This window comes from Phodopus roborovskii, unplaced genomic scaffold, assembly GCF_943737965.1.
Source record: "Phodopus roborovskii unplaced genomic scaffold, PHOROB, whole genome shotgun sequence".
Taxonomy (NCBI): domain Eukaryota; kingdom Metazoa; phylum Chordata; class Mammalia; order Rodentia; family Cricetidae; genus Phodopus; species Phodopus roborovskii.
In genome coordinates, this window is record NW_026126482.1 from 1,619,179 (window position 1) to 1,743,793 (window position 124,615).

Genomic DNA, 124,615 nt, shown 5'->3' on the forward strand with positions numbered 1-124,615 from the left:
TAATTGTTCTGTTATTCTACATGTGTGTATGTGTTTTAATGTTATTGCTATGCCACTCTGACAAATGTCCATAACTTTAGCTTTTGCCTGCCTGCCTGCCTGCCTGCCTGCCTGTCTGCCCGCCTTCCTTCTGTGGTATAAGGAATAGCTGCCCAATCTTCAATTAGGTGGCATTGTTAGTGGTGTCGCACAGCTGCAGATGTGAGCTTCCCCTAGTGCAGCAAACCTTCCTTGACACCGTTTTAACCTTAGTTACCAGGTGGGTTCTGTGTAACCCTTGGCCTTCTGCCCTGATGTCTTTGACAGGGACTGTCTGGCTCCTTTCCAGATGTGTCTCTTCTCATGGAGTGTAAATAATGGTGGTCCTTGCTGTAAGCGATAGTACATTGGGGCTGGTTATCTCTCTCTCATCCCTTGTTTTTGTGTTCCTTTGGGAGATTTTTCTGTTAAGTCATTGCCCTCTGGTCATTCTTACTCCTCCCTGTTTCTCTTCCCCCAGGCTCTTCCATTCTCTTAACCATTCTCTTAACCTTATCATTTTCCTTCCCCTTGAGTCTCCTGGTTGAGGTTTTCAATGGATTGGGGGAGGGGGTGCTGCTGTCTGATTATCTTATCTAGAATGAGATGATAAGGAGCCTATTTCCTTTATCTTAGAGAGTATCTCCCTGGTCTCTGGAAGCTGAACTTTCTTTCATGTGCTGACCCTTGTGGCAGGTGATTGCCTTTGTGACTGAGCAGGGGGACCAGTCCCTGGAGAAGGTTCAAGGTAAAGGGCAGCCTGGCATGGACATGACAGACTCCCAGAAGGAAGAGGGGCATTGTATTTACGCCCTGTTTGTGATTTTGATTCGAAGGAAGGTTAAGTTGGGAGTATTCTGGGCTCAGAAGACATTTGTTCCTGGAAGACAGTTAGGTGTGGGCAATGTCTTTTGATTAGCTTTTACTAAACATGCTTGTGAGTGTGGGGATGTTTATCTGTTAACTGTAAGCAAGACATGGAGGTAATCCCATCCATCAAGAATAAGACTACCACCGCAGTTTAGAGCCAAATTAATACTGGCAGGTGGAGGAGTTCTGGCCAGGTCCATGCCCAGGTTCCCAGAATAAGTATGGCAAGGGCTTAAGAAGGAAAATACATACTTCTTTGCATTTCCCATCATGTCCAATCAGGGGCAACCATACTCCCAGCCTACATCCAATCAGGGGCAGCTGTACATCCTGATGCATTTCCTTGTGAACTTTCTGCCCACATGTGATCAAGCACATTCAGTATAGATGGGTTTAGGGGAGTGACAAAAAACGTGTGGCTTGTTATCTCCCATAAACAATAGCCTCCAGCAGATAGCCAGGAACTATCTGTACTTGGGCAAGGGGCTTACAGATCAAAGACTTTTTTGTTTCATGAGTCTCTTAGGCATAGTAATTAAAACTTAAATGTAGCTTTGGCTCTCACATCTCTCTCCCTCCCCCTTCAGTTGTATCTTCAGTCAAACCCTTGACTCTGTGATGGGTATCTGTTTATATTGGGATCTAATCAGCTTAATGGTACCCAGATAGAAATTATCTTTCAGCTGAAGAGACAAGGAGCATTCACATTGGCTGAACTGGCCCACATCAGCTCTCAGCAAGTCCGGGGCTTTTAGCCATTTGGAGCAGATTGCAGTCAGTACTTGAGAGAGATGGATATGCATTGGACAGAAATGACTTTAGCCTGATGAGAAGCACCTTTAAGTCTATACTTTTACAAAACAACCGAAGGAAATTTAAGATCTCGAGCTTGTGACTAAATAGTAAGTAGTCAATGCTCTACCAGCTTATCAGAACCCTATTGATGTTTCTGAACTTCTGAAATCCCAGTGTAAGGGGAGAGAAATCTGAAACATCACTAATTTATACCTTTTCAACTTGTATTTACATCTTAAATCACTTTCTGAGACCCTAAGAACTTACTTAAGCTTTCACATCCTCAGACCTTTATATAACTTAGAACATTCTCTTAGTCCCTCAAAAGTTACATAGATTTTAACACCTTTTCTTTCCATATAATCATTTACCAGAAACACAGTCATTGCAAATCATGTTTCTTTAGTGGGAAGTTACATTTGTAGCCTGTTTATCTTTTAATATGAAGCCTGTTAGCAAGGCAAACCTGTCTACCTTTTCTCAACTGGATACCTAGTGGCTCTAGAAAAAGCAAGGCTTGCTTTTTACATGTGAAATAAGCTAACAAGGTGGCTACAGCCTTGGGGAAGAACCTGGTTGTCTGCTGCTGCAAAGCTGACACAAAGCCTAGCTGTCAATGGCATCAGAGATCTGAGAAGGATAAATTATAGCATGAAGTATAATTCAAATGGCCTATGTATCAAATGCAATGACTATCCCATTACTTAGTGGGCCATGACAGGCTCCTGTGGTCTCCATGGTGTTGGGGACAGAGGTACCGGGACAGCATCAGTCTTCAGCTGCTTGTCCCAGAAGGTGAGAGGCATTCCTGTGGAGGCAGAACATGGGAGAGACTGAACTTACTCTATCTGTGTCCTGCTTGTACACGGTTTGGCCTGGGTCCTGGTGACAGATGCTGCATTGGGCAAGTATTGCCCAGTGGATAGCATTACCACAATCCAGGGGGAGACATTGTTGTGCTCCACCATCTTCTTTGGAGACCTTGGGGTCACTGCTAGGAGGCTCTGACTGTCACAGTTAGTTTTTTCCATTAAACATTTTAAGTGATGTATTTTTCAGATCTCTGACAAAGTTTTGAGGACCATTTTCTATTGAATACATCTGAGCTAAGCTAACCTAGGCTTAACCTTGAATACACAAGTTTGATTATTGTAGATGACTAACTACTAAAAACCTGTATTTGGTAATTATACATTATATTCTTAATTGAGCTGCATCTCTACCTGTGTACCCATGTAGCCCACTGCTCGGCTAGGTTTTTTCCTTTGGATGCCACACTGTCTGGCACTTACCATGTATCAAGATGTCTTTCTACCCAGGTGTTTCTCCCCTTGTTTCCTCTGTAGATACCTGGTGTCTTAATCAGGAACCCAAGCAATGCATTTAATTTCACCCCGCTCTTTTCTGAAACTGTGCAACCTAACCATCACATACTGTAGACTGTACCTTTTAGGAACAGTTGATTTTAACTTGTGTTGGGATTATTGTCCTTTAGGCCCATTTACAAGATTAAGACATGATTGTAAGTTGAAATTGTGTTTAAGGCCTGCTTGGACAGCATAGCCTGATAGCCCAGCAAGCACTCTGGAGTATGAGCTTTCTCCTCTGGTAGCATGGGTGACTGGGGGCAGTGGCTCTCTTCTGTGCTCCAATTAGCAAGAAAGGACCACATGTGTACAGCTAGCCTGAGGAAAGATCAGCCCTTGGCAGGCAGAAGCAGGACAATCGGGGGTTCAGGGTCAGCCTAGACTATATGAGACCCTGTTGTGTGAAAAACCAAACCAAAAGGTTGGTTTGGTTCTGTGAGGCCTTTTGTGGTTGAATATGGACTCTCTGATAGTTTATTTTTCTGAAATAATGTTCTTGTGAAAATATTTTTGTGGAAAATGTTCATGGAACTTTGATAAGCGATTGTACTGAAACTGCAGACTGCCCTGTGTAGCATGGACTTTTTAATAGTGTTCTGGATGGGTCATTCTGTCTTCTTCTCCAGTACCCATCATCGACACTGTACTGTATTCAGTGTGGTGACCTCTCACCACCCAGGTTAAATCCACTTACAGCCTTATTTTTTGTGTGTACTTAAATGAAAAATGGAAAACTCCTTTGTGACTAGATCTTATTCATGTACAGAAATGCTGCTGGTTTGGCTGTTGGCTTCAGGCCCTGCAGCTTTACAGAACCAGTTCTTAGTCCTGGGAGGCTTTGGGAGCCAGTTTTCCCTGTGCAGAGGCCTGCCATCCGCAAGTAGAGGCATTTTTTACTTCTTCTGAATCCACGTGCCTTTAGTTTCTTTCTCTCCTCAAACTGTTGAATGCAGGAGTTGAGATTGGCTATCTTTGCCGTGTCCCTGGTCTTAGAGGAAAGCTTTTATTTCTCCTTGTTGGATGTGATGCTCACCGTAACCCTGTCACATATGGCCTTCATTGTGCCAGTGCTCATCACTTCTATACTCAGTCTGTTCAGTTTTCATTGTGAAAAGCTGTTGAATCTGGTAAGTTGCCTTTCCTACATCCATCATTATTACCTAATGACTTCTGTTTTTCATCCTAGATGAGCTTCATTCATAGATTTGCTGGTGCTGAACCCAGGGCTCACTTCTTCCCAGTATATAATCTTTTTTATGTAGTACTGAATTCTATTTGGTAGTTTTCTTCTTCTTTTTTTATGATTTATTTTTTACTTTATGTGTATGAGTGTCTGTTTGCCTGTGTGTGTGCTGGGTGCATGCAGTGTCTGTGGAGGCCAGAGGAGGGTGCTGGATTCCCTGGAGCTGGAATTACAGCTGTAAGTCACCATGTGGGTGCTGGGAACAGAACCCAGGTCCTCTGCAAGAACAGCCAGTGCTCGTAACCTGAGAGCAAAATCTCCACCCCATTTACCAGCATTTGAGGTTTTTTTGTGTTTCTCAGTTCATCCTGAATATTGGCCTGTAATTTTCTTTTCTTCGGTTGTTCTTGTTTTGCTTTTGCATAGGGCAGTTCTGGTCTTTGGAAATGAGTTTGGAATTGTTCTTTCTTCTTCATGTGTTTGGATATTGTGAGGAGGATTGGTGTTAACTTTTCCTTAACTGCTTGACATTTTCCAGGAAAGCCTTCTGGCAATAGGGAAGCTTTTGCTAACTGATTCAATCTCTTTCCTTTAATGGTCTGCTCCGATTTCTTTGGGTTTTGTTTCATTTTTTTCATGATTCAGTCTTACAGATTGAGTTTCTAGGGGTTCTATTCATTTCCCTGTGATTATCTAATTTGTTGGGCCATAACTTTCCACAGTAGGTTCTTACAGTCCTGTGTGTGTATCACTTATTATAATTTCTCCTCATAATTTCATTTCAGACTACCTCTGCTTTTCACATTAAAGGTAACATTTTTCTATTCAATGTATTTTTTGTGCACGTGTGTCTTTACCCATTGTCACTATTCACCTGTCATCCTGTCTTCCATCTCTTCTCCTTTTCTTGCTGGTCCTGTTCAAATAGTCCTTTTTTTCTCATTTAATGTCACATAAATCCCACTACCCTCCCTTGTCCTCTTTCCTCCCCCCTTCAGCCTTCCTGTCCCCGTCTTATGCCCTATTCAGTTTTCATGCCCTACGCACATAGACATGCATGTATAATTTTATTCTAGGTTCCTTACATGAGAGAAAACACACCGTCTTTCTGAGTCTTAATTTGCATGACATAACTTCCATCTGCATCCATTTTCCTGTCAATTTTTCATTCTCATTCACAGCCGAATGAAGTTCTGTTGCTCATATACACTGTGTTCCTTTGTCCATTCATCTGCTGATGGACAGCTGTGCTGTTGTGTGTAGTGCAGAAAGAGCTCAGGTGGACAGCTCTGTGCACTGACTTGGAGTCCTCAGGTATGTATGTGTCTTGGAAGGAAAGAACTTCAGGATGAACCAGTATGAAGCAGAGTTAGAATTTATGAAAAGACATTCATTTGTAGGACTGGCAAGATGATAGGTCAAAAGTGCTTGTTGTTCAAGCCTGACTACCTTAGTTTATCCCTGGTATCCACAATGAAAGGAGAGAACCAACTCTCAAAAGTTGTCCTCTGACCTACACCCTCCCCATACACTAAATAGAAATATATTTGGTAAGTGTTTTACAGTTCGTGATCTTCAACTGGCAAGAGGCAAGAGTTTTCAACTAGACTCTGGAAGATGCTACCCTTCTTTCCTTGGCCACATGTCCATGATTTTCCTTTTCTTTCTGTCTGACCTTAGTTGGTTCACAGGTACACGTAGGTGTGTTATTTATAGCCATGAAGATCCAGCAAAACAAGTAGTTACTGCACCAGCAAGAGCAGGAATAGCTTTCTCCTCGTATGGCCTGAGAATGTCTAAAACCAATCAGTGGAATGCTTGTGATTCTAGTAACTTCTGAGGGTTTCCTGACCCCCCCTTCCTGACTTGTAGACTCCACTTCCCTTTTCTGATGTCCATAGTGCGTTACCTAGAAAGTCATCACCAACTGTTCAAATCATGTCTACTGGTTACGGTTCTTTTGTTGACTGTGCTTTGTCTTGTGTTATTGGAATGTATTATTTCTCTATGCACTCTGTCACTGAAGAGAACAAAGTGGCATAGGAAGTTCTAGACCATACCTGGTTGTATAGTGTTTATAACCCCCCCCCATAACTTGTGCTTTGTCTGTGTGTATGCATGTGCACCATGGGCATGCCTGGTGCTCACAGAGGCCCAAGGAGGACGACAGATCCCCTGAAACTGGAGTTCTGAACAGTAGGGAGTCGCCACATGGGTGCTAGGAACGGAACCCAGGCGCTCTGCAAGAGGAGCCAGTGTCCTAAACCTCTGAGTCCTCTCTCCAGCCTCTGACATGCTTAATTATAAAGAATGAGGTGACACTATTCTTTAAAAGATGCTTAGTGTGTGCATATGTACCACCGCACAGGAGTGGAGGTCAGGGGGACTGTGTTCTCTCTTTTCTGTGTGGGGCCGGTAGGAAATAGCTGTACTGATAAGCCAGAAGCAAGTGTCACGTTCTGTACTGTACTGAGAAATGTGCATGACATGGCTGAGGGTCCGGTAAGTTTCCTTATCTCTGTATTGACCCTCGCAGGCTCCTCAGCCTTATGACAACTCTCTTGGTTCCTAGTGCTCTCCATGTGTTTGGCTGTTGTAGCATTATCATACTATTTTAATTTTTTAAAATTTCTTTTTATCTCATCACATTGTAAGTTCTAGTTGACTGTAGTTGTGTGTGTGTGTGTGTGTGTGTGTGTGTGTGTGTGTGTGTACAGGTGCATATGTACAGATCAATGTCAGATGTCATTCATTCCTCTGGTGCATAAACCACTCTGGACTGGGAACAGAAATAGTGTTGTGTAGTTACCATAGGAAATTTGGAAGGTAATGAAGAGCGTGAAATAGCCATAGCAGGTTTGGATTCTATATGCATGTATTTATGTATAGAGAATAAAATTGCAGTCACGATGTGCATATTATTTTAAACTCTTTAATTTAGAAAAGCAGTTTTCCATTCCACTAAGCTGTATTCCTCTAAAGTGAGACCAGTGGCCCATGTCCTTTAAGTGACTGACTGTATTATAAATTATGTAACTATCAGTAACTGTGGATGTAAATGTTTACAGAGTGTAAACCTTTTAGAGCTTTTGGTATACTTTCCTAATTGCCCTCATAAAACTCACACTGGGTGAATACATTCTCACAACCCTGTATGAGTGACCACTTGTTAATGTTTAAAAAGATTTGCTTGTTTTATGTGTATGTTTGTTCCTGAGTGAGTGTACCATGCACATGCAGTGCCCACATAGGTCAGAAGAAGGTGTTGACCCCTGGGACTGAAGTTCTGGGCAGGTGTGAGTTGCCATGGGTGCTGGTGTCTTGGCCAGGGTTACTATGGCTGTGATGAAACACCATGACGGAAAGCCAGTTGGAGAGGAAGGGATTTGTTTCACTCACAGCTCCATTTTGCAGCTCATCATCAAAAGCAGTGAGGACAGGACTCCAGCAGGGCAGGAGCCTGGAGGCAGGAGCCGTGGAGGGGAGCCGCTCACTGGCTTGCTGCCCGTGGCTTGCTCAGCCTGCTTTCTTATAGAACCTAGAACCGCCAGCCCCAAGGTGGCCCCACCTGCAGTGGTCTGGGCCCTCCCCCATCAATCACTAATTAACAAAATGCCCTACAGGCTTGCCTACAGTCTGACTTTAGGGAGGCGCTTTCCCAGTTAATGAGTGGTCCTTCCTCTCTGATGATTCTAACTTGTCTCAATTTGACACAGAACCACTGGGCACAACTGACCCCTTGTCACACTGACACCCAAACACACCAATTTTCAATTAGAACCTTTCTTTTTTGCATCTTATCTCCAAGATAGCATGCTAATATTAATATCACAGTATAAAACATAAATAACTTTAAAAGTCCCGAAGTCTTTACAAGTTCAAACACATTTAAAATTCAGTCTCTTTAAGATATAGAGTCTTTTTAAAAATTCAAAGTCTGTTTAAAAAAGTTCAGTATCTCAACTGTGGGCTCCTGTAAAAGTGAAATTGAAATACTTTCCAACTTCAAGAGGGAAGAACCAGGGCGTAGTCACAATGTGCATGAAGTGAACCCAACTCCAGCAGTGTAAATAACTCAGTGTCCAATGTCTGGGATTCACTCACAGTCTTCTGGGTTCTTCTGGGCTCTCCAAAGGGCTTGGGACCCTTTTCTGGCTCTGCCCTGTGTAGCACCCACAGCTCCTCTCCACTACTGTTGCTGTCCTTAGTAGTGGTCCCGTGGAACTGGCGTCTCCAAAATGCTGGCATCTCTGCTGCCACGGAGGCTTCACCTTCTCCAGTGGCCCGTCCTGTCCTCTCAAAGTCCTCCAAACCTCAGCTGCTGTCTCTGGCGCCCTCATGCCTTCAAAAACAGTGCCAGTGGGTGACTCTTACACATTACAAGCTCGGCTGCCAGCGTGGGGTACAATCTTGGCTACCTCTGAAACACAGCTTCTATGCGTTGACTCTGAGGGAACACTTCCTAGTAGATTTGACTCCTGTGATGTTGGTCTCGACCCAGTCACCGCTAATTTCTAAGTTTCAACTAAGCAGCACCAGTTGTCACAGTAAAGCAAAGGTTTTACTCCCATGGTTCTGGTCTCTGTTAATCACAGCTGATTCTTTGGCCCCAGCTGATTCTTTGGCCCCAGCTGACCAGAACCACAGATTCTCAACTCAGAGTAGCTCTGGAACTTGAAAAGTCAGGCTTCCATTGTCTGCATTGCCCTTGATATTCTAATCTTCAAACCTCCCACAGAACAGCTCACTATGCTTTGAACACTCACGGACTTTTCTGGCCACGATCCTCCAAAACACAAAATGATCAGGTCTGTAGGAGCAACACCCCATGATCCTTGTTCAATTTATCTTAGGGTTACTGTTGCTCTGATGAAACACCATAACCAAACACAAGTTGGGGAGGAAAGGGTTTATTTGGCAGCATTCAGCTTACTCAGCTATGCCCTCAGCCCCTGGGAGGACATTTGTGCCCCATGGGAAGTATGAATAGGGGTCCAACAGTCTTCCCCGGAGGTGGCTGCCACGGTGGCAAGGGAAGTGGGTATGTCTTCTTGTGCTGATTACAGGAGAGGAGGGAGAAGGGTACTGTTTATTCTCAGGCAGTTTTGGCAAGCACTGGCTCCAGTTTTAAAAGCAGGAGAAAGCAGCTGGTTGGAATGATGTGGAGTCCATCCCTTGGCAGTGAGGTTCAGCTGTGTGCAGCCCTGTCCATTGCAGCTCTTCAGCACGTGCCACAGCACACCTCATCTCCAGGAAGCATACTGAGGCTGGGTCATGCTGATCCTCAGGTTGCTGCCCCATGTGGCTGGCTGCCAGGCAGACCACCTGGCCTGGCTTGGTGAAAAGGCATTGCCTTTGGAAATGCCAGTTCAGTGTCCCCTTCCCGACTTGCCTGAACTCTGGCCCTATCTGCAATTCTGTTGCCTGGTTTGGTTACTGAGCACAAAGGCACCCAACTCTCCCTGCTGGAGATTTTGCAGTTTTATGTTTCTGTCCTGTATCTATTTCAAGAAGAGTTTATATTTATTTTTTGCATCCCTGCATCTTTTTTTTCTTCCTTTGATGCTTTCCCTCTGGTTGCTGTGTTTGGAGTAGAGAGTCCATCAAAGGAGATTTCTTGGTGCTGTCTTAACAGGAAGTCATGGGCTGAGAGTGTAAAGGAAACAAAGTTAGGCATTTGGTTTTATACAGAACTAAAACACAACCACAAGAAAGCTTTTCTGTATGAGTTCAGTGACCCTCAGCACAGTTATATAAACTCCTTCTGAGATTTGCAGGCCCCCAGAGATGAGGGAGACTAGGTAGGTGGGGTTTATTAGGATGTTCCAGTTGCCTAGAAAGATAGTACTTACTCTTTAACCTTTTGAAGACACATTTATAAAAAAAAAAAAAAGCCCCATGCTTCAGACACCTGATTTGATTTGCTGTCCTAACCAGGTACTGTCTGGAACTTCCAGTGCCTGTAGCTGCTTGTGCTGGCACCAAGTGGCTCTGCTTGAAATGCAGGAAGATAATACCGAGCAACAGGGATTGAAGAATTCAGTGTCTGACCTCCCCCTACCACAGCGCCTCTGGAGTCATGGTCAGGTCCACATAGCGGCTGGTCAGAGTGAGCATCAGTGACACATCATCACCCACATCAGGTCACTGTTGCCAGTTGAAATCTGCCCATATCATATATTTGCTCATGTGTTACACCGGTTAAAAAAAAAAAAAAAAAAAAAAAAAAAAAAAAAAACAATACTTGTATTTTCTACAGTTTTTAAGTTTGTAGTTTTACAAGGGTTGTAAGTGTAGGGTTTTAATAGTTTATGTTTGTGGTACTTAGCTAACAGAATAAAAAAGAAAGACCTTGGACCTGTCCTTTGCTCTCTGCAGTTCTTCGAGTGTGAGAAGCCCAGATTAGGCTGTAGCTTAATTCTGCCGGGGTTGGTGGGGCCGGCCAAGTGGGTAAAGGTGTTTGTTGCCAGACTTGGTGCCCTGGGTTCTGTTTCTGAAACCCACATTGGGGAAGGGGAGAGCTGACCCTGTGGCATCTGAATCTCCTGCCAATAAAGAAATAAATAGATTTTAAAAGTCTTTTCCTAAGCAATCTGATAAGCATGCTGATTTGGGTTTGACACCCCCCCCCCACTTGCCCTGCTCCTGAGTACAGGTCTTGGTTTTTCTCATTAGGGTTTGTGAGAGCAGGGAATGTTGTTGCCTTGTCATCAGAAGTGCTTTTGAGTTCCTGTTGTAAAGTGAGCGTCCTACAATCTTTTCTCGCACGGTTGTTGAGTGGTAGACTCCTGTTGGAAGCAAAGATGGAAAGAAGCAGGAATGACCTCAGTCCAGGCACCAGTGACAAAGACAAGACGACAATTTGTTTTGTTTTGTGTCTTTCAAGACAGGGTTTCTCTGTGTGGCCCTGGCTGTCCTGGAACTCGCTCTGTAGACCAGGCTGGCCTCTAACTCAGAGATCTGCCTGCACCTGCCTCTACCTCCTTAGTGCTGGGATTAAAGGTATGCACCACCAAGCCTGGCCAGTTTCTGGTATGTTAATTATATTATGGCTGTCTTGGTTGTCAACTTGATATATCTGGGAAGAGGGAGCCTCCATTAGATTGGTCTCTGGGTATGTCTGTGGTACATCCTCCTGATTAATGATTGACGTGGGAGGGGCCAGCCCGCTTTTGGTAGGTACCACCCTTAGGCAGGTGGTTCTGGATTGTATAAAAACACAAGCTGAGCAAACCACAGGCTGCAGACCAGTAAACAGCACTCTCCTGTGGTTTCTGTTTTGAACTTGAACTCCTGCCTTGTTTTCCCTCAGTGATGGCTGTAACCTGTAAACCAGCTGAACCGTCTCCTCCTAAAGCTGCTTTTGGTCACTGTTTTATCAAAGCAACTGGGAAGAAAACTGAGACAGGTTACTCATGTGTTCCTCTGCACACTTTTTCAATGCACTTAAGTGAAAACATGCAGCGCACTGACAGAGAAGCGAAGACAAGAATGCAAAGAAAAGTTGTCAGTGTTCGCGCTGGGGCTGCAGGGTGAGATGGTGTGTTTTGAGTTGGAAGGTAGTCTTGTAGTGCTGATAGAGGGTCTCTGTTATAGCAGCTCCAAGCAGCAGCACTTGCATGGCCAAAGCGAATCAGGTTAGAGGAAAACTCAATTCCCCAAACGCTGGGGACCTACCTGTCTGGAGAGCTCAGGTGTTAGGAGCACTTTCCCACCAGCCTGGTCCCACTGCACATCAGCTCCAAATAACACACAGAGACACTGTATTAATTATAATGCTGTTGGCCAATGGCTAAAACTTCTTATTGGCTAGCTCTGTCTAAATTATTAACTAATAATTACATACATACATACATACATACATACATATATATGGTCTTATCTTACAGAGAACGCGTCCTCTCCTTCTGGGATCACATTGTAACTTCCTCCTATGTTTCCCAGAATCCTCCACTCTTCCTAGTCCCACCTATCTTGCTTCCCTATTGGCCAAGCTTTCCTATTGGCCAACAGTGCTTTATTCATTAACCAATAAGAGAAATATATTAACAGAATGACATCTCCCATCATTCAGGAAAGCCCCGGAGTTACCTGCCAGAGCACATTTCTTTAACTCTCCACAGCCAGCTGGAGAGTACATACTCTGTACCTGGTTTGAGAATGGTGCCTCCAATTCTGTAGACTCAGTGTCTGTTGAAAATTGAAGTTGCTTGGAAATTACCTGTTAATTTCAATTTCAGGCCTGTTTTTCTGATTAGCCTGTATCAGAGGTAAAAACAGTACTGACACAGAAAAAGCCAGTTCCTCCTACTGGTACTTTCCTTCAAACATTGGTGTTTTGGGGTGGGAAATATAAATTCTTTTTTTTATGATTTTTTTTTATGCATATAAGTCTGTGTGAAGGTGTTGGGTTAGGTCCCCTGGAACTGGAGTTACAGACTGTTGTGAGCTGCCATGTGGTTGCTGGGAATCGAACCTGGGCCTTTCAGAAGAGTAGCCAGTGCTCTCCTGCTGAACCATCTCTCTTGCCCAGGCTCTTTTGTAAGCCCTTCCTGGGTAGATGGATATGCAGTTTAATGTTAAGAAAATGCAGCAATCAGTCTTATCCAAGTGATGCAAAGAAACCTTACTTTCTGCATGTTAAATATATTGGTGGACAACTGTTAGCTAGAGAGGAGGAAGAATATTGTGTATCAGAAGTGTAGTGGAACATATGTCTTAATGTATATTGATTGATGGGATGTGGCGGTGACTACAGATGAGGTGTTGACTCTTGCTCAGTGCCCATGAACTGTGCTTTGTAGCCTTTTGCTTCATTTATTAGGTGCTGATTTCATAACAGGAGGGTTTGACCTCCACCCCCATTGTTACAGGAAATGGGGGAAAAGTAGTGTGGGATTTTCTTTTTTTTTTTTTTTAAACTAGGATACCACTCAGGTTATGGTCCTTATTAGGTCTATATAGACTCACCTGTGATATTTCTGGTTTGCAAATGTTTCAGACCAAAAAGGAAAGCAATTTTATGCTTTCTTGGCTTTCAGATGAGTACCATATGCAGCTGCTTTTGATACTGTGTGATTTACAATTAGCTTTGTTTTAAATATTGACAATCTGAGAGCTATAAAGGCTTCTATCGACATAAAACAAATTAACTTTTGTATATCTTTTCTTGCAACAGCTGTGGTAGACTTGTTAGCTTTTGCACACTTGTTTAATATATTTGTAAGTTCCTACTGTGTGCCCAGTGCTCTGTGTTCTTATGGTTCCCAAATGTACTCAGGAAACCAGGTGCTTTGGAGAGGATCCAGCTGAAATATGTTTGTATTGAATAGAAAACTTGATCAGAACTGGCGTATGCAGAAGGTTTATGCCATGCAGTGACCTTGGCGTTGTCAGTTCTGCTGGAGAGGTGTGGGCCGCCTTTTCAGGCTTCCTTACTCTTGTTTTAAGGCGGATTCTATTATTCTAGGTATCATATATGAAGACTTAAGTGTATAAATGACCAATAACCTTTAAAAATTGAAAAAATTCTGTAAAACCTTTTGTCCGAAGCTCAGTTCCTATGGGTAACAGAGAGAGAAGGATGGAAGAGCCCCGAGTGTCCATACCGCCCTTTCCACCATGTGGCTCAGGGGCGTGTCTCCCAGGCATGTTCAGGAGGTTCTGGAGGCACACTGAACTAACAGTGATGAGTATTCTGCCCTGTCCCTTGAGTTCCCTCCTCCCTGCTTTGCAATGGAGTTGTCAATGGCTGCAGGCTGGTAGCTAGTGGGATGTGGGCTTATGTATTCTTGTGGTTTAAGAGTTTCTCAGTTTTGGGTATTCTGTTTTTTTTGTTTTTCCGTATGAAGTTGATCATTGTTTTTTCCAGGTCTTCGTTGGGATTTTGATGGGGATTGCATTGAATTTGTAAATTATTTTTGGTAAGACTGCCATTTTTACTATGTTGATCCTACCTATTCAAGAGAAATGGGAGCTCTTTCCATTTTCTGATATCTTCTTTAATTTCATTCTTTAAAGACTCTTAAAGTTCTTGTCATACAGGTTTTTTGACTTGGTTAGTTAGAGTCACCCAAGATATTATATATTATTTTTGGCTATTTTAAAGGGTGATGTTTCTCTGATTTCTTTCTCATCCCATTTATCATCTGTCTATAGGAGGGCTGTTTTTTTTTTTTTTTTTTTTTTTTTTTTTTTTTGAGTTAGTCTTGTATCCTGCTACATTACTGAAGGTGTTTATCATTTGTAGGAGTTCTCTGGTAGAGTTTTTGGGTTCTCTTATGTATACTATCATATCATCAGCAAATAACTTACAATACTGTATAATAAAGGATCATTCTGGGGAATCACTACCTCTGACTTCAAACTCTATTATAGAGTTATAGTAATGAAAGCAGCTTGGTATTGGCACAGAAATAGACAGGTGGACCAATGTCATGGAATTGAAGATCCTTATATAAACTCGCACACCTGTGAACACCTAATTTTTGACAAAGAAGCTAAAAATATAAAATGGAAAAAAAGAAAGCATATATCAACAAATGGTGTGGGTTTAGCTGTAGAAGATTGCAAGTAGATCCATATGTATTGCCATGCATACAACTCAAGTCCAAATGGATTAAAAACCTACATATAAATCCAACCACAGTGAACCTCATAGAAGAGAAATTGGGAAATTCTCTTGAATGCATTGGCACAGAAGAGCACTTCCTAAAAAGACGCCAGTAGCACAGAGAATAATAATAAATGGGACCTCCTGACAGAGAAGCTTCTGTAAAGCAAAGTACATGGTCAACAAGACAAAACGGCTCCCTACAGAGTGGGAAAAGATCTTCACCAACCCCACATCTGACAGAGAGCTGATATCCAAATATATAAAGAATATTAGAAACTAGACATCAAACTACCAAATAATCTGATTAAAAAATGGGGTACAGATCAAACAGAGAATTCTCAACAGAACAGTCTCAAATGGTGGAAAGACACTTAAGGAAATGCTCAACATCCTTAGTCACCAGGAAAAAGCAAGTCAAAACAACTCAGATACTACCATCTTACACTTGTCAGAATGGCTAAGACCAAAAACACTGATGACAGCTCTGCTAGAGAGGATGTGGAGAAAGGGGAACACTCCTCCATTACTGGTGGAAGGGCAAATTTGTACAGCCTCTGTGGAAATCAGTATGGCAGATTCTCACAAAATTAGGAATCAATCTACCTCAAGACCCGAAATACCATGTTTGGGCATATACCCAAAAAAATGCACATTCACACCACAAGCACATTTGCTCAACTCTGTTCATAGCAACATTATTTGTAATAGCAAGAATTTGGAGACAACCAAATTGCCCCTCAACTGAAGAATGGATAAAAGAAAAATGTGGTACATTTACACAATGGAATACTACTCAGCAGTAAGAAACAATGACATCCCCAAATGTGCAGGCAAATGGACAGAACTAGAAACAAACAAACAACAACAACAAAAACATCCCGAGTGAGGTAACCCCAGACCCAGGAAGACAAATACAGTGTATACTCGTTCATAAGTGGATACCAGACATAAAGCAAAAGATGCCCAGCCTACAATCCACAACCCCAGAGAAGCTAGAACCCTCTTCCAGAAACAGATGGAAGCAGATGCAGAAATCCACAAGTAACCATTGGCCGAGCTCCTGGAGTACAGTCAAAGTAAGGGAGGACTGATAATATGAAAAAAAGGAGTCAAAGCCATGATGGGGAAACCCACAGAATCAGCGGGCCCGAGCTAGTGAGAGATCACTGACTCTGGTCTGACAACTGGGGATCCTGCATAAGACTGGACCAGACTCTCTGAATACAGGCGGCAATGGTGTGGCTGGGGCAATATCTGAGGCCACTGGCAGTGGGTCCAAGATCTTACTCTAATGCACAGACTGACTTAGTGGAGCCCATTCTGTATGGAGAGACAACCTTGCTCAACCTAGAGCTGCTTGGGCGGGGGTGGGGGGGTGGGGGGGGGGTGAGGGGCACTGCTTTGGTTCTGCCTCAAGATGATAGAACAGACTTACTTAGTAGGCTTCCTAGGGGAGGCCTTACCCTCTCTGAGGAGCAGATGGGAGGTAGAGGGGATGTGTACAATGTGGGGACAGACTGCTTCTGTGTTTTAGTCTCGTGTGTGTGTGTGTGTGTGTGTGTGTGTGTGTGTGTGTGTGTGTAAGGAGTACAGGTTTTTTTCTGCCTGCCGCCGCTGGTCTTGTCCCGCCGCCGCGCCAGCCCCAAATAATGCACAGAGACTCTGTATTTGATACAATGCTATTGGCCAGGTGCTAGTTTCTTATCGGCTAGCTCTGTCTTAATTATTAACCCATTTCTATGTATTTCCATGTGGTCTTACCAGCGAGAGGCGCCTGGTGGTTCCATTCTCTCCACATTCTCCATCTTGACTCCTCCTTACTATTTCCTATTTTCTCCTTATCTCCTAGCCCCTCTTATCTTCTTTTCCTATTGGCCAACAGTGCTTTATTCATTAACCAGCATGAGAAACATTTACAGAATGACATCATCTCCCATCGTGTGTGCCGTGTCAGTTTTGATTCTTAGGGACTTGGTAAATGTGCTAAGATGGAAATTACTGAAGAACTGAAAGCTTGTTGTAGCCTCCATTGCAGTGTTTCTGCAGCCACATGGTGGTGTCCAGGGCAACGGCTCGTTGAACCCTGAGTTTTGGGGACATGTTAGGAGCTCCCACTTTCTTGCTGTCTAAGTGAAGGACACCAAGTGGTGTCTGAGGGAGCTCTCAAGGAAGTGAGTGTGACACAGACACTGGGCACTCGAGGGTTTTGTTGACAGCTTGTTGTACTCTAGGTTTGTGGAGCATCAGGGTCAATCATGGAGAAAGTGGAAATGAGTGCAAAGCTGAAACCAGTCCCACCACGTGGGAACTGCAGAGATATCTATGTGGGTGGGCCTTATCCCACCTGGTTAGGAAGTTGAATAGCTTTCCCGTCTTCCTGAAGACAGGGTAGCAGCCACAGAGCTGAGCTAAGGAACCAGGAGGAGCGTGTGGATTGGGTCTTCTTTGGAGCCAGACTGAGAAAGGATTTTTTATTTCAGAGAAGGATAGAAGAAGCGGTAAGTACGGAGACTCCTCACCTGGTTCTGATCATTTCAACCATTCCAGAAATGAGCTCTGGCTAATAAATAAATAAATAGAGAAAGGAAGGAAGGAAGGGGGGAAGGAAGGAAGGGAGGAAGGAAGGGAGGGAGGAAGAAAGGAAGGAAGGAAGGGAGGAAGAAAGGAAGGAAGTGAGGAAGGAAGGAAGGGGGGAAGGAAGGAAGGAAGGGAGGGAGGAAGGGGGGAAGGAAGGAAGGGAGGAAGAAAGGAAGGAAGGAAGGAAGGGGGGAAGGAAGGGAGGGAGGGAGGAAGTGAGGAAGGAAGTGAGGAAGGAAGGAAGGGAGGAAGAAAGGAAGGAAGGGAGGGAGGAAGGAAGGAAGGGGGGAAGGAAGGAAGGGGGAAGGAAGGAAGGGAGGAAGAAAGGAAGGAAGGAAGGAAGGAAGGGGGAAGGAAGGAAGGGAGGGAGGAAGTGAGGAAGGAAGGGAGGAAGGAAGGAAGGAAGGGAGGAAGGAAGGGAGGGAGGGAGGAAGGAAAGAAGGAAGGCTCTGGCCCACTCAGTGTCACTCGTCCTTGCCATCAACACTACGTCTCGGTTAGCACCGACAGTATGGACTTCCCCTTGTCTCTTCTTACTGTCGGCACAGTGTTAGTGTGTTCATGTATGTCTAGGGGCTAAAACTGGAGAGGGGCAGTAAATAGACTGGGAAGATTCCTTTGACCTTTGCCAGTGTTGTAAGCACCATTAGCACACTGTCCCAAGAGTGCGCTTCCTCACCTCTGCGGGTACCAGGCTCTGTGGTGTTGGTGTGACCATTGCAGTCCAGCTTTACTGGGTTCCAGCTTTGTGCAGTTACTGTCATGTCTTGTGTGTTCTTGTGAGATGGTCTGCTTTGCTGGACATTCTGCTTGGGGTCCACATGTGTCCACAGTGCAGGACCCTTCATTTTTAGCACTGTCATGTGATTGGCATGTGGCTGTCGTCATTGTGTTTATCATAAGTAAGGCTGCTATGGACATTCCGCTAGTATTCCCGTAGGACTTTAAGCTTGTAAGGGTTTTTGGTAAAGATTGGAATTTGTAGATTTTTGTGTTATTTAATTTACTAAGAAAGGTATGACAAAAATTTCTACTGAGGTTGGAATCATTTCTCCTTAGATCTTGGTTGGTGTTGTATTTTCTCCTTTGTGGTTTGTTTTATATTATTACTTGGTGTATGCAGATTTAGAATTTTAGCTTATTCCTGATGGGTTAAACCTTGAGCCCTTTGTGAGTGTTTTTCCGTTTTGCTGTGTGTGTGTGTGTGTGTGTGTGTTTGGAGGGTTCCTGCCTGTGACTATATGGGTACGCAGGTGCATGTGTAGTCTAGTCATGCAGAGACCATGTGTCCTCCATTGCTCTCTGCCTTTTGCTGTGAGACAGGATCTCTCCTCTTGGTTAGGTTGGCTGCTCAGTGAGCTCTTGCTCTGTTTGTCTATCTCTGCTGCCCAAAGCTGGAGTTAAAATACTTAGCCATGCCCGATTTTGTGTGTGGGTTCTGAGGTCCTAGCTGAGATTCTTATGCTCACAGAGCAAGCATTCATACTAACCTGTCTCTTCATCCCATCCTTTGGTTTTAGTAAGTATTTTTTTAAAAAAAAAAATCCTTTCTTTATCCCCATATCTGTGTGGTTTAAGTATACCTTTTGTAATAGTGTGTAAGTTTTTTTTCATCTAAAATTTTAATATATCAATTTAAGATATCAATTGACTTTATTTGCATATACCATTAACTGCTTGTTGACAGAAGTTTTTTTGTATTGCTTGGTCCTAGCTGCCATTTAGTTCCAAATAAACACACAGAGGTTTATATCAATTATAAACTGGCCGATGGCTCAGGATTCTTATTTGGCTAACTCTCTCTTAATTATTAACCCATTTCTATCAATCTATGTATTTCCACATGGTCTTGGTTTTCTGGTGATGCCCGAGCCATTTTCTTCCTTGGTGGCTACATGGCATCTCTCTCAACTCTGTGTCCTCTCCCTGAATTCTCCTAGTCTGGTAGCCCTGCATACACTTCCTGCCTGTCCATTGGCCAAAACAGCTTCATTCATCAGCAGATAAGGGAAGCATATATTCGCAGCACACAAGGGTGTCCCTGTCACTGCTATCCCATTTGAGTTTAGGTCTGCCGCCGTACTTATTTTCTGTTTGGTGCTGGGCTCACACCAAGCAGGCAGTCTGCAGTTGAGCAGCCCTGCTCTGAAACGGTTTTCACTCAGGTTGTCTACTTCCCACCCTACCCTTTGAAGGGCTGATTATTATTATTTTTTTAATTATAAACTTTCTGCTTTGATAATTTGGAAATTATAACACCAGTTTATGATGTATTTGTGCATATCCTAGAAATTATAATTTGTATTCTTGAATTACGAAAATCCAGGCCGCCCTTTTCATTCCTTCTTCTGGTACAGTGTAGAAGCCTTGTCATTTCTGTCTTCCAGGTCTGTAAACCAGTGTGCATTCATGTTTTAACAACTGCATATACTTAAAGCCCAAATACTTAGGTTTTTTTGTGTGTGTTGAGTATTAATTTCATTTCCCATGTTACCTGGCTTTCACTTGGAGCTGTTCTCCATCTTCCTGGGTGGGGGGCACCCTTAACCCCAGGGTGGCTGGTGGCATACTCTCGGTTTCAGTGTGAGAGAGGCTTTAGCTGCCTTTGTGGTTCAGGAGGGTGGCAGCACCACCCCCCTCCCAAGTAAGTCTTACTCTTTCCTATGAATGCCCAGCCTTAGCTTGTCTTGCTCTAGCCAGCTTTTCTTAAATTATACCATCTACCTTTTGCCTCTGGGCTTTTACCTTTCTCTATTTCTGTAAATCTTTCCTTTGCTTCTTATTCAGTGTCTGGCTGTGTGGCTGGCCCCTTCTTTTCTTGCTCCTTCATCTCTCTCCTCCCAGATTTTTCCCTCCTATTTATTCTCTCTGCCTGCCAGCCTCATCCATCCTCTCTCCTGCCTTGCTATTAGCCGTGTAGCTCTTTATTAGACCAGTCAGGTGTTTTAGACAGGGAAAGCAGCACAGCTTCACAGAGTTAAACAAATTCAGCGTAAAAGAATGCAGCACACCTTTGCATCATTAAACAAATTTTACACAGCATAAACAAGTGCCACACATCTCTAACTAATAGTCTACAACACACTGTGGCATTCGCCTTCACAGTCAGGCTGTCATCCTTAGGCAGGGACTTCACTTCTGGGTCACTGCTTTTACTCTAGCTGCTCTAGGCTCCCGAGTGTGCAGCAGGCCTGGCCTCCTCCCCAGGGTGGAAAGCTTGTCAGGGCTGCAGATGCCTCACCTAGGCTTTTGCAAATCTATGTGCCAGGTGTTGTTTCCTTTGTTCTGGAGACTGGGTTTGTCTGTGTAGCCCTGGCTTTCCTGGAACTCTCTGTAGGCCAGGCTGGAGATCTGACTGTCTTTGCCTCCTGAATGCTGGGATTAAGGAGTGTGCCACCACTGCTGGCTGTGTGCTGGTTTTTAGACCACACTCTCATACCTGTTTTTTTCTTTTTTTTTGTTTTTTTTTTTTTAAACAGGCAATAAACTTGAATTATTTCCTTTTTGTTTTTTCTTCTACTTTCATTGGTTCTTTGCAAGTTTCACACCATGCATCTCAGTCCTACTCATCTCCCCATGCCTCTGCAGCCACTGTCCACCCCCATCCGTGCAACCTTCCTCCCCAAAAAAAAAAATTTAAAAGAAAAACCAAAAACCAAATAAAACAAAACAAACAAAACAGAAAACCCCAACCAAACAACAACAACAACAAAAAAACAAAAACAAACAAAACAGCAGAAGACTCTCACCCTGGGGGCGGCAGTGTGGCCTGTTGCATTCCTTTCAACTTCACTTGCAAGTGTTCGCTGCCACGAGTCATTCATTGCTCTGCTTCCTGACATCTTGCGCTGCTGCCCTATAGGTCGTGGGCTTTCACTGGGGCTCTTTTGGCTGTCCTGTTGTTTTCCAGTTGTGGGGACCCCGCAGTTTTAGATCTGTAGGCTCGTCCCCTTCACATGCTCCACTGAGGTGGATTTGGGGCGGGCCAACTGGTAGCCCTGATCCTGTATCTGTTTTTATATTTAATGTAGCCTTATGTAATCATGTTCCAGCAGGAACTGATCTTACTTGAATAGCTTGCCGTTATATGAAGTATAACTGAAATTCCATCTAACTTTAAGTAAACTTTTATTCTGTATTATACTTTGCTTATTGCATCTGACCTGGTTAGTCAAGAGGCCTTTTAAAGAAGATATATTTTAATTATGTGTGTCTGTGTGTTTGTGCATGTGTGAGTGCGGGTGTTCATGGAGCCCAGAAGAGGGGGCAGCACGTCCTTTTTGAGATGGGTTTCCCAGTTGTTGTGATGTCTGTCTTGGGTGCTGGGGACCAAACTCTGATCCTGTGGAAGATCAATGCATGCTCCTGACCACTGAGCCATCCCTCCAGATCCATTGCTGTGAATATGCAGCCCAAAAAATACTTCAAAGTAATGTAAGTGTAGCTCTTCCTTCCCAAAGCTGCATATTCACAGTGATAACCTATTAGTACGTCTAGATTTAAGTCTAGACTTCTGGATATTGCCAAATCCTCTTCTCATCAATTCCTGGAGCCCATGGAGGAAGGAGAGTGCCAACAGCCTTATGTATAGTGACCTCTACACACACGCGCCTTGTGCAAATTCATACACACACACACACACACACACACACACACACCAACAAACAAATAAATAATAAATAATAAATAACTTCAAGGAAGCAAATAAGGTAGAGGATTCTCGAGGAATGACAGCGAGGATGTCCTCTGGCCTCCACCCATGTGCTTACCTCACAAATGTGCACCTATAAACACATGAATATGCATAATATATACACATAGATACTTCACATTGTACACTGAAGTTCTAATAATGATGTAAGACATGCCACCCCCTTCAGCTATTGAAAGCTCTTGTACAGGGTGTCCTATGCCATCTTGCCTGAGGGAATGCTTTCCCATCCATGGTAGAAGTGTCTCAGCTCTACCTCTCAAACTGCCAGCAGAACTTGGTGGCAGTTGCCAGGTATACTGTTTTGCTGTTTTTCTGATGGAGCTGCTGAGTGGGTTACGTGTAGAGCTTTGGAGTGAAGCCGAAGTTGCCATGTTAGAGATACCATGAATGTGGCATGTCTGCCTATTGTGTGAGAGATCTTCCTGGACAGATGTAACACATATGTCCACTTACCCAGAAAGGGAACTGTGATGGACCAGATAATGACTGGACCAAAGTGCAGCTTGGTAAGCCAGTGAGTTTGTGTTGGGTTTACTAAGAGGAGTACCGGTGTGAGCCATTTACAGGAATATGAGTTAAAGCATCATCATCATTGAAGGGACCACGGGTGGCTCTTCTGAGCAAGGGTGATGGCTCATGAAACTTCGTCCCTGGAGCTTTCCGCACTGTTTTGCAGACAGCTCTCCAGATCGGAGAAGGTCCTCTCTGCAACTGTACTGGCCCATTTCCTTCCTCAACAGCTGGGTACTGCTTCTTTAAAGCTGGGGACAGGCCTGCAGAGTCCTGCAATTTTCAACTTTCCTCGACAAAGTGACCTTCTCAGTGTCCTGGAGGGAAGGTTTCAAATGACAACAAAGTGTCGCACAATACTGTGGATGAAAGCTGGAGGTGTATTACGGAGGCGTGTGCTATGGACAGTAGGACTGACCTAGCCCAGAATATGTGCAGTTGCTGTGCACTCCAGATCCCAGCCGTGGAGCTACAGAGTGTGGGTCGCTGTGCTTGTCCCTCCACTTTGGAATGGGCATGCTTGTCTCTGCTGTTACATAATATGAGCGTGTAACTTGGTGGCTCGCAGTTAGGTTTACTTTGAGTCTCAGAAATCCAGGCTCCTGAAGAGCACTGAACTGTAAGGTGTGAATCTTTGAAGTGGACTCAACACAGTTTGCTCCCTGGGGGCAGGGATAGAATGCTGTGGTGTGAGTGTCGAAGTGTCCCTCGAATCTCGACAGTGTTTGAAAAACTTGCCATTTGGGGGCGATGCATTGGTAGCTGAGGAAGACTTTGCATACTAAGCCTGGAGCGTGGGTAAAGGGCCGTGGGAGTGGGACTTGGTCATAGGCCACTCTGCTTTCCGCCTGAATGCTGCTCCTGACCTAAGGAGATTCAACAGCCATGCTGGCAGCCTTTGTTGCAGGGACCCTCTACTTCAGCCACTCTAGCTGCCACATCTTCCTCTTAATAGGGGTGTGTGTGTGTGTGTGTGTGTGTGTGTGTGAGCAGTATCCCTTTGAACCCAAACTTAAATAAATCTGTCACGTATTTGACCACAATAGTAAGTAAAATTTTTCTTCTATCTTGCCTTTTTAAAAAAAGTTCCATCTCTTTTCTTTTTATCTCACCACCACCTTACAAAAGGCCTGTTCACACCAGCTCCTCTGCCCGGTACACCGGCAGTCTTTTCAGGAGAATGTGGAGCACAAGCCCCTCCAAAGAGCATCTCTTCCTGTAACAGAAGCAGCTTAGGCTTGGCCTGGAGAGTCTCAGCATGAACCTCTCAAACTGCAAAGTTAAGAGAAAGGGTGGCAACCAACACAGTAAACAGTGCACTAGCAGCACTAAGAGCTGCACGCTTGGAATACAAGAAAAAAGAAGAAATACTTACACAGTGATGACAGAATTGTCTCAAATTAATGTCAGATCCCAGAGGCTCAGAAAACACTTGGCAGCATAAATACCTAACTATATCCAACTGCATTTTCAAAGGAACAAGAAGAGGAGGAGGGGGAGGGGGAAGAGGAGAAGAAAGAAAGAAAGAAAGAAAGAAAGAAAGAAAGAAAGAAAGGAAGATCACAGTTAGAGATTTCTGGAAGAAACCAGAAGGAAAAGACATTTTACGTATGAAGGCACTTACGTAAGAACTCATGCAAGCATGAAGAGAGTACAATACGATGTTAGGTGTGGAAGAGAAGACTCTGTCTCATTCAGGTCAGGAAGTAGGATAGCTCCAAGAAGAGCCTTGATTGGCTATGGTGTCCCACACCTGTAATCCCAGGACTTGAGAGTTTGATGCAGGAGGTTTGCCCTGATCCAAGGCCAGGGTGGGCTGCAGAGTGAGATTCTATCTTGAAAAGAAAAGATTGAAGGAAAGAGAAAAGGAGGAAAAGAGAAGAAAAAGAAAGCGTTCAGGTTGTTTTTTTTTCTGCCTTTATATCCACCTAACTCAAGGTGAGGTCCCAGCAGTCTGATGTGCCCAACATGAATCATCGTCCCACCCCTGACTGATGGCAGACTCTAAGATGCCGTAGGATGGAGAAGAGGTGGGGATTGTAGGTAGACAGTATCCCTTGATGGGAGATGTCATTCTGTAAATAGGTTTCACATATCTGTTAGTGAATAGAGCAGTTGGCCAATAGGGAAGCAAGATAGGTGGGACTAGAAGAGGTGGAGGATTCTGGGAGGCGCAGGACAGAGTTGCAATGTGATCTTGGGAGGAGAGGATGCATGAGTCTGGCGTTCTCCGTAAGATAAGACCATATACTAATACATATATTAGTAATTATGGGTTAATATTTAAGACAGATTTAACCAATAAGAAGCTCTAGCCATGGGCCAATAGCTTTACTAATAATAGAGTCTCTCTGTGTTATTTTGGGGCTGACGATGTGGCTCTGGGACCAGGGAAAGTGCTTGTAACAACCCCTGGCGACTTTGCAGTGTTCTTGGTGGTGATATATTATTTATGATTTAATAAAGCCGCTGGAGAGCCACGGCCATGGAGCTGGGCAGTGGTGATGCATCCGTACTAGTTAGCCATAGAAACTGGGCTGTGGTGGCATACACTTTTAATCCCAGGACCTAGGAGATAAAGGCAGATGGATCTCTGTGAGTTCAAGGCCAATCAGGGCTAAATGAGAGCGAATCAGTGTAAAAGAGAAACAGCTGACTCAAAGGAGATCCCAGCACTTGGGATGCCACGCCTTTAATCCCAGCTCTAGAGAGGTATATAAGACAGGAGCAGGGCACTCAGTTTCAGAGAATTAGTCTTCAGCCGCGTCGAAGAGAGCATGGCCATCGTAGGATTACAGTCTGAGGATTCGTGGAGCCAGGGTCACTGTTTCATCCGAGGTAGAGGTAAAAGCTAGTGGCCGGCTGCTTTGCTTCTCTGATCTTCAGCTTGAACCCCAATATCTGTGTCTGGGTTTATATGATTCATGTTACAGTTCTGTATACTGTGAGGTCGGGGATTCTCCCTCCAACCTGTGCAACTTTCCATGTCAAAACACAAGTTTCAGTTTTTTGAAGATAAAAGTGTTTTTGTTCCTTGATTCTGTAAAAATTTTTCTGATTTACCTTTTCAGAGATTTACAGTGGTATACTCCCCTTGCCATGTGGAATTTACACAAAAATGATTATGTTGTCTTTTCTTGTCTTATGCAGGGTGTGATGGCTGCTCTCGGTTGTCAGTGTGACTGCATTCTGAATTAGCTCCAGCTAATATTGTTTTAAGGTGTGTCACTTTTGTTTATGCTGCATTTGTTTAACTCTGTAAAGCTGTGTTACTTTGCCTGTCTAAAACGCCTCATAAAGAACTAAACGGCCAATAGCAAGGCAGAAGAAAGGATAGGCAGGGCTGGAGGCAGAGGGAATATTCAGAAGGAAAAACCTGGGAGAAAGGGAGAGGTAGCCAGAGGAGGAGGGAGAGTCTAGGGGCCAGCCCCCAGGACATGGAAGAAGGAAGCTTGCTCTCTGCCTGCTTGCTTTCACTCTCCCTGGCAAGTCCCCTCCTTCATTGGCATTAGACACACACACACACACACACACACACACATTCATTCCGTAACACACACACACACGTTCATTCCGTAACACACACACACACACACACACGTTCATTCTGTAACACACACATACACACACACACACACGTTCATTCCGTAACACACACACACACACACACATGTTCATTCCGTAACACACACACACACACACACACACACACACATTCATTCTGTAAGTTCGGTTCCTCTAGAGAGCCCTGATTAATACATAAGCGTGACGGAAGTTTCTGTCTCTACATCCCCCATCATGTAAGGTGCAAAGTTCAGAGCTGACTCTGGGTTGAGATCTCAGTTTGCCTCTATCCTTTCCTAGCAATCTTTTCCTCTGGGATTTTACATGATCTGACTTTGGGTAATGATATAATAATCTCTTTGTGCCTCTGTTAATTCCAATCTCCCAAGAGTTACATTGAGGGTTTAGTTCACGTGTGTGAGCGCGGTGAGTGCGTGCATGTGAATGTTTACTTCATCCAGATTTAAAAATTGTTTGATATTTTCATTTTTGGAGGTCTTGTTTTATATTTTAAAAACTAAGTTATTTGGAGAAGCAATTTTACTGTGACATGTAGCTTAGAACTGTACTTTGGAAACTACCAAAGAGTCGTTGTTTGTTCATTTGCTATCTGTTGAGTGTCAGCCATGTTAGGTTCTAGGAAGGCAGAATGACTTACCAGTAAAGCAATCTGTAACTGAGTGAATGAATAAGTGCTCAAGAGAATTTAACACTCATAAGCCATAAGGGGAAGAAGCATGGAGGGGTTAGTTATATTCCAGAGTCTGTGAAACCTGGCCTGGTTGTGTGCGGTGCTGGGGAGCAGAAGAAAGGGAGGCTTGAGAGTGCCGTGCTCAGAGTTGGTGCGTCTCCCTCCCTCCCCCTCCCCTCCCCCTCCTTCCTCCCCTCCCCCTCCTTCCTTCCCTCCCAATCCCCTCCCCTCCCTCCCTCCCCCTTCCCTCCCCTCCCCTCCCCCTCCCCTCCTTCCTTCCCTCCCCCTCCTTCCTTCCCTCCCAATCCCCTCCCCTCCCTCCATCCCCCTCCCCTCCGTCCCCCTCCCTCCTCTCTCCTCCCCTCCCCTCCCCCTTCCTCCCCCTCCCCCTCTCCCTCTTCTCTCCCCCTCCTTCCTCTTTCCCTCTCTCCCTCCTCCTTCCCCCTCCCCTCCCTCCTCCATTCCCCCTCAATCCCACCTTTCTCTCCCTCCCCCTCCCTCCCCCTTCCTCCCCCTCCCCCTCTCCCTCTTTCCTTCCCTCCCTCCTTCTCTTCCCCCTCCTTCCCTTCCTTTCTCCCTCCCTCCTTCCCTCCCTCCTTCCCTTTCTTCCCTCCCTCCCTTCCTCTTTCCCTTCCCTTCCTTCCTCTTTTTCCTTCCTTTCTCTTCCCTTTTCCCTTTCCTTTCCTTTCCCTTCCCTCCCCCCCTTTCTTTTCTTTCTCTCTCTTTTTTTTTTTTTACTTAGCTGAGCTGGATTTCTTTCCAAAGAAGCTCTGAAAAAGGATTGTGTATTGGGTAGGATTCATACATACAAAAGTTGTCTTTATTTATTTATTTATTTATTTATTTATTTATTTATTTATTTAGAATGGGTTGTAGAGGAGTGGATGGGACCTGCAGATATTTGTGACAGTCCAGGAGGGAGATGGCAGGAAGTCATGAAGCCCCACGTTATTTTGTAGGCAGAGGTTTGTAGGTGGTTTCCATGGGGACGGTGGGGGGAGGGGAGGCAAAAGTGTGTTACAGCTCTGGGGGAAAGGCTTCCCCAATCCCTGTGCCCTGAAGGAACTGCACACCACCACAGAGTCACACTGAACATCAACCTCACGGGAGGTTTTTTGGGGAAGATGAAAAGGGAGGCTGCCTCCGCTCTGGTGAGAGACAGCAAAGAACTGAGCCAGGGGCGGGCTTTCTATATTGTTTCTTGGTGTGAGACGGAGCTTTCCAGGGTGGCCTGGGGCCTGATCTTGGGCTTTTCTTTCCCCTCTGTAGGGCAGAGCTTGGCTGCCTGTGTCTTGAGGGGCTGGAAACAGCCATTAGTGTAATCTGGGCTGGGCATGGCCACTCCCACCTTGAGGGGCTTACAGACCTCTGGCTTTTAAGTGTGCTAGTGTGCATGTGTTAATTAGTGAGCCTTCTGTTGGTTGCCACTTTGGTCGAGTCCTCAGAACTGTAAAATGCTGCTTGGAAACTGCCATCTCCCTGTCCAGCTCTCTGATTGAGCTGTAACCGTCAGTGTCTTCTGTTGTCCTGCTTAGGAAGAGGTGCCATCGTCCTTTGAGGGTTGGCACCTAGTAGAAGCATTTTATATTACTCACTGATGCTGAGGTTTGAACTCAGCCTTTACTGTTGTGACTACAGTCCCTTGAGGCAGTCCTCTGCATGCCACCCTGTCCCAGGGAAGCGCAGGAGTCTGAGAGGAATTGCCCTTCTCCACAGGGGCATTAGGCACTGGATTGGAGGGTGGGTTGGAGGGGCCTCTGGTATCCACTGGCCTAGCATCCACCCCTCTGCCAGGCACAGGATGCCTGTTTACTTCCATTGTATTTTTTACATTTATTTCTGAGTCAGGAAGTCAGACTTAGGAGATTTATTTTTTTGTCCTTTAATGAGTTCACCACCTAGTAGAAATGAAATTGTGGCTTCTTGTGGATGGATTTTTGCATGTAAAGCAGTGGTTTTAAAACTTTATTTTTACCTTTTATTAACTTATTTGTATTCATGTTGTGTATGCACTGAGGGTGCATTGGTTTTTGTTTTTTTAATGAACTATCTCTATGTTCCCATCTCTATAGCCCAATTTGGTGGGCCACAAACATTTTTACTCTTATCATTGCTGCCAAACTATAGGTCACATAGGTGTTTAAGGATGTCTAGATCCACAGATTGGCAGGAAGCCTGTTGCAGGGACCTGGGTGCGTTGGCTTTTTAAAACAGGGTCTCTCACTGAACTTGGTGTCCACCCACTGGGTAGGTTAGTTAGCCAATGAGCTCTAAGATCTGTCTAGAGGCACAGACATGTGTCAGGAGCCTTGTCCTTGGCTGCACAGCTTACACTACCCACTGAGCAGCACCAGGCTCCCTAGATCAATATTTAATTAAGCAGATTGCTTAAAGCGATGCATGAGGAATATTGTTACTTTACCTTTTTTTCTTGTGAGGTGAAGAGGAACCCGGGAGGAAATTCATTAGCTAGTAATGTATCAAGTTCGTTTCACCTCAGTGAGAAGCCAGGCGCGCGCACACGGCATCAGGGTATCAGAAGCATTTCTCAGGCACAGACTGTTGGTTAACACCCTCGGATGCTTCTGATTTCTCATCCTTAGAATACACAAAAGGACTTCACATTCAAGGCATTTAAAAATAGCTCAATGTTAAGGAGATGTAGAGTGTTATCAGCTGTGCTTTTTGTCCGTAATTAGTGTGTTACTGTGGAAGTGTAATGACTTTGGTAATGATACTACTCATGGTAAAAGTTCAGATGTTAAAATCTGAACTACAACTGGATGACACATTTCAAATGACTCAGAGAGGATTCCAGCATCCCTAGCAGGCTGTGCTCATCTCTTCTCGTCCACCTTCTCCCTCAGTGGCTTGTGAGTGTGCTGACAGAGGAGTCTGTCCTAAATGTTCCATCTGTCCCCTCTCCGAAGACCTGAAGCATGCTCACCATTTCCTGTGCTGCTTGGCAGGCCGCCGCGAAGGGACGTCACCGTTCTCTCCCTAGAGATGGCTCGGGATTCTGCAGAACTTGCTTCGGACTATCAGTTTTGGCTGCAGAAGCTTTCTGTCTGGGAACAGGCCTCCTGTAAGGAAACCCAGCAGGACACCTGTCTTCACCTGTTCCGGTTCCAGGAGTTCCTGAAGCAGATGTATGAGACCTTGAAAGAGATGGTAAGTGTCCTGTGACATTAGGGACTCCTCAAGCAAGAATGCTCCTTAGAGTAGTTAGGAACTTGTGTGACTGACTTGACTGGACTTAGATAGATTATTGGCAGGTGCTGCAAACAAGAGCTGTTTTCATACCTTCTGAGGCTGCCTGGCCAAGAAAGCTCTTTATATTAATTAACTAATAATCCATCCATTCATTCCTGCAGTGTTTGGAATTGAGCCCAGGGCCTTCCACATGTTAGGCAAGCCTATCATAAAACTACCCTAAACCCAAGCAAGTTGTTTTTAGATTACAGGGCTTGGATTCTTTTTGTAGGTAGCAAGTGGGGTTTGTTCTTGTGTTCCTCAAACTCTCCAGGGTTTGTTGGGCTGTTTGCCTTTCCCTCAGCTCTGCTTTCAAGGAGGTGCTGCTAAGAGATACTAAGTGTTGATGCCTCACTGCTGAGATGGTAAGATCTCCTCTAACAAACATTTTAAGAGGCCCTTTCAAAAAAAGTTTTGAGTATCTTACATAATTTGTTGTTTATATTCCCATTTATCTCCCTATTGACATTAAATTGCTTATGTTTACTGTGTTAGATGTTTTTGTTTGTTTCTTTTTTGAGATAGGGTTTCTCTGTGTAGCTGTGGCTGTCCTGGTACTTGCTGTGTAGACCAGACTGTCTTCGAACTCACAGAGATCCACCTGCCTCTGCCTCCTGAGTACTGGAGTTAAAGGTGTGGGCTACCGCTTTCCAGCCGAGGGCCATGTTTTCATGCTATAAAGTGTTTCATAAGTTTTTTTAATATTTTATTTTTAAATATGAAATGAAAGTAATTGTTAACATATGTACTTTTATGTAATGCTTTGTTCATCAAAGAAGCAAATGAGAAATTTGAAGAACACATTTCTATAGATTATTCTGTAGATGAGTTCTGTATGTTATTTTGTGATAACGAGTTCATATGTCTTTAGAAATTAGAAGGAAAGGCTATGTGGAACAAGTGGTACTAATTTTGAAACTTTTTTGCTTATTTATTTTTAAGTAAGACTTCTGTAACCTGACCTTAATGTGGTCTCAGAAAGTCCTGGCCCAGCCCTGGCACTGGGACCATGGTGAGGAACTAACTGCTGTATCACGGGGTTGTAAGGGACACAGAGGTCCTTGTGCCCATGGAGCATTAAGGAAATCAGGGGTGTTAAACATGCAGGAGCCTCCCCTCGGTGCAGGAGACAGAATGCCTGCTTTCCTGAGTAGAGACCTGGAAGTGGGTATTGTTAATGATCTGTTGACCTTATGGCTAACTGTGGTGACAAACGTTGCCCGTCTTTTACCGTGTAGCCAGAGCTCATCAGAATGCTTATGCCAGACTCCCCCTCCTTGGCTCTCAGTTAACAGGGCTTTATGGCCCTGTGACATCTATGCTGTCTTGGTCAAAGAGCCCACCCTCGTGGTCACGTGTCTTTGTAAAGGAGTTTCTAAGTAGTCACACTTCATTGTGCACCTGGAATTCGAATGGTTGTCATCCGGAAACTTGGAATGGGAATGGTTATTTCCTGGAAACTGTTCCCCAAATTGTACTGTTTTAAATATGCTAACACAGATAGCCTGGCATCAGACTCCCCAGATCTGGTCCAGGCTGACAAAAAATCAATCTGAATGGAGATTTCACTGCCTGCCTGGGTACCGGCAATGTCCCCTCCGTTAGGTGTTTTGGCTTCCCTGCACATGAGCTTGCGTGCTCTTCTTCTGAACATTGTGGACGGTAGAAGAGAGGGGAATGACCTGGTTGTGCTGCAACACTGCACTTTTGTTTGTTTCTAAGCTGTTTCCTGTTTGGTGAATATTTTTTTTTATCATCTCAGAGGTTGTATGTAATATGATGTCACTTAGCGTGTAGTAATCATGGCTGTAACACATGAAGATACAAAACTTCATGCCTCAGCCACTTTCCTTCCTTTAGAAGTTAGAGTTCTCATTTTGTTAAACCCTCGAAGAGCTAAATGAGGAGTCTTTCTTATACTAAATAAAATTTGTATTTCTAAGATATAGGGTTACATGGTTGTTAATTGCCAGTGCTGCTCTCTTGCACAGAGTGCTGTGTTAAGTGACATAGTCTTCCCTAGTTGGGCAATCCCAACACTTGGGAGGCACAGTCAGGCAGATCTCTGTGAGGTTTAGGCCAGCATGTGAGTCCAGAACAGCCAGGACTATGTAGGAGACCCTGTCTCAAATGACAACAAAGAAATAGTCTTTTCTGATTATTAAATGTGGGTAAAACACAGTAAATTTTCTGACAAAATTGAAATGACCTAACTGTGCCATATGGAGTTTCTAGGGATGAAGTACAAATTAAGCTTTGATTTCTTACTTAGAGCCTTTCTCTAATTTCTCCCTGTGCACTTTCTAAAATAAGATATACAGGAGCACTCAGGCTCCCCTGAGGAATTTTGTTGCTCAGTTGGGTTGCATAGTGCATTTTAACTATCAAAACATGTGGTTGTTGTTTTTACAGGATTCTAATGCAATCCTGGAAATGTTCCCCACAATTGGTCAACTGTTGGCAAAGACTTGTTGGAATCCTCTCATCTTAGCGTATGGTAAGAGCCTCAACGCACAGACACCTAATGACAGTTTCACTCTCTGTACTCCAGCAAAGCCCAGGGTGTAAATTGTAACCTCTTCTCATGTTCCCATGGGGTGGCTCACCATGTGTGTGCCCCTTCCTGGGCTTCCGTGTGTTCCAGGCTGACAGACACACATGCACAAGCAGACTCTTGCACGTGGAATTGTACAGTAGGGAGGAAACACTTCATGATTTAAACACCGGCTTTTGTCTCTAATCACGTTCACCACTTCGTTTTAAATTCTCCACAGTTAGACTTGATGCTAATGATACATAGGTAATCGTTTCACAGATCCAAGGTTGAGGGGATTTGGAGATTCTGTAGGGGCAGTGGTTCTTGACTTGCACCTATCTGGTCTTGCTCTCAGCTTCCTATTCCTCTGGTGTAGCACGCCATGCCATTGCGGTGGCACTGTTGCCAGCCGTCTGAAGGCCAGTGTGGTCTGTGTTCTGCATTCCATCCCCTTTGCCTCCTAGACCTCCTGGAAGCAGGCGTGCCGAGGCTGGGTTGGGGTCTCTTCATATCCCTATGGCCTCCAGCACCTTCCTTTCCATAGCACTTCTTCTGCTGCCTGAGGCCCTGCCCAGGAGCAGGGTTAGTTCTCTTTGTGGTCCTCAAGCCTGGTAGAGGCTGCCCAAGAGCCGGTCTGTACAGGAGCCGCCCAAGGTCTAACACTAATTACATAGTAACATGGCGTGAGAACGAAACAAAGGTTCCATTTTCCTTTAGTGTTTGGAAGAAGTGCGTGATTCTCACCTATCCTGTGAGAGCTGTGTGTGGGGGGGGGGCCCTGGGGTCTCTGAGCACACACCTGTGCTCCCACCTTTGTGTCTCTGTGCCTTCCTGTTCTTTGTCTTCCTCTTCCCTCCCAGTCAAGTTGTTGATTTTAAATGGAAAGCTAGTGAGCCAGAGCTGGGTTTTTTTTTTTTTTTTTTTTTTTTTTTTTTAACCTTCCAAAGCCACTGTGTGCTCTTCCGAGTTTATATACTGTGTAGCCAGGCCGGTTTCTGAGTATCTTTGAGTAGAACTACACTTGTGTACATACCTGTGTGTATTTAAGTATAACACACAGATGTGCACACATACACCTGCATAGACAGGATGCACATGTGCACAGTTAAGTGCATCCATGCAAGGCTTTATTTGTCCATGCAGTTCAGAGTCACCATGCTGTTTTAAGTATTAACAGCTTACTCTGGCTTCCTGGCTCCTGGCGTGCCATGACCGTGACTGTTGAGGGGATTGCAGTTAACAGGACAGTAAAAGTATACTTGGGGTGCTGCGGTGAGCAGCCTGGGCTGCATGGTAAGACCCCGTGACCCTCAAGATAACCAAAGGAAAACAGACCCCGAACAACCTAACAGCAAAGTCAGAACCCACACCTTGAGGCATAAAGTACATATCTGCTTAATGGAAGAGTCATTGGGTCAGGGTGAGGAAAGAGGAAGGACCTGGAGATGAAGGGTGACCTCCTCAGTGACGCTGCTCTGTGCACGCACACACCGCCTCTCCTGTAATGCGAGGCAGATTCAGGCTGAGAACAAGACCCCCTCCCCCACCCCCATCCTCACTTTGAACATCTTCCTGTAACAGTAACCACAGCCTAGCAGCTTGAAATAATCTTTGTCATCAGAAAGTTGCTGTTTTGTCCCTGTAAACCAAGGGTTAAAGTGTATAGAGTGCAGCCTTCTCTTGGAGTTTCAAGAGGCCAGAACGTGAAGTATTAGGCGTGGTGGGACATTTCATTTTCCTTTCACTCATGGTTAGAATTCTAACTTCTGCCGAGATGTGCTGGTGAGTTCCAGTGGATCCTAGGCGGTTTCCTGTTACCGCTGAAGTGCAGTGATACGGAATGCCCAGTCCCAGCCTTTGGCCTCCGGGGAGGAAGCTCCCTGATGCCATTCCCTGAATGGAGTACTCGTGGCCCTCACGTAGCCAGCAGTGGCTTATTTATATCTGTGAACCGTCTGCCATAGCTCTTCTGAGCAGAGATTGGGAGGATGTCCTTAGATCTTTTTTTTCCTACTTATGAGAGAAAAATACACACTTGAACTGTTGTATAGAATTACTCTGCACCCTGGAGGGGGGCATCCCTCTTTTGATTCCTTGGTGTTTTAAGCTCTGTAAACAACATTTTCCTCCCTCCCTGTTTGAAATTGCTTCCTAGTCCATCATATCATCCTTTACTCCATAGTAAAGCGTATTATTGGGATTCCGTGAATTAGTATTTACACCGGGTCATGCACAGCAGTCACCTTTCACTCAGAGGTATCGGTTTGGCCTAAAGAATTACTTGAAAGTTACAAGTCTAGAAATTAATGTGTGTCAGGTAAGACTGTACCTACCTCCTGCTGCTTTATTTAATCTTATAGGAAAAGAAATGAATGTTGCTCAGAATGACCCTGTCGTGTTTATTCAGTTATTAGTTACCTGTGAAAGCATAAGTTTAATGATTGTCACTGGAGGAAAAATAAGCCTAAAAATCATGAGGGAACGGGTGTGCTCAGCAAATGTAGAAGAGATTTACTGTAGTTTGTCCTGTCCTTGAGCTTTTGATAGCAAAGCCATTGGCAGCACTGTTAGCTGCAGGAGGCTGGAAGGTGAACTCTGGGTGTCTTTGAGGATGCTGCAGGGACTGGGTATGTCTGTGTCTCTCCATCAAAGGGTCTGCCTTACTTGGGTTATGTCTGTTTTCTCTCTCTCTCTCGCAGGGTCTGCATTACCATGTAGCTTGTATCCTTACAGCTTCAGTACGGCTTTAATGTTTGTTTACTAGTTGTGCTGTAAGTTTCTACCCGGAACAGATTTGACCAACAGAAACAGATAGTAGTTATTGTGCTTTAAAAAGACTGAAATTACTGATGTTTGAAATGTGAAATTAGAAACATCTTGAAGAGCCCAGCCCTTTCCGTCATTCTTATTTGGCTTTGAAAACTGCTGCTGTTTCAGAAAAGAGTTTACCACACAAGAGCTGGACAGTGAGCTGAACCCACAAGAAGTAAAGCCAAAGCCGAGCTTGGTGCTTTGAGGTTTTCCAAAGCATGTTCTTAAGGGTTTTCCCTATTTGATACAATCTACTCATTTTAGTTTTATTTTCTGCAGATGAAAGCCAAAAATTTCTGATATGGTGCTTATGTTGTTTGATGAACAAAGAACCACGGACCCCTGGAGAATCGCAACTTAACTCCTGGATCCGGGTAAGAGAGTAAAGCTCCACCTGCCTTGCTTTGACTTAAGTTGATTATTTAAAGCCCTACACCCCGCTACTTTCCCCTTCATTGGCTCAAATTTGTGATGTTTTAAGGCAGCGGTTCTCAACCCGTGGGTGGCCACCCCTTTGGGGGTTGCATATCAGATACTTACATTATGATTCATAACAGTAGCAAAATTAGTTGTGAAATATCAACAAGATAATTTTATGGTTGGGCGTCACCACAACATGAGGGACTGTATTAAGGGGCTGCTGCATTAGGAAGGTTGGGAACCGCTGCTCTGCAATGTTGAGGTTGGAACCGCTGCTCTGCAGTGTTGAGGTTGGGAATTGCTGCTCTGCAGTGTTGAGGTTGGAAATTGCTGCTCTTCAGTGTTGTGGTTGGAATTGCTGCTCTGCAGTGTCGAGGTGGGGATCTGCTGCTCTTCAGTGTTGAGGTTGGGAACTGCTGCTCTGCAGTGTTGAGGTTGGAACTGCTGCTCTGCAGTGTTGAGGTGGGGATCCGCTGCTCTGCAGTGTTGCCTTTCACCGTTAGGTGATTGCTGAGTGTAACCTATTCAGATTTCAACTTCCTTGGTTATAAATTCCCCAAGTACTGCTCCTGCTGAACCACTTCGTGCTGGGCAGATTTGAAAATACTTTTAATGACTGGGTTTTCTTCCAGCTATTGCTGCAAGCACTGTTCTCCCCGCCAGCCTAGTTTAAGTCCTTACAGTTTTCCTTCAAGAATGGCTCTGCTTCTCAGAGTCTCTTCTGTAGTGAGCATGAGTTTAAAAGTTCCTATGGAACCCGCCCTGTTCTGGTGTCCCAGAGTTGATGCCTTGGCCATTGCTGCTCATGCTTTCAAAGTCATTAGTTACGACGACAGCTGTGCAGCGAGATGACAGCTTCCTGTTTTTCCTGTGTCTGGAATGGCAGGCACAAGTTGGAGAACCTGATCTAGCTGACTACTTTGGCTCCTTTCTGTTTCCCCCAGCAGGTGCCAGAGCCTGTGGACCTGCTTATACAATGCCGTCAAACTCATCGTGGTTCCCATTGGCCATTTAGGGCTATGAGCTTGCTCTGGCAGACTGGCACATAGGGTTTGGTACATGGGTGGTTAGTGATACCATCACCATTACTGCTTTTTATATGTCCTTTGTTTGGACAAAATTAGTAACAGATGATAGATACGGTGATAGATACGGTATTGTGGTTTTTGTTAGATTGGAGGAAGAGAAAGAAGACAAGGAGTTGAAAGGATAGGACAAAGGGAAGAGATGAATACAGAATTTAGTTTGAAGGAAAATTCATGTAAGGAGCTAGAGGAAGGAAGTGATAAATGGTGATAAAGGGGGAAAGCTATAGAAATAGAACAATACCTACTTTTTTTTTTTTTTACATATCTATCCCAGTTTCCTCTCCCTCCCTCCCTCACATGCACCCTGACCACCCTCCTCTCCCACCCACTCCCCACTCCACAGGTAGGGTGATGCCATCCAGGAGGGATCATCTAAATCTGTCAAGTCATTTGTAGTAGGAACAAGGACTTCTCTCCTGCCTCTAGGTTAAGGGATTGATTATCCCTCCATGGGGGATGTGCCCGCAAGGTCCTTTTGTGCACCAGGAATACATCCTGGTTCCACTGTCTGAGGTCCCTTAGACTGCTCAGGCCTTCTAGCTGAGACCCATATTCAGGGAGGCCTGAGTCAGTCCTATGCTGGATTCCCAGCTATCAGTCTGGGAGGAGCCTGTTAGCTCCTCCTTGTTCAGGTCAGCTGTCTCTATGTGTTTCTGCAACCTGGTCTTGTCCTCTCCCTCTGCATCTGGATTCCAGTTCTACTCAGTGTTTAGTTGTGGGTGTTTGCTTCTGTTTCCAACAGGTACTAGATGAGGGCTCCATGATGGTGGATAAGTTAGTTGTTGATCTAATTATCAGGGAAGGGCATTTATGGTAGCCTTTCCACTGTTGCTCAAATTGTTAGTTGGGGTCAGTCTTGTAGGTCTCTGGACATTTCTTTAGGTTCAGTTTTCTCTTCAACCCTATAATGGCTCCATCTTCATTGGTATCTCTCTCTCTCTCTCTCTCTCTCTCTCTTTCTCTTTCTCTCTCTCTCTCTCTATCTCATCTATTCCTCCCCTGACTCAATCTTCCTAGTCCCACGTGCTTTCCACTCCTCCCCTTCTCTTTCTCCTAGTCCCCTCTCCACTCACTGCCCTCCCCACTCCCCCTGTGCTCTGGAGAACTTGTCCCTTCCCCCTTCTGTGAGGGACCTTATATGAATCTCTTAGAATCCTCCTTGTATGCTAGTTCCTCTGCGATGTGAATTATAGGCTGGTGATCCTTTGCTCTAGGTCTAAATAAAATCCATATATGAGCGAGTACATACGATGTGATGGGAGATGTCATTCTGCAAATATGTTTCTCTTATTGGTTAATGAATAAAGCACTGTTGGCCAATAGGAAAGCAAGATAGGTGGGACTAGGAGACGAGGAGAGAGGAAGTAGTAAGGAGGGTCAGCATGGAGAGTCTGGAGAGAGCAGGATGCCAGCTCCTCTCTGGTAAAATGAGACCACGTGGAAATACTTAGATTAATAGAAATGGGTTAATAATTAAGACAGAGCTAGCCGATAAGAAACTAGTAACTGGCCAACAGCATTATATTTAATACAGAGTCTCTGTGTGTTAATTGGGGCTGGCGCCGTGGTGGGTCCAGGCTGGCAGAAAAACCTTACTCGTAACAATATGGCACCAACTTCTGACACCAGATATTGATGTTTATTAAGGATCTGGATAAACAATTAGGCCGAACAGATGTTTATTCAGGGAGAAATAACTCACGACATAGACAGGTGAACATCAGCAGGTTCCTGCTCCCGAGGATGCCTCAGGAAGTGCTCCTGTCCCCATGCTGCCAACAAGAGAGGGTGTCGCCCCCCTCCCCCCTCCCTCCTCATCCCCCCTCCTCAGACTCCACCCCCAGTGGACGTGGTCGGTGTCACAGAAGGAGACAAAGTGAATATCCCACTACAACCATGTTCCTCTTTTTGTGACTGGGTTACTTCATTCAGGATGGTTTCTTCAAGTGCCATCCACTTGCCTGCGAATTTCAAGATTCCATTGTTTTTTTTCTGCAGAGTAGTATTCCATTGTGTAGATGTGCCAAATCTTCTTTATCCATTCTTCAATTGAGGGGCATCTAGGTTGCTTCCAGGTTCTTGCTATTACAAATAGTGCTGCTATGAACATAGTTGAACAGATGTCTTTGTTGCATGGATGTGGATCATTTGGGTATTTGCCTAAGAGGGGGATTGCCGGGTCCTGTGGTAAACTGATTCCCATTTTCCTGAGGAACCGCCATGCTGATCTCCAAAATGGCTGTGCGAGTTTGCACTTCCACCAGCAGTGGAGGAGTGTTCCCCTTTCTCCACATCCTCCCCAGCATAAGTTGTCATTGGTGTTTCTAATTTTAGCCATTCTGGCAGGAGTAAGATGGTATCTCAAAGTTGTCTTGATTTGCATTTCCCTGATAGCTAAGATGGTGAGCACTTTCTTAGGTGTCTTTCAGCCTTTTTGATTTCCTCTATTGAGAATTCTCTATTCAGTTCTGTGCCCCATTTTTTAATAGGGTTATTTGGTGTTTTGTTGACTAGTTTCTTGAGTTCTATGTATATTTTGGAGATCAGCCCTTTGTCAGATGTATAATTGGTGAAAATGTTTTCCCAGTCTGTGGGCTGCCGTTTGGCCTTGTCAACTGTGTCCTTTGCCTGACAGAACCTTCTAAATTTGAGGAGGTCCCATTTATTAATTGTTGATCTCAGACAAAAGACCTAGGATAGCTGAAACTATCCTGTACAATAAAAGAACTTGAGGAGGCATCACCATCCCTGATTTTAAGCTCTCCTACAGAGCTATAGTCCTAAAAACAGCCGATATTGACACTAAAACAGACAGGTAGACCAATGGAATCGAATCGAAAATGCTGATATTAACCCACACACCTACGAACACTGGATTTTTGACAAAACAGCTAAAAGTATACAATGACGGGAGGAAAGCATTTTCAACAAATGGTGCTGGCACAATTGGATGAGGGTGTGTAGAAGACTGCAGATTGACCATGTCTATTGCCACGCATGAAACTCAAGTCCAAATGGATCAAAGACCTCAACATAAATCCAGCCACACTGAACCTCTTAGAAGAGAAAGTGGGAGGTACCCTTGAACAAATTGGTTAGGAGACTGCTTCCTGAACATAAGAATACCTAGTCTTTAATAGAATAATGTGTAGTCTTTAAGTTTTTAATTGTTAGGTTTTATAGAATTTTAAGAACATTTTGTTTTTTGAAGCAGGGTTTCTCTGTGTAGCCCTGCCTATCCTGGGACTCAGTCTGTAGACCATGCTTGAACTCAGAGATCCACCTGCCTCTGTCTCCCAAGTGCTGGGATTAAAGGTGTGTGCCACCACTGCACCACTAGTGTGCAAGTTTATACTGGCTAGCTTTAAGTTCTAAAGTAACCCATCTAATGAAGAATTTCCAGGATGACTGAATTGGCTTTGTATATTTAGCATATGATTTTATTAGCCCTTTAAAATTTTTAGCCTCATATTTTTCTTTTGTGGTCCTTTATTTTTCAGTACCTGGACGGGTACTGAGAGGCACTCAACACTAATGCAAGAGTTCAGACATGGGTTGTCAGTAGGTGCTGGTGGCCCAGAGAGGATGCTTGCTTAGACTTGGAGGTCTGGATGTAATAGCCTCAGAATAAGGAGTCTCCCAAGAACTCAATGTCCAGTCCAGTTGCTGCAACACGCAAGAGGCTTTAATGAACAGGAAACGTTTGCACAAACAGGCTCCCAAGCAAACCAGTAAGCAGAGTTCCTTCAGAGCCTCTGTTCCTGCCCTGACTTCTTTACTGACCAACTCTGACAAGGATGTAACACAAATAACCCTGCTCCTCCTCAAGTGCTTTTGGTCATTGTTTTTTTTTTTTTTTTTTACCACAGCCATGGAGAACAGACCAGAGCACACTGGAGATTGGTGGCTTTCTTTTCTACACATGATGGGCGGAGGGTTAGAGGCTGCCACTGAGAGAGCCAGCAAAGGAGAAAGTTAGAAAGAGTTAAAAACAGTCCTGATCCTCCATGACTCACATCCCTTTGCCCATATTCCATCCTTCTTCACAGTAGACCCTCTTCTGGTCTACGGTTCTGATATGGTAGCATGACGTCATGTCTTATACATTGTATTTGGTGTGACTTGTTGAATTCAAAGGTTCAGGTCTAAGATTAAGTAAACTGTCATATATTAAAAGTGACTTAGGTCAGTAGTTTGTTTTATTTTCATTCATTTGAATGGAATTCTGTTTTTGTAGCTCCAGACAGTGTTGGATTTTTTTTTTTCCTTATATGTTGCTGCTGCTCCAACAGACCACTTCACACACTCACTGCCCAGTAGGAATGAGATTTTTGGGCTGTAGCGATGTGCTTGGGATAACCATTTCAGCTTGTTTTATGGTTGTGCTGACTTTTATTTAAATAGGACTTTGAGTTAGCTTGGTTCACAGATTATTGACCTTTTTTGCCCCCATCCTCCTTTTTATCCCTCCTCCTTTGTGTTCTCAGTTGAAGTAAAGGGAGTTTTTATGTTTATGTATTACAGATATATTTTGCCAAGGATAGGTTCACTGAATTTTTATCTGAATTGCCCTGGTCAGATTCCTTGGTACATTTATGACTATCCTGAAAACTAGGTTGAAATACTAAAGGCTGTGTTGTGTTAGACCCTAAGTTAACCTGTAAGCCCCATATGCCCAACAACTAAGTAACATCCTAGGATTCTGGGAATTGTAGTTCTTGGAAAATAACAACAAAGCCTCATGGGAAAGTTCTGGTAGCCTATGGGTTTTGTCCATATAAACCTAGCAACACTTGCCTTGGGGCCACTCACCTGGAAAGTTTCCAGGTGATTGTCCTGACCAAATTGTATCTTGGTCAGTATTTAACATTTTAATAAAAGCTTGCTTTAATTTGGCCAAAATGGTAGAACTATTTTTTTTTTCTGGATTTGAGGATTAACAGTGGAAGGTGTTTCCTAGTATGGAGCCATTGTTGAAGAGTGTGGATGTTTGTACTGCATGTGGTTGCACAGGTGCTATATCTCTTTTGAAGTTCAGTGGCTTCCAGACTGCATTTATCTATCTTGAGGAAGCCCCCCCCCCCCACAGCAAGGCATTGTGAGTTGGTGACTGTCACTGCCTTGCTTGTCCCAACAGAGAGTGTTATACTATGTCTTTGTTTGACTGTAGTTAATACTGACAATGTTGGAGTTTTATAAATGAACTGATAAGTCAGTTTTCTGTTTCCATTGACTTGTTGATAGTTACTCAAATTTCTTGATTCTAACTTTGCCTTTTATGCATAAATTGCTATGAACATCATTTGAAATTTCTGTGTAGTCATTTAATTTATTTAATCTTTGATAAACTTTGAGGACTAAAATTGTTGCATATGTAAGTAGCTCCCAAATGGTTTGCAGTTTCACCAGTGATATTTGGGACTCTGGTAATTCTGCTGTTCCTCAGTACCTAGTGTTGTAAGTCTGCCTATGTCTTAGTCATTCTTATGTTCATAGGACTTCCTGCTTGACCTGAGTTTTCCTATAGTTTGACATTGAACCCTCTCGTCATAATCTTCTGTCTTTTGCATGTGTGTTTTCAAGGATTTTGTCCATTTGATATCATTGACTTCACAAGGCACAGGAGTGCCTTTTATACTTCAGGGTATTGCTGCTCTGCCACGCTAGTGGTTTCTGTTACAAGTTGTTTTCCCGACAGCCTGGTCCCAGAGCCGTGTCAGCCCCAAATAACACACAGATACGCTGTATGAGATATAAAGCTGTTGGCCTGTTACTAGTGTTTCATATTGGCTAGCCTTAAATATTAACCCATTTCCATCAATGTAAGTATTTCCACGCGATCTTATCCTACTCAAGAGAGGGTTCAGAGTTCTGCTCTCTTGGTCCTACATTTTGAATCTCCTCCTACCTCTTCCCAAATCCTCCTTGTCTCTTAGTCCCGCTTATCTTGCTTTCCTATTGGCCAACAGTGCTTTATTCATTAACCAATAAGAGAAACATACTTATGGAATGGCATCCCCCTTCAGTCTTCATTTTCCTTGTCTTAGTGATGACCTGGGAGTGCCTTAGGTAAGCCAGACATGGAGGTCCACATTCTGCCCCCTTGTCAGGCCACCCTGCAGCCCAGGGACTGTGGTGAGCAGTGGTAGGCTCTGGTCTAGGACTGCACCTTGACCAGAACTGCCTACTTTTGCATCCATTTAAACATTAACCCTAGGTCAGGACCTAGAAGATAGACTTGTGTAACTAGAAGTTTCTCTCCTGCTGCAAGTCCCTTAATAATAATTACAAACTGGCCTATTAGCTCAGACTTATTATTAACTAGCTCTTATAACTTAAACCAACCCATTTCCTTTATTCTCTATTTTATCACCTCACATCTTGCTTCCCCTGAGACTGTTGGCGTCTTTCCAACTCTGACTTCTTTCTCCCTGTATCTTTGTTTGGATTTCCCGCCTGGCTCTATCCTGCCTGCCTATTGGCCAAATCAGCTTCTTGATTAACCAATGGTAATAAGACATAGTCACAGCATACAGAAGGGCATTCCACATCAGACTTGTTAGAGACTTGGGCGTCAATATGCCCACCCAGAATCAGTCTTCCCGTGTGACTCACTATGGTGTGTTTAGTTGGGATATTGAGACATGCGGTCAAGGCCCTGCTTGTCAGGGCTGCCAAGGTCACGGCTCTGATTTGACTTTCCATCAACATTTCTTCAGCACCTTAATCTGCATCAGACTATTCTTTGTTTGCTTTTTGTTTTGTTTTGTTTTTAGATACTGTCTCTCCTAAAGTTCTGGTTCTTTCTCATCTGTGTTTTTTGTGGTGATAATCTTACGTGTCTCAGTAATACTTGTTCAGGGTCTTCTATGCCATTTCTGGCTTGTTCTTTTGGCTTGTGGGCCATACCTTATGGCTAGACATATGTGCTGCTGTTTACCAGTGGCAAGCTGTTGTGATTGTGATCCAGGAAGGATCTGACAGTGCTGTTTTCTTTTATAGGGTTGGTGGTACTGTCTTGGCATGCATTTATGTTTTGTAGATTGGTATGGGGGGTCGGTGTCTCTGCAACCACCAAGGCCAGCAGAGTAACGATTTGCATGAGACAAGAAGGCAGCTAGGTTCAATACAAGTCAGTAACTGGTGTTGGTTCAAACTTTGAGAGTCTGACAACAGGCAGTGCATTTTAGGCATATTTAAGCACAGCACAACTTGTTGAAAAATTTCCTGGTGAAAAATTAACCCAGTCCTCTGTACAAAATAAAGCTTAAGACATGACTGCATCAAAACTCTTTGTAAAGTACATGTTAACATCTTTCATAAAGATGGGTTTGACAGATTGACGACATGTTCCGTCTTCTGTAAAGATAGGTCTTATAGATTGAGGAAAACAAGTCGATGATGAGGGTCTAGGGGATGATCTGGTGTGGTCTTGATCCAAGGTTATCAGGCTACTAGGTGGAAAATAGGTCAGAAATCTCTCTTAAGAGACAATCCTGTTTGTTTAACATTCCTGGTTTTTCTGTTTCTTGTCTGTGGGCACAAGAACCTTTGTGTCCCCTACAGATTGGGTTCATCCCTTCTAGACTTGTATTGACTTTCTCTGAATATAATTTCCCCCTCCTACTAGCATGCATTTCTTTCTCCTGGCCTACTAGTTTCCTGAAGGTGAAGTTCTTGTGTGAGCTCTGTACCATAACACAATCCTTTCTAAGCCATCATTATCTGTCCTGGTAGAGTGTCACCCTGCTCAGGCACAGATGATCACTTGAAGGTATATTATCTATCATATTGACTGTATATCTTTTTCTTCTATCCAACTGCCTGTGTCCTCCTATTCTAGCTGTTTGGCTTAGCAAACTGTAGTTTTGATCTGTGTAACTTGGTGAAATTCTGTGTTCTGTTTGCATGACTCTCCCTGCTCCCTCGTTCTTAGGGTACTTTCAACCGTAAGACTGAGAGATCATCGTCTGGTACTACCTGCTGGTACTTAGGTACCCCCCCCCCACTCCCTTGCTAGGTTGGAAATATATATATATATATATATATATATATATATATATATATATATAAATAAAGCATTTGAAAACTTTTCAACAAATTAGTAAGACTTGAAGACATTTCCAAGTTGGTTTTGGAGGTCAGTATAGAAATGCTAAGGAGCTACTTGATCTTAGTGAAAATATCTTCAGGTTATGAAGCCCTGCTGTAAATCTGTCCTCCTAGTAAGCAGATCAAAGAAGCTTACAGCATGTATGAACTATCTGAAATATGGTGTCATAGTTGGCATCTGTGAAGATTTTTAGCTAAAAGGAATGTTGGCTACCTAGATCAGGTTTGTAGAGTCTACCCTCTGAGACAGGGTTTGGAGAGATGCCTTGCAGAGATACTCAGCCATTCAAAATGTCTTGCTCCAAACTCCCTCCACGCCCCCCAAGAGAGGGTTTCTCTTTGTGGCCTTGGCTGTCCTAGAACTCACTTTGTAGACCAGGTTGGCCTGGTCTCAAAGACCTGTCCGCTTCACAAATGCTGGATTTAAAGGTGTGCACTACCACACCTGGCTTCATTCAGATCTTAGTCTGCTATGCTACCTTTTTAAAGTTATATACTTTTCAAGATTGTGATCTTCCATCTTTAGTAGAAAATAATTTCACTTCATCGTAGGGCAGCTAGAAAGATAAGTGACTAGAACTGTGCTGCGGCCGCTTGTGTGCTTACAAGTGACTCTGCTGGTGGGAGAAACTCTTCACTGGGCCATTCTTGTGGCGTGATAATGGTAGGATCAATGGCACAGGTTAGAGTCCAGAGAAAACTAAGCCTTAAAATGGGAACATTCCTTGCTTTTTTGGATTAAAGTTTGTTTTTCAGTTTGTAAAACAATGTCAATCTGCTTTCAATGCTAGGAAGATGTCACTAGTAGTAGGTTCTGTGCCTCCCTGGCTACCGCATTCTCTGTTCAAGCTAAGTTTTTTTCCTTCATCGTTGTCTTGCTTTAAAAGTTGATTGACATATGCTAGTTTACAGAGTAGCAGGTTTTATGTTTCTTATGTATGTGTGATGTGTGTGCATGCATTTGCCTATATTGTCTGGCTTTTTTAAAGATAGTTTTACTACAAATTGGTTTTTATAATAAATAACATGCAATGTATTTTTTTTTATCTTTTAAAGATTCTATGTAGGCTGCCGTTTGAAGATCATAACTTTAGCATTCACCACAATCCTATACTTGACAGTTGTAAAGACAGTGAAGGGCGCCTCTTGGAGAAACAACACCCTGCTTCCTTAGTGCTATAACACCAGTGCTTGACAGTGGGTGTTAAAAATATCCTTCAGTGAAGTCCAAACCTGCTTCGTTAAGAAACCAAATATAGTTCAGTTGTACCGACACATGCCTTTAATCCCAGAATTTGGGGACAGAAGCTGGTGGATCTCTTTGAGTTCAAGGATAACTTGGTCTGTGTAGTAAGTTCCAGGACAGCCAGGGCTAGCTACATAGTGAGACCCTGTCCTGAAAAACAAAACAAAACAAAGCAAATACACAGGAAAAAAAATAAGTAAATTAAAAATCCCTGTGGCTAAGATGGTACATATTCTGCAGCTTGTCTAACTTGCTGTCCATCCGCTCTGAGACCTGTGTCGTCTTCTTGTGTAGCATGCTTCTCATTTCCAGGTTTTGCTTTGCAAACAGCGTAGCTCTGTGTATGTTGGGACATGTGTCCTGGGGCTTTGAGTACTTGGGTCAGAACTACTGTTAGGAGGTATTGATGCAGGGAAGCAAATGGGTTAGAGATTGTTTGGAAACAATGACTAGTAGAGGGGGCAGGTTGGGGCAGGGCAAGGGAAAGGGACATTTCTAGGTATTAAATTGAGGTTCTGTTTACAGAAATAGGAGCATCCCCAACAGGCAGACTGGCTTAATTTTGTTGTGTTATAATTCATACTCGGCTTTATAAAATCAGGATTCAGTTTTAGACCAGTTTTAGGTTTTGCAGAAAAAGTGAGTAGAAGATACAAAAGTTTTCTGTGTTCTTCTACCTTTACAGAGCCTCTTCTGTAGTCAGACATGCACAGCAGAGTGATGTGTCAGTTACAGTTGATGAGCCAGTATTGTCCTGTGATTACCCAGATGCCATGGTTTACAAAGGGGTTCACACTGGCTGTCCTATAGGCTGAAAAATGACTGACATGTAATGGCTGGTTTTGTGTGACCCAAACTGGAGTCATCAGAGAGGAAAGAGTCTCAGTTGAGAAAGTGCCTCTGTGAGATAGATTTAGCTGTGTGGCATTTTCTCATTTAGTGATCTGTAACGAGTACGGTTTTTTTGCCTGCTGCCCGGTCTTGTCCTGCCACTGCGCCAGCCCCAAATAACATACAGAGACTCTGTATTTGATACAATACTGTTGGCCCTGTTACTTGTTTCTTATCGGCTAGCTCTGCCTTAATTATTAACCCATTTCCGCTGATCTATGTATTTCTCTTACCGGGGAGCCGGCGGCATACTGTTTTCTTCAGACTCTCCATCTTGACTCCTCCTTACTACTTCCTATTTCCTCCTTGTCTTCTAGTCCCTCCTATCTTCCTTTTCTATTGGCCAACAGTGCTTTATTATTAACCAGTATGAGAAACATATACAGAATGACATAGAAATGGGTTAATAATTAAAGGCAGAGCTAGCCGATAAGTAACAAGTAACCAGGCCAACAGTATTGTATCAAATACAGAGTCTCAATGCGTTATTTGGGGCTGGCATGGTGGCGGGACAAGACCGGGCGGCGGCAGACAAAAAAACCGTACTCGTTACAGTGATCAGTGAGGGAGGGCCCAGCCCATGGTGGGTGGTACTGCCCCTGGGCTGGTGGTCCTGGGTTCTATAAGAAAGCAGGCCGAGCAAGCCGGGGGAGCAGTCCAGCAAGCAGCACCCTCCATGGCCTCTGCATTAGCTTTTGCCTCCAGGTTCCTGGATTGACTGATTTTCTGTCCTGACTTCCTCCAATGATGGGCCATTATTTGGAAGTGTGGGCCAAATAAACCCTTTCTCCCCAACCTGCTTTTTGGTCATGGTGTTTTTGTCACAGCATTGGAAATTCTAAATAAGACATATGTATATATCATGCCTTCCTGACAAATAACTTGACCTGCTACTCCCTCCCTCTACTCCAGGCCAAGAATTAGATTCAGTTAGATGTGGTTATTTCCCTTAGCATGCAACAAAATGCCTCTGTGTCTCCATGGTTCCATGGCCAGTTCTGCTTATTATCTTATAGTTTATATGCTTCCCTACTAGAGATTATCGTGGTTGCTTCCAAGCTTGGCAGTTACAGATATAATAGCCATAAGTATCCATATGTAGATGTCTGTGTGGACACCATATGTTCACAAATCCGTTGGGTCAGTATCAAGGAATGTGACAGCTAGATTTTACAGTAAGGATATAGTCAGCTGTGTAAGGAACTTTACCCTGTCTCTCTCAAAGGCCTCATTCTACCTTCACATCCCCCTCCCCCCCTTAGCAAACAAGTGCCCACGCCCATGTCGTCAGTATTCTAAGTAAGGCCTTTTCAGCTGGCACCAAGTCTTGGCCCTTTGTTTGATCTGTATTTCTCTGATTATGCATGATGGGGAGTATCATTCACCTTCTAACATTGTGTTTATCTTCCTCTATGAGGTTCATTAAAATCTTTTATTTTCAGCAGGAGGTTTGCTTTCTTTCTGGTATGTATGTATGTTTGTAGGCATGTATGTGCAAGAGGACGTGCACCTGTGTGCATGTGTGTAGAAGCCCAAGGTCAGTGTTTGGAGTTTTCCTTGATCAGTCTACCCTGCCTGTTGAGTCAGGATCTCTCAGTTGAACCCGAAGTTTGCTTATGTGTCTAGTTTAGCTAATCAGCTTCCTCCATGGTCCTGCGGTTTACCACATACACCAGGCATACTCGTGGGCTTTGGGGATCTGGACTCTGACAGGCACTTTATACTTTGAAGCCCCCTGGGTTGTTGTTATTGTTGAATTCAAGAGTCCAGTGCATACTCTGGTAAACTGCATATATTATCTCTTCTGTAAATATTTTCTAGTTTGGGGCTATTCTCATTTACTTATTATGTCCTTCACAGAGCAGAGAAATTTAGCTTTAATTATATTTATTATGTCGGTTCTTTAATGGTTGGTATCTAAAAGTCATTACTAAGCCAGCGGTTAGAGTTTTCCCATAGGTCCTCATGCAAGTGTTTAATAGAGTTTTTTGTTTGTTTTTATTTAGGCCTGGTACTCATTTAGAGTTAGTTTTTGTGAAGTTTTTTAAACATGTGAATGATGGGCGTAACACACTGGCTCCATGTGCTCCAACAGGCAATTGGGTGCATGCATGATGGTGCATTTTTTTGTGTGGTTGTTTGTCGGATGCTGCTTTGGGTTTGGATTTGTGAAGGATGATGCCAGGCAGAGCTGTGGGCTCCTTTGATTGCCCCAAGATTTAGACTTCTAAGGTTTGGTAGGTTTGCTGTTGTTTAATTCTGTTGTCTATATTTGAGTAATTGGATGCAATGATGAGAGGGAAAAGACCATGACAGTGGGAAATAAAAATCACACCAGTGTGAAGGGCTCGCTCTTGTGGCAAATAACCACAGGTTCAGTGGTCTAAAGTGAGTTTCACTGAGGTAAAAATCTGTGGTCAGCAGGACTGCGTCTGTCTAGACTCTGCCTCCCTTCCCGGCCAATAGACGCCACCTGAATACCTTGGCTTGCTGTCCTGATCTTTGTCTTAAAGCCATCAAATGCTCAGGCTGCTGCTACCACTTTCCTCTCCCACCTGGATGGATATTCAGTACACGCTCCATGTTGTAAAGATTTGCAGATAGAAATTGCACCTGTGACTTGAAGCTCTTTGTGCCAAATAGACTGGATATTATATATGATGGAAGGAAAGTACCAGCTCCTGCGCTAACCACTGATCTCCATGTGTACACTTGACACTCATGCCCACACACATTCACACAAACACGCTGTATGTGTGTATATACAACACACAAGTACATGTTTATATATATGTTAAACAAATAAATAAATCGACATACACATACATTCCTAAAAGTGTTTCAGATTTTATTTGTGTTAAAATTCATGCCGAGTCCTGTATATGAATAAGATGTCTAAAAGCTGGCAAGTTAATCAAGGCTCTGTGATGTTTAGGAGCTTAGTGTGTACCAGTGTGTCTTATGCCTATTCAAGTGTGCATCACAGGGCCCCAAACATCATTTGTCCTTCCTAGGCAGACAGTATACTTCATGGGGGACTTGAGACCTTTGGTTCTGATGGTGACACTATGACAGTCACAGCAAGGGCAGAGTTAGAGAGTAGCAGGTCTTTTTGAGACCAGTGCAATTCTGAGTTGTTTTTCCGAGTCTGTGTCTTGTGGTTTGAGGGTGTTCATGGCCTTTGGGCTATGTTTGGAAGAGAAGGGCTCTCATTCCTTAACCTCAGCATATAGTCTTTGACAGGAGGCTCCTCTACCCCAAGACCGAGGCTCTCCTAGCACAGTCACAGAGATAGATACAAATTTTGTTTGTTTTGATTTTAGGCTTTTCAAAAAGGGCTTTTAAAAAATTTACATGTTTTATTACTTAAGAGGGAATTTATTTAAAAAATACACTGGTCAGCTGTCCTGTCAGCTCCCTTGTATGCCTTCCCAACACAGAGGTTTTCATGTAGCCTGATGTAGATGGAGGATTGGGACTTTCTTACCTGTTTGGGCCCGAGTTGGAATTGTCATCAACACAATTCCACTCCCACCATGGTATTGCTGGTCCTCCAGAGAAGACCTGCTCTGTTCATGGTGAGCAGAGCCAGGTACACATCCTCCCCCAGTGCCTGTCCTCAAGTCCTGGGTGATGCGCTTGGGAAGTATTCTTTAAAGCCACATTACTGTTGTGGTAAAGGAAGTTAGACAAAACGGGAGGCAGACTTCTCTTAGGAGACAAGTCCGAAGGTGAACCAGGAGTGTAGGATTTCCTATCTGCTGTGCCCTTTGATGTCTCCCCAGCCTGCCACATCACTGGTCACAGAAAGGCAAATGTGCTCTCCGTTCACGTTTAACCTTTACCTCAGCTGTCTGTTAAGGGGTTGGGTTGGTTACCTGGGTTGTGTATCTTACAGCGTCCAAAAGGGACTTTGCAGAGATGTACCTTCTTTCCTTAACAGCAGTAGATGTATGTAAAGTTAAATCGTTTTTTTTAAAGTATCCAGTTTTCAAGATTTGTGCACATTAAAAATAACCCGCTATTCCTGTTCCTTTTTTTTTTTTTTCCCCCTTGGTTAGACTGTGTGGGGAACTTGCCACAACACATGCAACAGATTATAAAGGACTGGAAATGTAATGACTGCAGCATGGCGCAGGGCATGCTGGCAGACACTGGAGTGCAATCCTCTTTCATCTTTCATCATCCCCCTGTGGGTGGTCACGGCTGCAGACCTAAGGATTTCTCAGGCCTCTGTTGTGGTTGCTTTACCCTCACAGCTCCCACTTCTGTCTTTTTTTTCTAGAGCCTTCTTTCTCCTTTAGATGTCTGCCTTTGCCTTTCTTTCTTTTTTTTTTTTTTTTTTTAAACCAGGCTAAACCTTCTGAATTGTTGGTGCTTCTTCTTTAAAAGAGAATTTCCCAGCACAAAGTTCAGTCAACCTTGTGGTCATGAGGGGCTGGCAACTCCTTAGTCTCAGCAAATTGGATTTGACACATTTACTTACTTCTTGAAAAACAAAACAAACAAACAAACAAGCAAACCTTAAACTGATCTCTTTGTGCCCTCTAATGCGTGTGAAGCATCTGGAAGGCGGTTTCTTCCTTGTTTAAAACTGTCATCGTTGCTGCCTACTTTGTTCTTTCTTGAGCAGTCTGTTTTTGTTGTTGTTGTTGGTTTTTGAGGCAGGCTGGCCTGGGATTCACCATGCCATTATTACGCATAACTGAATAAGGTAAAGGGAAGGTATAAAAACAGAGTGTCTTGCAAGCTTGTGTATCATTAAGTATAATCCCCAATAAAATCACTGCAAACTATACTTCTATAAACTGACAGATGGACGCATCCTCTGCAATTACAACAACATTGTCAGAAACCAGCAGGAAGAGAAACAATGGTCATATATATGTTTTGAAATGAATCAGTTCCTGTAACGTGTACTGTTTTTCCGCCTGCCGCCGCTGGTCTTGTCCTGCTGCCGCACCAGCCCCAAATAATGCACAGAGACTCTGTATTTGATACAATGCTGTTGGCCCTGTTACTTGTTTCTTATCGGCTAGCTCTGCCTTAATTATTAACCCATTTCTGATGATCTATGTATTTCTCTTACCGGGGAGCCGGCCGGCATTCTGCTTTCTCCAGACTCTCCATCTTGACTCCTCCTTCCTACTTCCTATTTCCTCCTTGTCTCCTAGTCCCTCCTATCTTCCTTTCCTATTGGCCAACAGTTCTTTATTATTAACCAGTATGAGAAACATACAGAATGACATCTCCCATCATCTCCTCTTTTCTGTCTAAATAAAAAGAAGGGTTTTAACCTTAACATAGCAAAATATATTATACAACAGTTATCAAGTAAGAATTACAGTTAACAATATTTAGTCCATTAACATTTAGCAAGATTTGAAGAAAATATTCCATCATCTATCCTATCTTTGTGTGTCTAAAGTCTATGTATCTTATCTTTAATACTAAGGAAAACTATAACCATAACTATCTGTCTTCAACTCCCTCAAAGACCACAGAAGGATAGTATATAAGCTCTAGAAATGACAGAGACAAATCACTGCCTGGTCACCCAAGGTTCTTTTGTAATCTTCCATCTTCAGCCCATAGGCCATAGTGTGTCTAGCAGACTCTTCAGCAACGCAGGAAACTTTAAACTGTCTTCTTGGATTGGCAGTTTATCAGTCACTTTTCTCTGTGTCCTGCATACTGTCTCGCACACTCTTCCATGAAGCAGGAACTCTGTAGCAATGTCCATCTTGAATCAGAAGTCACTTTCCTGTGGGTCCTGCATGTCCAGTTTATACATCACAAGTCAAACAGTCCAGACAAGAGCAGTATCTTGTCCACATGGCTAGTCTTGCCATATTGAAAGCAAACTCCATAACGAGTTTCTTCAATGTTCATCTTCCTTTCTGTTGCAGGTGGTATTGCCAAGAGCAATTATGTCTCACTGTCACGAAAACCCTAAACCATTTTAAATGCCATATTCTGTAGGCCTTTGAAATGTTTGAAGAATGCCTATTCATCTCAAATACATCTCTGTATATCTAGAAAACTTAACTAACTTAACTATATCTGACTATCATAGATACTGTCTATAATCTGTATTGAATTATACATTACATTTCTAAACAATACTTAAACAAGAGGAGAAATATATATATCACAAAATTGACCTTAAATTGTATCAATAAATGAAAATCCATTCCAAAACAAAGTATTCATATCTATACCATAATTCCCTTTTTACCTTTAAAAAGAACTGGCTGTGATCATTAACCATTTATAACCAAGTCCATTTAAATGAAAACAAACATTTATAAACAATATTTGGGAATTTGGGCGTCGTTTTTTCCAAACTACTTCCTGCTGATAGGGGGCACTGTCATGGGAATCTTGGCTGTAGTCTGCAAGGCTGCTTTGTCCAAGCTGTTTTGAATGTTGGATCGCCAGGAACTCTGTTTCAGGGGGCCTGGCTTGATCAAACCACATTAGTCTGGAAGGAATCCACAGCTTTTCATTTTCTGTGGAAACAAAAATAGAAATCCTTTTCCCCAGTAACTTGTCCTTGAACTTAAATTTTTGAGTCAAAGCATTTTTAAAATATATAAATTGAATTAATCCAGCATCATTTCCTTTATCAGTTGTTATTTTCTCAGCAGTCAAACAATGTAGAGACAACACAATAGCATACAGTAACCAGATTCTCTCTGAGCTTTTCATCTTTACGTGCCTTTATTATTACTCTATTTTACTTTTATTTTTTTATTTTTTGACATAGGGTTTCACTGTGTAACTCTTATCTGTCCTGGAATTTACTCTGCATACCAGGTTTACTTTGCCACAGAGATCTGCTTGCCTCTGTCTCCTGAGTGCTGGGATTAAAGGCGTGTGCTACAACACCCAGTTCCTCTTTGTCTCTTTAAAACCATTTTTTTTTTCATGTCTACGTATATTTTAAAACACACTGTAAACCTTTAGAGGTTTTTCTTAATATGAATCTGTCTTTACTGTAAATCTTTATCTTCGTCTAGCCACAAGTCTTTTTATCTGGTAAACAAAAACATTGCTAAAATGAAAGTCATAGCTGTGTCAGCCGCGGTTTACCAAAGATGGTGGCGGGTATTTTTACCGCCAGCACTGAGAGCTGCGCTCACTGCCTTGATCTGCATGCTGCCGGCTTGGAGATGTGGTCACTGCCATTGCCATCTCTCATACACACCAATAAATTGTTAGCTGTGCTTTGTAAAAGCCATGCGGTTTTTTGCTCCTATGCTGAGTCAGGAACCTTCCCTTAAAGGAGCCGCACAAATATCTGCTTGTCTCTTGCAAAGCAGAGTCCAACAGAGAAAAATGCTGATACCAAGAAACCTTGCTTGTCTCTGTTCTTTTGTTTCTAAAATCCTTTTTTTTAAGCTTTTGTTAAATTTTAAGTATAAGTTCTTAGCCACGTTGGGCGCCATTTGTAACGAGTACTGTTTTTCCGCCTGCCGCCGCTGGTCTTGTCCTGCTGCCGCACCAGCCCCAAATAATGCACAGAGACTCTGTATTTGATACAATGCTGTTGGCCCTGTTACTTGTTTCTTATCGGCTAGCTCTGCCTTAATTATTAACCCATTTCTGATGATCTATGTATTTCTCTTACCGGGGAGCCGGCAGCATACTGCTTTCTCCAGACTCTCCATCTTGACTCCTCCTTCCTACTTCCTATTTCCTCCTTGTCTCCTAGTCCCTCCTATCTTCCTTTCCTATTGGCCAACAGTTCTTTATTATTAACCAGTATGAGAAACATACAGAATGACATCTCCCATCAAGTTCCCATACAAAACCCAGTCCCATTAGATGGATTTGGGGGGAGTTTTATTCTTGACCAGGAACAAACCTCAAATGCTCTGGTGATTTCCACTGAAAATAACCTTCCTGGAAGCTCTGTTCTGTTGCCATTGGTTGATTGAGCTTTGCTCCAAGCAACTTCCCCTAAGGTACTCTGGTTCCTACCATGTGCAGCTTGTTAATCATGCCCAAAGCAAGGGCTCAACACTTTGCACCTTCAACTTACCAGTCAGCATGTTCTGATGAGGAAATGTTTAGTGTCCTCTTCCTCTGTTTATTCATGGGTCTCAGGTTTCCCTTAAGACACCAGGGTCAACACTCCTGAAAATGTATCTGAAAGACCTTTAGAGCCTAAGTTAGGCTCCTTGTGTGTGTGGTCCTGGAACGTTCTGCCTGAGGCCCTGGGGAAGACAGCACTCACAGACACTCTGAGACCCCTTCCTGCCTGCCAGGATCTTGTTAGCTTGACCATGCCCTCCTGCAGAGAACCAGGGTACCATGCAGCCAGAGCCCCATTCATAAGAAGGGCCCTGGCCACAGACAGGCACAGCTAGGGAGGAGGCAGGCTTTTCTAGAAAACGAAGCATTGGATATTATATGTGAGTTTAGACACCTGTTCTTGTAGTCACTTTCTGTTCCTGACCAGAGTGTGTAAAGAACACATTAGCTTGTGGTCAGCCATGCTGCCCCCCCCCCCCTGTCCTCTGGTGATGTTTGCAGTTCACACCTGCTCCAGGTGAGAGTACCCACCCTGTGCTGTTTACTGTGGCCGAGGCCCTCTTTACGCTCCCCACTGCACATTATGCACTGCAGGCACAGAGGTCTTTGGGAACCTGAAACTAAAAAAAAAAAAAAAATTGTACAACAGTTGCTCATATTTGTGCTCTGTCAGCAAGTGAGCCTGTAAAGTGTAGAGGGAGATAGCCCACGGGGTGGGGGCTGCTGTCAGTTGCTATCCGTGTCCTTTACATGCGCACATCTCCTTATAAAGGACGGCTGTCCAGAAGAACTGTCAGTGTCCTGTACATTTAATGGAGGACTGTTGCTTTGAGCAGCACTTGATACCGGGGCTCTGGCCCTTCTGCATTTTACATGGCTGGTGACAAGCACTGTTGCTTGCCATCTTCCCTACGTTCTGCCATGCTGAATGTAAGATGGGACGTGGTTTTCGTAAGTACCCCAGGAGCTCACTTGCTGGCAGCTTTAGTGCGGCTAAGTTGGGAGGAGCCTTTAAGAGGTGAGAGTTGTAAGGAGCTTCTGGCACCTCAAATGACCTAAATCAGCCCACAGCCTGCCAGCCTGGCTGCTGCCCGTCCCTGTCACACACACCTCCGACACGAAGCCACCACACAGCACCTGCCAGTGGAACCACGCGCTTTCCCTGTCTTCTTGGGCAGGTCCAGACTGTCCTTAAACATGGAATATTTTTGCCTCAGTCTCCCAAACACCGCATCCAGCTCTGGATGCTATGCTATTTTAAAATGTTTCTATTTATTTGTAGTTTTTTATGTGAAGAAGAAAAACACATCTGGAAAAATAACTATTGCTTTTGCCTTCTTTAAATTCCAAAACTTACAGTTTGAATCATCCCGTTTTGACAGATGTAAATTTTAGGCTGCAGTTGCTTATGACTTGGAAAGGGCCTTCGTGCCCGTGAGATAAAGTGCTGTAGTTAGAAAGTGTGACATAGATCTGATGTGGACAGCCGCCTGTCTTATTTCAGGGTCTTTTAAAGCAGTGAGAGCAAGATCAGTGGTGTCAGGGCTCTGGGGTGGCGCCCTGACCTAGCGCCTGGAAATCTGTTCTCACTAGGCCTCGTCTCTGTAGCTGCCCTGGGAGTAAGCAGCGCCCCTGGAGTCACTGTGTATATGGGGACCAGTTTCTTGTTTCTCAGTGATTGACCCTGTGGGCTGTTTGCATGGTGCTCATTCATTATGCTGCCAGCTGAGTCCTCCAAGTGCCTCACTGAGCGAGGTGTTTGGTTTTCTTCCTCCTCCTCCCTCACTGTGTGAGCCAGCATACATGCAAACACTTCCTTAAGCAAGCAAGGTGTAGGTGTGCACCCCGCTGAGGGTGGCACATGGCATCGCCGGGCTGAGGGTGGCTCAGGGCGTCACCGGCACACAGCGGCTTTGAGCACGTTGAAGAACTGGGTTTCTGGAAATCTTAAGTGTGGAAACTTTTAGACATTACATATCACTGAGATGTGAATCTACTGTTGTCTAGGTGGGCTTTCCTCATCTGGTGTTTGTTTCTTACTCACAAAGGAACAAATTTAAATCCATAGGCACTAAGTCAACCGGTTTCATTGTTTACTAGTTAAGGGCTATTGCAGGCATTATTATATGGTGGCAGAAACGTTGTCTTTTTCTCCAGTCCCTGTGCAATTTATACAGAATCTGTCTCTCTTTGCCGAAAAAGAAATAACAGTTTTGCCTTGAAGGAACTTCAGAAGGAAAGAGTGAACCACACTTGGGAAAGGAGATCTGTGTGCGGATTTTGTTTCTCATTAGGGTCCTGATGGGCTACAGCTCACCATTCAGTCATCTTATTGCTTGTTTCTACAGGGCAGTTTGTCTGAGTCTAAAAGAACACCAGGCTGCTTAGTGATAGAAAAGTTTAGTGTGTGTGTGTGTGTGTGTAAGAGAGAGAGCGTGTGTGCGTAAGAGAGAGGGGGGTTAGGGAGCATCTACTGCAGGAGAGGTTGAATGTCTTCCTCTATCGTTGTGCATCATAGTTGAGACAGTGTCTTCAGAACCTGGAACTCACCCAGCTAGACTGGATGGCCAGTTAGTCCCAGGGATCTTCTGTTTCAGCTTCCGTAGTGTTGGGGATAAAAGTACAAGCTACCACACATGACATTTTCCTTGGGTGCTTGGGATCCAAACTCAGCACTTAAATTTGTGTGAAAAGCACTGTCCTCCAGCCTTTAATCCTGTCTTTTCAAGGGTAAAAAGCATTTTTCCTTTATAACATGTAGAAAAAAATAAGAGGAAAACGGTTTTAATAATGTATTTCTTGTGTAATATCTTGGGCCTTCTTGCTTAGAAGATGTGAAAATAAGAACAACACAGGTTTAGACCCATGCAGAGGGGTGTGGCTGTAATCAGATGCCATGAGTGGGTCACTAACTAGGATAAAGCTCTCCATAATCTCCATAATCTTAAACGAAGTCAGGGTGTGGCTTAGCCCTTGGGAAGAACACAGAAAATGATCAAGAGCTCTTAGACTTGGTATCACAGCCAAAATAAGTAAAAAGAAAGTTCACCTGGAAAAAAAAAATGAGCATGGGACCCTCAGGAAGAGCAAGGGGACAGAGGAGGAAGGATGTTCAGACACAAGTCTGACAAAAAACTTAGTGCCAAGGGAACTTAGGACTCAGTGTTAAAGAAAAACAGTCAGTCTAGAAAGTGGGTAAACAGACATCTCACAAAAACTACACACTTGAGCAAAATGAGCAACAGCGCTTGACCAGATGTTTAGCGCCATAAGCCGTGAAGACAGCACAGAAAACACAGCATAACCAGGTACCACACGGATTTCCAACTCGCCACAGACTCTCACCGAAGGCAAGGAGTGCCTCTTCAAGCAGAGATAAAAACACAGCATAACCAGGTACCACACAGATTTCCAACTCCCCACAGACTCTCACCGAAGGCAAGGAGCGCCTCTTCAAGCAGAGATAAAAAGACCAACAATTTATACACCCTTATAAAAGCGTTCATGTGTAGCTGCGGTGGTCTGCATGCACTGGCCCCCATGAGCTCATAGGGAGCAGCACTGTTGGGAGGCGTGGCCTTGCTGAGGGAAGTGCGTCACTGTGGGGACAAGGTTTGAGGTCTCCTTTGTTCAAGCTTCCCTCAGTGTCAGAGTCCACTTCCTGTTGTCTGCAAACTATAGGACTCTGGGCTGTAGCTCCATGTCTGATTGAATGTCCCCTGCCGTGTCCCACCATGATGATAACGTGCTGAACCTCTGAACTGTAAGAGAGCCACCCACCCCAGTGAAACGCTCTCCTTTATAAGAGCTGCTGTGGTCATGGTGTCTCCTCACAGCAGTAGCAACCCTAACGAAGACACCACAGCCTAGGGAGGATTGGAGTAAGTGTTACAGGTGTGCTCAGTACAAGCTACCCTTACACAGTTGTCAGTGTGTCGTAAGCTGGTAGCAAATGACCTGGGGGTGTGGGAAGGAGGGGGGCTGGAAGGGTTACTGCCTTAATGGCGTGACTCGGAGTTTAGATGTGTTCAAAGGCTCGGGTGTTGAAGACTTGGTGTCCCCAGCTGATGGTAGTGTTGGGCGGCAGTAAAACCTTCAGGTGATGTGGCCTGCTGGAAGGAAGTTCACATCACTGGAGACATGCTCTTGAAGGAGACACTGACATCATGGCTTTTCCCCATCCCAGCCTTACTTCCTGGGTGCCTAACGTGACAGGTGCCTCCAACACATACTCCCACCACATAATACGGTCCAAAGTAACAGAACCAAGTGACCAGGGCCTGAAACTGAGCACTAGCAAGTCCCCCTCCTCCTCCTAGTCCTCCCTCTCCCTCCTCCTCGTCTTTCTTCTCCTCCTAGTCCTCCGCCCCCCGGTCCTCCCCCTCCCCCATCCTCCCCCTCCCCCATCCTCCCCCTCCCCCGGTCCTCCCCCTCCCCCCGGTCCTCTCCCTCCCCCCAGTCCTCCTCCTCTTAGTCCTCCTCCCTTATTGCCGGGTGTATTAATGTGGAGCCGGATGCTGGTGTAATGTCTTCCTCCTGAGACAGGTGTCTTTCTGACTGGGAGCTCAGTGACAAGGACAGACTCCTGGCCAGTGAGCCTCCACAGCACTGATTGTACAGGCACACACCGCTATGTCCAGCTTCTTACACGGATGTCGGGACCCAAACTCAGGCGCTCATGCTTGCACAGCAAGCACATCTGCTTGCTGCCCTTCAGAGGAGCAGCATGTGGTAACTGGAATTTAAGGTGTCAGCCCCCCTGGATGCATGAACCTCAGCTAGACAGCGCCCCAAGACCACAGGCCCCTGAGGGTCTTTTGCTTCTGCTGCGCCTTTACATGTCTGCTGCTGCCATCTTTCTCTGGTATTTAGCATGGTGTGAGTAGGTATGGGGAGATCCCCACCCACTGCCTGTAATTTAGTGTGTGTCTCATGGAAACATCCTATTCTGCTAGGAATTGTTACCTGTGGATTATTCCTTCCTAAACTGTACTGTCTGATTGATAATAATAAAAAATGTTAGTTTATGCAAAGTTTTGATGAATAAAAATAAATACAAGAAAATGTTGCCCAGTTAGGGCTGATGCCTTTCCCCTAGATGGCAGTTTGGGTTAATGATTAAGGAAAACAATTGAGTCCCCAGGAGCCAGGATGGCTTGAATTCTTTTAACCTTAATGTTGGGAGATGTGTTCGATGGTTCAGAGTGCATCACAGCTGAAACAAAGTGTAGCTTAGTTCTAATAGGTCTCAGTAATAAAAGCGTGTAGTCAGATGCGGGGTAAATGCTGAAAGGCCAGACAGAAGTAATGCAGCAGCCATAAGGGAGACCTCTGACCTCTGCTGAACTCCGAGTTTTTATTATTAAGACCAAAGAGGATTTGTGCCGTAACAAAGCTTTGAAAATAACTTAAGGTTAGGTTGAGATGTTTTTGTCAAACAGCTTTGAGGTGAGAAACCCAAGAAAGCCATCTAAAGTTTTAGAAAGGCGCGCAGTCGAGCGAGGGACTGGTTAAGGTCAGGGACAAGTGCACAGCAGCACGATTGTTACCTGCCCACGTACTGTCCTTGCTGGGCATGGTTGGTGATCAAAGGTGATGACTGATTCCTCGTTCCCCTTTTGCCTTCAATCCCCTGGTATAAGGAACTACTGATGAGTGGGTTTGCACCCTAGAGGTTTAAAGTAGAGCCGATTGATTCTTTTTCATATATAGAAGTTTAGATTTGTGATTCCTTTAGGATTCCTTATAAGATTACCTTTCAAGATAAGTAGTAAAATGACTGGTCCTTTTTTTTTTTTTGTAATCACAAAATGCAGCCTGCCAGTAAAAGAATATCTCGCTTGCTTATACTCTGTTAATCTATAACAAGTTGCTTGAGTATGAATGTACAGGGATTCTTGGGATAATTTGTTTTTCACCTGTAATATGTAAAATGTTTAATCGTGTCATGTAAGGGATATAGAAAACATGGTGGTTTTTTTTTACTTGTATTCATTATAATCATTCACTTAAATACAATCTAACCACATTGTAATTCCCATATTGCTTGAAAAACTTTGTTGGGATATATAAGCTGTAGAAAAGTATATAGTAGAAGAATAAGGAAGGGAACCATCAAGGGATAGTGTGTCTTTTTCCCTGACCCCTTTAGATAAAAAAAGTCTAGTATGTACCAACTCTGGATTTCCTTTTGAGCCTTGTGCTGCTGGATGCTGGTCCTCACACATGATACATATCAGTAACCCAGCCTCCTTCCAAGTCTTCTTCCTTCCTTCTTTTAAATTACTTAGGTCAGATATTTTGTCAAAGAAACAGAAAGTTAAAACATTTCCCTAGTAGAAAATGGTGGCTTTGGAGAAGACTGGGCCTTGCAGAGTTTGACCCCCAAGGTGTCACAGGAGACACCCACTTTGGCTTTTTTAGCTTGGGCTGCTCAGATGTGAGGTCAATGGTAGTGCATGCCTTCAATCCTAGCATTTAGGAGGCAGAAGCAGGCAGATCTCTGTGAGTTCAAGGCCAGGTTGGTGTACAGTGTTAGTTCCAGGACAGGTAAGGCTATACAAAGAAACGCTGCCTGGAAAAACATACAAAGAGAAAGAAGGAAGGGAGGAAGGAAAGGAAGGTGATCTGTGGATGTGACAGCTTCTGTATTCAAACTTGAGACTGGACTCAGATTTGATGACAAAAGCTCTTGATATTAGAACAGCGTCTTCAGACACAGAATGAGCTGAGTCCTCTCAGATCACTGAGCTTGAGCTCCCTTGTGTAAGAGCCAGGCTGAGGAGGAGGCTGAGCAAGTGAGTGAGACAGGACAAAGGAAACGCAGGCAGACAGAGCCCAGGTAGAGAGGAGGGTTTTCAGACACACTGTGTGAGGTCTGTTGGCAGGCACGGGTCCAGCTGTTTTCAGCTGGAGTTCTGGGACAGATGGAGTCAGACTATGCAGTCAGGTGGGAAAACGGGAGGGGAGGGGAGTTTAGCAAATCTCCGAGGAAGGTAGGCACAGTGGAGATCACAGAAATGGGCAGGAGTCAAGAGGGAGATGCTTGCCATCATCATATGCCCCTTTGAAGCCAGCGGTTGTCTGTGTAACTGGACAGAAATAGCCTCGTAACAGCCCAGGAGACAGTGGGGTCCTCGGCAGGAAGATCTTGGTAAGGGTAGTGATGGGAAAATGTACTTTCTTAGTTAAGGTTCTCCACATGGAGTTTCATGTGGTGGTGATGGTGTGACAAAGGAGGGAGAGTAGATTATTGCCCTGGCGGCAGTCAAGCAAACCGAGCAAGGAATCACTTGAGGATGGCCAGGCCGTGCAAAGCCCCTGAACATTTTGGTTGGAAATCAAAGTCTGCATGGTGGGGTCTGTTCTGTGTGTGTTAGGGCCAAAGTGATCCCCCAAAATAACAGTGCTGATGACAATGTCCTGAATGACAGCTTGGGCTTAGCTCAAGCCGGATTCTGACCAGGTGAGCAGAAGGAGTGCATTCAGGTAAACAAACTTGGCAATCTTCAGAAATCGTGCCAAATGGGTTTCTGTTTGTCAGGAAAAGCATTGCCTTCCCTTAGGCACTCTGAGTAGTCGGCCACCTTGGGCAGAGTGAATCTATTTTCAGATTAACTCAAACAGCCTGCAACAGGTCAAATCCCCTCTGCTAGCTTTCAGGCTGTTCTGGCCCACATCTCTCCTCCTGTCGATTGATACCTGTCCCCATAAAACCAGCAAGGCTTTTCCCCTTGCCCACTGTGATCCGCCCTCCTTATTTCCCCCTCTTTCCTGGTAATTTGAGTCCCACATAGACTGTTTCCACCCATGGAGCAGTCTAGTTCAGTGGTTTCACTACACCTTCTCTGAGACAGTGAAACAGTCTGATAGTGCCAGCTGTGTGGGCCTTGGGGAGGGAAGGACAGAGAGTGGACGTAGAGGGTTGGGAGTCCCAGGACCAGTGCCACATGGAGGAAAAGGAGGGAAGTTGGATGCTGTGGGTGTTTGCAAAGAGGTGAGAGTCTATGCTTTGTCATGGGTTCCCCAGGCGTGTGATCTGCTCATGGTACATTTCCTTAGTAAAATGCAGGCTTCTAGGTCTGTCTTTCTGTGTGTATTATTCTGAACAGGTTTTAATTCTGTGGTTTCATCTGTTTGTACTCTTGCATCCAAGCTTGTGCCTTTTGATTACGGCTTTTGAAATACCGATTCCAATCCCCTCCTGGAGCTGAGTGAATAGGCAAGAAGTTCTGTAAGCAAAAGTAGAAGCTGTAAACCTTGTTATGTTTGGAGTTATGTTCTGTCCGTACCTGCTTTGGGCGGGCTGTGTAAAGTGGCTGTGGAGAGGCAGCCTCTGCCTTGTTCTCTGTCCTCCCCAGTGCAAGTCTGCAGATTGCTGAGTGTTTGCCTCACAAGAAAAAAGGCCTTGAAATACCAGGGCAGCTAGGTCTTTACTCTGGGTTTATTTCATTTGCGCTCAATGGGACATATACATCTTAAAGGTGGGGTGTGCGGGCTGAAGTCAAGATATTGAAGGAAAAGTCACAGAAATCTGTAATCTTTACTTTTGGCCAGGGATGCCAAACTGCAAAAAGTGACTGGAAAAGTTGGTCCCGCCCTCTAAGTGGGCACGTTGGAGAGTTGAATGATGCACTACCAAAAGAAAAGTCCACGCTGAAGTCAAGAACGCATTTGCCGCTGAACCACATAATGAGTCATTAGTAACTTCTTGTTTGTTTTACAGCTTAAAAATTTATAGGAACACATGATGCCACTATGATTGCTTTCTTATTGTTTTGTTTTTCCGGACACGGTTTCTCTGTGTAGCTCTGGCTGTCCTGACACTTGTTCTGTAGATCAAGCTGGCCTTGAACTCACAGAGATCTCTTTCCTCTGTCTTCCCCGTGCTGGGCTTAAAGGCATGCGCCACCACTGCCTGGCTCATTTTGTCTGTTTATATGGAGGAAAAGTCTCGTGTGTCCCAGGGACTTGAACTTACTTTGTAGACTACAATGACCTTGAATCCTACTGTAATCCTACTGTGATTATAGGCATGCATCACTCCACCTAGTTTTATGCAGTGCTGGGAATCCAACCCAGGACCTCATTCATGTTAGGCAAGCTATTATTTTCCCTATTTCCAAGAGAAAAAAACTGTAGCTTGGAGACAGTAAATGATTTCCTCGGCTGAGTGACTGAGCTGTCTAAGTCCTCGCTCTTCCATCTGGAAGCATCCTAACTCAAATCATCAGTAAATCCCTCTGCACATAGTTGCCAAAGGCTCTTCTGACCCTTGCTGGGGTTTTGGACCAGATGAAGGGGTGGCTGTAGCAGGAGCAAGGGAGCCATAGGATGACCGGAATGTCTCTCTCTGCTGTCTCCTGTAGGCTCTTCCTCCAAGTAGAGCTTGGGTTGTGGTCAAGTTCTAGGGTGGTGACCCTCACACTTACCGTGCTGGGGCATTGCAGGACTATTGGCTGTCCTTCTGGAAAAGCTAGTTCACGGGTCTGTGGTAGAGAGCTTATTTACTGTGTGTGAGGCCTTAGGTCCCATTCTCAGCAACACACACGCACACGCACATGCACGCGCACACACATGCACACATGAGGGGGAGGGTGGGAAGGAGGAGAGGAAGTGAAGAGGAAGAGTGTGAGGGAGGAAGTGAAGAGGAAGGGTGTGGAGGGAGGAAGTGAAGAGGAAGGGTGTGGAGGGAGGAAGTGGAGAGGAAGGGTGTGGAGGGAGGAAGTGAAGAGGGTGTGAGGGAGGAAGTGGAGAGGAAGGGTGTGAGGGAGGAAGTGAAGAGGAAGGGTGGGAAGGAAGGAGGAAGTGAAGAGGAAGGGTGTGAGGGAGGAAGTGGAGAGGAAGGGTGTGAGGGAGGAAGTGGAGAGGAAGGGTGGGAAGGAAGGAGGAAGTGAAGAGGAAGGGTGTGAGGGAGGAAGTGGAGAGGAAGGGTGTGAGGGAGGAAGTGGAGAGGAAGGGTGGGGAGGGAGGCGGAAGTGGAGAGGAAGGGTGTGAGGGAGGAAGTGGAGAGGGTGTGAGGGAGGAAGTGGAGAGGAAGGGTGGGAAGGGAGGAAGTGGAGAGGGTGTGAGGGAGGAAGTGGAGAGGAAGGGTGTGAGGGAGGAAGTGGAGAGGGTGTGAGGGAGGAAGTGGAGAGGGTGTGAGGGAGGAAGTGGAGAGGAAGGGTGTGAGGGAGGAAGTGGAGAGGGTGTGAGGGAGGAAGTGGAGAGGAAGGGTGTGAGGGAGGAAGTGGAGAGGGTGTGAGGGAGGAAGTGGAGAGGGTGTGAGGGAGGAAGTGGAGAGGAAGGGTGGGAAGGGAGGAAGAGTGGCTGCAGCTATAGTGCAAGATCATTTCTTACTTTTTAAAATAGATCAAAGTTATATTTAAATGGGAGCTGCCCTGTAGAGGATGCCTGCAGGTATTTTCCATTGTTATAACCTGGAGGAGTTGAACTGTACCAGCAATTAGAGGGAAAGAGAATGCAGGGCTGCCTCAACCATCAAGAATTATCAGGCTCCAAGTAGTGATTGTACTGAGAATTGGGAGTTAGGTTCGTTTAGACCTCATGGTACTTCTGCAATCCCCATAAGGGGTGTCACACACATTTTCACTTAAAGGCGTGCGGAGTAGAAAAAGTTTATGTTCTTGAAAGTTAAGACTTCAGTTTCTAAGGAAACCCAGTTGCATTCCCTGCTCTCGGGGTTGAATTATTTTCTAGACATCTCTGTGTGCCTTGATGTAGGAGAGAGGTGTGGTTCTTGGTGATTTCTTCTAAGTCTTGCTTGCCGACTGTCTTAGGTTTTCTATTGCTGTGAAGAGACACCATGACCATGCCAACTTATAAATGAAAACATTTAATTGAGGTGGCAGCTTATAGTTTCAGAGGTTTAAGCTATATCATCATGTCAGGGAGCATGGTGGCTGGGTGTACGGCAGCAGACTCGGTGCTAGAGAAGTAGCAGAATGTCCTAAACATCTTGACTTGGCAGGCAATAGGAAGTGAACTGAGACATTGGGTGTGCTTGAGCATGTATGAGACCCGCAAAGCCTGCTCCCACAGTAGAATGTTTCTTCCAACAAGACCACACCTCCCAATGGCGACACTCCCTTTGGGGTCCACTTTCTTTCAGACTACCACATCAACCATGTGGCAAGGTAGAGCAAGTCTTAGCTCATGGTTTCTGTGGTCCCTGTTACTCACTAAGAATCTTCCATTTAGGATGGAGGTCACTGTGGCTTCTATTAGGAATCATTTCATGGCTTAAATCCTGGCTTGAAATAAAAGAAACTCATTTCAGATTTGTCCTATTGCTGTGCTCAGCTGTTACTAAACTCCCTTGCACTCCAGGTAGAGACCGGACACTAATTCTTGTTTTACTGTGGAGGCATTGTTTAGGCGAATGTACTCAGACTGCAGCAAGTGTACCCCGACTCTATGTTAAAAAGGCTACTTTGTGAAGGATGATGTCATCATAAATATTTGCAGTGAAAAGAATGAGGTTGTTTTCTTTAAAATGCTTTAAAATTAACTTAAGCGTGCAAATTTTCAGGAAGATTGTCCTGGAAGTACATAGTAGTAGTAACTTTGACATTGTGATCACAGTGCTGTGTGGAAATAACACGAAGAGGGAGAATTTATCCTGGCTGACGGTCTCAGTTACCACTGAGGTAAAGGCGTGGTCAGTTCAGTTCAGAGCACCAGAGGGGTGTGGAGGACCGGAGGTGCGGCTGGACTCTTGCTTCAAAGGCCTGCCCTGAGTTACCTACTCCTGCCTTCTAGGCCACACCTGCTGAAGGTGTGGCAGCCTCCTGAAATAGCCTTTGTCGATGAGGCTGGTTTGGATCATAAGTTATTCTGGTATCAGATGTGCTCATTGTCTGTTAAAATGTCTTTTAACATTTTTATTTTTTGAGGTAGGGCTTTTGTGCGTGCGTGCGTGCGTGCGTGTGTAGTTTTAGGAAAGTTTGTGATGTTCCACTGACACCTCTACGTAGGGCTGTCATTGATAACTGCAGTTCATACCTAGACAGTATACATCTTGGTGATACTGAGTTCTTTTTGCCAAAACCTTTTATGTGTCCCCATTTATACAAACCTCTGACACACGTTTTGATATATTTTAGAGATGTATTTTAATCTTGAGTATTTTGTTTGACTCTGTGTCTGCCTGCTACTTGTGTGCCTGATGCCCTCAGGCCAGAAGATGGCATCGGATCCCCTGGAACTGGCATAATAGAGGACTTTGAGTCACCATCTAGGTGTAGGAACCGAACCTTGGCCTATGGAAGAGCAGTCAGTGCTCTGAACTGCTGAGCCATCTCTCTAGTCCTGACATCCATTTTTAAAAGTTGCGCCACACTTTCTTGCTGAGCTCTGCGGTGTTGTTGTGTGCTGCTGCGGTTTACTCTGGAGGTGGAGTGAATTCACATGTTGGTCTTGTGTTTTTATCATCTATGTAAATGGGGGCATGTGGTAATTAAAGACAGTTGTCAAGAACAGAGGCCCAATTTTCAGCCTGATACCCAGCCAGCATTGAAAACTAGAAATCACTTGCAGGTGATTTAACTTAGGAATGTCAGTGATAGCTAAATAAGAGTTCTGGTATAATGCCATGTATGCTTTTTAGACAATTAAGCAAAAGCCATGAGAACATTAAAGAGGAAATAGCTGGTAGGCATTTCATCTTCCCAGCATTCAGGTAGCTTTACCTCTGTGACCTGCTCTAGACTAACATCTAGAAGGGCTCGGGAAAGGGGAGGTCAAACACATTTTAATGTACCTTAAGGGTCCATTGGGGAAGGCAAAATAAATCAATTGCATGAGCCTATGAAAGTTAGTTTCAAAATATGAAGATCAGCTTCATAATTCAACTGAGATTGCTTTGAAATGTCCAAGACTCTTTCTTCAGCGATGCTGCTTGCTGCTGTTTGTCCTGTCCCTTCTGGTATCCTCAGTCTCTGGAAGGTACCCACCTACCATGGACCGTAAAACGTCATGTTATTGGTGGAAGTAAAAGTACATATCAGTGTCAGGGTTTTTAGCTTTGTGAGTATTTTATGACTTGAAATGAAAGCAAGTTGTGAAAAACAGAATCGTAGCAATCTTTTTTGTCCAGCTATCTTTATCCTGCCAGCCCGCAAATAATGGACCCATAGACATTATTAATATGAAAGCTTGGCCATTAGCTCTCTTAACAAATTAACCTGGTTTTTATTAATCTATGTTCTGCCGTGTGGCTTGGTTACCTCTCCTCTGTACTGCATGTCCAGCCTTTTCAGGGTCTCCTGCCTGTCTAGATTCCTTCTCCCTTTTCTTTCTCTCTCTCTGCCTGGAAGTCCCACCTATACCTACTCCCTGCCTAACTATTGCATGTTTAGCTTTTTAGTACACCAGTCACAGCAGTACATCTTCACACAGTGTACAGATATTCCACAACACAGACTTTCTCTTGTTCTTCTGGAAAACAAAACAAATCGAAACACAAAGGAAGCTTGTAAAAGAGTCTTGCTTCTTGTTGAATCCGACTCATCAAGTGCTCACTATGTGTGTGAGTAGAGCTTGCAGTTGCTCAAGGGAAGGTAAAGGATGGGAAGACAGCCCCTTCTTTCCTGGGCCTGTGGGTACTAAGTAGACTGGAGCATGTGTTTAAAACAGGATTGCAAGCTGGGTGGTGGTGGTGGTGCATGTCTTTAATCCCAGCACTCAAGAGGCAGAAGCAGGAGGATCTCTAAATTCAAGGCCATCCTGGTCCAGAGTGAGTTCCAGGACGACCAGGGCTACACAGAGAAACTCTGTCTTGAGAAACAAACAAAAGACCAGCAGCACCATCAAACAGCATTGGAGGCCTCTAGACAGAAGTGCACATAGGATCCCATGGAAGTTCCAGGAGAAGGATCTTGTATCCAGTTGAAATTGGAACAGAAATATCACAGAAAAAGCAGGTTTTGAGTGACAAGGGTAATTTTTGACAGTGGAGACAGGCAGGAGTAATGTTGGATTCCTTGGGAGAAACAGATGCTAGGGCCAGATGAATAGGTTAGAAAGTTGAGTTTGGCTGGGTGGAGAGGGTGAGGAGGGTGGGGTGGAGGGGGTGAAGAGGGTGGGGAGGGTGGGCCCGTGCTTGGACTTAGGTAAGAGCCGCAGCCACAGTGCTGGGCCAGGACCGTGTGTTCAGCGCTGGCTTTCTCCTGGTCACTCACGTTTCCCTTCTCACGTTTCCCTTGCGCTGTTCAGGCTCAGGTGTCATCACTCTCAAGTGCTCAGAAAACTAGGCTGGAGTCATTTTTCCTTCTGTTTGCAGAGAGATTGACAGACATTGCACCTTTACAGCACTTACTCTTCCTGTCTCTGCTGCCCATCAGTCTATGGGGTGTTAGCCTACCAGTTTCAGTAGAACATATACTGCCCTCAGTGTATTTGTTGAATGAATGAAAGATTCTAGTTTTCAAACAGATTTAAAAACACGAATAAAGAGACATGAGCAATGGAGACTGCAGGGGTAGGTATTCTAGAAGATTTTAATGATTAGACAAAGAAATTGTTTTAAGGAAGTATGAAATATGTGCTTTGTCTTGGTTCAGGAATATGGACCACAGTTTGGATCTACCAGTCCTTTGTTTGAGTGAGCCCTGCACTCAATTATGTGTCTGTGCGCTGTGTGAATATGTGTCACTATGACTGGTTTAATAAACGAGCTGACTGGCCAGTAGCTGAACAGGATAAAGTCAGGTGGGAGGGTCAACCTGAGGATGATGGGAGGAAGCAGGGCGGAGTCGGAGGAGGCCTCGGAGCCAGCCACCGAGGAAGCAGGGCATGGTTAAAGTGAGGAAACAAGCTATGAGCCAGGTGGCAAAGGATAGATAAAAAATATGGGTTAAGTGTAAGCGTTAGCTAGTAACAAGCCTGAGCTGTCGGCTGAGCATTTATAAGTAATATTAAGCCTCTGTGTTGGTTATTTGGGAGCAGACAGCCAGGACAGGAAATCTCCACGTACACCTCTTTCTACCTTGACCATACATGTCCTAGCCTCGTAATCTGCCCAGAGAATAAACATGCTGCCCAGACATCAGCAAGGGGGGAGGGGGGACGACAGAACACCACGTGAGAGCAAGGGCACACACGTGAGAGGCGTGTCTTCTTAGAGCAGACATTTCCAGTGATCCTCAAGTAGCAAGAAAACTTTCATTCTTAAAATAAGTTCATGAATCAACAAGGAGCTTACAATCCTTTTGTATGGGGCTGGAGAGGCAGCTCGGTGGTAAAGAGTGTTTGCAGAGGACCCAGTTTAAGTTATCAGCACCCACGTGGCAGCTCACAACCCTCTGTATAACTCCAACCCCAAAGGGTTTCATGCCCTCTTCTGGCGCCCAAGGACACTTCATGCACATTGTGCACATACATACATACATACATACATACATACATGCATGCATACAGGCAGGCATCCACTCACACACACAAAAATGTCTTTTGAGAAGTCATTGGGTGTGGGCTAGTGAGGTGTGTCATCAGGTAAAGGCTCTTGCCACTGAACTGGGAACCCACATATCTACCAGAGAGAAGACTCTGGAAAACTGCCCTCAGCTCTGCATGCACACTGTGGCAGGTGTGTATGTGCTCCGGTATTTCAAGTGCTGTAGCCATGTTGGTTTCTGCACTTTGACCTCTGAGGGGCTTTAGAAAGAGCAGAACTGCAGTATTTGCATCGATTTATCGCCAGCACACGGCCGATTCTGCATGTTCTGTTTGCAGACAGTAGTTTGTGTTCCTGGTTAGTCCCTGGCTAGTCTCTCATGTTAGTGACCCAGGAGGGTAGAGTCAGCGAGCTTCCAGGATCAACGTGGCTTTGAAAGAGCTTGCTCCTCCTGTTAGAGCAGGCAGCCAGTGCCTTCCTTGCCTTTCATGGTTCTGTGTTTAAAGATCTTGCCACTAGGTGGCAGTAAAACAGATATCCCTATGAGTAAGAAATGATTTTTATTTTGCTGGTTGTTTTGGTATTGAGAACTGACAGGTTCTCTAGTCTGCACTCTGCCACTGAGCTACATCCTTGACACAGCTTAATTAATTTTGAAGTTTAAGTTTTAATATTTATTTTATATATTGAGGATTTTAGGTCTAGGCACCACATGTTTGTCTGGAGCCTCCAGAAGGGGCCATTGAAGCTCCTTGGACTGGAGTTACAGACAGTTGTAAGACACTATGTGGGTTCTGGGAATTGAACCTGGACCCTTTTGAAGAGTAGCCAGTGCTTTTAACCCCTGATCTCTCTCCCCGGCCCATGGAATCTACTTTTAACAAGAGATTTCAACTCTAAAGCTTTTTCTTAGAGCCTGTCAGCCCAGGGGAGGACTCAGCTTGCCACTTTTGTGTCTAATGATTGTTTTATCTGAGGCTGGACCTCTGGGCTCCTCTGTAGCGGTTCATATCAGGGAATCATAGACAAAACAGAAGTTAAGTCATGCAATTTTGTTTTGCAAATATTTTTATTATTAAAAGATGTAATAGAGATATGACATGGCTCAGTGGGTAAATGCATTTGCCATGCAGGTTTGATAACCAGGGTTCAATGCTACATCTACACTAACTCATGTGTACAACCCCTCAAACCCCTGACCCCTCAAACCCATGTGAGCAAGCAGCTCCCTTCTTCCTTTAGAACTCAAGGGCCCGCCTCTCCAGCCCTGAATCTCATACTATCTGTGACTGATCTTCCTCCCTCCCGTCTGTCTGTTGTCTGTCTTCTAATAAGGCTCTTGCTTATACCTGAAGGCTTGCTCTCTCCTTTCAGAGAGGTGGGGCCAGACTGCTTGACCCTGGGGAGACATTTGGACTTCATAGTAGAGTTACTGGGAGCTCTAAGGGCCTACCCATACTGATCTGATTCACATCCATCGATTTTGTGGAGAGTTCCTCCTTAAGAGATTGGCCATGTGGGTGGGCACCAGCCTTGGCAGCACTTAAGCTGTGTCTTGGTATCCTTACCTGTAAGGAAGGTTCCAGAGAGTGTTTGCATGGTATGAAGATTGGGAGTGCTGGTCTGTGAAGCGGCCATGGCTGCTCCTGAATAAAGTGCTTTCAGTGTTGGTTTTGGAGGACAAGATCTCCAGTGCTGTCCTTCCTCATCCTGGCTTTATCATACTAAACCCAGAGCTGCTGATGTCCAGACCAAGCCTCCCCAGCCTGGGCCACACCTGGGACCCCTCCGTATGGCTTTGACCTAGGCAGGCCTTTCCTGCCTATGGTGCTTCCCTGGTACATGGGTGGGGGACTAGCCTCGGTGTCCTTGCCTTCCCGCCGAGTTCCTGGAGTCCTTCTGTGTGGTGTGAGCAGCTCTGAGGGAAGACGACACACACAGTAGGGCCTGCTGCTCCCCGTGGCTTCCACAGCAATGGCTCGTTTTCACAACACCACACTTAGCTGTTGGAAAGAACTCAGAGAGATCCCTCCTAGGGATGTGGGGTTAACTGGTCTATCTTCCCCTCTTAGCACAAGTTTGAACAGAAAGGAAAGCAGCAATAACATACAAGTGACTCCAAGTATTCACTGCTCCTTGTAGTAAGGAGCCTGTGCAGTACATTCTCCGAAAGCCCCTCTTACCATCTGAGCTCTGTTTCTCCTCTGGTGTGTTCATTGCTGTCAACAGAATGGCCAAGTCTCTGGTGTTTGATGTGGTTTAAGAGATTGAAGTAGCTTCCTGCTACTGAGTTACTGAAGCAGCTCTCTCTATAAAGTTGTCTAAGCGGAAGTCCTGGGCACTAAATCTTATGGTTGTTGAAGTGTATCTTGTGACCTTAATCATTTTTGAAGATGTGAACTATTTCATGATGAAATGGAAACAGGCATCCTGATAGATGCTGTAAAGATGCAGGCATCCAGCATGTACGCCATGGGGTCTGTGCCCACCGTGGGAGTTAACACAGGACTTCTGTCTCGCTGTCATTTCTGCCCATCTTTATTCATATACGCACTTTATCCTGTCTCATCCCTGTCGTCAGACATTGCTCACAGCACAACAATAAAATGAGCCTTTTTGATCATGACCCCTAGTGTTAGATTTCATTTCCTTCAGCTTATGCAGGCACAACAAAGTATTTGATAGGCATTTTAGTAGGTCTGCTTGTAGCAAAGTGTGTGAGTGTCCTATTGACCGTGTCCTTTGCCTTACAGAAGCTCTCCAGTTCCATGAGGCATCCTTTGCTAATTGTCAGAGTGTCTGTGCTATTGATGTTTCGTTTCTAGAGGCTGTCTCCTGTGCTATTGTGTTCAGGGCTATTTCCTACTTTCTCTTCGATCAGGTTCAAGTCAGTGTATCTGGTTTCATGCTGAGGCCTTTGATCCCCTTGGACTTGAGTTTTGTGCAGGGTGTAGATATTGATCTATTTGCTTCCTTCTGCATGCCAACATCCATCAACATTTGTTGAATATGCTTTCTTATTCTCTTGTATGTGGATTCATGTCTGGGTCCTCGATTTGATTCCATTGACCAACGTGGGAATGATTGGTTTTTATAGGAACCGTGTCACTTCAGGATTTACTCATCGCAAGCACCTCCGTCCACTTGGGAGAAGTTGACTGTTTCTCCTTTTGTTTTTTAGGGATTGTTATCTCATATACTTTGCACATTCAGATTCAACATGAAAGAAGTTGGTCTTTTTGCTGAAAGTCTCGGATATGAGCCTGTTGATTACTATCCTAGTTTGCTTAAAAATGTGAGTATCTTACTTAATTCGTATTGAAATCCTCAACACCTATGTGGAGGTTAAACTGGACGTCTTCCTCTTCCAGGGAATCATAGAACTTTTGCTCATTCCTTACCTGGGGTAGACCTGTGACCGACCGTGGAAGGAGATGTGAGGGGCCATTGGATTCTCACATCTCTTTAAGAACACTTGGGTGACCATAGGGCGGACCTCTAAGCAGATACCACATCTAAAATAGCCTGATGGGATTTTATGATGAAACAAAGCAGAACATTAACTGAAGGGCTGACAGGATGGCCCAGGTGCCACGAAAACATGTGCCCTGAGTTTGGTCCTCAGTCAGTTCCCACACTGATCAAGGTGGAAGAGATGTCCTCTGGCTTCCGTCGAGTGCCGTGGAGTGTGCACCCACACACGCACTATGCTCTTCTGAAAGCGAGAACTTTGGCTGTGACTACCTGTTTTTATGTTTTGGAAGCCTTATGCTGAAAAGCACATTTTAAAAAAGGAACTAAAGGAGGAAGAAAATAAGTAAACTCCAGTATGTTTTGATTTTTTGTGGGTTTGGTGTTAATCTAGGACGCTGATGACCGATCTGTGACCGTTGCTTCTGTAGAATCGCAGATGTTAAGTGCAGAGACCACGTGGCAGTCAGTGTGAGGAGATGTTGCCTTCCTCTCACTCTGCCAGGGAGGGTGGGGAGGGAGTGGTAAGGGATGTGTCTGTCACTCGAAGCAGCAGAGCCGGAGCTGAGGTAACTGTGCCGCAGAGTGAGCTGACCTGCGTCTCATTTTGTTTTACAGATGGTTTTGTCATTAGTGTCTGAGCTTAGAGAGAGTCATCTTAATGGATCGAACACTCAAAGCCGGTAGGTGTTAAGCCGAATATCCCTCTGCTTGGGTTTCAGAAGGTGTTGCTTGGTTACTTCAGGGAAAGGGTCACTGACTATCAGACATGCATATTCACGGTGCACCTAGAGTCTTGTGTGGAGAGAGTGTATTAGTGGGAAGTTCTTTTAGGTATTCTTTTTAAACTCACTGCTCGCCCAGCAGTCACGGGGAAGTTAAGTACGAAATGCCTTTGGTGTGTGCACCAGGACAAGCCCTGGCTGTACAGGAAGGAGCACAAAGGGAAACGAGCCCGAGGCTCTCTGCAGGACGAGGCGTGGGCGCACGTGGGCGCACGTGGGCACTCTCGTGCTCATCTGCTTACCCCGCTTCCCCATGTGTGTTGAGGTACTCACCGTACACAAGATTGGGGTATTTACAAGGCAACAGGTATTTTGATGTGTGCATATGTGACCCACCTTAAGGAACTCAATATTCTAGAATCTAGACTAAACAAATCGGACAGATTCAGAGAAATTAAAAGGCAGTTAATCACATCACAGATGTTTCTTCACTCTGCGCAAAGCTGAACTGTTTTCATTGCTAAGTACTGCATTTTTAACAAATCATTAACAGAAGAATCCGGGCACTTGAGAGACTTTGCTCACACACAAGAAAATTAAAACTTTTGCCAGCCCCAGAGCTCTTTCAAAGCTGGCATTTGCCCTCTGCCTTTCTGAGTGCATTGCAAGTGAATGTCACGACTGTCAGAGGGAAACTCTGTCAAAGATCCTGGCGACACTAGATTTCCCCCTCTAGGTGTGACAGAAAACACGGAAAGTATGGACTACAAAGAAAGATACATTGAAGAGCTAGAGCGGCAGCTCACTGGGTAAAGAAAGCGCTTACTGTTTAAGCCTGGTGACCTGAATCCAACCTCAGAGGCCAGGAAGGTGGGGAGAGAACACTTGTCCTCTGACCTTGCACAGGCACGATGGCACACGCCCTGTGGCACGCGCACCCTTCCAGGTGCGATGCTGGCGCGTGATGACGATGGAGATAGTAGATTTTCTAAACGGAGAAAAGTGAACTTTACTCAAGTTAAGAATTTGGGAGAGCTTGGTAGCTCAGTGGTAGAACACTTGACTGGTGTAGACCAGGTTGGCTTCAAACTCACAGAGATCTCTCTGCCTCTGCCCCTGCTCAATTGCTGGGACAAAAGCCATGCACTACCATGCCCAGCCCCCAGCTTGGAACTTCTTAATAAGCTTGAAGCCAGCCTGGGCTACATAGTGAGACTTTGTCTAAAAGAATAACAGTTCTTCCATAAGGAATCAGGGTCTGGGATGTCTAGAGACTCTTAAACAACAGCAACAGATACCCAGCACTATGCAGATGCTGGAGACTTGCCTCACTGGCAGAAGACTGGGTTCTGACATCTTATATGCACCAGGCTCTGTGTTCAAAGCAAAGGAAAAACAAAACAGGCAGAAGACACAGCTTACATAGACATGCTACCAGAGAAATACACACCTGGAAAAATAGGGCCTGGCACACAGTCGTGATCCCAGGACTGGGGAACTGAGGACAGGAGGGCCCAAAGGTCAGGGAGGTCATCCTCAGATACAGATCAGGGTGCAGACCCCGTCTCTGGAAAATAGAGCTAAAACAAGCAGCCACCTGGCTACCGAGCAAAAGAAAAGGCACTCAGCGCCACACCCATTAGGAAGCATGCCACCCAGGACTATGGTGAAGTATTGTTTGATCCCCACCATGGTGACGGTAGAAGAAGGACAAGGGAAGGCCCAAATGTGATGAGGAGAGACTAGAGTCCTGTGTGCTGCTGATGGTGGTAAAAAACGGAGCAGCTACTGTGGAGAACAGATTGGTGTTAGAAAGAAGAATTAAATAGAATTATGGTGTGATGCAGAAAATCCACTGCAGTGTGTATTTCTCCTCTCCTTTCCTTTCCTTTGCTGTGATAAAACACTGATCAAAAGGACTCGGGAGAAAAGGGCTTATTTTACTTCCAGGTCACACACAGTCGCTGAGGACGAAGTCAAGGCAGGAACCTAAGCATGAACTTGGAGCAGAAATTATGAAGGAATACTACTGTTAGCTCACTCTTAGGACCCTGCACATGGAGTATATTCTTAGGCAGCCAGGACCACCTGCATAGGGTAGGGATGATGCCACCCACAACAGGCTGGGCCCCTCATCAATTAGCATTCAAGACATCTCTCAAAGACACCCCACAGGCTACTCTGATTTGTGTAATCCTTAATTGAGACTCCCTTATCAGGTGACTTTAAGTTGTGTCAAGTTGATGGCTAAAGTTAAGTAGGAAATTATCCTAAAATAATTAAAACAGGTGCCTTGTTAATAAGCAAAATGTATATTTCATGGAGTGTAAGGAGTAAGGTTTTTCTTCCTGCCGCTGGTCTTGTCCCGCCGCTGCGCCAGCCCCAATTAACTCACATAGACTCTGTATTTGATATAATGCTATTGGCCCGGTACTAGTTTCTTATAGGCTAGCTCTGTCTTAAGTACTAACCCATTTCTGCTATCTATGTATTTCCATGTGGTCTTCTCTTACCGGGGAGCCGGCCGGCATTCTGCTTTCTCCAGACTCTCCATGTTGACTCCTCCTTACTACTTACTCTTTCCTCCTTGTCTCCTAGTCCCGCCTATCTTCCTTTCCTATTGGCCAACAGTGCTTTATTCATTAACCAGCATGAGAAACATTTACAGAATGACATCTCCCATCAATGGAGGATACGTCTGTTGTAGATAGAAACAGGTTTTATGTATGTATCAGCATAAGTAGAGCATGTAAGCATGCTTAGCAAAGCAAGTCTAACACAGAAGCAAATATCTTTTTATTCCACTTACGTGAAGTCCTAGAATAGGTAGATTTGTTGGAACAGAAGGCAGAGCAGAAACTGGGAAAGAAAGGGAAGTTAGTTTAAGGTGTTCAGTTTGTTGAGGGCATTGAAAACCTTTGCATAAATAAGTGGTGAGAAGGCAGCATGCGGCACTGCATAATCCAATGTATATATAAAGCTCGCAACACTCACGTCAGTGTATTAGGTGTGGATTCCATACACTGTGCACGAGTGTGCGAACCAATGCTGCCCCACTGATAACCAGTGTAGTAGTTATTACAGAGTGTGGTGTACCCTGTGGAGATGGCTCCCTGGGGTAAGAGCATTTGTGCTTGGTGACCTGAGTCTATCTCTAGGACCAGGATGGAAATGGCAGGGTTATAAGCAAATCACCATGAAGGGAAGGGCACAGGCGTGCTTTCGGAAGAGTGGGAAGCAGAAAGGCCCAGATGCTGATCTCCCACTGCCTGCCCCGGGCACAAAGGACAAAGAGTGGAACCAGCTTGTCTCAGTACAGAGATTCTGCAGTACCGGATACAGACACCAGAGGGAGAAAAAGATCACCGACTCATGACCTAAGACAAGACATTCTTCCTCCACTGCACAAAGTGAGCACAACTGGAACTCAAGGTTGTCCGCATCAGTGATACAGCAAGAGTCTCACCTTACAGGTCATATTGCTTTTGCTCTTATAATCATTTTTAGCTATTTCAATCAGCTTTGCTTTCCTTTAAGAATTTGAGTGTATTTATTTGAGTATAATATCTTTCTGCTCATAAATTAGATCCGCTCAGATAGTGACTCAGAGATTATTCATCTCTCATCATCTTATGACTCCATTTTGACAAGGTCTCATGTATCCCAGGCTGGCCTCAAACTCGCTGTGTAGCGGGGAAGGCCTTGGATTTGTTCATACTCCCTGATGCTGGGATGCCAAGTGTATGCTACTGTGCTGGCTAATCTTACATCAGCTTAACACAAGCTCCAGTCACCTGAAAGAAGGGAACATCAATTGAGAAAGATCTCCACAGGATCCAGCTATAAGACATTTTCTAAATTAGTGATTGATAGGAAAGGGCTCAGCCCATTGTGGGTGGGGCCACCCCTGGGCTTATGGTCCTGGATTCTGTAAGAATGCAGGCTGAGCAAGCCATGAGGAGCATCCTCCATGGCCTCTGCATCAGTTCCTGCCCCCAGGTTCCTGCCCTGTTTGAGTTCCTGTCCTGACTTCCTCTCATGACAAACAGCAATGTGGAAGTGTAAGCCAGATAAACCCTTTGTTCCCCAACATGAATTTTGGTCATGGTGTTCTGTCACAGCAATAGAAACCTTAACCTAGACGACCACCATGCCCAGCTTATGTGGTGCTAGGATCAAAGCCATGGCTTTTGTGGCTGGGTTAGTACTCTCCAGCTGAGTCACATCTGCAGGCTAAGGATCTCACTTTAGATACAGAGACATACAAAGATGAAGAGGAAAGGAAGATAGCAAAAGTATGATGTGCGTATGTGTGTGTGCGCGTGCGTGTGTGTGTGTTGTGTAGTCTATCTATCATATCACTGTTGTAAGAGATAAATTATGTTACAGAAGAATAAAGGGGTCAGTTCACCAAAGATGTAAGTTATAAACATTTGTGCCTACAACAGAATGCCACAGACACAAAGCCCACATTGACAGACTGATGGGAAAATAGAAAACAGGGAGAATTCTGGCGCACCACTTTGAGTAATGGATTGGTTTTTCAGAGTGCAGAGCAGTAAGTAAAAAGGACCCAGGGACAGTTGAGATGTACAGAGCACCCTCACCATACAGTGATAATAGAGTGTGCACTTTCCTCAGAGCCTCCTCCAGGATAGGCCATACTTTTGGATCACAAAACATGCCGTAAGAAATTGAAAAAGGATGAAGTCATACCAGCCCTACAGTTTGATCACAGTGAAATGAAACCAGAAACCCATACAGAAGGAAAACTGTAAAGTTCACTGACATGTAAAACAGCCAGCAGTCAACGGAACCATGAATGTGGAAAAATCTCTTGAAAGAAATGACAGTGAAAAAAGGAATGACAAGGAGCACACTATCGCGGTAAATGAGGATCAGGATAAACAAATAGGCCGAATAGATGTTTATTCAGGGAGAAATAACTTACAACCTAGACAGATGAACACCAGGAAATTCAAGTAGGAAGGAGGAGTCAAGATGGAGAGTCTGGAGAAAGCTGGACGCCAGCCGCCTCCCCAGTAAGAGAAGGCCATGTAAAAATACATAGATCAACAAAAATGGGTTAATAATTAAAGACAGAGCTAGCCGATAAGAAACAAGTAACCGGGCCAACAGTATTGTATCAAATACAGAGTTTCTGTGTGTTATTTGGGGCTGGCGCAGCTGCCGGACAAGAGTGGCGGTGGGTGGAAAAATCATACTCTTACAGCACACCACACACCATGACCCAAAGCATTTATCTAAACTGTTCTATTAACAATAAAAACTCAGGAGCCAGACACTGGGGGGGGGGCAGACCCATCCAAAGGGTGGTGGAGGAACGATCAGCCCACCTCTTCTCTCCACACTTCCCAGACAGAAAAAGCCCTCGGATCCCTCTAAGCCCCTCCCTATCTCTTCCTGTGCCTCTCTATCTGGGTCCTCCCAAATCTCCATGGCTAATTCCAGTTAGCCCATTGTTGACTCTGCTCTGATTCAAAGTTAACTTTATTAGCTATCTCAGAGTCCCTCAGTGGGAACAGATATCCTACAATAATCAATTGCAGGTTGTGGCAAAAATACAGGAAGAGTCGGTAGCAGTAAATTCATTTAAAAATAAGAAAAGAGCTCAAGTTGAGAGCAACTAACCCGAAGTACCAAAGAGTCAGCAGATTTGAGCAGAAGTCAGCAATAGCGAACAACAGAAAAAAAAAAGAAAATTAATACCAAGAAGTTTATGGCACATTGATTGGGGGAGAGTGTGTTGCTTTTGTTTTTGTAAAGGTTGAGCTAATGAAAGAAAAGAGGAAACTTGACAGCAGAGTCCAAAAGTGGGCTACCCCCTGGGTGATGAGCTATGAGATACCATTGAGCAACATTATGCCAGCATCTGGGATGACCTAGGACTGGAGACTCTCTTAGAAATACACAACTCAGAGACAAAGTCTAAGAAGTAAAAAATGTGAGCAGACTTCTAACTAGTGAAGAGATTAAGTTGGCTGCTCACAACCTTCCAACAAAGTTCCAAAGATCAGAGGACTTATGTGTAGGATTCTTTTAAGAGCATAAAAAGGGTTAACAGTCCGTTCAAACTCTTCCAGCATCCTGGAGAAGAGGGGCATTTTTTAATGCATTCATAAGGCTGGCCGTCTTTGGACAGCACAGTCAAGCACAGCTGTGTACAGAAAACAGGGTCGGGTGATATCCTTGGCATATATGTGTGAGCAGTAGGTGTATGGAGAGCTTCTTAGCTCCACAGTTCAGGGAAATGCAAACCAGAACCACATAGCACTTTATATGGATCAAGAGACGTACAAGGGGGCTGGGTCTAGTATTATATACCTATAATTCCAGCACTGGAGACAGATGCAGGCAGATCTTTTGAGTTTTGAGGCTAGCCTGTCTACATAGTGAGTTTCAGGCCAGTCAAGGCTGGATAGTGAGACTCCATCTCAGGAAGGAAGGAAGGGAGGGAGGGAGGGAGGGAGGAAGGAAGGATGGAAGGAAAGAAGGAAGGAAGGGGAAAGGAGAAATATAAGGGAAGCTTTGCTAAGAGACAATGTGTGTGTTGCTGAGACTGTGGAGCAATGGCTTTCTGTGCTGTCAGTGAGGATGCAGGGTGGTGTAGCCTCAGTGGCTCATTAACAGAGAAAGGGGTGTGGTCTGGTGCTGCATGCCTGCAGTGCCAGCACTTAGAAGGTGGGGCACAAAGATCCTGAGGCCAAGGCCAGCGCTGACTCCATGAGACCTAGTCTTACACAGCAGCGTCACCATGTGACCAACTCCACCTCTGCCGATGTATTCAGAAGAATCGAAGACACCTCTGAAAGATAATTTGCAAACCTGTTGCAAATTGGTTGTTTTTCATACTAACCAGGAGATAAAAGTAACCCTTGTGTGCGCCTTGTTAGATGAAAACATAGCATTGCCTCAACTGAATTGTAGTCACCCTTAAAAAAAAAAAAAAAAAAAAAAAAAAAAAAAAAAAAGGCGAGTCCTGTTGATTGCTAGGACGTGGTGGACCTGAAAGACACTGCAAGCTGACATGACATGAGCCAACCATCAAAGACACACACTGCCTTCCGTTCATGTCGTGTCGAAACCAGTCCGTCTCGTAGAAGTAGAATGGTGGTTGCTGTGGTCTGGGAGGAACGGAGACAGGCGTTCTTGGGTGGTATGGAACTTCAGTTTTGTAAGACGTGGAAGTTGTAGCTTTCACTAAGATGATGCTTTGAAAGGTTGATGATGTAACATGGTTTTTGCTCTCATCTGAAGATTCTCTTTAAGCATCTTTGTTTTCTGGAAAACGGCACCCATGTCATCTGATGTGAAGAGCAGCCCGCATTGCTGGGAGGGAAATAACTGGACAGGGGCTTCGGAGAGCAGTGTGCCTCTCTGAAATGTTTGGATTGCCTGCTGACTGCTCTGCCAGTGCTCGCTTTCTTAGCTTGTCCCTAGTAATTGTGATGGAGATATGGGTTAAGGTATTGGTTCCAGTGGTCAGGAAACTGTGCTGTTACAGATTTCCTTGGTGTTTGCTGTCCCCACTTCCTTCCTGCTGGAAATGGCATTTCCATTTGCCCTTTCTTGGAAACCGTGGATAGGAAAGAAGCATCTGTGGGAGCCCCGCCCACAGGCGGCCCACCCACAGGCCCCTGTACCGTGGTGATGCCTAGCAGCTTGTCTTAGCTTCAGATGTCCATCCTCCTGCACCTGAATCCTGCCCCTGGCTAATGTTTACCTTTTATGGTATCGCTTGGTAAGGTTTTGGGCTGTGGTATTTCCCCTCACAAAAGCTGCCATTTACCTCACAATGTGTGGATCACTGAAAGCCTTTACTTTGCAGTATTCAGTATAATTTTTTTTTTCTCATTTCTAGGAGTTATGAGTACTGCAAAATAAATGCCATGGCCAGTCCTATTCATCCTCTTTCCTATTTTCACGTCATTTTCTCTCACTAGGTATATAAATTAGCATTCTTCCCAGGTCGTGCAATGTAGTGAAGTCACCCAACTCCCTGCAATTCCCGCGTCAGAACTATTCATTGGTGTGGTCCATCCAGGCGAGGTAAAGGGACCTATGCTTCTGTCTTCTTGGCATACTTTGGCTATAAGAAAGCTGCTGTGTACTCTGGAGCCCTCAGAGCGAAGCATCTGTGATGGTGTGAATAAGGATGCCCCCCCCCCCTTAGGCTCATATATTTGAATGCTTAGTCAAGAGAGAGTAGCACTTCTTGGGAGCGGTTGGGAGGTGTGGCCTTGCTGGAGGAAGTGTGTCCAGGTCTTCCTGCTGCCTGTGGATTCAGATGCACAACTCTCAGCTACTTCTCCAGCACCGTGTCCGCCATCCTGCCGCCATGCTTCCCGCCATGATGATGGACTGAACCTCTAAAACTGTAAGCCACCCCTTACGTGCTTCTTTTGTTTGCTTGTTTGTTTGTTCATAAGATTTGCCTTGGTCATTGTATCTTTTCACTGCAGTAGAGTACCGGGGGCGGGTTTTGCTGTTTTGCTGTGACAGGCCTCACCACACTTGATGACAGAATGCGAACTCAGGACCTTGAATTCGGAGAGCAGCTGGACACCTTAAATGGGCTTAGCGCTTAGCGTGTAATATTGTGGCGAATAATGTGGCTGCTTTTTGCATTTGTCCAAAAAAAAAAAAAAAAAAGGTTCCTGAGGCTAAAATGAAGAGTTTTGGATAGTAGCATTGGCAGAGGAGATTTCAAGACAGCCTGGATTGACTGTGCTGTGGTAACAGTGGTCACTCACTCTTGTGAAGATCTATGATGAGAAGGAGCGAGCAGTGAGCAGCTCCCTCCACGGCCTCCGAATCAGCTCCTACCTCCAGGATCCTGCCCTGTGTGAGTTCCTGTCCTCACTTCCTTCAGTGGTGAACAGCGATTTGGAAGTGTAAAACAAAAAACAAACAAAAAAAATCCTTTTCCTCTCCAAGTGGCTTTGGTGATGGTGTTTAATACAGCAATAGAAACCCAAGGTAGCATCATTTCCTAGTGACCGTCTAAAGCCTTTTGGGACATACGAACCCCCACTTGTATTTCTTGTTCTGTTGATGAAGTTCTGTGGTGCTGCGTCATCTGTGTTTTTACAGTCGAGATCATCTAGGTGGTCGGTTAGGTGTGCACAGCCTTTTCTCCGGTGGACTCGCCCTCCCTCAGCCCTTCCCCAGCTCACCAACACGGGGATTTATGATTTAAATTAATTAGTGTACTTTCTGCTGATCTTCTACGCTGCTCATTCCCAGTTGCAAGTGTCCTAAAACCTCAGAGGCTATGAGCTTCCTGGGCAGGGTAAGAGAGGGAATTGCTGTGCATATGTGACTCAGGACCAAGGGGGAGTTGTTCATCAGGACCACAATCAGCTCTGCTCACCAGCCGCTTCCCAAATAACCACTTAGAGATTACTTATTGATTATAAGTGCTTGTCCAATAGCTCAGGCTTATTACTAACTAGCTCTTACAACCTAAGTTAACTCGTATTTCTTATTTACGCCCTGCCACACGGCAGTACCTTTGTTAGCATGGCATGTTCATCAACTGCTCCCCTCCGTGTCTGGCTGGCAACTCCTCTGACTCCGCCCTCCTTCTTCCCAGTGTCCTTAGTTTGGTTGTCCCGCCTACACTTCCTGCCTGACTATCAGCCAATCCGCTCTTTTATTAAACTAATCAGAAGGTGCCTTGGCAAAGACACATCTTCACAGTTAGCAAAAAGATATTCCATAACATCCCCCCCCTTTTGTATGATTAAAAAGGTTTTAACTTTAACATAGTAAAACTATAACAAAAACAGTTATCAAGTAAGAATTACAGTTACAATATCTAGTCCATTTGTATTTGGCAAAGTTGGAGAAAATATCTATCTTATCTTGGTAAGTCTAATTTATTTTTAAGTCTAAGTTGCTTTTTTCATAACTAAAAAAAATGTACAAATTTAATTATTTAGTCTTTAACTCCATTAAAGACCCCAGAAGGGTGAAATGTTACCTAATGACAGGGACATCTGGCTACCCATCTGGCTACAATTACTCTAGGTTCCTCTGTAACATTTGGGGCAGCCAACTCCGGCCTTAGGTCTGGTATCTCTGACTGACACCCCTGAGGAGTAGGGAATTTTATGAAGGGCTGTCCTATCGTATCTTGGCAAAGTGTGGCAGTTGCCTTTTTGTGTGTGTGTGTGTCCTGCTGGTCCAGTTTGGACGGCGTGTACTGCCAGCAATTGAGGCAAGGACAGTTTCCTTACCCAGTGGCTAGCCTTTGTCATAAAGAAAGCAAACTCCATATGGGGGTTCTTTGATGCCCATCATCTTCTTTGAAGTAGATGGGTACTGTCAGGAGCAGTCATGTCTCCTGCCATGAAAAGCCTCAGGTTATTAAATATCTTAAATGCCAAATTTTATAGGTCTTTGAAGTATGTGAACACCATCTATCTATCTGTCTGTCTGTCGTCTGTCTGTCTGTCTGTCTGTCATCTATCTATCTAAAGATATCTGTGTATGACATTGAAAACATACCTAACATGACTGTAAGATTGACTCCTATAGGTGACTATTAATCTGTATTTCTTAGTTATACAATGCATTTTGAAATGAGTTAAATAAGCACAATACCTCAGACAAGAGTAGAAGCATACATATAATGTAGCATGAATAATAAAAACCTAGATACAGATATTGGGGTTCAAACTGAAAATCAAATTAAAGCAGCCAACCACTAGAGAGTTCTTAACTCTACCAAGGCTCAGACCAAAAGGGGTGATCTATCTTCAGACTGACTGACTTCTGTCTCCTCCTGTTTAAATTCCTCTCTAGTGCTTGTATTAAAGGCATGTACCATCACTGCCTGCCCTCTATGGCGAACTAGTGTAGCTGCTGGGATTATCTTAGTTGTGACTCTGGAGCAGTGTAAGAAAGAGACAGTTGTGTTTGTGTGGTGCTGGAAATGTGTATGTTTTATAGACAGCCCTAGTGCCATATGTTTCATAGAGTCACATGGATGTGTGTGAAATCAAGTGGGATGTTCATTGGCCATCCAGAGTCTCTAACTATAATGAAATCCTCCTCCCTAAAAGACCTGCAGGTTTTGAATCATCTCCTTTTCTGAAAGGAGAGAGGGACTGAGTAGGTAGGAAAGATAGCTGACCCTGAAGACGCTGACCAAGCACTGAGTCTCAGTGGCTGAAGTTTGTCTCCGCGCAAGGCTGGGAAGGGTCCGTGGTCAGTTTCCTTAACAGTTTTAAAGTCAGCAGTGGTGCACACACTTTTAATTCCCAGCACTGGGAAGGCAGAGACAGGATGATCTCTTAGTTCAAGGCCAGCATGGTCTACATAGTACTAGTCCTGGGGAGATGGAGACACATGGGTCCCTGAGGCTCATTGGCTGGCCTGCCTTGTCTATTCAGTGAGCCCAGGTCCCAGTGAGAGACCTTGTCTCAGAAAACAAGGTAGACACCTGCACATACACTCTACACATGACTTTTGACTCTTGTCTGAGGTTTTAAAGGACTAAGTTATTTATCTTTAATGGACAGGGAACAGAATTTCATGGTTTTTAGCTATTAAAAAAACAAGACTTTAAAAGCTCTTAAAGAGACTCAAAGAGCATGTGAGGTATCAAGTTACATTTTACAGTCAATCTTCTGATAAGGCTAAATGAACTCCATAGAAAGGTTGGATTTCCTTTGAAAGCTACATACTGGCTCAACATACTCTGCAAAGTTCCCAGGGAAAATCGTGTCTTATTCAATTATAAAATTCTTTGGGGGGGGGAGAAGAAAGACTATACTAAGCAGAACTCAGTGGAGCAAATGAGGGAGGCTTGAGGTGGTCACTGTTCTGGGATGCCAGGCTAGCACGTGCATCCCTTAGACTGTGTCCCATTCCTGTGCGGCACAGACGTGCTGCTGCCAGGAAACTCCTAACCACAGTGATTACCATTTCACCCACCCAGTGTCATCACGGGTGTCCTCGTCCTTTAGTGGACCTTGCTCTGTGCTAAAACAGTCACAAAGTGCAGCCTGGCACAAAGGGGCACTGGTTCAGCTGACGTGTCCAGAAGCCCCTCATGATGTGGTCAGGAGAGTTAGCATGTTGGAATGTAAAAAGTAAATTAATAAAAAATGAACAGTGTAAGGAGTAGGTTTTTCCGCCTGCCGCTGGTCTTGTCCCGCCACCGCGCCAGCCCCAATTAACACACAGAGACTCTGTATTGATATAATGCTGTTGGCCAGGTACTAATTTCTTATCGGCTAGCTCTGTCTTAATTTTTAACCCATTTCTGTTAATCTAAGTATTTCCACGTGGTCTCATCTTACTGGAGAGTCCGGCTAGCATCCTGCTCTCTCCATCTTCCATCTTGACCCCTCCTTACTACTTCCTCTTTGCTCCTTGTCTCCTAGTCCCTATCTTCCTTTCCTATTGGCCAACAGTGCTTTATGACATCTCCTATCAAAACAGCAATAAAAAAAGAGCTAGCATTTGGAGTGATTGCCAGTGGTGGATCATATCTATAGTGCTAAAACCCTGCACCTCCCTCTAGGAATTTGACTCACGATGTAAGAACACGTTATTTAATTGGAGAAGGAGTTGAAAATTTTGACTCATAGGGACAGACAAATCATTCAGTTGACTTTGTTAAACTTGGATTGGAGACAGCCAAGAAACACTATACTCTGTAAGAGCAGTAAGTGTTCTTAACCATTAGGCCATCTGCCCCCGAGAAAGAAATGTGGTATGTGAATACTTACATATGTGTGTGACCGGGGCTCTGACTGTGTGCATGATGGTGAAACATGAGAATGATCTGCCTACCTGCCAGTGCATGCGTATGGTTAGTACTAGGCACACACGTAAAGGGACATGACAACTGTATGTGGCACACTGGTGCTTAAAACCTGAGGCCAGATTTCTTATTTATGATCATGTGTGAAAACACCTGGGTGAGGGTCTGATGACATGCTCGGACTTTTGATTTTATCAGTTTAGAATTTTGTGTAACATCTGCTTCTTCAGCATACACTGTGTGTAGGGAGTCATTCCAGTGTGAAGAGTAAAGCTCTGAGAAAAACAGAGAAGGGCCTCTGTATCTCAGAAGGCTTGCATGCCCCTCAGGTACCGCACAGTTGAATCAGATTTGGATCATTACTCTGCTGCCCGTGGCATTTGCAGGGGTGTCTCCCCAAGTCTCCTGCTCTGCCTTCTGAGTAAGAGCCTGTTGTGCAACCTCCTGTGGACTACTGCTATCTGCCTTGAGTCACAGGAGTGTCAAATGCTGCTTTGTGGCAGTTCTCTGACCACAGCCTATCAACACAGTGCTGTGGTGTGTAGCAGTTTAATCACGTTAAGGCGAAGAAAAATGAGAGAGTATCCTAGGGCTCGCCAGCTCTGCCAGACCAATGACGTCATAGGCAGGGCATGTTATAGGGTGCATCCTTCAGCAGGGAGCACCCAAGTCAGCATAGCTAGTTCTTACTCTTTCTCAAGGGTTCCCACACCACTGTGGTAGGGCCTGCTCTACAGACAGCAAAGGTCATCAGGTTATTAACTCCATCTGTACTGCTCACAGTTGAGAGGGCTGCTGAACCCTCTCTTGCTGATAAGCAGTGGCAGTGGGGAGACGCTCATGTGCGGCTGGAGGTGGAGGTGGTCTGAGCCAGGGGTTCAGCAGCTAGGGAGTTGACAGCACTGACTCCTGGGTCAGGCAGGGCCAGTGTCTGCACAGGGGAGCTGTGGAAGGGCGTGGGGAGTTGTTTGGGCCTTGGTTTGTCAGCTGTGTCTGCAGATAGATGTACACACTCACTCACTCACTCATGTGCAGCAGGCATGGGAATAGCAGTGACTGAAGAAGGCCTGGCCGCCGGCGCTAGCGGGTCTGTCACTGTCCTGTGCAGTAGGAAGACTCCATGTGGCTTTCTGCTCTGAGACTTTGCTTTTTTCTCTTTCCTCCAATAGGATGGCTCCCGAGCGCATGATGTCCCTGTCACAAGTTTGTGTTCCTCTTGTTACTCTGCCTGATTTTGAACCCCTGGTGGGAGCTCTACTTACCTACCATGGACATGAACCTCAGGAAGTCCTCTCATCTGAGTTCTTCGAAGCCGCAAATGAGGCGTTCTTGTCGTGAGTTCATCCATCTTATCACTCAGTTTGTTTTTCCTAGTTGTAGAATGTTGTGGTATGGAAAAAATATGACAGTGTATTTAATGGTCTCAGTTTCCTTTTTTTTTTAAAACATCTATCTGTCTGTCTGTCTATCTGCTTATGGGAGTTGGCAGCAATCATATCTATGCTCACCATCTCTCACCCCAGCCATTTCAGTTCCCTTTAATGCTCTTGAAGATCCTAAAGAGCTTTGTGTGGGTTGTGCTTTCCAATATCTGTCCTATATGAAACTACGCCCGGAAATTTAGGAAACGCTTATTGAACTGGGACAGAATACTTGCCCAGCACAAGACATAGGTTTGATCCTCAGCCCTTTAAAGGGTGGAGAAGGAGGGAAGAGGAAGGGGGAATATTACTTCAAAAGAAAGTTGCTTCATTTGTTTGAAAATAGTCATAAAGGGCTGTAGAGATGGCTTAGTGGGTAGGAACGCTTTCTGAGAAAACAGCTTCAGATCCTTATCAACCACATAAAAGCTGTACATTATTAGACATACCCTTAACCCAAGCATTGGGATGTGGGACGAAAAAGGTGGATTCCTGAGGCTTGTTGGTCAAACACTCTCAAAAGGGAAAGTCCAGGTTCAATTGGGGACCCTATCTCAAGGGAATGAAATGGACAGTGATAAAGCAGGCTACCTGCTGTCCTCTGGGTTCTGCACGTGGGCATGGAAGTGCATGGATCACCATTTTCATAATACACACAATGTAATAATAGTAGTGATAATAATAACAGCCATAAACAATAACAGTAGTAACAGTTAGCAGCAGCCTTTGTAAGACAGAGAGAACCCGTTAGACAGGTAGCACTATTTTTATGTCTTAGGAGTCTCTTTGCCTGCCCTGGAAAGCTATGTTCAGTCTGTGGGATATACTGCTTTGGTGGAAATGCCTATCCCCACACAGGTGCTTAATTAGAAAGGCAGTGCTATCACATTAACCATTGGAGATAGAGTGGATAGTTTGCTTTAACCTAGATTTGACATGGTCATGTTTTTAGAAGTAAGTTGCAATGTGGGAACTGAGGTTATATTAATGAGACTTTTATACTCTGTTACATTAAAGTCCATTGACCTGGCCTGGGGTGGCGGCTCACCTGGTGGCTCACTTGCCATGCAAGCATGAATGCTTGAGTTCAGATCCCCAGCACCTATGTAGAAAAGGCTCATTGTGGTGTCAAGTACCTGTAACCCTAGTGAAAGGCAGGAGGAGACAGGAGGATCCCTGGGTCAGAAGCTCCAGGCCAAGTAGATGATTACAGGCTGGTGTCTGGCCTCTACATGTACACATGCATCATATACATACATGTACACACATGCACACAGTCATATATTGTTAATGATTTATTAAAGTCACTGGAGATCAAAATAGCAAAGCAGCCATACTAGTTAGCTATAGAAGCCGGGTGGTGGTAACACACCTTTACTCCCAGGACCCAGGATTAAGAGGTAGACAGATCTCTCTGAGTTCAAGGCCACATGGACTATACTAATTGATTCAGTCCTAAAAGAAGCAGTTCACACAAAGGCGATCTCAGCATTTGGGATCACACATCTTTAATCCCAGCTCTAGGGAGGTGGAGACAGCGTGGTAAGGCTGGGTGGAGAGAGGAATAAAAGGACCTGAGAGCTTTTGCCTGTGAGGATTCGTGGAGACAGGATTGCTGTTTGAGCTGGGTTAGAGGTAAGATCCACTGGCTTGGCTGCTTTGCTTCTCTGACCTTCAGCTTGAACCCCAATATCAGACTCTGGGTCTTTTATTTTTCTTATTACAGTCACAGGCCTGTTTTGTAGTTCAGGTCTTGCATCTCTGTATGGCTTTGTAGCATGATGTGTGGCTCATTTGGAAAATCCCATCCTCATCTCAAGTTCATCTTCCTAACGTTGGTGTATTCTAAAAACTTAGAGCTGCTGTGCTGGCTGTCATCCTTGATGACATGTCACAAAGTGTTGAGAAACTGTCAAAAATTTTCCACGGTTCTAATTTCTGTTTAAAAGCTTAGATTTAGGCTGGAAAGATAAGCCCGATGGCCTGAGTGGGATGTGGAACCCACAGTCAGAGGATAGAACTGGCTTCCAAAGGTTTGTCTTCTTACTTTCACATAGGTGTCATGGCGTCTGTGCACCGTCACTACCCATGTACATAGTGGCAATGATAAAGTAACTTAAGATAAAGAGTCCGCCAGGGACCCTGCTGTCTCTGCCTACCTTTCAGCAGGATTACAGGTGCATGCCACTACAAAGGGCTTAAAATGAGTAAAATAAAGAGAAAACCCTTCGAGCCTACTGTGGGCCACAAATTCTACCCTTCCCCCTTTAAAGGGGACCTGAAGGTGGGGTTTAAATGGGTCCACCGGACCCAAGATAAATGATGAGTAGGTTTTTATTAAGGAAGCACAGATGAGAGAAAATAATCACTGCGGTCTTCCTGCTCTAGAAGGTGCATTCTCTGCCCCTCCGATGCTCTCTGCCACCCAAGAGTGCTCCAGCCAGCCCCTCCTCTACCTTATAATAGGTTGCATCTGCACCTGAAACCACACCCAAAGGGCGTGGCCACCACCACCAGTTCACTGGTGGGCAGGATGGCACTGCAGGGACCTGGTCACTTCGTTAGTTGTTAAGAAAGTGTGTGCCGTGTACTTAGTGAGTCACCATTGTTGCCGCTGTCTACGGAATGGGAGTGTCACTTGAGGCAAGGGCTCACACTTGCACAGGAGCACCTCTCTACAGACAGAACAGGCTGGTGCAGAGTATCTCAAGTTCTCCTTTACCACGAAGAACTTCTAAAACTTCCCAAGAATGACAGATTAACAATGTATTTTATACAGACCCAGCTTTCATACAGCACACACAGTGGAAGCTCCATTTCTGACCATAGGGATCCATCTTCCTTTTATGTCCAGCCTTTTTTTCCTGACAAGACTTGGATGAAGGCAGACCACCTTTGGCATCTTTTGTAAGTCTCAATAGCAGTCTCAGAAGTTACTGACCAGTAGGTGTGGTTCCCAGAGCCCAGAGCGAGGACCTGCCTGCCTGCCTCTCATTTCACTTACATTAGAGCATTCTCCCGCAGCAACTAATAGTTTATTTAGTTTGGAAACTTATGTCTACTAACTAATCCACAAGGGACAGCCTGTCCAGAAATGCTGGGTGGTCCTCACCAATGCCAACAGCTTCAGGCCAGCAAGTTAGCCCAGCGGCAGCATCAGCTGGAACCTTTCCGTGGACGCTGCTCTGTGCAGAGCCCACCCGCCACATGTCCACAAAGGAGGCTGACTCCGTGAGCCTCGCTGATTGCTGCCCCACACCCTGCGCTCCTCCCAGCTTGAACAGTTCCACACAGGGCTGTGTGGCCTTCTAGAAACCACAGCTTTCTTAGACCAAAGTAGCCTCGCCTATGTTCAGCTTCCCGCCCGACTGCTTACCGCAGCACATGGCGGAATTCCTGTGCTTTACAACAGGCTGGGCGTATTTTGCTTTGGCTTCCAAACACAGTCACGGATTTCCAGAAGTGGCCAGTCTGTTTCCTCTAAACAACTCATGCTGGTTCCCCTTTGTGGTTTAGATAACTTAGAGGAACCTTTTAATTTCTTGACTTAAAGGTTGAACTTAACTTTTTATAAAATCCATCCCTGGGGTGAATTTAGGTGGGAAGGCTGCTGTGGACTGTTAGTAATGGAGCGTGTCCTGTGTCCTCTGGACTAAACCGAAACCCAGTGTTTTTTTAAAAAAAAAAAAAAAACCGGGGGGTGGGTTTGATGATGGCATGCAGAGGTTTCTTTCCATGTGCTTGAAGCAGATGAAAGAGGAAATGGATACATGGCTTCGATGTTATGTCAGAGTAAGAAACATATGTATGGTCTGTGACCACCAGGCTTATTAAACTTGTGGGATTTCCTGAGTGATAGGGGCAAGGGAGTTATCTTTTGGTACAATAAGCCTTTTCCAACCACATGTGAGTTTAGGCTAAGGGACGAGTCTGCCGAGCCCCTGGAGCTTCAGGGTCAGTGGTAACAGCAGAGCCACCAGACTTGTGACCACCAGAACTGGCAGTAATTACCAGTGGCTGGGGCTAACATCAGCTCAACCACAGGTCTTGAAAAGCATCCCGGTGAACACAAAGACATTGCCAGACTGCTATACCCAGAGAGGGCATGGAAACCCCCAGCCGTCCCCCATGTGCCTGTGGGTCCCTTCTGTCTGACCACTCCTGCTTGTTTATTTTACCAGGAATTGCTGATGGTTGTAAGTAGAGCATTGTTGTAAATTCTGAACTGCTTTACCTAATTGTCACACCAAAGAAGGGATCGTGGGAAACTGTTTTTAACCATAAGGCTTGTTGTTTGTGGACGAGTCTCCCACTGAAGGCTGCAGTAACCATGGGCAGCTGTCATCAGACTCAGATTGAAATAGTAGACATCCATGGGGTGGGTCTCCAGAGAGATGGAGAGGAGGTTGGCATGAAGGAAAACATGTATGCAGTTGGTGGCAGCATGGATGACCACATAAGGCGACTGTGACACGTGGTAGCTGTTATGACTATTAAGTTAGAACAGCACGTTTGAGAGAGAGAGCCATTCCTGTTGATAGTTATGAGCTTGTTACACACAAGCTGGGGAGCATCTTAACTCCAAGATTGGGGAGGCTCGGGTGCCAACGGCATGCTGAGCAGCACACCCACACAGGAAGTGTCCTCCTCCTAAGTTAAAAGCTGGGAGTCCTCCCTAATATGCCTGTAACCCCCAGGAGTGTGTGTGTGGGGGGTAGGGGAGTGCTGTGGAGACAGGAGAATTGCTGGCTGCCAGCCTAGCCAAAACAAAAGAAAAAACAAAAACAACCATGCCCTGTAGGTTCAGGAATAGACCCTGCTTCAAAGGAGTAAGGCAGAGAGTGATAGGGAAGAGATCTGATGTCATCCTCTGACCTCCGCATATACGAATGCATGGCAATGCACACATGTACATACACTACACTGTCACTCACACACTTAGATAACACACAAAAGACAGCAAACTGAAATAAAGCTGCATGACATGGTTTGGCTGTAACACTGGGCCGTCTACCATCAAGACTTGCATTCACATTTAGTATTCACAGTGTGGTCTGTGCTGCCTGTTACGTGCCTTGGATCCTTCTAGCCACTTTTGTTTACAGATAGGTAAACTGAGGCTATGAAGGGCCAGGTATCCCTTCGGGCCACAGACTCAGTCCAGGTCTCAGTCTACTTCAGATGTTTAACATGTGGCATGCTGTTTAACTTTACATCTGTATTTCCTAGACATCACAGGGGTTTTGTTCAACTCATTTTTCCTTTTTCTCTTTCTCTAATTTGTATGTGTTTATACTTTTGGGAGCAGCCTTAGTTCTTTTAAGTTCTTAGGTGGATGAGTGCCATGGTGTTTTACAAACAGGTGTATAAATACCAACCGCTGTCAAGACCATGGTGAGAACCCTACACACTTAATTAGTAATTGCCATTTGAATGTTGCTCTTTTCTCTCTCTCTCTCTCTCTCTCTCTCTCTCTCTCTCTCTCTCTCTTCATGAATCTATTTCTGTTTAATCTTCTGCTTATTTCTTGCTTAAAGGAAAAAGATGATTCTGCCCATGTCCTCTGTGGTCAGCCTCTGGTTTCGCCATCTCCCAAGTCTTGAAAAAGCAACTCTGCATCTTTTTGAAAAGCTGTTCTCCAGCAAGAGAAATTGCCTGAGAGAGATGGAGTGCTGTATAAAAGAGTCATGGCTGGTACGTGCTGGGCTTTGGTGATAGAAGTAAAAAGTATGATGGGGGCGGCTTTAAACTTATCATTTACGCTTTGTTAGGAGCATCTTTTCTCATGATTAGAAGAGTCCTTATTTTCTCTCTCTCTCTCTCTCTCTCTGTGTGTGTCTCTCTCTGTGTGTGCGTGTGTGTGTGCGTGTGTGTGCGTGTCTCTCTCTGTGTGCGTGTCTCTGTGTGTGTGTGTGTGCGTGTGTGTGTCTCTGTGTGTGTGTGTGTATGCGCGTCCGTGTGCGTGTGTGTGTGCGTGTGTGTGTGTGTGCGTGTGTGTGTCTCTCTGTGTGCGTGTGTGTGTGTGTGTGTGTGTGTGTGTGCGCGCGCGCGCGCGCTGCCTCCACCCACCTGCTCATGCTAAGGAGATTCAGATGCTGTCCTGTACTTGCCCTGTTTACCACATTGCCCCATTTCACAGGAGAAAACAGACAGGCCATGTCCTCGCCTATGGCATGCATAGAATGTAGTTCTCAGAGGTCTGAAGAGGCCCAAGATACAGAATAGTCTTTTAAAAAATAGTTTATCGTTTTAACATCTTATAGATGAGAAAGAGAGAGAGAGACAGAAAATACAAATTCAGAAAGTGAACTTACATGGATGATCAAAAACACTGGTCCTGGACTGCTAGGGTCCCAACCCCACATGTTCCCGAGGGCAGTGGATGAGAGCATTTCCAAGTAAAGCTGGATATAGTACATAACTGGGTATAGTAAAAACAGACAGTTTTGGTTTCAGGGGCTACCTTCTAATTAATAGAAACAAACAAACAAACAAAAACAAAACAACCCTTACATTTATTTGTGTGTGGACATGTATGCCAGTGCACGTATGTATTGGTCAGAGTAACTCCAGTTCCAGACACCCTCTTCTGGTCTCTCTGGGCTCCTGCACACATGTGGTACACATAAATACATGCACAGACACATAAGTAAAACAAATCTTGAAGACAAAGAAAAAAGGAAAGTGAACATAAGTGAAGAGAAAGTAAGAGTACTCGAGAGAAACAAGCCCAGAAAAATGTTTAAAGCATCGAAACCAGTTAAACTTGTGTGAGTGTCTTTTGCCGAGGCTCCTGCATACAGAAGCCCCCACGTCCTTCAAGAGTGCTCAGATCATCTTGGCAGCAGTGGCCACGCTCCCAGGCAGTGGTCAGGGCCTGGCCAGTCTGAGTATCTGCCTTTAGTGGAGTTAGAGAGATTCAGAAAGAGCAGTGTCCCCAGGGAAAAAAGATAGCCAGACCATACATCACACAAAATGTGGTGACAATTTCCCCAGTGAGGAAAGAACCTCTTATTTAATCTAGTGACAGGCTGAGACAAAAGTATCTTTCAAATGAACTGCTTTCTTTATAAGATACATAAAAAGAATAAGCAAAAGGTGTGTGTGTGTGTGTGTGTGTGTGTAAGAGAGAGTGTGTGTGTGTGAGTGTGTGTATGTGAGAGAGTGTGTGTGTGTATGTGTGTAAAAGAGAGAGAGTGTGTGTGCAAAGCAAACTAAACTGAGCACAGTGGCTCACTGATTTATGCAAGCACTCAGAAGGCACAAATAAAGGATCAGTTGAGCCCAATTTAAAATCAGTTTGGTTGGTGGGCGCCAAAATTTCTCGGTGGGTGAAGTTGATTGTCGTCAAGTCTGACAACATGAGTTCAATACCCAGGACCCACATGGCAAAAGGAGAGAACAAACTACCATAGGTAGTTCCACACATGCTATGACATGTACCAACACCCCCTAATAAATAAGACGTAATTTAAAAACAGCCTGGGAAACATACTAAGACCACATTTAAAAATTATGAAAGAGATTTACTGTGCACAGCGTGCTAATAAGAAGCCAGCCAGTGAGTTCCCATAGCAGTGCAGGATACTGATATCTCAACTCAATGGCCATGAGCATGGAGAGCACATGTCTGCCGTGGTCATAATCCAGACAGATGGAGGTGCTGAGGCTGCCTGGCTGCCCTGTGTTGTTGAAACCACTTTTCAGACTGGAGACTGTAAGGGAATTAGTCATGGGCAGTAGCTGATCGAATTTTCTCTCACACACATGTGTGTATATATGTACATTTGCATGTATGATTGCTACTTCTCACCATTTTCAAAAGTTATATAGAATTCTAAGGCTAGAAATAAGAATGTAGCTTCCTTACAGATCCTGTAGGTCATCTAGAAGCCCTCTGACATGAGGTAGTAAGTTACTTTACCTGGTGCATGTCTTTATTTATTTATAAATTAAATGTGCACACTGTGCCTTGTTACTTTATCTCTGGCCTTCCTCGTTCTCAGTGAAAAAGATGGCATGGGGTTATTTGCTTTCAAGTCTACTTTTAATGTCCTTTACATCTTCCCTCAGTGAAAAGCTCTCCAATCTCGTGGGCTGTCTGTGACTGTTGATGTTATGGCTTCCTTTCTGAACCTTGTCTGCATCTGTTCTGGAGCTGTGTCAGCCCAACCTTCTTTAGTGAGCACAGGAAAGTGTTATCCCCACTAGATGCAGTACTGAGGGGACCTCAGACTCCCGGTCAAGGGGCTTAGAAACCGTTTATCAGGATCATGTGTGGGGAGCTTCAGAGCTTTTATTACGGTTGACGAGAGATTTGAGGGGGTGTTACTTGGTTTAATTTATTGTGGCATTGCCAGGATGTGACCTCTCTATGCCTTGTGGCTCATGGAGGTAATTACAATACAGACAACAAGCTGGAAGCCTCTGATTGGCTTAGGCAGTTCTCCTCAGCCATACTGAACCCACAGAGCCAGAGAGCCCAGCAGGGTAGGAGAAGCCCGTGACCTGGCTGAGTGATTACAGGGGTAACTTGAACCTGCTTCCTAATTGCATCATCTGATTCATTTATCACAGTGCAGCATCTTCGAACATTGACAGGACCATTCTCAGTATCAGATCTGTAAGACTCAGCTCGACTGCTGAGTTTTTTGCTGCCCAAGAAACCCGATGCCAATTGCATTAGTGCTAGATTCTGACAGTAATTAAAGTGTGATGGTCTACGGAACTTGTGCTTTGTGTGGAACATTGTTAATTATATTCTCATCTCTTGGGACTATCGAGAATGATTCCTGGAAATCCTATAGTTACCCCAGTGTAGCAAAAACAAAAGATAAAAGTGCTGTGCAAAGTGTAGTGATCTACCTGAATGTCCTTTGGCCTTTCAGAGACATAAGAGGCCTGGCAGTTTCTGGTAAGATAACGAATAATTAGAGACTAGTCTGAATTCACTGTAACTCCGAATGAGATGTGTGTGTGTGCACGTACATGAGACTTGAGAAACAAAAATACATTCCCAAACCTGTTTACGTTTGAGATTCAACCTTTGGCTTCTTTACCCTGGATTGTCCCCAAGATCGTGGCTGCCTGCCATGGTTGGTGGCCCCAGATAGATCAGGGTATTAACCCCAGTTTGTCATTTACTGTGCAGACTAAAAGTTTCAAAAACAGATGGTCTTGTGTTTCCTTTGACAGAGCAGTCACCAGGAGACCGTAATCCGTAGCCTCAGACCTGACCTTAAACACTGACGTCAGGGGCAGTAGTCAAAGCCACTTGCTAATTATGCAGCCCTTTTGGCACGATGCTCTTTGCCCAGGCTGGCCTTGTATCAAGGAGGCTGTTTTCTTGTTACAGTTCTGTGTGTGGAGCCCAGAAAGCTATTGTTTAGGCCACCAATTTGAATGAGAAGGGCCTGCTGGATGGCAGGGTGGCCTATGCTTGGCTGCCACACTGTGCTACGTGCCAGAGCCAGGGGCACCCTGATTCCCATGCCCTCCTGTGCACTCCCTCGTGGGCTGACCCGCCTGCTGAAAGCACCACTTTTGGGCTTAGGAGAGCTGCCCCGAAGAGGGGGGTGCACAGGAGGCAGGAGGCAGGGTAGGGCTTTTGCTTTACTCTGATCTTAAGACAGAGACTATTCCTTACTGATTATCTTACGTAGAAGAGTCGGTAGCTCAGTAAAAATGATCTTTGTCTAGTCGAGCATTTTCATTGGTGTTGAAGTATTTTCTGCCTGAACTCTGATGTGAGATATGTAATTAAACCAGGGCTGGAGTGGAAGATAGCCTTAGACCCGTGGAGGGGCTTCTGTCTGTCCCAGTGTCTGCCTCCAGAGGGCACCGGATGCCCCAACATTGTCTTCAAAGAAAGCCCAGGGTGCAGGATAATCTTCATTCTTAGGGTTGCAGGCCTTGTAACTACTGGAAGGTGGAGGGGAGGAGGACTACAAACAGACCACAAAAGACAGTGAGCATGGCAGCCCCTCCCACTCAGAGATGAAACCCGAGGAACTACCTTTGAGCATAGGCACACACAGGGTCCAAAGCTGGGGGAGTTTGTCCAGTGCGCAGAGCTGGGCATCTCACAGCGGGTACCCTACCTCTCTGTCCTGACACCGAGCCCTCACGTAAACTTAAAACGTAAGAGCACATTTGGTACTTGTTAAGGTTTTAAGCCCAAGAATGACAGATTTATCACTAATTAAACAATAATTACATTATGGAGTACTGAAAAAATTGCTTGTAGTATAAACAACATCTGGTAAAGATTAAAAAGAAAGCTCAAATTTGTTGTAAGAAACATGAATCTTTAAAAACAAAATAGATTCTAAAATGTGAAAGGGTTGTTTTATGTTTAACATTTTAAAAATAGAAAAGAAAATGCCATAACTAAAGTATGTATTTATAAAAATGCATAGTAAATGTGAAGTTTTTTTTTTCCTTTTTTATAAAGGTATTTTTTTTTTCAAGGTAAGTCATTTTTTAACTTTGTGAAAGAGTTTATTGTTGAAGCCTAAGAGGCTTTTTGTTTTTTGGGTTTGTGTGTATTTGTGTCTCTGTGATGACTATAGTCAGTGGAACAGGAGATGGGCTGCACCTCTGGTGTGCGGTTGGAGGGAAAACTCTGCTGTTTTTCTCAGTGATCATCAAACAACACTAAAATGGGCTGAGAAAAAAGAACCCGTCCTGAGCTACTGCACCTGAGCCTGCACTCACCTGTTGTTTCCCTCTGGTTCTGTGAGATAGAAGGCTTGTGGCTTTCATCCCTCATTGTCTTTTCTGAAAGGTACTCACTTTTCTCTGTGAATCACCTTATGAGTTCCCTTCTATCTACCTCTCTGTCTGTTTGTCTTTCTCTCTATCACACACACACACACACACACACACACACACACACACACACAGTCTGAAAGCAACTGATAGGAAAGAGTCCTCTTCCTGAGAAATTGCTGTGAGTTCTCATCCTCTTTGGAGCGTCAGGTGGCTCAAAATAACCCTTGATGCACTGGAATGAAAGTAGGGTTAACGAGCTCCATGGTTGAGCTGGAGCCCGCACAGCTGATGGCTGGCACAGGTCGGGAAGCAGGCTCCAGCATTCCTCACCTGCCTTGTTGATGCTCTGTACGGTCCACGTCAACTCGCCTGCCTGAGTGCTGTTGAGGGATGTAGGTGAGCCATCCTGGGGAGAGGGGATCTAGAGGAAAGAGTCTTATCCGATGACAGGACACTGGCTCCAGGGAAAGGAAGAAGGTGAGGAAGCTACAGGCCTTCGCCCCCACCAGTCAGTCCTCCGGCGATGATTGAAGGTGAGGGGCAAGGGAGGGTGGAGTGTCCCTGTATCTTTTGGTGACAGTTTCCCTGGCATGAAGCAGTCTCCACGTGAAGATCCTTGGACAGATGGAGGAGAAGGAACAGCGTTTGTGGGGATGGAGCAAAACAGACGAGCACATGGACCCTCAGGCAGCCTTGCTTCCTTCCTTTTTCCTTATTTAGGCAGGAAAGATAATTGCACGGATCTCATGTTCTAGGGCAGGGCTTTAGCGTGACCGATGAGGCCCCACCTGTAAAATGCTGTGCAGGGGGCGTAAGTCTGCATTCTCCTCACAAGGACCCCGTAAGAGGTAGAAGTTGGCTTTTGGCAGAGAAGCATGACAAAATTGGCTTGTGTGTGTCACCGGGACCTGAGAATACTTTGGTCTCTGTGAAACAGCTTTACTAACAGTGAAAGTCTGTGCTGGGAGCACCTCCAGTGGAGTGCAGGGAGGAGGGAGGGGGTCCTCAGTGAGTCACAAGGGAGCACCTCCAGTGGAGTGCAGGGAGGAGGGAGGGGGTCCTCAGTCACAAGGGAGCACCTCCAGTGGCGTGCAGGGAGGAGGGAGGGGGTCCTCAGTGAGTCACAAGGGAGCACCTCCAGTGGCGTGCAGGGAGGAGGGGGTCCTCAGTGAGAGTCACAAGGAGGGCAGGCGGCACCCCTGCCATGGCTATTTCAGGGTGTGCCCTGCCTGCTCGTCTCTTCCTGTTCCGGGATCAAAAGTAGCTTGTGGAAACCGGGGAAAACCACCAATCCCAAGTCCTTACAAAGAGACATCTGTGTACAGAGTCCAGCCGTGTAGAGAGCGAGGCTGGATTCCATGGCTGTTAGGGTTGGAATCACCAGCTGAGCTGTTCAGAAGGAAACCACTGCATCGAAGCAAAGTTCATCTAGTTTTCTCTTTGGCAAACTAGATTAGAACACCCCTCCCTCCTTGTGTCCTCTTACAGCTTGTATTTACTGTTTAGAAATCTGTGTTGTCAGCTCACATGATTCTCAAAGGCATTTAGGATAAGAGAAAATGACTTTTCTTCCCTGAACCTATTTTCCCCAGTGCACATTCAGCACTGGGTCTGTGCCTCTGTGCGTGTGTGCCTGCCTGCCTGCCTGCCTGCCTGCCTGTGAAAATCTTTGGACTTTGCTTTTAGAAGGTACATTCCTACATAAAACGGAATTGTCCTGGCAAACTTAGCTGAGTTCTATTTCTTTAAGACATGCAGTTTGCTCTTGTCCTGTTTGGACTTACTCATTATGACCACACAGAAACTCCTCCAGTGTTTTTTGGGCCTATGTCCAAGCGCTATAACAATGTTAGTGTTTACAGTGAATATGAGCAGGCAAATTAAACGACTTTCTGAGATTAAAGCCAAGAAATAACCTCTGTTACTCATTTGAGTAGGTAACAATTTTATGATGATCTGAAGTTCACTTCATTTGGATAGAGATGTATATTGACAAAGGGTTAGAAATTATGTGTTACTTTATTTGAAAATCAGGAAGCATTAACTTGCAAATCGTAAATGTCTGTCTGTGGTAGTCTGTAGTTCTCACATATGACCACTAGATGGCACACACTCCTTGTTGCAAGTTGAGCTGCCACAGCAGCACTAACAAATGGGAAGCCAGGAGTTGTTTTTCAGGGTTGTTCAGGACAGTGACACATAGGACCTGAGACTGCTAAGAAAAAAATGCTTCTCCAAACTAGTCATAGCAAGCACAAAGTGCCTTCATTAGAGCCTGGCCAACTCATATCTTGATGTCCCTGTGAGTTTTATAATGCATTTTTAAAAATCTCTCATAAACTCGAGTTTTAAGCTCTCAGCAAAAATACATGGGAGCTATAAGGCCCACTGAGGCACTACCTAGGCTCAGGAAGCCAGCTTCTTTGGACTGAAGTCATTAAAAAAAATGAACAGGCTGTTTAAGGCTAGGGTAGAGAGCTAGCTATCACCGGGCGTCATGCAGCTGTGCTCCCCATTAACTGATGACTGTGCCCTGTACCTAATGTCCAGCACAGGGCCACCTGTTTCTTAGGTGCTTGTTACCAAGTACGGGCAGAGGTGAGGTGAGGTGGGGTGGAGGGTACGGAGGGCGGAGGCTGCTGTTGAGGCAGCTCCAGGCCAGCTGAGGAGGCCCTAAGGCAGGTCTGTGGACTGTTTTTAACTGCTCACGAAACTTACTCTTTTTTTTTTTTTTTCTTCTTCTTCTACATCATACGGACTTGCTATAGAAAATGTGGTCTATAACAGGAATATAACAACAAGCGCCCGCCACCCCTGGCCAAAGAGAGCCACTGTGGCATGTTATGTGTGGGGTTTTCTGTGCACCCGGTGCTCTTTTCATTTAGCCCACAGGGATGAGCCCCCTTTCTGGAGCAGCCACAGACCACCGTTAGCCTGGTAACCCAAAGTTGCTACTGATGGACACCTGCTGTATTCGTTAGCCTGGTAATGCAAAGTTGCTACTGATGGACACCTGCTGTATTTCAGTGTCCCATGGTCTTTTCCTTTCACAGCCTCAGGCAGCCCGCCACCCTGCTATCTTCAGAATTGTAGACGAAATGTTCAGGTAAATGCAACATCTTTGGGAATAGTTGATCTGGGGATGCTCAGCTTCCAAACATCAATAAAAACCCGTGCTTGCAGTAGTTTCTGGCTGTGGTGGGAAAGTAGAAGCTTGGATTTTGGGGTAGCTAGTGGTAAAAACTCAGAAGTCAGCGTGCCCGGCAAAGGCAGTAGTAGCTGGGACTGAGGGATCGAGAAGCGGAATTGAACCCAGCTCCAAGTAAAGCAAGCAGTACAGCTCTTCACCACACGAGGGCTGACTGGGCTTGGTCAAAGATCTTGAAGAAAGCCACAGCTATTGTGAACAGAGCCCCCGAAGGGCAGGATAAACCCAATAAACAACACAGCGGTCTGTACTTTAAAGACTCCGGTGCTGGGGACATGCGCTGGCTTTAGAAAGCCAGCAATAAGGAGTGTGTAACACGCCAGGTTGTCTGTAACTGTGGAGTCCTAAAGATAGACTAGGGCTTCCAGCCCCTTGTGGGTATGAGCAATGACGGTCTGGACCTGCCTTCAAAACACGTAGCTCTCACACTGACATGGAGGAAGGGTTCTCCAGAGCAGACAGCAGGTTCCAGGAAAGGAAGCTTTGTTTGAGATTTATATATATATATATATATATATATATATATATATATATATATATATACACACACACACACACACACACACACACACACACACACACACATGCGCCTCTATATGTGCAGGTGCCCATAGAGGTCAGAGGTTGCAGAAGGTTGTGAGCTGCCTGATACGGATGCTGGAAATTGAATTCAAGTTCTCTGGAAAAGCACGGAGTGCTCTAAACACCGAGCCATCTCTCCAGACCTGGGAAAGGATTTTTTTACAACCATTTGCGTTGCTCTTAAAACACATCAACTTTAACTTGCACAGCCACAGGTGTAAGAGAACAGGCTAGTGTTTTTATTGAAGGCTAGTCAAGTTTGAAAGAAGATTGGAGGGTGGCTGTGTCCCTGCCGCCCTTCACTCAGGGTGAAATAAGACAGCTCGGGCCGTGGCGTGGGTTTGTGGTGTGTGAGGGGTCAGCAGTGTGTCACCATGCCACTTTTCTCTGTTCAGGTTTGTGCTGCTGGAGACTGATGGAGCCCCAGAAGTACTAGCCGCTCTTCAGGTATTCACCCGGTGCTGGGCAGACGCTCTGGGGAAAGAGAACAAGCAGGTACGTGGCACTCAGTGTGAGGGAGGTCCCGTGGGCATTCGGTGACCAGCTGGAAGCGTCTTTATTCTGAGAAACCGTGTGTTCCTGGGGTCCGCCCACAGCCTCACACGTGCTGGGCGCATGCGTCCGCACTGGCTGCACTCCCGGCCTCGTTTGCAGAGATGTTGGTGGAGTCTTGTTCACAAAGGAAGTGTCCAAAGGACCACTCCTGCAGAGGTGAAACATTTTAACTGGGAACAACTAAAGCTTTAGTCTGCCTTCCCCATGCCCTGTGCCATAACCACTTGCCCACTGCTGTGTCTGAGTGTGTCCTCACATCGCCATCTCACTAGAGAGAAAATTGCCACTGGCCCTCACCGCCCCCCCGCCAGTCCCCTGTCTGCGTCTGCTCCTTTGTCTGCAGCTGGCCCTGAGGCCAGCAAGAGACCCTGCAGGCTACCTGGAATGTACTGTAGACACTGCAAGCTGTGCGGTCCCAGTGATCATTGTCCTTATTCCCACCAGAGCCCCGGGACAGGAGGGAGGGGGCGAAAGGGAGGGACTTGGAAAACTAGTAGAAGTTGGATGCCATCAGTAGACCAGAGGAGTCCAAGTTCCTATCAGCAAAGGCTGGACAGCATCCGTGAGGGCGGCTGGCCAGTTAGAATGACCGCGTGGGGCAGGAGCTTTTCCTACGGAACAAACAGCATTGGGCCCAGGGATAATGTTTGTGTGGTGCTTTGCCTCCTCGGAATGGCACTGGTTCTGGACCTCTTTTTTGTGAAGGATTGCTGTCTGCAGTCCTAACTTAGGAGGGCAGAGCTAGGGTGCGCAACCCACGAAAATTCTTCTCAGCCCAAGGCTGTAGAGGTCTCTCAGTTTTAGCAGATGCTCCTGCCTTCTAAGGCAACCATACACGTATATGGCTTATCCATGCCATGCCTATTTCCCTGGAGAAGTTAAGTAGATTTTAGCAAACAGCATTGATGAGTCCCATCTTGGTATCGGGGGAGACCTAAGCCAAAAGGCGCTGGCTGACACTCCCTGTTGTGAGCACAGCTGTAACATATGCCACCCTCCCTTGTACACTCTTGTATCCCCAGGGAGGAATGGCCTTGGTTATACTTCCTGGGACACCCAGGTTGAGCGGAGGACAAGAGAAAGGTCCCCCCCCCCCTTCGGCATTCACGAGTGTTCTTCGGGGTTTGCCCTGAGTGTCTGCTGGCCTTGGTACTGTGGATTTGGACTGGAGTTACAGTGAGTCTAACTTAAAACAGTGAGTGCTGGCCACATGTGTCCAGGAGTGAGAGGGATACACACTGGGCCCGGGTTTAGGCAGGGCGGGAATCCAAAAACAAGAGTTTATTACCTGCCTTTGGCTCCACACCGTGAGCAGCAGATCTTCTGACCTAGCAAACACCTTCACACCCACAGGCAGTGATTTGTTTTCTCTTCCTGATGCTGCTTCTGACAGCCCACCTTCTTAACCGACGAAGCAGGTGGACTCAGGACTAACCATAGTCCTTGGTTCACAGCATGGTTCTGTACGGCTTCCTCTGCCCTGACCCTCTCTCCTTCAGTTATTGTGAGCAGAACCAGACCTGGGTCGCTGGTGTGCTGACCCATGTGCTCCTCTCCCTGCCTCCCAGGAAACCCAGATGCAGTTTTGTATTCAATATTACCTTTCCAAAATACTTTGATTAGCTACACGGAACAACAAAGATGGTTTTGATTTTGGTTGCCCTTTATGAGACACACAGACAGGCAGCGCATGTGACCCCTGAGCCTAGCTTCTCTGCTCTGTGCTTTGAAGGTGGCGTCAGACCTCCGGCACTGCCACAGGAGGTGGCCTTGCGGCAGGCAGTCCACTGCACAAGTGTACCACAGCACAGCCCTTTTGTAGCTCCTGGCACTCGGCTAATTTTACATTTGCCTTCTGTCGTAAGCATGTTGTGTTGAACATTTGTGGAGTGACAATAAGTGCTCACTTATGGGGTGCAGAGTTAGGTTTTACAGGTCCTGCCAGGTTGGTTACAAAGTACAGAGCTCTCTTACCGCACTCCTATCGCTCTGTCAGAATATGCTGCGCCTGCTTCTCCCTCTGCTCTTTTCTCTCACCCAGTCTCGTGGGGAGCATGGGGCAGCATTTCCAGTGCGCCCTGCTCAGCTGCAGGCAAGAACTTGAGCTCACAGTCTTAGCTGCTGTGGAGCACAGGAGCCATGGGTCCAGCAGTTGAACGGATGGGCATTGGGCTGTGTCCAGTCTCCTGTAGATGAAGTTATCACATGGGGTTGGATCCCGTTAAATCTGACAAAGCTGACAAGAACGAAGGGCCTCGGCATGGGGACCACAACCCAAGGTGGTTCCAGAACTTCCGGGCGGGAAACGGCTCCACTAGATGTCCAGGAAAGGAAAGAAAGAGGCGGGGCAAAAGATGGCGCCAATCCCCACACGTTAAAGTGAGGTTCCGTTATGAAAACCAGTTAACGGTGGAGTAAAGGCAGGTGTGGCCAGTTGAATTTGAAACAAGTGGCCAGTTGAATTTGAAACAAGACCCAGCATGTGTGCATGTGTTATTTTCAGAGACCCTATTCTAAAGACAGGGAGGCTGGAAGTGGAGGGGAGAGAGCCAGGTTCTCAGGAGTGCAGAGGGCGCTAACTTGTAGAGAAGGCATGGGTAGACAGTGGCGTTCACACGGACAGTTCACCGGGAGGCCTCCAGTCACCAGCAGGCAGGGATGGGAATTCAGGAAGCAGGAGTGGGCAAGCCCAGCCTCACAGAACCCCTCCCCAACCTGTCCTGCTGCTCATTTCTTCTCAGGTGAGCAGTGACCCCCTCTCTCTGCAGGGCCGGGAATCACACGTAGGCCCTGTATGACAGACTCTGGCCCCTGCAGAAGGCTTTCTCAATGCATACAGGGGCCGATTCTCAGGCTAAGCTGGACATACAAAGGACCCACAAAAGCCAGAAAGCAAACAGCTTGAGGACTCATTCTATGAGTAATTAAGCCAGTGAGGGGTTGGCAAGACAGACACTGTCTATATACAGATCCATTCATAGGAGCTTTGACAGGAGATACTTGGGTAACGTAGTGAGGGAATGTGTAAAAACAACTGGATACCCATTTGTGGGGAGGGAATAAACCTCCGCAGAAGGCACCCAGAAGGTGTTCTGAGATAAATCTTAGGATTCAATAGAGAAGTCAAAACTATAAAGCTCTTAAGAGAAAATGGCATAGCATATTCTCTCTCTTTTTTTAAACATTGGATAATCAAAGATTTCCTAGAAACAATGCCAAAAAGGAAAGAAAACAAAACATTAGCCATACAGAAAAAAAATGGATAAATTGGACTTTATTAAAATATAGTATCTATTCTGTAGTAGATGTCTTTGAAGACAAACAAGTTGTCCAGCAGCTTAGAGTCAATAGCTGCAGTATTTATCCTAGAAGACATGTTTCTTAAAGCTTCGTAGGAAACACATCAGGTTTTGTTTGTCTGTTTACGGATACACACTTCAGAAAGCTATTCAGACTGTGGATGCACACATGAGCAGGGTTCAGCATCACCTGCCACAGAGCAAGTTTAGAAGCAAGCGGGTATAAAGTAACGTTTCACACCAGGCAAACCAGTGAGAATCAGTGGGTTCCAGAACACCCAGTGTTGCCAAGTCATTCTCATCCCGTGATGGTGGGGATAGAACACGGTTGGCCGTGAAAAGTTACCGCCTCCATGGTACTCACCCTAGAAAACTGAAAGACCTGTCCACAGAGTAGACATGAATATCAGTAGAGTTTTAATTGTACTCATCTTTGAGGGGCAGATAAGCAAACCCCTGTGTATTCATGACTTCTAAGCAGTGCGTAAGAACAAACTCACTCAGCCAGATGAGTCCTGCAGCCATGAAGACTACACGCAGAAGCATGCACACTCAATGTGTCTGCCTATGTGAAAATTAGTAATAAGTGACCTAATTATTGATCTCTCCTGTGTGAAATTAAAACAGTGATTGCCAGGCTGGGGTTTGGGGGTTTGACTTTGAGAGTCACAGGGAACTCCCCAGGATGAGAGCAGCATTCTGGCGGTGTGTCATGTTGAGGTCCTGGTCAGGTGGAATCACACACTCATCCAAGATTATCAAGCTGTATACCTAGGCCTGTATAGCTCATGTGTTGTAGGTTTTACCTGGTTTTGTTGCTGTTTTATTTACAAAATTCTGTGCCTTTGGGAGATACTGGTAAGTGAGTATAAACAACCACATGCCCTCAGCGTAAGAGCACCAGGTTAGACTCTGACCGACCTAAATGCCGCACTGAGGTCCCAGGCCCCACAAGCGTTTAGCAGCCCCCTCTGAAATAGAAGATAATGTCTGTGGCTGGGCTTGTTTGAGAAGAAACCTCAGTAAAGTTGGCAGCAAAATAATGTGACTTCCCCGAGTTCCAGAAGATGCTGTTTAAAGGATGTTGTTTGAGATTACTGGAAGCACGTTTACACAGTGTTTGAGGATACACAATGCCGTGCTAGTACGGTGGGTCTCTAGGGCTGAGGGCAGGCAGAGGTTGATGCTGTCCTCACTGCCTCCCTGTCCCAGCCAGCCCCAGCACTCACGCCATTCCATTTTGACTCTTACAGATGAAGTTTTCCCTCAAGACCTACTTTCCTTACGGTGTTCCATCGCTCACTGCAGCGCTGTCCCAGTGCCCTGAAGGTGAGCTGAGGGGCCTTTGCCCGTGTCACAGTGCATTGTGGGAATGAGCATGGTAACCCTGTCCCTTTCCTCCCTGGCCTTCCCTTCCTCCTCAGAAGACCCTGCTGTGCTGTGCTGTGCTGTGCTGTGCTTTTTTTTGGGTGTGATGAGGGAAAAGGAGAGAACCCTTGCTGGGGTAGGTCGGCCAGCCTCTGATAACAGCTTTTCTGAGGCGCAGGGACAGGCTGAGTCAGAGTTCAACAGTACCTTTGTTTGCTTTCCCTTTCTTTGCACCACGCAGCCTTGTGCAGAACAAAGGATAAAGTGAAGGAAGAGGCCGTAGCATTTTAGGGAGACTTTTTTCACCCAAGCCAAGGAGGAGGTTTTGAAAAGAGTCTGCAGTCTTGTGTTGTTAGGCCCCAGCCTTTTCTGATTCATCTGCTCCCCTCGGCCATGTCTAATCTACTGGTGTTGATCTGCGGCTGTGCCCATGAGCTCATGTTTAGGGAATGTCTCCGCTATGAAGCATAAAGGAGCCTTTTCCCTCTGACGCCAGCCACAGTCTGTAGACAGGGCCTGTGACAGGAAGGGCAGGGATGGAGGAGGGCTCATGTTTCCCTGCTGTGGCTTCTTTCCCCTGTGCTTGAATAAAATCTGTTTTGAGGTTAGCAAACAATCCAGAGTTTGAAAGCATTTTACAAAGTTCAAATACCTTTTCCTTTTTCTAGAAGACGTAGGTTCTTGCCCAAGATGACTTACACGCCAAAGCCCTCTGACAGAGCTGAGGGGGCTGAGCATCTCAGTGGAGTGGGATGCCTGCATTGCCTGCATGGCGGTTTCCGATCTTTTCCTCCACCATACCCAGGAGCAAGCATAGCCTCTTTTTACCCCTCCCCATTCAGTGGGGACACAGTAGGAAAAGCTTATTAGCCGAACCGTCCTCAGAGCATAGGTTATGAAACTCGGATGCAATCCAGTCATGTCCCACAGCATGAACTCAGGCTGTCTGCTTTCCCATCCTCCAGAGACAACAAGGAACCTGAAGCAAAAATCGGGAAGCTGGGTGTTGATCCTGAGGACAATTTGTGTACACATTGCTTTGGGGAGAAGTTGGGTATGTTAGGAATGTAAGCCTCTGCTCATCCTTCATGTTCATGGTGAGGTCCTGGGTCATAACAAGTCACTGCCAAGTGATGACCTTCAGGGACTACAGGAAAAGAAAAGCATTGTCTTGGTGACTAGTAAAGAGGAAATGCCTTTTTCCTTCAGAAGTTAAGTCATAACCCTGAGGGAGGGTCTGCTGTGTGCCCAGGGCTACATTTACGGACAAGTGTCGGGGTGGCCTCTCCACCTCTGGTGCTCAAAGGCAGGTGTGAAATCAACACACGTTAGCAACCATGTTTGTTTGCACAGTTCTCTGTTTTTCTCTGCCCTGATCACACACCCTAGAAAAACAGTTGAGCTAGCCATTTCTTGTCCTCACTCATGTACTCAGTATGATCCCTTTGTATTTTGATGTCACAAATTTGAGATGGAGCCAGAATGTGGTAAAAAGAAATATGCAGGGCATCTGCAGCAAGGCAGTCCATGTCCTAGGGTGGCTGTGGTGGGAATCTTTTATCGACTTTTCTATATAACTTAGTAAAGATATTTGAGATCAGACACAACGTGCAGGGCTATAGTCCTGGCTCCTGGACGGCAGAGGCAGACAAACAGTAAGTTCAAGGCCAGTCGGGGGCTACATAGTGAGTTAAGGGCACCCTTTTCTCAAACAAGACAACAAAAGAAACTTTGAGGTTTGACTCCGGGACAGATCCTGGTTGAGAGCAGTATGGCGTGGGTTCTGTGAATGGCGGGGGCGGGCCTTTCTGCACAATGCTTTTGGTCTAAACTGCCAGCGTCTCCCCATGGGTTTGGCTTTCCTTTGGTCCCCCTCTGACTTCTCTCCACCCACAGCTATCCCACAGATACATCGGCTCCGGCCTCTGCTGCACATTTCCCAACTCCTCAGAGAAGCAGTTGAAGACCGTACTCACGGGTGAGCAAACCCTCGCCACCCATGGCCCTTTCACGGGAGGCTTCCCTGACCTGTCTTCCAGCAGGTTGTCAGCAGAAGACAAACACACACTCACCATCTGTAGTGAGAAGGAAGCAGAGGCAGCATGGGCTGCAGGGTTGCTTTGTGTGGGACAGAGCGAGTAGCCAGCATTGCAGGTGTGTCTGGTAGCGCCGTTCTAGTAAGATCTGCATTTACAGAGAGAAGCTTCAGAAATGACAGCACCCGTACATGTTGAGGCCCTGGCTGCCGCTGAAGGTGCCCTGGTTCCCTAGGAAGGAGAGGGAGCCCCCGGCCAGTGGGAGGAGTGATAACTGCCTGTATCCCACCCCCATTTCCATTTTTTGACATTGTTTTCTTTAATCTCTCTCCAAGGGCTAGAGAGATTCTGTGATTCAGAGCACTTGGCTTCTGTTGTAGAGGACTCGGCATCAGTTCCTTGCGCCCACATTAGGCAGCTCACGGCCCCATACAGCTTTAGTGCCAGAGGTTCTGATGCCCCTTTTGGCCTTTGTGGCTACTTACATGCACAAACACATAAACAGGCACACACATAAATTTATGTCTCCAAAGCAAACGTCCTGCCCTAGAATAAATTACTCTATACAGCAGGTGGAGGCCCTCCTCTAGGTTCTCCAAAAGCATTCCCTCACTGGCTTGCCACCATCTTTATAATACCTCGAGCTTCCTCCAAGCTGGCCCATGTTCCGAGGATAAATGACAGCACATTCCTTGTTGGCCCAAGACCCTCTTGTCACCGTCCCCCCCCCACCCCCGCCCTGTTCTCCCCCGCCACACATGCGCACGCACGCACGCACGCACGCACACCAGGATTCTCTACTCTGCTGAAACTGCCCTGTACATGTTGCTGCGTTCACTTGTATGAGTGAGTGCCCTGTCCATCAAAACACTCCTCCCTCCCTGGTGAATCCTTACAACAGCTCAGACTGTCAGGTAGGGTCAGTGCCTGTGCACTCAGCGGGCCATGGGGGTCTGTCCGCAGGAAAAGGGTGCGAAGCAGGTATAAGATTTTTTTTTTTTCTTTTCTGGAAGACCAGGCAGGTAGGTCCGTGCTGTGAGTGGGGTTGGCTGTTTGGTTACTTGCAGTTAGGTCCGTGAGAGAGACTTGCAGCCCTGCCCCTCTGACAGGGACTAAGGCTGAGGTGGTACCTGCCTTTCTTTCCCTTCATTGCCCTGCAAGCTTGATCTAAACCATATAAATCAAATGTTCTAGGGGAGGTAAGAATCAGCACTGGCCAGAAGGCAAGAACCGTGCATAGGACTTGGACTCCACAAGCCTCGCAGATACTGCCAAGACCATGATGTCCTGCTTAGATGAAGGTTCCCACTGGGGCCTAGGCTCTTCTGCCCTTTGTCTCCTGGGGCAATGCTGTCTTGCTGTGACTGTCAGGGCTACAGTAATGGAGCAGAGTCCACCCTTTAATACGCACTACTGCTGTACACGTTCCCGGAGGATGAGAGGGTAGCTTGGAAAAAGGTTTCACCTCCTGCTAAAGTGTCCGCCTGTTAGCATGGTGTACTTCTGCTGTGCTGCTAGGTACCGTCTCGTCTCCCTCCTCATGCCGGAGCCACCTGAGGGACAGCTTGCAGAGTCTCACTCTGCCTTGCAAGTCCTACCACTCCACTGCCCAATCTCTCTTGGAGCCTACAATCCTATAGGTACCTGGATATAAAGCTTTGGAGGGTTCCTCTGGTTGTCCTGTGATGGACTCAGCGTGAGACACAAAGATTTCTGAATCCAATTTCTCTGAGGGTCTTTCTTCAGTGGGAAAGTGCAATGTAAAGCACTAGTTAGTATACAAGCAGTAAAGATACGCTGAACAAAAGGAAGAAGGTTTGAGGTTGCTGGCTGCCATGTGTATGTCTTGCTCTCTTCCAGGTCCCAGCGAGGTCCCTTCGAGAGCTGGTTTTTGTTCACTCACTTTGGAGGATGGGTTGATCTGGCAGTGGAGCAGTTGCTGAGGTCGGAAGCTGAGCCCCCTGAAGGCCTGCTGTGGCTCCTGGTGTTCTATTACAGCCCACAGGATGGGAGTCAGCAGCGAGAGCAGACCATGGTGGGTGCAGGCTTTACCGGGTTTGCCTCTACTCCCTCTCAACACTTGTGTGTGTGTGTGTGTGCGTGTGCGTGTGCATGCATGCACATCCACTTGGGCTGAGCTTGAAGCCTGGGACGTTCTGCTTCCTTGGGGACCTGAGACAATAGGCTGTCCCAGCCGCCAGGCTGCTCCTGTTCTGGGCCTTCTGTGCTCAGGGTTATTTGATCCTAGGTTATTCTGCTCATTGTCCTCAGCTGCTGTCAATTACTCTCGAGCCTTACTTACCCCAGGGCTCCTTGCTCGAGGAGGGGCCACGCAGACAGGACAGCTGCTCTGAGGAGCACTGTCCCAAGGCCGGGTCTGGCTCCCGAGCCAGTCAGTGTCTTCTCTCTCCCACAGCAGCCTGACCAGTCTGCTTCTTCTGCCTCACTGACCGCTTCCCTGAATCAGCCAGACTTGTACTGAGGTAATCAGACGATTTAACCACAGGGTTCCTGTGCACAGGATTGGGTATCAGTCTATGGCAAAGATGTTATTTATAGAATGTAGTTATTTCAGGAAGCCATGCTTTGATTAAAGCTCTGCCACCTCCTTGCAAACATTTACTTGCTTGGTGGCTTTTAAAAACTTCAGTCTAGGGCTGGAGAGATGGCTCGATGGTTAAGAGCACTGGCTGCTCTTCCACAGGACCTGGGTTTAATTCCCAGCACAGCTCACAACTGTCTATAACGCTAGTTCCAGGGAATCCAAAACCCTCACACAGAAACATACGCAGGCAAAACACCAGTGCATAAAAAATAAAAACAAAACAAGCCTCCAGTCTCTGCTGCTGTTTGCCCATGTTAGTAATTAAAAGGAGCATGTTTCCGTGTGCTTGGGACAATGCTCCTGTTTGTCCCTAAATCCAAGGCCAGTGCAGTGTTGTATTTCATTTGTTTAAAGGAGCGGTTCTCAACCTGTGGGTCACAAGCCTTTCACAGGAGTCACTTAAAACCGTCAGAAAACACAGATATTTACAATTCATTGCAGTAGAAAAGTCACAGTTATGAAGGAGCAATAAAATAATTTCATGGTTGGGGGTCATAGCATTAGGAAAGTTGAGAACCACTGACTTAAATTAAGGCTTTCATAGCATGGTGAAGATGAGCCTTGGAATTTAAAAGAATTGAAATTTGAGGATAATATTGGATCAAAATGAAGCATTTTAAATAAATTTCCATCTACACACATATTTGAAAATAGCTACTTAATTCAAAAGAAAAATGTTTTTGCTTTAAAATACCACATTTGGGCTGGTGAGATGACTCAGCATATAAAGGCATTTTTGCCACCAGGTCTGAAGACCTGAGTTCAACCCCAGACAGAGCCCACAATATAGAAAGAGAATCAATTCCCCAAAAGTTGTCCTCTGACTTTCAAACTCACATTGTGTCGCACATGCCACCCATCCACAAGGTAAATAAACGAAGTAAAGATTAAAGATATATATCACATTAAACTGACTAAGGGCAATCCTAGTCCATAGCTTTCATCTTATTTTTAGTAGCAGTGAGTAAGGAGCACTCATCATTTCAAAAGCCCTTTCATTCTGCATTTTGTACTAGATTCTCTGTAAACTAAATTGGTTGGTATGTCTTACTCCACATGGATCATGGACACTAATGATTTGTGTCCTGTAAGATTTAATTTATAGGGGCCAGCCAGGAGGATGGCTCAGTGAGTAAATCCATCAGCTGCCAAGCCCAGCAACCTGAGTTTGATCCTGGAGCACATCATGGAAGGAAAGCAAGAACTAACTCCAAAAGTAACCTGTTACCTCCATACATGTGGTGTATACATGGGCTGCACACGTGTGCATATGCACACACAAATATAAATGTTTTACTTTTTAAAAATGGATTTAATTTCTAGAAAGTTCTGCATTGGCACCTGTTCCTATAGACTAGCTAACGGATCCACAAGTGCTTTCCTTTCTTTAAAAGTGTGCCTCGGTCTTACTTGGGATGAACAGACAGCTAATTGAAGCAAATCTTACTGAAATAACTTCATTCTACATAAACAACCACATCTTTGCCGTAGACAGCTACTCCATCCATGTAGCTTCTCCTTAGCCAGTCACTCACGGACCGCCACTGCTGACCAGAGAGAGGGAAGGCGTCTTTGCATGTCCTAATGCAGGCGTTTGTGAGCTTTGATCCCTTGACTGTCACAGGCTGAACTCAGTGTCCCAGCACAAAGCACGATAGGACTTTGGAGTTGCTGATGTTTGTGCCTTTGCCTTAACTTAAAAGCAGTAAGTCACAGTCACTCAGCTACAGGTGCTGCTCTGCTGGTCCCCCCTGGGGTAGGGAACCAGGGGTAAAGAGCGTACCTGCCCCTCCTGGGATATACCTCTGGCAGCTGTGTTCATCTGCTCTGGCTAACTAAATTGGATCATGAATTTTTTTAAGACTGTATTTTATGTACCTTTGGCTTGGTCAGGGCCTCAAACCCTTGAGACAATGTCTTCTCATTTGTAAAAATCTTTCTGGAAATCTTTCTGGACATTGACACAAAGCAGTTTGAACACAATGGAGAGCAAAGCAGAGTTCATAGCTGCAGGAGCTGACGTGGCCTGAGTTTGCATAATAAGCCGCTCCTACGTAAGTGGAGCCTGATCCCAGCTAAGGACGAGCAGGACACCTGGAAGTGTCCCATTGCCACACGGTGCTTAGACATGACCTGGTCACGGTACCCCATGGAGGTGTGAGAGGGGAGCAGTAACAGTTACTCCCAACGCGTGAAGCACGGGCTTGCCCAGAGACTCCGTCAGAGGATGCTCGGTGGGTTGCTTTATCATTCTTAACTTTCTATAGTGAGCAAAAGGAAGTTTTTTTATAAGAAAAAAAGGCTTCTCTGTCACTTCTAGAACACATCTCCCTTACAGAAGTTTCTAGACATAGAAGCCATATTAGAAGAAGTCAGTGTGACCAAAACAGGATGAGTACAGGGAGAGATAAGGATTTGCTTTGGAGTCCTTGGAGTTTGCAGATGTCACCAGCTGAGGTGGTGGCCCTCCTGGGAACACTGCTCCTCTCGGTGGAAGAGCACTCTGGTGCCTTCCTCACGGTCACCCTTGTGATCAGGAGAGCTCACACAATACATACAACACTGCTAGTGTGCTGCTGCCCATGACAGATGGCACAGAATGGGGCCTAAGCCCGCAGGAAGCAGCAGCTCTGAGACCCACGATATCAACCGTGGGAATTCTCAGGACAGGCTGGGGACCCTAGCTCCTGCCTTTCTCTGTGAGCCACAGGAGTCTCAACATGAAATAAATATTTTTTATGCAAAAACAACCCACGGATGTAGAACAGTTACTGTTATTATGTGGATTCCACAGACTTGTGACCTCTGCTTGAGCTGTGGGCATGTGCGAACAACCGTCCTAGTGTCTGCAACAAGACAAATGAGCTTGTGTGTGTGTGGCCTGTGCTTCCCTCAGCCAGCCCAGGCAGGGGCAGCCCCTGCCTTCTTACCAGCACCGCCCAGAGGGCCTGTGTTGTGTCTCTAGCTGATTGTGGCTTATAGTGAGGGGTCGTCTTCAAGGGGCCTTTTGTTTTCTCCCACAATAAGAAAATTCTGACTACATTCTGCTGAGGACTTGCCTTCACATAAAAAAAAGATCAGGTCCTGGCATAGTGCCCTGGGCAAGACGAAAGAAAGCTAAGAAATTTCTATTAAACCGATTTGGGTTTATGTAGAACTGTGTGTGATTTAGCTGAGCTTTGGTGCCTGGCTCTCTCTCCCTGGGCATCAAAGCATCAGACAGGTCCTAGGGTCATTCGTGTCCAGTCCTCCCTAAGGTCTCACCTTCCTGACTTGTGTTACCCAGGTGGAGATGAAGGCACTGCTCAGCCGTCTGCGGATGCTGCGCAGAAGTGAGTGCCTCTCAGCTATGGATGTGCAGAGAGCGGCTGAGAGTCCCGGTGCAGACTCCAGACCACCTGTGTGTGGGCAGCTGGTCAGGCACGTTCTCCTTAGCCTCTTGCTCTGGACCCCAGAAGGCCATCCGATTGCCTGGGAAGCTGTCACCCATGTAAGTTGTTCTTTTTCCAACCTGTACTTCATATTTACACTCTAAGTGAAAGGTAGATTACCTCCTTGTGGGTCCTGGCCTTTGAGAGCGTAGGCCCAGGGTGCTGCCCAGGGTGTGGAGGTCAGTAGAGCCACAGCTACCACAGACCCGAAACCCTCCTTGCTGTATGAGAAGTACGTGTAAGGGAAGACAGGCCTGCAGAAAGGAAGTGCTACCTTGCCACTACCCACAGCTGTCAGTCACTGCCTCCCTCGTCTTGGGGACGGAAGTCCAGCTCCAGGGACAACATGCTCCTAAGTAGCCACAAGGCCATTCATTAGCTGTAAGAGGTCAAAGAATCTGCTTCAGAAAAAGGTTCAGTTAATAATACATTAGTTCTCTTGTTGCTGTGACAACGTATCCAAGAAAACAACTAAAAGTCAGTGAGTTGTTACATATTTTGTCACTGTGGTAAGAATGGGTGGCAGTGGCTGTCTACCCATGGCACACAGGAAACTTCAGACCAAGATGTCCCTAAGGACCATCCCCCGTGGCCCTTCCTCCAGGCAGTCCCCCACTCCTACGGTTTCCAGAACTACCAGCCCAGTGTCCCATGAAGCCCATGAAGCTTTAAGGAAGACAGACTGTCTAAACCACAGCAGTTTGTTAGAGATCCTTAGGCACACAGGGCACGGCGGCTGTGTAAAGCGGTCAGTCAGAAGTGAGTCCCATTTGTGACACAAGACTTTGCAGTAACGTTTTGACTATGACACCAGAGACAATGAAAGGGAAAGACAGATGAATTGCCTGCCTGGAAGTTTAAAGCTTGTGTATCAAAGGCTGATACCCGAGTACAAGGGTGATGCAGAGTGGAAGGAAGTCAGGGCCGGGATGCATCTGGCAAGAGTCGTGTGACGGCAGAGAAGGGTGAAGGAACGGGACAGACTCTTCTCCAAGGAAGATGTGTGAGTGCTCAGAGGCACCTGTGAGCTGCGTGCCCACGGCAGGGCAGTCACCACTCACTCCTGGAGCTGGCCACCGCAGAACACGGAAAGCGACACTGAGAAGCAGAGTGGCATCTTCAGGCAGTCATGCAACCACTGTAAGGAAAGTGTAAGGAAGGTGATCCTGTCCCAGGTCTGTCCCCGAGAACTGCTGTCAGAGGCGTAAACAGGTGTCTGTGTGACGGTTTCCAGCTGCGGACAGCAGTAAGCAGGAATGCACGACTGGATAAACGTAGGTGCCCGTGCAGACATGCCATGTAGTATCCTTTGGCCTTGGAAGGGAAGGCGTTTCTGCCACCTGGTACACCACGGATGGACCCTGAAGGCTCTGTGCTGTGTGAAATCAACCAGTTGCACAGAAAACTCATACCGGGGTCCTCCTGCCTGAGTCTGATCCTGGGCCGGGGCAGGGTGGGGCGGAGGCTTCACAGGGCTGGGGAGCTGGTGTCTGACCCGTGCAGGGGTGAGGTAGTACAACGTTGTGAACATAGGAGTGCAGGCCTGGAGTCCCAGCATATGCGAGGCAGAGGCAGGAGGATCAGGAGTTCAGGGTCATCCTCAGCCACACAGTGAGTTGGGGGCCAGCCTGAGCTACATAAGATACCATCTCAAAAAAAAAAAAAAAAAAAAAAAAAAAAAAAAAAAAAAACCAAAGGTGAAACACAACAGGAGTTTTATTTTCAGTTTTTAAAAATTGTTAACATATTGATGAAGTTTTATAAACAAAATAAATAGAATTCATGCAGCCAGCAACCCAATCAAAAAAGGGCTTTTCCCTTTCCGCCTGGGTCTCTGTCTGGATGTGAACACGGGGAGAGTCAACCAAAGACAGGTGTCAGCCCATCACACTTCATCTCGCACGGTGGGCCGGCGGCATGCTGCGCAAAGGTCCAGTATTGCAGTTACGAGTAGGTCTTGACTTAATGATTAGTTTCCCAGCTACAGCTTAAGTGTTCAGTGATGGCGTGTTAATCGGATTGACTGGGAATCCACTCACAACGTGGACACAGCAGAGTTGTCACCAGAGGACACAGGGCGGATGCAGTCCACTGGAAGCCTGAGGATGCGTGTGGCCTGCGATCACCAGCCAACTAACTCCCTGGCAGGCCTGAGGCAGTGGCTGTGGCAGCTCACCGGCTGGGGAAGTCAGGCGTGCATGCTCACCTGTGTCACGTGGTGAGAGGGACACTTGGCGTGGTCTCCTGGATTCCTTCTCTTGTTGATGCAATAGAGAGCAACTGGGGAGGCACTTTATTCTGTCTCAGTCACAGGAGCAGGAGCTGGCACGCAGGCTGCCCGGAATGCCTGTACTCGCCTAGGCCAACCTTCTTATTCAGTCTAGGGCCTCGGCCTGTGGAATGGCACCACTCGTGTTTAGAACGGGCCTTTCCCACTCAGTTAAACTTAGTGTACGCAACTCCTCACCGGCTTGCTTATATCCCATTAACCATCAACTGCCACACACAGAACAATAGCAAAATGATAGTCCAGGTGTCATCAGAGGAGAAACGTTAGACACACCCCAGGTAAGGGACATTGCACACAACTTCTAGTCCTCTCCAAGGTGGCCAGAACAAGACTCTGGAACCTTCAGAGCCAAGAGCGAGAGGAGGCAGGATTGTACGCTGTGTCCTGGATGAGATTCTGGAGAGCACAGGACTGGGAAGATGTGGGCCTCACTGAGTCACAGGGACACAGCATGGACAGACAGGAGCTCTTCCAACTGTGACAATGGCTGCTTCTGAATGAGGGAAGTGGCGAGGCTGACCTTCCAAGGCCACATGACCCCCGTTCTTCCTCGGTCCTGTCATCCTCACTGACTACAGGGGCCCAGGTCACGCTGCCCACTCCTCATGGGCAGACGTCTGCGAGGGGAGTCCCGCTACAGCACTAACCACTGATGGGGCCCGATCCCGCTCTCTGCTCAGCTGCACCCGGCAGAGCAGCCACAGAAACAGTCAGTCCAACTGCAGTATCGTACAGCCTGCCTTTACAGGAGGCTTGGCGCTGGGCTTCTGGCCCCTACCCCAGTCCATGGCAGGAGTCACCTACCTACAGCAAAAGGCATGTCTGTAAGAGCGCTGTGGGTGTGTCACCACCTGAGGGCCCTGTCCTTGGGGCAGATTGAATGTAAACTCAGAGGGCTGGCATAGAGCGGCCTTCAGGCATGTTGTCTGCCCTGGGCCTCAGTGCTAGCTTTGGAGAGCTGGGCTAAAGGCCGCAGGCGGGAACTGGAGCAAGCAGTAGCCCGGCCCTTCCACTTTACCACTGTCCCTGCAGGCACAGCTCCCCAACCGCAGCCTGGGGAGAGGCTCCCGGTTCTCTCATGGGCTTCCCTTTCTGGCTTCCGCCTTCTGAGTGGCCACAGACATCAGTGGCCCTCTGCTCTGGCTTCTTCTTATGTCTCTGCCCCGGGATGCCACATGCTTCCTCTCTGACTGGCGCTAGGATGAGTGTGCTTACAGCAGCGGTTTGTGTTCTGAGCCTTCTCCACCCTGCCCGCCCTCGGTGCATTCTCGTTACCTCCTCTCGTCTTCCACTGCAGTTCTCTCCCGCATCAGTCTGAGATGGAGAGACCGGCTCTCAGGTTGCTGCACTTCCTGTGCTTGACCCCCTGTCCAGACTGCAGCGGGCTCGTTCCTGTGTGACTCCATGCCTAGGAAAGATGTGCGCTTAGACTGCAACGACTGCCTGCCTGCCTGAGTGGGAGGCAGGTTAGACCTATGTCACATCTTTAAGACACCTAGGGAGGGATGCACTGAAAAGAACAGCCTACAATTAAGGTCACCGCAGCACCAAATGTCGGTGACTTTTGAGTCTCAACCTGGCAGTGCAGATACTGAGATTGCCGCTCTCCCTAGCTGTCCTTACTTTACTGGTGGCCAGAGTAGGACCAGGAAGGAGGGTCGGGCTCTGGGCCTGTGAGGGCAACCCTAGGGTGGCTGTTCACCCTGGAGAAAGGTTGATGAGACAAGAAGAGGAAGCTGGGCTGAAGCTAACCCTGCAGGCTCTGTGTATGCCTGACACACAGCACCTAAAAGGAACCTAGTCAACGTCCTGCACAGATCATGTCCTGGGGAAGATGATACTGTCAGTGAGCAAGGCCGTTAGCGTTAAATGACCACTCCCTCTGCCGCTGCTCTGTAGGTGGGCGGCCCAGGAATGTCACCTTCCGGCTGCCTGTGTGGAAGGTGCTGCCTGCTCCTCACAGCACATAATCCCAGTCACAGCACATAATCCCAGTGTGGAGCTTGGTCATCAGGAAGTGGTCCCCTGTAGAGGGAGGGGCTCCTGGGGACAGACATGGCTTGATAATCACCTTGTGAAAAAAGCAGAAAGGAACCCGCTCCCCCCCTGCCCGCAGCCTCACGGTGAGTGGAAGCTGGGCAGAGGGAGGGGTCTCTCTCTTCATCTTTCCTTCCTTCCTCTTTGCAGATGGCCCACACGGACGCTCTAACCCATGAGATTGTTGGCTTTCTTGACCAGACTTTGTACAGATCGGAGCATCTTTGTTCCGAAGCCTCAAGGAAACTGGCCAGAGCGCTCCTGCAGGAGCTTGGAGCTCAGGTCTAGCAGGCGGCACAGGAAGTGTGAGGGCCTGTGTCGGGTGCCAAGGAGGTCCATCAGAGTTATGTAGGGCAGACGCCCAGCTCACCAGTTAAGTTCCAGTCTTGGGCGAACCCTCATATCCACACAGCCTTGCATGGTGGCAGCTGGCATGGGCTGAGTACTGACTCCCTTTATCCTGCCCTCTGACGACGCTGCCAGCGATGGGGGAGATGCCCTGTAGCCGGAGACTGCACCACACGGATGGCACCTGCCTCCTTTGCTCCTCAGTGCAGAAATGCTATGGTGCATCCACTGTAGCCGAGGAAACAGGGGTGGCAAGAGAAGGGTCAGTACTTTTCCTCCCCCCAAGCTCCGAGAAGGCAAAATACATAAATAAATAAATAAATAAATAAAACTGCTTCTTGGATGGCCCATGTCCAGTAAAACAGAGGATTTGGGAACTGAAAATTAATGTCTCTCTTCTCCACTTGCTGTATGTAGATGGGAACACTCCGTGTATCTGTCCTGTTCTCTAGCGACAATGTACATAAGCAGGCACTGTGTGAGCAGAGCCCACCACGCTGCAGTCCTGTAGACTTGCTAAGAACCCTCACCACCCCACGTGCTGGCCAGCTTCAGTGCTCAGAACATCCCACCTGGGAATGGCTGCAGTCATAGTGACTACGTAGAGGCTCTGTGAAGGACGCTCTGCCTTTTCTCTTGCATTTGTGCAGCCAGGAAAACACTGACCAGCACGTGCTTGTGCAATCCCCATCTTTTACCCACCTGCCGGTGGGCCCACTGTATTGCCAAGCTGTTCACAGGAAGGTGGGGCTGTACTTTCTACCTTTTTAATTCTAAATTTTAAAAAAATGTACTTATCTCCCCAAGAGCAGAAAACTTCCCCCTCCTACCTGGGGTAGCTTCAGGTCTTACGAACCTCAGGCCTGGCTTGGAAAAGAGCAGTCGTGGCTTATCTTCAGGGCAAGCTAGGAGTCTATCACCAGAGAAAGAAAAATAACTGGAAGGCAGATAGATGTGTGTGTACTCAGAGTTGTGTTTCATGTTTCCTGTAAGCCAAAGTTGACTATAACCACACTAAACTCAGACTGTTGCTGAGTTACTTTCCATTCTCAGTAAGAAGAGCACACAGCACACACTCAGTCCCTCAGTAGCGAGGAAAGATAGAGTCATGTCCACTCTGCTCCCCTATGACTCACTTCACCCAGACGGATCAGGCTGGGCAAAGTGTGCCAAGCACCGTGAGTCAGCTTCCTGGGTGCTCGGTCACCTGATGTGGCATACCCAGACATTTGACCACAGACAAGGAGTCTCATCTGAGGCCCAGGCAGCCAGCTCTTTGTAACGGTGTTTAGGTTCTCAACTACATCCACCTAACGGTCTGGTATCCAGGGATAGAGCAAGCCAGGTCTACAGGGGCCTGAGGAACAAGTCCCATGACACAGACCCAGAGATGCTGAGTGGTTGGCAAGGCACCTTCTAGTGGTAGGGAACCCAGGACAAGTGTGGTCGGAAACGTGAGAACTGGGCAGATGCTTCCCCCTCTTTCCCTCCCGAGCATTCCAACCTGAATGTGGCACTGCCCCTACCTGGATAGCCAGTGTTAACATCCAGTCTTTATGAATCACCACAAAGCCATTCACAGCCCCCTCCAATGTTAAGACTAAATACACTCCAAAAAACCAGACCCACATTTGTTCCAACCCCAGGCCAGAGGAGCATTCCTCCTGAGCCATGTTCCTCTAACTCTTTTGGGCACATACCTCACACACTCTGCATTTGGGTGGGAAATGTGTGCTGTGATACTGAAAGCACTGTACTGGTCTGCAGAAATGAGTCTACAGGGGTCCACCAGGACTCTCCTTTGCAAGCAACATAGTCAACAGAGCATGGGTGTGGGTGTACCTGCCCCTACCAACCCGCAGAGCTGTGTGGCAGCTCTAGCTTTGGCCCTCTGCAGGTGGCCCTGGCAAGGACAAGGACCTTGTTCCTGGTTCTTTCAGACAGCTCTGGCCTCCACACTTGTGACAGGAAGGTGGGTCCTGAGCTGACCCCATAGCTGTGGCCTAAAATACACAGAAAAGATCTACATCGAGGGAGGCTCCCATGGCTATCCCAGACCCAGGAAACAGCCCAACAGCCAGAAGGATGGGTAGACGGGATGTTGGCCAGAATTCCTTCTCAAATGAGGTATAACCAATGTGGGTTGCCATAATTTGCTGTAGGGCTGTGCTAGACATGAACCAACATGTCCAGGCATTCCAAATACCACACCCGGCAGAGGACCACAGCTATGAGCAGGTGGCACATCCTGAACGATGTCCTACAGAAATTAGGTTCAGTAGATGTTAGTAGAATTACACAACCTGAGTCCAGAAAATGTGTGCAAGAATGAACTTCCAAGAATGGCTGGGAAGGTTCTGGAATCAAGGTATAAGGGCAATGAAGTATTCCACATACTGCCCTGAACCCACATGCCCCATTCATGGAAGGCAGGTTCTTGGTGAGCAAGCGAATGGGTTAAAAACATTGAGGATGAGGGAACTGCCTGCCACGGTAGCCAGTGCCCTCCTGTGGCTCCCACTGCCAGCCACTTCTCAAGCTTCATGCCTTCATCCACAAATGGGTCTCACTGTATACTGGGCCAACATGTCCACACGGCTGGTGACACATGGGGTCTCCTCCCTACTCACCGTCATTCCTCCTATCTATCGCTGCCCTGCCTTTGCTCATGCCCTCTCCTTGCAGGCAGCCACATCATGCTCTAGACCAGACCTGAACACTTCTACCGCTGGCGCACACACTCCACAGTCCTAGTCCCAGGGCCACCGTTCTGTCTTGCACTGTCCCGTGTTCCCTCCAGGGAATCTGGTTGATTCTGTCTCTCGTCACTCGCTGTCATGGTGTACGTACCCTCATCTCCTGTACAGCTGGGACTCAGCACACCCCCGAAGCCCTTCAGCCAGCAGGCAGGTGGTTCTGGGGACTCCACTAAGGAAAGCAGGCCAGCATCTTCCCCCACAGTCCGCACTCACT

General features: G+C 45.8%; 1 protein-coding gene across 1 annotated transcript; it reads left to right on the plus strand.

The window, feature by feature from the left end:
• The first annotated feature begins 29,879 nt into the window (after positions 1-29,879).
• Fancc (FA complementation group C) lies at positions 29,880-121,607 on the plus strand. The gene is made up of 14 exons (XM_051194141.1): positions 29,880-30,075; positions 32,569-32,653; positions 35,783-35,877; positions 73,876-73,989; positions 74,784-74,848; positions 88,859-89,023; positions 94,648-94,804; positions 102,937-102,989; positions 104,069-104,168; positions 108,781-108,856; positions 110,792-110,873; positions 112,792-112,966; positions 116,823-117,026; positions 121,445-121,607. Exons 1-14 carry the CDS (start codon positions 29,911-29,913, stop codon positions 121,580-121,582), a joined length of 1,674 nt encoding a protein of 557 aa, XP_051050098.1. The 5' UTR covers positions 29,880-29,910; the 3' UTR covers positions 121,583-121,607.
• The last annotated feature ends 3,008 nt before the right edge of the window (positions 121,608-124,615 follow it).

Excerpts from the sequence above, each read along its gene's own strand:
- Fancc (XM_051194141.1), top strand. The coding sequence starts at position 29,911 with ATGGCTCGGGATTCTGCAGAACTTGCTTCGGACTATCAGTTTTGGCTG. Across the intron at positions 104,169-108,780 it reads TGGGGAAAGAGAACAAGCAG|ATGAAGTTTTCCCTCAAGAC; the intron begins GTACGTGGCACT and ends TGACTCTTACAG. Across the intron at positions 108,857-110,791 it reads GCTGTCCCAGTGCCCTGAAG|CTATCCCACAGATACATCGG; the intron begins GTGAGCTGAGGG and ends CTCCACCCACAG.